Here is a 144,179-nt window from a genome sequence, read left to right as displayed (position 1 = left end):
TGCCATTTAAATAAGCTTTAAGGTTTGAAACTAGCTTTGCATTATTATCTCATTTGTACTTCCTAACTCTATGAGCCAAATATTATTATCCCTATTTTATCTGAAATATTAATGTAAATGACAGCAGCACTAAAAAACAATTAAAATATTATGAATTAAAATGATCAATCTCTCTTTTAGGGAATGGTAAGGAAACATTTTTCTCCTCTAGTAAAGAAGTAGAGACTGTTGATGTGCAATGGGACATACCCTGTCAGATGCAGTCACTCTATCAATTTGCTATTTAAAAGTTTTGCTTTGTTACAAGATGGGATTAATGGGGGAAGAAGAAGGGTGAGTAACAGGGAAATAATTCTTGTGTAAAAACAAAAAGTAGCAATAAAACTTTTAAATATTTCACTATAGTTTGATAAATTGGTTTTCATATATTCTGTCCTCTCCCAACTTCAGACATAATCCAAAGATTTACTTGTTTTCCTCCTCCTCCTTCATTCCATTCAATCTCATTCCGTATATCCCCCCAAAAAGTATCAGATATAAATTTTAAAAGGCAATGTATTTCAGTGTGCGATCCCATCCAACAGATATAGCACAAGAATTTCTGTAAGGACTTCTACTGCTGTAGGCTATATGAAATGACTTTTTATGATTCCTCTGCCTGCAGTAATGCTCTAGGTGATAAACTGTTTAATGCCTTAAGACAAAGAAATGTGAATTATTATATGTACAAAATTTATATCTGTTAGAACCTCATTTCCTACAAGGAGCATCTACTAAGAGTCACCAAGCAAGGACTTTGTCAAGGATGCAAAGGATGCAATAAAGGATAGCAGGTTTAAAAAGTAGTACTAAAAGAACTGTGGATCCAAGGAGACAAGAGCAACTATAGGCAGAAAAGTGCCTGATAATCTTGTTAGAAAACAGTCATGATATCCTGAACCCAAGAATCCTATCTGGGTCTTAATATTTCTATAAAGAAGCAAGAACTTTAAGTCATTCATCCATCTGTTCCAGTGTTTCTCAAATTTCACCACAGAGAGTTAGAACTGCAAAGAAGTAAATATACTTTTCTGGGGAATTAGAGAAATAGGAAGGGAATTAAATCATAACTTCCTTGGAGACATAGAAAATATAAGCTGTTTTGCATAAGGGCACAGAAAATGTTTTCACTCTGATTCCTTTCGTTGTTTCCAGTTTTAATTGAACCTTTTGCTGTTGAATTTTCGAGTATCTGGTATGCTTACCAAGAGAAGTAACTTAGCAGGTTAGACTTGGGCCTTTAATTAGTTATTATCCTTAAAATAATCATAGTAAAATCTGAGAGTAGTAAAGAGATGACACATAGGATTCTCTGAGCAGTTTTAGCTCTGCCAAGAATTTTTTCAGAAATGATATTCCCCGGGTGGCTAAGTGGCCCTGGAGTCAGGAGTACCTGAGTTCAAATCTGACCTCAGACACTTAATAATTACCTAGCTGTGTGGCCTTAGGCAAGCCACTTAACCCCATTGTTTTGCAAAATAAGCCCTTAAAAATAAAAAAAAAAACCAGAAATGATATTCTCATTCTTGGGATAATACTTTATGTGTTCTGTAAAATCATTATTATTGTATACTTAATTTAGAAAAATAATGACAATAAAATATATCTGTTTATAAACTACATTATAAAGAATTATCAGTTTATAAAATAGCACAACTTTTTATCTAATACCTGTACCACCAGGAATATTTGTCTATTCTCATTAATTTTCTTCTTCTTTGGTTACAATTAATTTACAATTTACAATTGTACATTGTACAATTGTAAATGTACAATGTACAAATTACAATTCACAATCAATTTACAATTGATTTGCTTTTTATTCAGTTCCATCTGACCAAAAGCTTAATGTGTTTCCAGTCTTATATTACTCAATGGGGCTACAAAGACAAAAGTGGAACAGTTTGTAGTTACAAGGAGCTTTCATTCTATTGGGTGAGAATAAACCATGTACATGTCTAAGTAAATGTAAGGTAATTGGAGAGAAAACACATTAATGAGTAATGGGGCAAGAGGAGGGGGGGAATGGATGTAGCATCAGAAAAGGTTTTATGGAAAACTTGGCACCTGACCTGGACCTTGGAGCTGGGTGATAAAATAGTCAGGAACGCATTTAGTGTTTGGGGCATAGTTTAAACCAAGGAGTAAGATTGGGAAATGGAAAGTCAAGTTCCAGGAGCAGGTGATTGGAACATAAAGTTGAAAAGGAATGATATGAGATAATGTTGGAAAATTATGGAAAATTGTGGAAAGTTTTAAATAGCAGACTCTGAAGTTTGCATTTTATCTTAGAGGTAAGAGGTAGTAAGTGAATACTTTGGAACAGGAATAATTACTATTACAAATCTATTTTTTCCCAACTGGGTGGAAACCTGCATCCACGTTTACCAATTAAGAAGTTATTACAGTAACCCAGAGAAGAGATGATGAAAAATTGAACTAAGGTATTGGCTCTGTGAGTTGGAAAGAGGCAAGGATAATTCAGAAGTTATACAATGGAATAGCTGGAAGGATCATGGTATCTTGAGAAAAATAGTAATGTTTGTAGGAGAGCTAGATTTAGGAGATGATGGAAGTTGGGGAGAAATATAACATATTTTGGTTATGTTGAGTTTGAGATATCTATGAGACATTCAGTTGGAGATGTCTAACTGGTAATGTAAGACAAATACATATTGACAACAAGGTTTGAGGAAAAGCTGTTTGGAGGGAGAGAAAATGAATTTCATTTAGACAGTTTGAGTTTCTGAGACCTTTGGGACATCCATGTGGAGGCAATTGGTCCTGTGGGACTGTAATTAGGAGAGAGACAATAGAATAGGATATAGGTCTGGGTATCATCTACAAAGAGATAATTGAATTTATGATAGTTGATGGGAAAATGAGAAGAAACAAGAGACAAAAGTCCAGGAAATAGCTTTAGGATACAGACATGGTAGAAATTGGAAAATGACTATCAAAGGAAGCTGAGAAGTATTCAGCCTAGGAATAGAACTAGGAGAGAGCAATATCACAAAAGCAGAGTAGAGAGATACAAAGGAGAAGAAAGCAGTCATTTATGTGAACAGCTGTGGAGAGGTTAAGAAGGATGATGATGGGAAAAAAGGTTATGTGATTTAGCTATTAAGAGATTGTTGATAACCTTGAAATCAGTTTATATTGAGTGGTGAGGTAGGAAGACAAATAAGAATTGAGTAGGGGGTGAAAGAATGTAGGCCTAGAGTTTGCTTTTATTAGAGAAACTTGATATGGGATGATGATTTTCTAATTTTTCCAATTATTCTTGGTAATTATGTGCTAAGTTGTGTGGCTAGTTTAGGGACTTTATCACCACTGTCTTTTGGACAGGCTTGAACCTGGGACAGAGACATAAGGTCCCAACCATGAAGTATGGCAGAGTGCTAGCACCTTCCATAAAGTTGAAGATATTGTAGGGATGGTCAGTCTGTCTAACTGACAGAATGACCCAAGACAAAAGGGAGCATACTCAAGAGGATGGCACTTTCCTCCTCACCTCCACCCTGTGATATAAATATGATCTCTCTTGGTAAGATTATAATAAATTATTGGTGTTTCATGAGGGCTCCCTTCCCTTCCAATATCTCCAGGAATAACTCCTCTACTCATTTCCTTCTCCACTCTTGAAGGAAGACCTGCATAGGAAGAAAGGGTCAAAGTCCTCCAGGTGCCAGAGCAGGTGACAATAAATAGCCACTTTCTCCAGTGCTAATAAGATCTCTCATCACACTTTCACTTATGGCAGGAACCCTAATCCTTTGGGGATCCTAAGATTCTGGCACTGCTTCAGAGTTTTTTCCATTTTCAGAAAGGTGATAGGCTACTAGAGTGTATATCTTGGAAGGGAGACTATGCCTTGTTTTGGGGCCTCTCAACTTCAACCCCTTATTTCTTTGGTCCAGATAGGAGCTCTCCCTTGTAATGGGAGGTTTAAGAACTGGAGGTCAAAGCCCTTCTCATTACTTCTTCTAATATAGGTTTATATGAGAGGCTGGGGAAGAGTATATTTCTGACTTAGAATCCCACTGGTTCCTATTGGCCATTGATGGTGCTGGATGAGTCTTCTTTTTAGGTGGCACAGATACTCTGAATATTGGCAATTCATCCTCTTCTGCCTATGTTCACCCCTTTTCTAACTCCCAGACTTTGGAAAGGCCAGTTTGGTCATATCTAAATTGTTCCAAGGACAAAACCCTTCCTGGCAGTCCTAATTAGGGCTCTACCAATTATCCAATCATATCTACATTTTTAAAAAGAGCAAATCTCTAATTGGTGGAATTTCAGTAAATTGAAAAAAAAGCAAGATGAAAAAGTTCAGGATTGTGGTGTGAGATATTTGGGTGCAGTGGAGCTGCTGTTAGATAGGCAAGTCCAACTTGGATATCAAGTCTTCTAAGTTCTTGTTTTTCTTGTTTGTTTGTTTTTTTAATTTTTTGCAAGGCAATGGGGTTGAGTGACTTGCCCAAGGTCATACACTGTTTATATCAAGCTAATCTATGTTTATAGAGTATATACAAATATATGTGTGTATATACATATGTGTATTTATTTACAGACACTTATGTATATATTTATATGTACATTTACACACACTCTCTATAAATACAAATTAGCTTGGTCAACAGTACTCTGTTTTGAGAGGCAAATTGGTATAGTGGATAAAGACCCAACCTTATCCCTTATAGGGCCCCTCCAAGATGGCCAGGGCGCCCCACCACCGGACCACGCGCTGACCGCTTCTCCTTGTCCGTCCTTCCCGCAGGCCCGCCCGCGCCGCGCTCCCTGCAGGACGCATGCGGCTGTCAAGGTGTGGGCCTCCATCATATGCTGACCTTGGCAAAGCTGCCAGAGATATTTTCAACAAAGGATTTGGTTTTGGGTTGGTGAAACTCGATGTGAAAACAAAGTCCTGCGGTGGAGTGGAATTCTCATCATCAGGTTCATCTGATACAGACACCGGTAAAGTTTCTGGAACTTTGGAGACCAAATATAAATGGAGTGAGTATGGTCTGACTTTCACAGAAAAATGGGACACTGATAACACTCTGGGAACTGAAATCGCAATTGAAGATCAGATTTGCCAAGGTTTGAAGCTAACATTTGACACTACCTTCTCACCAAACACAGGAAAGAAAAGTGGCAAAATAAAGTCTTCTTACAAACGGGAATGTATAAATCTTGGCTGTGACATTGACTTTGATTTTGCTGGACCTGCGATTCATGGGTCAGCCGTTTTTGGTTATGAAGGCTGGCTTGCTGGCTACCAAATGACCTTTGATAGTGCCGAGTCAAAGTTAACAAGAAACAACTTTGCAGTGGGCTACAGGACTGGAGACTTCCAACTGCACACCAGTGTCAATGATGGAACAGAATTTGGAGGTTCAATTTATCAGAAAGTATGTGAGGATCTGGATACTTCTGTAAACCTTGCTTGGACATCAGGCACCAACTGCACTCGCTTTGGCATTGCAGCCAAATATCAGTTGGACAGCACTGCTTCTATTTCTGCAAAAGTCAACAATTCTAGTTTAATTGGTGTGGGTTATACTCAGACCCTGAGGCCTGGAGTGAAGCTTACGTTGTCTGCCCTGGTGGATGGGAAGAGCATCAATGCTGGAGGTCACAAACTTGGGCTTGCCTTTGAATTGGAGGCTTAGTACAATCAAAGAAAACCGTGGAGAAAGGATTGCTAGCAGAAGATTTGGCCTTAAAATATATTTCCAATGTGACCAGCAGGCTTTTTTTTTTCTAAGAGGGATGATCTAAACAAGGGATGATCCAAAAAAAGAGCTGTATTTTAAATATTTAGACAGTTACTTGTTGGTTTCTAGTTAAATTGGTTACCTATCTAGTTACCAATGCTGTAGTAGTACAGTCACCTATACATTATTTAAATGTATTTAACTGTTAAATGGCGCTACCCACCAATAATGAAATAGACCTTTATGAAAACTGAAAAAGAGTTCCCTTTTACCAATAAAATTATAGATTCGGTTAAAAAAATCATTCCAGTTCTCTAAGAACAAAAGAGTCAGCCTAACAAGAATGGCATAGTCTCCTTATTCAGAATCCTATGGACAAGCATTTCTAGGTTCTCACGATATAGTTCAAGGGTCTGAGTGTGTAGGATGGGAATGAAATAGAGAGATACAACTTAGTGAAGGCAGGGCCAACTATTAAGATGTCAATCAACTTTCCTTCTGTAGAATTAACCTAAAATGACTGTAGCACACAAGGGAGAAAGTGAAGGCCACTTAATTCTCTGGGTCTCCATATCCTCATTTATAAAATGGGAGGATTGGACTGATGCTTTATAAAGTCCCTCCTTTCTCTAGATTTATACCCAATTACCCACTTACAGTCATAGAATGTTGGGACTGGGAAAGACCTCAGTCTTTAAGCTTCTTCCTTCATTTTACAGAAAAGGAAATTTTGTTAGCAAAGTAAACTGACTCCTCAAGATCACATAGCTAGAAAGTGGTAGAGTTAGGACCCAAACCTATGACTTCTGATTCCAAGTCCAATACTTTTCTCACTATATCAGTAGGCAACCAGGTAGTGGATAGAGTATTGGATCAAGAAGATCTGAGTTTAGATCAGACCTCAGACATTTTCTAAATGTGTGACCTTGGGGAAATCCTTAACCTCTGTCTGCCTCAGTTTCCTCAACTGTAAGATGGGGACAATAATAGCCCTTACCTGCCATGGTTGAGGTGTTAAGAAAATATCTTTAAAACTCTTAACACAGTGGCTGACACAAAAAAGGAAAAAAACCCAACAAATAATGGAACAGATATGAGAAAATGGGCATTTTAATGCAATGTTGATAGAGCTGTGAACTTGTCTAACTATTCTGGAGAACAACTTGAAGTTATATCTCAAAGCTATTAAACTTTGACCTAGCAATCTGACCCAACTATGAGGTCCATACCCTAAAGAGATCAAAAGAAGAGAAAACCTACCCTTAATGAGACAACTTTAACCTCTTTTCATTTATGAATTTCATATTATTCCTTTTATTCACTCTGAGGTTATCTGGTCTCTTTTTAGAAATGAATAGAATGTTTTAATCTTGAATCCTTTTGAATTATGTTTGATCAATGTGTGAATCATTTCCAAGTCTTTCAAAGTCTATTATCTTTATAATATTACTATAAATTATTACTATATTATTACTATATTACTATAAATTATTCTTTTTAAAAATTCTTTATTGATATTTTATTTTTCTTATTACAAGTTTTTCAACATTCATCCACATGTATATTATGTTACACAATTTTCTTCCATCCTTCCTTCCCACCCCAATCTCCTCAATGACAAACAGTCTAATGAATATTGTATAAGTACACTTGTGTTTAACATGTTTACATATTAATCAATTTCTGTATGAGGAATTAGGACTAAGGGAAAAGAAAGAAAACCACGGGAACAAAGGAAAAACAAAAGAGAAAAATTTTAAAAGTGAACATGGTGTTCTTTCAGATTCTGTAGTTTGTTTTTTGTTTTGTTTTTTAATTCATTTGTATGTCAATGATGCTGTCCATAACAGGTCTATGAGGGTTGTCCTAGCTCTCTGAACAGTTGAGAAGAGCTGCATTCATCAAGGCTGATTAACTCACAATCTTGTTGTTAATATGTACAATGTTCTTTTGGTTCCCTCACTTCAGAATCAGTTCCTTTAATTCTTTCTATGCTTCTCTAGAGTCTGACCATTCATAGTTTCTTATAGAACAATAGTACTCCAAAACATTCATTTACCATAACTTGTTCAACCATTTCCTCAATTCCTAATACTTTGTTATCATACAAAGAACTTCTATGAATATTTTGGAACATATGGGACTTTACCCATTTTTTATGATTTATTTTGGATATAAGCCTAGCATTGGTATTGCTGTCAAAGAGTATAATCATTTTTATTGCTCTTTGGGCAAAGTTACACATTGTTCTCCATAAATTATTCTTTTGGTCCTTCTCTTTTTTTACTCTGTATTAGTTTGTACAAGTTTTCTCAGGTTTCTATGAAACCATTCTTTTCATCATTTCTTATAGGATTGTTCCACAATTATTTACCATAACTTGTTCAACCACAAAAAGTTGCTATAAATATTTTTGTATATATATGTATATATGGATCATTTTCCTCTTTCTTTGATAGCTTTGGGTTATGAATCTCATAGAATTGTTGAATCAAAGGAATGGGTAAAGGAGAAGGGAATTTGGAACAGAAAGTTAATAGAGCAGGTAGAAGGAGCTTTTATAGTTGAAGCACAGGAGAAAGCTGAATTTGAAGATAAAATATGGTGTCAAAATGGAGTCAATAGAAAAAAAGGGAAATGGAATGGGAGAAAGAAAAAGGAGAGGGGGAATAGTCCAAGATAGTTCACATAATAAGATTTTTTTTATTACAATGAGCTATTGCAATGATATGGAAGTGGGGAGGCAAGGGGGAATGAGGGAACCTTTGCTCTCATCAGAGGTGGCTAGGAGAGGAAACAGCATATATACTCAATGGGGTATAGACATCTGGAGTAAGAAGGAGGGGGGAGCAGGGGGAAGGGGTGGGGATGTGAATAAACGAGGAGAGGATGGACCATGGTGGGAGATTGGTCATATATAACACATTTTCTTTTTTACTTCCTGCAAGGGGCTGGGATTGGAAGGCCTGCCCAGGACCATAGGGACAGTTGGATGCTGGGCCTAAGGGGTGGTATGGGGGCTCAGGGCTTCTTGGCCCCAGGACCAGGGATCTGTCTGCTGCACCACTCAGCAACCCTACAGCACAGTCAGAGTGAAAGGAGAGAGAAAATATAGTACATGGTAGTGGAGAAATAAGAAAGGAGGGAGTTGTGATCAGCAATGGCAACGTTGGAAAAATATGGAAGAAACTTTTGTGATGGACTTATCATAAAGAATGTGATCCACCCATGACAGAGTTGTTGGTGTTGGAACAAAGACTGAAGCACATTTTTTGTTATTATTATTTGGGGGAGGGTGCAGGGCAAGTGGGGCTGGGTGGCCTGCCTGGGGCCACATAGCAGGGTGATCTTTGGGTGTCTGGGGCCGGATTTGGACCCGGGTGCTCCTGGCTCAAGGGCCAATGCTCTGCCTGCCACCCAGCCACCCCTACTATGATTACTATTTTATTTTATTTTGGGTCTTTTTTTTTCTTCTTTTTGGTTTTTGCAGGGCAGTGGGGATCGGGTGGCTTGCATGTCACATGGCTGGGTGATTGTTGGGTTTACGAGGCTGGATATGGGCTCGGGTGATCATGGCTCCAGGGCTGGTGCTTCGTCCATTGTGCCATCTGGCCATACCTACAATTATTACTATTATTTTTTTTTATTTTAATTTTTTTCTCTCCCCTTTACTTTTTTGCCCAAGCAAGTCTATATTCATGGGGGGGAGGGGTATTTTGTTTACTTGTAAACAAGAATATTTCATTAATGTAAAAAAACATTTGTACAAAATGAGAATAAAAATAAATTTAAAATAAAAAAAAGTTATGCAGTATAAAGTAGAGGTAATCTTAGAGAGGAAGACTCTACTATCTCAGGGAGCCTAGGAAATGCCTCTTGTAGATGGTTGGTTTGAATTGAGCATTGAAGGGAATCAAGAAAATCAAGTATTCCAGACCCGGGTGATAGCCAGTAAAAATGCAGGCTTGGGAGATTAGATATCATTTGTGAGTAACAGCAAATAGATCAGTGAACTTAATAAAGTGCATGGAGAACAGTAAAGTGTAAATAGACAGGACAAGTCTGGTGGGATAGTAGAGGGAAGGTGTAAAGATCTTTAAGTGTCAGAGGACTATTAATTTTATCCTGGAGGTGATAGGAAACAGCTGTGTTTTTTAAAGTAGAGGGAGTGACATGGACAGTCTTATACCTTAGGGAAATCATGTTGACACCTGAGTGAAAGATATATTGGAGTTGGGAGAGGTTGAGATATTGATATCAATTAGAAGGCTATTGTAATAGTCCTAATAAGAGGTGATGAGAACCTTTAGTACTAAAGTGGTGGCTATGTGAATGGAGAGGAGGAAATACAAATATGGGAGATATTATGAAGGTGAAAACAATCTGATTGGAAAATACTACTTTAAGCCAAAGGAAGAACCATGTCAGATCAGAGTCAGAAAGGTTTGGAGGATAGAGAAGAATGTTCTTCCTGGTACCCTTCAAGTCATATAATTGATATGACTGCTTTATTATACCCCTGTGAAAAGTTACCTTAAATCACACTACAACATCAAATCTGTGGGTATAATGATTTAGATATTGGTCAAATGTTAAAAATTGAAAAAGAAAGCAATATTGTGTGTAGAAATGAAATGAAGAGCCCACCCTTGTGACACTGGGAAGAGACTTTTTCACAAAGCTATCAAGATATCCCAGTTTGCACTCTGGATTCTGTGGACAGGACTGGTTTTTATATACTTTTTGCACAACCTGTTATCATGTGGGCATTTACCAGGCTCTTTTTTTGTGGTGCTATGGAACTCAACCCAAATAATCCCCAGCACTTCCCTTGAAGTTTCTCATATGCCGTGTCCTCTGACAAGAGAAATCACTAGGGGTTGTGAAATAGAGTAAGAGTTCTAGGCTTTTGCATCCTAATGCACTAATCAGTTTCTGACAGCTTGGATAAAACCCTGGGAAGCAACCCTATTGGGCAGAAGGTAACTCTGCTTATATTAAAGTAAGACCTAGAGGTAGCTAGAGGAGTGAATAGAGCATTGAAATGGAATCAGATAGACCGGAGATTAAGTCCTGCCTCAGATTCTTACTAGCTGTGTGATGCTGGGCCAGCCACTTCACTTCTGTCTGCCTCAGTTTTCCTCATCTGTAAAATGATGATGATGATGATGATAATAACAACACCTACTTCCCAGGGTTGTTGTGAAGATCAAATTGAGATAAAAGTTCTTAACACGTTGACTGGTATGTGACATACATACTTAGTTCATAATGTCCACAACTGTGCAAAAACAAATTGCTTAGATTTCATCTTCCTTTTTCATCCTCCCTTCTCAACATTTGGAGGACATTACTACCTTTAGATGGTGCAATCTGACTATAAATTACACTTTATATTGCTTTAGATCAGGAGTGGGGAATGTTTGGCCCATAGGTAGTATAAGGCCCAAGAAATGTCTGACACTGCCTTGACAATTGTAGATGGGACTCAAAATTCAATAATAAAAAAATTAGGGCTGAATTAATTAAATGTTTGATCAAATGTAGCAGGTTAATTTTTAAGTTTTGACCCTTGGCAGAATAAAAGGTTCTCCAACCCTGCTTTAGATGAAATACTTCACTCAAAATAAAAGGCATATTTAAAGAGTCAAAATTAAAGCAATTAAGTATCGTCTTTGAAAAACCTGTGAGGTGAAACAGATATTTTCCCCATTTTACTAATTAGGAAACTGAGGCTTAGAGAGGTTACATGATTTCCACAGTCACACTGTTTGAAGTGTGACTTCTGAATATTAGTTTAGTGTTCTTATTGCTCTGTACTTCCTAAGGGCAAGCTTCTTTCCCCATCTACCTGCTCCCCCAAGAAAATAAGAAAACCCTTTCTGCTTTCTCTGTCAGAAGGAAAGTCCATGTTATCTGGAATATTATCTTATGAAGTATCCATGCCATGTTGAAATTCCCAATAATTGGTTATCAAGCTGCTTCTTGTAAGAATGATTGTTGATCTGCTGGAGGTATCATAGAAACTCAAGAGAAGATGGTTAATGAGTTTTATTGCTTTTACTGATAAAACTAATGATTACAAATTAGTTATAAAACAAATGACATAATATTATTCTGAAATTGCCCAACTTTACTCTAATAGGGACATATCTGAAGGAAAAAATTGTTTTTCCCTTAATTAAGGCTTCTGACCTCAAGGATGGGGCTGTTTGAAGTTCCTAGGATTTCAATTCCTATGAATATAGGAATTGGCATAGGCTGTGCCAATGGGACAAAGAGACTTTTGAGAAGAATAAGGAGCCCTGTTATGATTTTGTCCAGAATCCTAGAAGTCTAGCATGTTCTTAAGATCCAACAGATCGAGTACCTGGGTTCAAAGCTGGTCTCAGACACTTAATAATTACCTAGCTGTGTGGCCTTGGGCAAGCCACTTAACCCCGTTTGCCTTGAAAAAACCTAAAAAAAAAGATCCAACAGATCAAAAAGAGATAAAATGGAGCAGGAATAAACATCTGATAGTCTTCAAACATGTCTGCCCAACTCATGTTAGCTTGAGAGAGAAGAGAGTGAACATAAATCTCTGAGTAGACATCTCCTCCATTACTTACCAAAAGATATGAACCTAATCTCTGGATTATATATATAAATTGTACTTTCCTTTTTTCCTTTTTCCTTTGCTAATTGTTTCATTCTCAATTAAATGTTTTTGTTTAGATGATTTTAGAGGTGCCTAGCTGAGCTTGGATGGGAGTTTGAGCCAAATGAGGCATATTTATCCAATATGCCCCATATTGAAGCTATGGTTCATGTGGGGAATCCAAAGGTGGGTGTTATCTGTGTTATGTTTGTATTCACTCTGCATTTTTTTCCCTAAAATTACTTAGAATCTAGAAATCTCAAAGCTAAAAGCCTTTAGGGGTTGTCTAATCTAACTCTTGTCCAAAGTGTAAATTTCAATGATTAAAAAAGTTTTATTGGGGTGGCTAGGTGGCACAGTGGATAGAGCACTGGCCTTAGAGTCAGGAGTACCTGAGTTCAAATCCGACCTCAGACACTTAATAATTACCTAGCTGTGTGGCCTTGGGAAAGTTGCTCCCATTGCTTTGCAAAAACTAAAAAAAAAAAAAAAAGTTTTATTAATGTATTTTTGTTTTCATATTATAAACAGTCACATTTATTCTCACTTTAAGAGGTTTCTTGTAACAAAGTAAACAGTTGAATACAATTAATACTACAGTGGTCTCATCTGAAAATGCATATAACATTTCAGATATGTAGCACCTCTTTAACCTCTCATTTTTGAATGAATGGAAAGCTATTTCTTTTCTTTTAGCCTTTACCCCAATGGAAAAAAAAAGAAAAACAAATTTCTTGTAATAAATAGACATAATCAAGCAAAACAAATTTCCTTAATGGCTTTATACAAAAGTAGATGTCTCATTCTGCTCTCTAAATTTAACAATTGTCATGTATAGCCTGTTTTATCATTGGTCTCCTATAATCATGAATAATCTTAGTATTGATTATAGTTCTTTGGCATTCAAAATAGTTTATATTTTCCAGTCATATCAGTCATGTCTGACTCTTCATGACCCCATTTGGAGTTTTATTAGTAAAGATAATGGAGGGTTTGTCACTTCCTTCTCCAGTTCATTTTTCATATGAAGAAACAGAGTCAAAAAGGGTTAAGTGACTTCTCCAGGGTCACACAGCTAGTAAGTGTCTGAGACTGAATTTTAATTTAGGAAGATGAATCTTCCTGATTCTAAGCCCGGTGCTCTATCCACTTTAGTACTTTAGTGTTGTCATTGTGTGTGTGTGCATGTATACATTTATATGTATTTCTTGTGATTCTTTTCATTTCATTGTTTATCAGCATAAAAGTCTTCAAAATTGTTTACTTTAAAAATATTAGTATTATAGCATAAATTGTTCTTATTGTCCTGCCCACTTCACTTTATATCAGTTTATAATAAATATTTTTGAATTTACAGTTCAGTCATGCTTCATCATGTTTATGTTTCAAAGTCCCAATCTCCTCCTCAATTTCCTTTAAGTGGATCTGGCCCATGCTTGAACATGTCCAATGAGAAGAAACTCCTTGCTTCTCTTGAGATAGTCATTGTTGTCATGTACATTTGTTACAAAGGACTTACTTATATTGTACCATAATTTATTTCCAATTACCAAAACTGGAATAGAGCATATAGTCCAATTACATTATTTAATAGTTCATCAAAGTTTCTTACTCATTGCAGAATTCTAGGATTTGTTAAATAATCACATGATCCAAATCCTTCCTGATTTTGTGGACTTTGGTCCTATCTCCTTTATTCCTTCATTTTTCCTAATGGAAGGTTTACCTTTTTAGATCCTAGGCAATGACTCTATCATTTCTTATTCTTTTCTTGTGCCCTCTTCTGAAATATCTTCAATTCTGTAAAATCTTCCTTTTTGCAAATGAATTATTATTGTAAAAATGAATATTAATAATTTTCTGCAAGAGTAAGGTACTTTAAAAAAGCACCTTTTCCCTCCTAATACCATTTGAAATCATGCTTAAAGGTTGAGAGGCATGATGAACTATACAGGCAAAATATACTGGTAAATGTTTCACAACCAACTCTCTGGGGGGGAAAAGGTATATACTGAACAAAAGTTTAATCTGCATTATTTGCACTTTCTTAAATTTAAACAATTAACAAAACAAATGAAGCCCTGATTTGTAGCATTTGCGGATTTCTGAGAGATAAAGGCTCACACTGAAAATTTAACAATTGGATCTCTTAAACCAATATGCGCCAACATGAACCTGCTGAAGCATACCATTATCTATAATTCTCTTCTGCTGAACCTGACAAAGGTTACATTTTATTCAGCTGGTTACCAAGAGATTTAGTTGGTGACTGTTCCTTTATTCATTTTGTTGAGTTTTTAAATGGGTCAGGATATTGAGAAGTGTTTGTGTGTGTGTGTGTGTGTGTGTGTGTGTGTGTGTGTGTGTGTATGTTGTGTGCACACAAGAACATTCACCCCACCTGAAAACTCATAGACTTCCTAGGGATTTGAGAGATTGGATCATATCTGGAAGTTTAGGCCAATTTGAAATTGTGCAACTGTATTCATGATATTCCCTAACAGTGGGAGCTAAACCTGTGCCAGGAAGGCACTGACTTGAGAAATGCAAAAGGAACAAACAACTCTCTGTGATTTTTAATTATCAAAAAAACCAAGTTTTGCTTTGTTTTCTTCCTTCCTTTTTTCTTTTTCTTTGGAAAGTCAGGAGTGTTGAAACTCTCTTGGAAAGAGCAGTCTAGAAAAATAAAATCTGGTTTGTCCACAGTCATTTATATTATCTGGTTTAATTAGTTCAATTGTTTAAAGTAGAGCACAGATAAGGCAAAGGTTATCAATTTTTTTTGTATAGTTTTAGAAAAACCTGTTTCACAGTGGCAACATATAATCATATATAGCTCAAGCTGGTAAAGGAGCATTGTTAGGCAAAAGATGGACCTGACAAGAGAGTATGGATGACTCAACACAAGCTAACCTCGCTACTAAAAAATAGCTTGCATCCTATGCACTATTGAGGGTGGATATCTGTAACCAGGATCTGTAATAACATCTTTGGATAAGGTCAATCCATTCCTTTTCTTACATATGCATTGTATTCAGTCATGAATGAACCAATGAATTGAGATATTTCCATGGACTTAGTCAAGTTCCATGTTCAGGGAAATTATCAAGAAAAAGCAGAACTGTTAATGGGAACACAAATGCCTGCTAAGGGAAAAGCAACATACATTTTTATCTCTTATTATTGGAAATTATTAACTTCAAACATATTTGGGTTATGAAAGTACTCTATTTCATCATAACCAATAGCTGGTTATTTGGACACAGACTTATCTTTGGAATCAATGGAGGATAAAAACCTTCTAGGGTCCCCCGTACCACAATTTCAAGAGTTGTGTAAGGACCAGTATTTACCTGCATTTCTCTACAATAGATTAAACTCAACCATTCTTCTTTCCCTCCTATGAGAGGGACTAGTCTTTTCTTAAAAAGAGACAAAGATGTAGCAGCACCTGATTGTCTTGTTTCCTTGATACATCCTCTTGATCATTTAAGGGAATAAAAAGTGTGTAATTGGTTCCCTTCAACTTGGTGCATTTCTGAGAACCTCATAAACCACTCTTTCATCATAGCTTGTCCTTATGACTAGACACATTTCCATATGGAGACAAAGGGAGTTCCATCCTGAGAAGCTAAGTGCCTTTATAGCCTGCTTGCACAGTCTGGCTGTATTAGGACAAACTAAATGTTCATTTTGTTAACTGCTGATCAATTACTTATAAATGCCTCCTCATTCATCCCAATATCACCTGTGAACTGAAAGAATACTGGTATTAAAGCTACCTCCAACAGGAAACTTTGGATTGTTTGTTAATTAATCCTCTCCCCCTTGTTCCCCAAATATGACACCACACTGAAAATGTCTCTTAAGATAATTAAAATTTTAAAAATGGGAAGTGGGTATACTGTTCTATTGTTTTGTTAATTTAGGTTACAATTACCAAAGAGTTCATCCCCTAATGATTGACCACTTTCAAGTCTAGAAATGTGGTAGAACTTTACCGAATCCAGGGTCGATTATAGAGCAAAGCACTTTCAGAGGAGTACTTTCATAGATGATTCCAAAGTTATTTCAATATATATATGTATATATATATATATACATATATATACATATATATATTTTAAGACTGAGACCTAGAAATAAGCTATCAACATAGCTCTAATTTTGAAAAATGACTCAATTAATCAAATATTTGGAAGGTATTAGAGAACAAAATGGTTTCATTATGTTTAAAAGTGAAGAATATGGACTAAATGAGGATCATAACAACATTTACCTTGAAAGGCTCTTGTGAGCATCAAATGAGATATTTGCCAGACACTTCATACAGTGCTAACAAAATGCCTGTTTCCTTCCCTTTTCTCCTGAAGCGTCCTGACCATGTAACCTTTCCTATTCAGTAACCTTCAGTGACTTCTCTATTAGATAAATGCAAAAACAAACAAAATCCTCTGATACTTAAGCTCCTTCATAGATTTATCATAAGTGTTTAGCATATAGTAGACACTTAATAAATGTTTATTGATTATACAATCTGCCCTCAGTCTACCTTTTCTGCTATTCTTTTTTGACCGAAAATCTGACAGCTCTGTGAATTTGCCCATGTGATTGACCCCCAACAATGTGGTGAAGTAGATGTTATTAGTACCCCCATTTTACATTTGAAGGAACTAACACAAAAAGAAGTTAAGTGAATGTAAGTATCGATATACTTATAGTATATAAGTGCTGGGAAGGTGCCGAGACTTAACTTTTCTTAAAGAATTGATAATCTAGTAATGGAGAGAAGATATCTGATATTAAAAGCATACTGTACAGGGGAGAGTCCTGGATCTGGAATCCTGAGTCTGGAATAAACCCTGTACATTAATGTGTAGATTTCATTACCCTCCTAGGGCTTAGTTTTTTTTATCTTTAAAATTGAGGAATATAGACTGAATAACCTATAAGATACCTTCCAGCTTTACAATTCTATTAACTATAATACTTTAAAGATTTCTAATTTTGTATGTATGAGTATTCTCTCAAGCAATGAAGATTGTATACCACTATTTCTTTGATCATTTGGTCTTTGAGAATTCATGTGGGTGAAAAATTTATTGTCCTGTGACCAACATGGTATTGCATCTGTAACTATAAGCATAATTTAAAAAAAATGTGATCAACAGTTGAGAAAGGCAAAAACAAAGTGCTGAGAGGACAGAAGAGGAAGAGTTTACTTCTTATTGAGGGATCAGAGAAAGCTACCTGGTGGAAATATCAATGGAACTGCAGTTTTTCAGAGCATGGTTAGAATTTAACAAGTGAAAATGAGGGAGGAATGAGAATATTCCTGGTTTGGAAAATATCAAGAGGGAGCCAATATAGATCATTCTTTCAAGAAATTTGGTAGTAAGATAGAAAAGATATGGGAGAGTACTATGAAGAGGCAGCAGGTTCAAAGAAAGGCTTTTTTTAAGGTTTAATTTTTACCTTTTGTTTTTTATACTATAATCATCACCTAGACAGACTCCTCCCTCTCCTCAGCCCTCTCATTACCACAAAAAAAGGTCTCCTGAACCAAGTTATAGATCTTTGCAATGAAAGGAGTGTGTTATAGTAAAAAGTGTGCTGGAGCAAGCTCTGACAGGTCAAGAGAATCATTTGCTTTGGAGGAGAACAAACCCAAAAACCTAAAAAAGTTTTAAGAAAATATTTTATTGTCAAATATTTTATTTGGCAAAGGAGAGAGTCAGAAATGGGTGTAACTCTTGTCAGTCTCTTAAAGATTTATGTTTTATAGAATTTATGCAAGAGCATAAGGACAAGGCCTGGAAATTACTTGAAAAGGGCAGCTTGAGATATACATCAATAGGTAAGTAAATGCTCAGTATAATTTGAGTAAAGTTAAAGCACAAGCTTTGGGGGATCCAAAATGCAAGCTTTGAAGTTGAGGCAACCCAAAACACCATGTTTTAGTTGGACCTAAGCACTCTTCTAGGCAATTTCCAACTTCCCTAGAACATCTCTGAGGTCAGCCTGACCTCTACTGTAAGCTTTAGGTTAGACAATTTCTAGACACATAGCTAGGTTCAAACAATATTATTGATAAATTTAAAAAATAATTTTTTTTGGCCATAATTGTTAACGGAGCATTTGCACTTTGGAAATAGATAAATGATACAAATTAGGACTTGATTTGTTTTGTCAATTGTCTATGCATAAGGAAAGTGATGGAAAAAATGTTAATCAAGCAAATTAAAATAAAAAAAAGTGTCCTGTGTATCCTCTTCCCTCCTCCCCCAGAGCCTGTGGTTAAGCATTTACCAACACACATTGGAATCAGAAGACCTCAGTTCAAATTCTATCTCCTCTTATCACCTGTATTACTGCCAGTAAATCACTTAACACTTTAATGGGCCTTTTTTTTAATAAGTAAAAAAAATGGGCCTCTAAGATCCCTTCAACTTTTAGTATCTATGTAGCAGAGTATTTGACTTTGATACTGCATCTTAAGTGTTATTTTCATTTACATTATGTAGTCACTTGTCTATAATATTCTGTTTATTGTTCTGTTAGTTCATGCATGTCTTCTCATGTTGCTGGGTACCTTCTATTAATTAGTTCTTATGTTTTGGTTGTATTCCTTGAAATTCATTACTACTTTTTGTTCAGTCATTCCTTTTTTTTTTCTTTAGGTTTTTGTAAAGCAATGGGGTTAAGTGACTTGCCCAAGGTCACTTGGTAATTCTTAAGTGTCTGAGGCTATGATTTGAACTCAGGTCCTCTTGACTCCAGGGCCAGTGCTCTATCCACTGCACCAACTAGCTGTTCCTTCAGTCATTCCTTAATTGATAGGCACCCACTCTGTACCAAAATTCTTTTTCAGGATAGAGGACACCTGACCATATATAGAGGCAGAAGATAATTTATGGAAAAGAAAAGATTGAACACACAAGATAAGATAGGGAATAGAGAAGAGTGAAGAAGGTGGTCTTATGGACACAAGAGGAAAGCCAAGAACTTTTATTTTAAAAGAGGAACCATGGACCTGTTGGTTACATACATCTATTAAGCACTTACTATGTTTTTTTAGGGATGGTCTTGGGTGTCAAATAGACAAAGATAAAAATGAAACTGTTTCAGCCCCAAGGGACTTATGTTCTTTTGAGGAAAACAATTTGTCCATATAGAAGTATATATTAAATATATACAAAGTTAATACAAGGTAATTTTTGTGGCATTAGGATCTGGGGGGGGGATCAGGAAAAGTTGTATGTAGAAGGTGGTGCTTGAGCTGAGTTTTAGATGAAACAAGGGATTCTAAGAGGCAGAGGTGAGGAAAGGGGACAGGTATAGGGGATGGTCAGTACAAAGTTATAAATAAAAGAGCTGGAATGACCTGTGAGGAATAGCAAAAATGCCAGTTTCACTAGGTCATAGGGTGGGGGAGAAGGAGAATAAATAGTAAAGTTGAAAAAGCAGATTGGGTCCAAGAATGAAGGGTTTTAAAAGTCAAATTGAAGACTTTATATTTTATTCTAGAGGCAATAGGAAGCCTTTGGAGTTTATTGAATAGGGGATGACATAGTCATATCTGTGATTCAGGAAAATTACTTTTCAGGATGCATTGGAGAGGGAAGATGCTAATTAGGAGGCTATTGCAACAGTAAAAGAAGTGATAAGAGCCTAAACTAAGATGGTGGTCATTTTACTGGAGAGAAGGGAAGCTAGAGATATTGTGGAAGTATAAATATCAAGGTCTGACAACTGACTAGACACGTAAAATAAGGAATCAAGTTGCAAACTTAAGTGACTGCAAGAATGGTGGTTAGTAATACAGATAAAACTTAAAAAATCCCATTTATACAAGTTTCCCCCTGCAAGTATACCACTCTAACTCCCTTGAGATAACTAGACATACCCAGGAGTGCTGCAGTAACAAGAGCTATTGGTGTAATGTGAGTTCCCAGAATTTTAGAGATGAAAAGGGATATACAGATTGTGCATTGTTGCATCCAGTCTTTTTACAAGTTAAAATTTGCTTTTTTTTTTGCTTTTGAGATAAGTTACAATGAATTTTGTATTTCCTCTAGCATGTACTCTAAAATTAAATCAGGAAATTGCTATAGGATGTAGATAATAAGTTCTTTTTAGACATGTTGAACTTGAGATTTCTTTGGATTGCCATTTGGAAATGTGTAATAGGTAGTTGGTGGTATAGGATTGAAACAATAGAAATGCATATATCTGGGACCCATAGGCAGAGAGCATAATTAAATCCTTGAGAGTTCAAAAAGATCAGGGCAGGAAAATATAGAAGAGGCCTTAGAAAAGAACCTTGGAGTGAAAACAAAAAGATTTTATGTTTCTTCAAATTTTATAAATATCTTTTTTTTCTAGAACATATAATTTTTCCATTCCCATAAAAGTATCCCTTATAACAAAGCAAATCAGTTAAACAAAATCATTCAGCACAGTGACCATGTTTGATAGTCCATGCAATATTTCTCTCCCCAAAGAACAGAAGTCACATACATTTTAAAGCAATCCCGAATTCTTTTAAAAAATTTTCTAATTAATTAATTAATTAATTAATTTAAGACAATGGATTGAGTGATTTTGCCCAAGGTCACACAACTAATTAATAAGTACGTGTCTGAAGTCGAATTTGAACTCAGGACTTCCTGACTCCAGGACCCATGCTCTCTTCAGTCACCTAGCTGCCCCTAATACCCAATTCTAATCATAATACTCAGAAACTTCTCCACTTCATTTCCATTGTCTTTCTCCTCAGTTCTTTCTCCTGACTCCTTTCCTATCACAGGTAAACATTCTCCCTTTCTCAGTGGGATCCCTCTACACATTTCCATTCATTGCTGATTTAGAACCATTTAAAACAAAATGAAGTGTCAATATACTTTTGAAAGAGAGCTATTGGTTAAACAAATTTCAACCTGTCTCTGACAAGTATGAAACTAGGCAATTATCCTATTTGCAGGTACTTAAGATATTCACACTTTAAGCCTAATGAGTATCTAAAAGCAACAATCCTGACTGGGGGAAGGGGTTGTTTATTAGATTCAAGTTTATGTTAATAGCCCTAATGACTTTGAAGGACACCAAAAATTTCTCAGAATTTAGCCTATTTTGAAGGTTAATCTATGTAGCTACACTTTCCTGTATGACAATAATATAAAAGGTCACATTTATACAGTGCTTTTCCCAAAGGCTATTACTACTATTACTATTATTGCTATTATTATTCTTCCCATTTTATAAAGAGGGAAAATGAAACAAAAAAAACACTTGAGTGATAAATTAGGGTGATATATCTCAAAATGTCAGAGCTGGGAATTGAACACTGAGATCTTACTATTTTCCACTATACTACATAGGCTCCCTATGCAGTGTAATACAACCAGCAACAAGATCAATGAATTTGGCTCCACAAAATGTGACGAAACCTGAGATAACTCCTTAGCTCCAGTAGCTACTAGATCTTTGACCATAGGCAGGTTGTTTAAGCTTTCTGAGCCTCAGTTTCCTCATCTGAAAAATTAGACTATAATCCTCATTTTTATGAGTATTATAATAAGGTAGGTTTAGGGGGTTGTGGTGAAAATCTTCATAAATTGTAAATACTGCATAATCAGAATGATGATACTTTGTAAGTCACTGTTGCAAGTTTATGCCACATCATGAAGTTGATTGTTCAAAGGTTTCTATGGAATGGAAAAGATCAAAGTGAGACCAGGATCCAAAAAGACCAAAGTGAGGACTCATGGTAAGACTTTAGCAACAATTTTAGCATATTGGTTCTTGGAGACTTAGTCCTTTAGTCTACCAATTGTCTTTAAAAAGATCTAATGCTTTGGTAACAGAACAGTTATTTGTTGATCAGTAGATCAACTTTGATTTTCCAACTATTCAGTTATACCAAATAATTAGATATTGAACTTCAGAGTCATTTGTTTACTATGTCAAGTTCAGTATCTCCTCACTTCAATTTTTCTTGTGCAATTTTGTTCTCGAATCCTATGATTTCCCCATTCTTTGGACAAGTTCAATCTAATGCAGTTTTGTTGCATTTCAGTAATTGTTGTAGAAACAATGACACTTTATATAGTAAAATGTATCAAATAAAACAATGTTTTATACATGCCTTTTATGTACAAGTTCCTGAGACAGAAATTATAACATTATATGTTTAATATTAAAGTATAGCATATTACATATTAATGTCAACAAATCAGAACATTTGAAAGAACAGTGCTAACAGTTGACTTAGGTAGTCTTTCCTATATCTCTCATTAGTTATTTTCTCCTTGCTTTACAAAATCTGAATCTGATATTTGTTGGTTGCAAGCATTTCATAATGTCTTCTTTGTTTATCCACAAAGATTTTTTAACTGTTGATTCCATTTCAGCATATAGGCCATACCTGGCTAACCTCTTTAGTTACCTTCAACTTATTTTCTTTTATTGGGTGAAAGGAATGAATTGCTGCTATCTAGTAAAGATGCTCTATAATAGCAAAGTTTTGCTTCATTCACTCAATCATAATCATGTGATAGCTTTTGCTGTTATCACTTCTAAAAGTGTTTTGGAATTGATATAAGGAAGGATAGAAAGATTCCCCAGAGAAGTTCTAGCCTTTGAAACCTATTGTTTTTGAGATTACACAATGACATGAAATATTGAGAATTAGTTTTGGGCAGACTACATTGCATGAGGTCTAACTATATTACCCAGCAATATCATTCCCCGGCAGCAGCAGAATTTGATTTTTATTGGCCCCAACTCAATGTCCAAAACATATAGCAATCTCCTGATTTAATTGTAGAGTACATGCTTGTGGAAAAAGAAAATTCATTGTAAATATCTCAAAAGCAGAAAAACATATTTGAATTTGTAAAAGGATTGGATGCAGCAATGCACAATCTCTATGTCTCTTTTCATCTCTAAAATTCTGGAACACTCACATTAGACCAATAATTCTTGTTATTGCAGCACTCCTGGGTACCTCTAGTTAGCTTAAGGGAATGTTACAGTAGTGTGCTGCCAAATGTTTAATAACTAGTTCTGCAGAAAAAAAAGTACTCTGCAGTTTAATCTGACTATTAACATTTTCTCCATCACTTCCTTAAGTCTAGACAATCAATAAAACAATAAATCTATCTCTGATTGATAGTTTTTGTGAACTCTTAAATCATAAAAACTCACACTGAAAAGCAATGAAAATTTAACAATTGACTCAAGAACTGCTTCAAATTGACTCTAGCACATCTCTGGTCCAATTTTACAAAATTTTCAATCAGTTTTCAGAATTAAATGTGTCATGCTTCATTATAACCCCCCCCCCCCTTTTAAGGTTTTTGCAAGGCAAATGGGGTTAAGTGGCTTGCCCAAGGCCACACAGCTAGGTAATTATTAAGTGTCTGAGACTGGATTTGAACCCAGGTATTCCTGACTCCAAGGCCCGTGCTTTATCCACTACGCCACCTAGCTGCCCCCATTATAATCCTTAAAAGAAATTCAGTTTACTACCTTGTAGTAATATTGAAAGGAAGAGTATTACAAAATTAAGCAGCAATAGGCTGTCACAGTTTCAGAAGAGTCAAAAGTCATTGAGGCAGATAAAGTGTAAGTGAAAAAAAAGTGAATTCTCTTATTTTTTGGTATCTATTGCCCAATAAGGAAGATAAGAATGAAACTGGACCAAGAATATGGGATAGGTGATACATAGATAGCACATGCTTAATATATGTGGTATGTCCATGTTCAACCCTTAGCAATCAGAGGTAAGGCTCAGCTTTGGCTCAGCTGCCACCCTCTTCCTGCATGTCCCTGATTAGACCTAAAGTGTTATTGTTATCTTGGTACCAGAATGCTATGGTTATTGTCTGGTGTTTGTCCTTAGTTCTTGAAGAGGACCATGACATTAGGGATGTGATGGCATTACATGCAAGTGAATTAGATTTAAGTGAGGGAGGACACTGCAAAATCCATCTAGGTCCAGTGACCAGATACTTATTAGGACAACTAGAGATGGACCTGGATAAATGAGAGACCTTGGCTTTTTTATAAATTTATACTTTTTTTTGGGGGGGGGGGAGTTGCAAGGCAGTGGGGTTAAGTGACTTGCTTAAGTGTCTGAGGTTGGATTTGGACTCAGGTCCTCCTGACTCCAGAGTTGGTGCTCTATCTACTGTGCCATCTAGCTGTCCCAATCTTGGGCTTTTAAAATTAGGGTCTTTAATAGTTCTCAGTTTGACTGAGGCAATACCCATTCAATGATTAAAGCTACTAGAAAGAATAAGGCATAAGGGGCCTCTTCAACTTAGTTCCTCCTGCCCCCCCAAAAAAAATCAATCTCGGAGGGGAAGAACCTCAGGGTTTCTGGTCAAAACACAAATATTTTTATTTACATTCATTATTAGTCAATCAGGACTCAAACAAGGACCAGCTAGGGTTTGACCTGGAACCCATTGTTGGTCAATTGATAAGAGCCAGAAACAACTCTAAAGATTAGTGGCCTCTCAACCAAGTGTACAACCTTTGGTATAAATGAAATAAGAATTCAGTTTGGCTGAATGCTATGTCAGTCATTGGCAAAATCTTGCGCAACAGCAAATATGTATGCAAATTTACCAAGGAACTAATTTTGTCAGTGTGAGACTTCCATCTATAAACACAGATTAAAACATGGCGTGTCAATCTTAGATACTTCAAAGATGGTAAGTCACTTGCCCATGTTTATACAGTTATTAAAAATAAGAGTTTCCTCCCTCCCTCCCTTCCTTCCTTCCTGCCTTCCTTCCTTCCTTCCTTCCTTCCTTCCTTCCTTCCTTCCTTCCTTTCTTCCTTCCTCCCTCTCCCCTTCCTTCCCTCTCCCTCCTTCCTTCCTTCCTTCCTTCCTTCCTTCCTTCCTTCCTTCCTTCCTTCCTTCCTTCCTTCCTTCCTTCCTTCCTTCCTTCCTTCCTTCCTCCCTCCCTCCCTCCCTCCATTTCAGACCTCACATGTCACTTCTTTTGGTATCTCTCTAATACACTTGTTTAATCCTCTTGATGTCTTTTTTTTAAAAAAACATCACAGTCATTTCCAGATATAGTTCTCATCACCTCCCAACCACCACTGAACTTTCCTTTATAACAAAGAAAAGTAATTAAGTATTGCTTCCTGACAAAGCAACCCAGTCTGACAACTTATATAATACTCTGCATAATGAAAGAGGGATGTGTATTACAGCCTCTGTGCTTTAGAACCAGAATTATCCTTTGAAGCTAATTTGAGTTCCTATCCTTTTTAGTTTTATTTTCATTTATATCAGGTTAGTCTCTCTCTCTCTCTCTCTCTCTCTCTCTCTCTCTCTCTCTCTCTCCCTTTTTTTTGCTCACTATTAATTCATAAAAGTCTTCCTGTACTCATTCATCCTTTTCTACAATGAAATAATATCCATATACTGCAATATGTACTGAGCTGTTGATGTTGGGTTAATCTCCAATCAATGTATAGTCATTTACTTTGTTTCCAGATTTTTCCTCCAACAAAAAGTGTTGCTATGAATAATTTTTTATTATTCGTGAACTTTTTTTTTTTATCATTGATTCCTTGGGGATAGTGTGTTAAATAGTGAGATACTGGGAGAAAGGCACAAATTTTTTTGCTTCTTTCTTTAAAAAAGTTTTATTTACATATTTTTTTTAAATGAGAGACATAGGGGCAGCTAGGTGGCATAGTGGATAAAGCACCTGCCTTGGAGTCAGGAATACCTGGGTTCAAATCCGGTCTCAGACACTTAATAATTACCTAGCTGTGTAGCCTTGGGCAAGCCACTTAACCCCATTTGCCTTGCAAAAACCTAAAAATAAATAAACAAACTAACAAATAAATAAATAAATGGGAGACATCTATAGATTGCTCATGAGAAGTCTCTCGAAATAAAGTGAGATAATTAAGGAAAAATCAAAAATATTTGAAAGTGTATTCCACATCTGTAGCACCCCACCCCCATATTTTTTCTTTCATAATTTTTAATTTTTTCCAGACTTGTTAGACCAATTTGCAATCATACTATTAACAGCATATTGTATTTTACTACCTTTCCACATCTTTTCATCAAGGACTATTTCCATTTTTTATAATCTAAAGTCTCAGATTTACTTTAGTTTGCATTTTTCTTATTATTAGTGATTTGAAACATTTAAATGTAATTACAAATAATTTTCTTTTAAACATTAATTGTTGATCCCTTTTGATCATACTGAGGAATGAGTGGTTCGGGAGCATATATATTTGTGTCAAATAATTTGACCTTCATTCCTCAATTGGTAAATGGGTAAAGGATATGAACAGACAGTTTTCAGATGAACAAATCAAAGCTATCTATAGGCATTTGAGGAAGTGCTCTAAATCACTTTTGACCAGAGAAATGCAAACAAAAACAACTCTGAGGTACCACCTTACACCTATCAGATTGACTAACATGACAAAAAAGGAAAATGATACATGTTGGAGAGGATGTGGGTAAATTGGGACATCAAGGCACTGTAGGTAGAGTTGTGAACTGATCTCTTATTCTGGAAAGCAATTTGGAAGTATACCCAAAGGGCAATCAAATGATGTATATCCTTTGATCCAGCAATACTACTATTAGAGACACTACTATTTGGAATTCACAGAGATCATAAAAAAGGAGAAAAAACTAACATATACAAAAATATTTTTTGCAGCTCTTTTTGTAGTTGAAATTGAGGGGATGCCCATCAAGTGGGGAATGGCTGAACAACCAGTGGATTAGTAATATAATGAAGTACTACTGCTCTGTAAGAAATCATGAGTGGCCTGACATCAGAAAAGCATGGATAGACTTGTGTGAACTGATGCTGAGTGAAGTGAGCAAAGCCAAGAGAACATTTTTCACATTTAACAATAACATTGTAAAATGATCAATTATGATGGATGCAGCTCCTCAGAGCAGTTCATGATCAAGGGCAATTATGCGAGACCTGTTAAGGAAAATGCCATCCACATTCAGAGAAATAATAGTAAAAATCTATCAAAATTGGTTTCAATGAATACTTTTTAGATATACTGTTTTAGTAGCTTTTATAATATTTTGTTTCTTATCAATATTTTCTAGTGATATTGATCAATAGTTTTCTTTATGCCTATATCCCGTTCAATTAGGATCTTCCTAATTTGAGTATCATATCTATATTTTTCTCATTGTGGTTTGCTAAAGTACCTTCTTTTTTAAATTTTGCAAATGGTTTATATAGCATTTGCATTAATTTTGTTTATTCAGTAAGTCAAAAAACATTTATTGTCAGCTGACTATGAGCTAAGGGTGTTGTTCTGGGGATACAAAGAAAAGATAAAAGACAGTTCCTGCCTTCAAGGGCCTCACAGTCTAATGAGGAGACAACATGCAAATAACTAAATACAAGTAAAATATATGCAAGATAATTTAGAAATAATCAATGGAGAACAGGCACTAGAAATAAAGGGGATCTATATAAATATTTTATTTGTTTCCCAATTATATATAATAGTAGTTTCTACACATCATTTTTCTGTAATGTTTTGAATTTTACAATTTTTCCCCAACCTCCCTTCCCCCCCCACAGAAGGCAGTCTGATAATCTTTACATTGTTTCCATGCTATACATCGATCAAAGTTGAATGTGTTGAGAAAAAACTCATATCCTTGAGGAAAAAATAAAAGATAAGAGATAGCAAAATTATGTACATGACACTTTTTTTTTTTTAAATTGAAGGTAAGAGTCTTTGGTCTTTGTTAAACTCCACAGTTCTTTCTTTGGATACAGATGGTATTCTCCTTCACAGATCCCCTAAAATTGTCTCTGATAATTGCATTGATGAAATGAGCAAGCCCATTACGTTTAATTATCACTGCCATGTTGCTGTTAGGGTGTATAATGTTCTTCTGGTTCTGCTCATCTTGCTCAGCATTAGTTCATGCAAATCCTTGCAGTGTTCTCCTGGTTTCTAATAGAACAATGGTGTTCCATAACATACATATACCACAGTTCGTTAAGCCATTTCCTCAATTGATGGACATTTGCTCACTTTGTAATTCTTTGCCACCACAAACAGGGCTGCTATGAATATTTTTGTACAAGTGATGATTTTATCCTTTTTTCATGATCTCTTCAGGGTACAGACCCAGTAGTTGTATTGTTGGATCAAAGGGGATGCATCACCTCAGTTGTCTTTCTTTTAAAAAAAAGGAATTATTATACAGTTACAAGGGATGATTAGATGAAAGTTTTTAAAAAATAAATAGTTATCTGCATGTATTTTATTTTATTTTGTGAGGCAGTTGTGGTTGACTAGCTCAATGCTAATTGGAATCAAATGTCTAAGGATGGATTTGAATTCAGATATTCCTGACTCCATCATCACTGCTCCACCATCTAGCTGCCCCTGTCTTCTTGTTTTAAAAATTTATTATCAGTTTGATTTTTAGAATTTATACTTTTGTTTTTCGTAGAAATATGCTACTTCTCTATTTTTTTCAGTTGTTTGTTCAATTCATTAGGAATTTCTTTCTCACTTTTCTTGCTATAGAGTATAAAATTCTTTCCTCTTCCCTTCTCCTCCTTCCCATGAAATTTTTATTCATTAGCTACATTCTAGATATTTTTGGTGTGTTATCTTATTAGATTGTTCCTTATTATAATTATTTGATATTTTATTGTTTTTGTTTTTATTTTTGCAAAATAATGGAGTTAATGCCCAAAGTCACACAGTTAAGTAAGATTAAGTGTCTGAGGCCGAATTTGAACTCAGGTACTCCTGACTTCACTGCTGGTACTCTATCCATTGCACCACCTAACTGCCTTGTTATTTCAAATTTTAATGAATTTTTTAAGTTATTAATTCTTGGTTCTTTCTTATTTGGTTATAGAAGAGAAATTGAACAGGATAATCAATTTCATGAATTTTGATCAATTCGATGAGTTTATAGAGCATAGGCCTTTGTTTGTAAGCATCTAATGCCCTTAGGAGCCATTATGAAGCATAAAAAAAAATATGTCTTGAATGATTTATCAGTGCCTAGAGCTGCCTCTAAGATGATCTGACTTTCTTTGACTCTAAGGAGTACAGATTCTTTCTTTTTTCCTTTTGCAAGTAAACTCTACTAAGAATGAATGCTAGGGGCGGCTAGGTGGCGTAATGGATTAAAGCACTGGCCCTGGAGTCAGGAGTACCTGGGTTCAAATCTGACCTCAGACACTTAATAATTACCTAGCTGTGTGGCCTTGGGCAAGCCACTTAACTCCATTTGCCTTGCAAAAACCTAAAAAAAATGAATGAATGCTAAAGGCCCTTGGTTGGTGTTTATTTTTAAAAATTAATTAATTTGTTTTTTAATTTTATAATTTTTCCCCCAATCTTGCTTCCCTCCCCCCACCCCCCCCTTCAGAAGGCAGTCTGATAGTCTTTACATTGTTTCTATGCTATACATTGATCAAAATTGAATGTACTGAGAGAGAAATCATATCCTTAAGGAAAAAATAAAATATAAGTGATAGCAAAATTATATAATAATATCTTTTTTAAAAAAAAATGAAGGTAATGGTCTTTGGTCCTTGTTTAAACTCCACAATTTTTTCTTTGGATACAGATGGTATTCTCCATTGCAGATAACCCTAAAATTGTCCCTGATTGTTGCACTGATGGAATGAGCAAGTCCATTAAGATTGATCATAAACCCCATGTTGCTGTTAGGGTGTACAATGTTCTTCCGGTTCTGTTCGTCTCCCTCAGCATGAGTTCATGCAAATCCTTGGAGACTTCTTTGAATTTCCATCCCTACTGGTTTTTAATAGAACAATAGTGTCCCATAACATACATATACCATAATTTGTTCATCCATTCCCCAATTGATGGACATTCACTCAATTTCTAATTCTTTGCCACCACAAACGGGGCTGCTATGAATATTTTTTTGTACAAGTGATATTTTTACCCTTTATCATCATCTCTTCAGGATATAGACCCAGTAGTGGTATTGTTGGATCAAAGGGGATGCACATTTTTATTGCCCTTTGGGCATAATCCCAAATAGCTCTCCAGAAAGGCTGGATGAGTTCACAGCTCTACCAACAATGTATTAGTGTCCCAGATTTCCCACATCCCTTCCAACATTGATCATTGTCCTTTCTGGTCATATTGACCAGTCTGAGAGGTGTGAAATGGTACCTCAGAGATGCTTTAATTTTCATTTCTCTAATAAGTAATGATCTAGAGCAATTGACTCTGGTTAGCTTTGATTTCCTCAGCTGCAAATTGCCTTTGCATATCCTTTGAACATTTGTCAATTAGGGAATGGGTTGATTTTTTGAAAATTTGACTCAGTTTTCTGTATATTTTAGAAATGAGTCCTTTGTCAGAAATACTAGTTGTAAAAATTGTTTCCTAATTTACTACATTTCTTTTGGTCTTGGTTACAGTGATTTTGTCTGTGCAAAAGCCTTTTAATTTAATGTAATCAAAATTATCTAATTTTTTTTTTTAGATTTTTCAAGGCAATGGGGTTAAATGGCTTGCCCAAGGCCATATGGCTAGGTAATTATTAAGTGTTTGAGGCTGGATTTGAACTCAGATACTCCTGACTCCAAGGCCAGTGCTCTTATCCACTGTGCCACCTAGCTTCCCCTCTAGTTTATTTTTAATGATGTTCTCCATCTCTTACTTGGTCATAAACTGCTTTCCTTTCCATAGATCTGACAGGTAAACTACTCCTTGATCTTCTAGTTTGCTTATAATACTGTTTTTTTATGTCTAAATCCTGTATCCATTTTGATCCTATCTTGGTATAGGGTGTGAGGTGTTGGTCTAATCCAAGTTTCTGCCATACTAACTTCCAATTTTCCCAACAGTTTTTATTTAAGGGAGAGTTTTTATCCCCCAATCTGGACTCTTTGGGTTTATCAAACAGCAGATTACTATAATCATTTCCTGCCACTGCACCTAGTCTATTCCACTGATCCACCACTCTGTTTCTTAGCCAATACCAGACAGTTTTGATGACTAATGCTTTATACTATAATTTTAGATCTGGTAGGGCTAGGCTACCTTCTTTTGCACTTTTTTTCAGTAAATCATTTCATTAAAGTCAAGAATTTGACTTTTTATTTTTCCATATGAATTTCCCTTTTTTTTCCCCTAACTCATTAAAGTAACTTTTTTGGAATTTTGTTTGGTAGGGCACTAAATAAGTGGTTTAATTTAAGTAGGATTGTCATTTTTATTTTATTAGCTCTGCCTATCCATGAGCAGTTGATATTTGTCCAGTTTTTTAAATCTGATTTTATTTGTGTGAGAAGTGTTTTGTAGTTGTTTTCATAGAGATTATGAGTCTGCCTTGGCAGGTAGACTCCCAAGTATTTTATATTGTTTGAAGTTATTTTTGAATGGGATTTCTCTTTCTAGCTCTTGATCACCAGTAGATAATTTCAAGTTTTCAGTGTCTGTTGAAGTAATCAAACTGAGTAAGGAACTCTATACTTAAATGAGATGGTGATGGGGGTGGGAAGGGAGTAAAGCAGTGATACAGTAACTTCCATTTATGTAGTACTTTAAAATTTGCAGAATGTTTTCCATATCTTATCTCATTGAATCCTCTCAATAACCCTTTAAGATGGATAGTATTATTATTCTCACTTTATTGATTTTTATATTTTATTGATGAGATAACTGAGGCTCAGGAAAGAAGATATACTCATTGGTAGTAAGAGTCTGAGGCAGGCTGTGAACCTGTTTTCTTCCTTCTAAGTTCAGTGTTGTATTCATTTTGTCACATGGACTCTTGGATTCTTTTTTTTTTTGCAAGGCAATGATGTTAAATGACTTGCCCAAGATCACTCAGTCATGTAATTATTGTCTGAGGCAGGATTTGAACTCAGGTTCTCTTGACTTCAGGGCCTATGTTCTAGGTACTGCATCACTTAACTGCCCCTGAATTCTGGGGTCCTTGGGGATTGTCCCTATTATCTATAATTTGATTCAGCTGCTACCATAGCCAGCTAGGAGACAGAATCTGGGTTGAAGATATAAGAATGCTATCTGGGAAAGTATGGGACTACTCAAATACTACCTTTTTTTTTGTCTTTTAATTTCCTTCAGGGATTACTATGTTGGCAATTCTTCCTATTCTTTCCTTTTGATTGTTGTTCTTTTATCTTACATGATTTATTTTTGACTTTTTGCAGGGTAGAGGTAGAAAGAACCTGATTTGATCCCTAACCCTCACTCTACCACTTTGTGAGCAAATATTTAATATGATTTTCATATAGTTTAATGTACATTATTGATATTTGTATATATAACATCCTCATTTTAGGCAATAAGTTCCATGAGGGGGATCATAGTATGGTAGAAAGAATACTATATTCCATAGCTTTGAATTCTGTGTATTCCTGGGTAAGGGACTTTACTTTTAGGAGTCTCAATTCCCTCATCCACTAAAAAGTAGAAAATATTTTGTCTTAATTTATTTCCCAGGTTTGTTGGGGAGGAAAAGCACTGTTAAAGTTTAAGGTGCTCTACAATGTGATTTATTTATCTCAACTTTGAATTTTCTCTGGCAAAGTCCTCAACACACTGGAGGTGCTTGAGAAATTGTCAGTGAATTAATTTTCTGAGTAGTTGATTTAATTTTAGGTGAAAATTGTACAGTTCTGAACCCAAGAAATTGTTCTGAGCTTAAAGGATGTTCTTGAGGGCCAAAAAACAGAGACAAAGTCTTGTTTTTCTCAGCGATTCATTGCCTTGTAGCTCTTGGCCTAGATTATCTCTCTGATTTTCAACCAACGCTAAACAAGGTTCAGGAGTTATTGAATGGGACAATATCCTGCACATTGGATCTTTGCCCCTCACTGTTGCTGAGAGCTATTGGCGCAGTTCATCGTGGCCTGTGACAGTTCCGCCCTCCTTTGACAGAAGTTGATGCCAACTGCTTTGAAAAGAATGGGGTGCTCAGGGCCACTTCTTAGATGAGTAGACCTTGGTTGCCTTAGAGATCCCTTAGCTTTGCCTGCATTCTCATGGCAACTGAGAACAGAGAAAATGCTACTGCTCTTAGCTCTGAGATTTAAGATTTGCAGTGCTGGTGGCTCAGCCTTTTTTGAAGGGAGACTTTGGCATTTGATTTTTCCTTCCTTTTTGGCCCAGCTCAGTTAGATATAAAGAAATTGCTTGGCTTTTCATGTGTTGAATAGGATTAGAAAGGGGGAATCACTGACTATTTTTTTTACTTTTCAATTTTGCATGCAGGTTTTTTTCTTTAACCAAAATCTTAACCAAAACAAACATTTAAGAGATGTCTTTTATATTCAAGATGTTGGGATTATGAAAATTAAAAATGAATCAGAGCTAACATACTCCTTGGAAGGATATTATAGTAGCACAAAGATAAGTAAGTTAGGGTGGAATGTGAGAGGAACAAATGAGAGATCCAGACAAAGTGTCCTAGGAAAATTTGAGGAGGAAGAGAACATATTTGTTAAATGTTTACTTAGGTGAGGCATACTATACTATATTTGTTGTTCAGTCATTTTAGTTGTAGCCTATTTTTTTTGATGACACAAGGTTATTAATGATTTGTCCAAGATCACACAGTATTAAGTATCTAAAGTAAAATTTGAACTCAGGTCTTCCTGGCTCTATCCACTGCACCACTTAGCTGCCCTAGTTGTATCCAATTTTTCATGACCCCAATTGGAGTTTTCTTGGCAAAGATATTAGAGTGGTTTGCCATTTCTTTCTCCAACTTTTTTTTTTCTACAAATGCGCAAACAGAGGCAAACAGTGTTAAGTGACTTGCCCAAGATCACACAGCTAGTAAGCCCAAAATTGAACTCAAGAAGATGAGTTTTCCTGAGTTTGGTCATAGCACTCTATCTACTATGTCACTAAACTGTCCAGTATACTATATAGTAATCTATGTATATATAGCATACGGATTATTTAGCTTTCTGATTCAGAAAGAATAAGCACCTTATTTTTTTGAATTCCCCCCAAAACTCCCAACAATAACAAAATTTTAAAAGAAGCATGAAAAGTCATAAGGAGACTAAAAAATCACTGACCCCTCACATATTTTCATAAAGCTATGGAAGTGTAACAAGTATACTTATGTAGCAGAGTATGGATGCTCTCAAAAATGATGTTCTCTTGGAGAGGACTCAGCTGGAATGAATTTCCAGCTGGCTGGAGACATGATCAATTTAGGATGAAGACTGATACTGGTTCTTATATATTTGAATGAAAATTTTCTTTGCTTGGACCATGATTGATCATTTGAAAAACAATGCTTTTCCCATTTGTTGACATAGTTCTTGACATGCTTGTGGAAGCTTTATTAAGACAATGCTAGCCAGTCTCTCAGTGAATTCCTGGTCTTAAGCCACTGCTAATTAAAAATGAAAATGCCTTTTTGGGATTTTCCCATTGGTCATATTCATATTGGTCTACTCCAAGCACAACATCATCAGAGTATCCTTAATTCATTTAATTTCTCTAACAAAAGCTGAGACTAGTGCAAAAAAAAAGATGATTAAAGGGGGAAGCAACATTATTTACAACTATGGACCATAATGGATTAAATTAAGAAGCATCATGGTAGAGTAGAAGAGAAGAAAGGCAAGTCCAAATTCTAGTTTCACTTCCATCATTATTAATAGCTGTGTAATCTTGGACAAATCACTTAGATTTTCTGAGTTTCAGTTTCCTCTTCTGTAACACAGGATTAATAATGTTTGCTTCAAAGAGTTGTTGGCAGGATCACATGAGATAATGTATGTGAAAACTAGTCTTATTTTTGTCACTAATGAGCTATATGGCTTTAGGCATAGTGCTCTCATCTGTTAAAGCATGGGGTTAGACTACATGATTCCTAAAGTCTCCTTTGAAAATCATTTGATGATTTTAGAATACTTTGAAAATGATAAAGCAACGTAGTAAGTTATTATTAGAGAATTAATATAATCAGTGATGATCATTGGTAACCAGCAAAGCTCAAAACAGAGAGACATATGTTTGTTCATCAAAACATTTGCTGTTATCATGGAAGATGTCTGATTCACATGGTGAGGCCCTCCAGATGCTCCTGTGTTAACCTTTGTGCATGCATGTGTGTGTGTGTGTTTGTGTGTGTGTGTGTGTTGTGGAACACTTTGGAAGTTTGGTGAGGCTTATGGATTCCTTCTTAAAAATAAGGTTTTTAAGTAATTGAAGGAGATGTTAAATTTCAGATAGATATCAGTGAAAATAGATATTTTTCCCTTCCAGATTCTAAGCTTGAAATCTATTCATGGGGGTAGCTAGGTGGCGCAGTGCATAGAGCACTGGCCTTGGAGTCAGTAGTACCTGGGTTCAAATCCAACCTCACACACTTAATAATTACCTAGCTGTGTGGCCTTGGGCAAGCCACTTAACCCCATTGCCTTGAAAAATCTAAAAAATAAAAATTAAAAAAAAAAAACCCTTGAAATCTATTCATGGACTCCAGGTTAAGAACCCCTACTATTGAAGCTCCCAAGCAAAGTTCATGAGAAGAGTGAAAAACCCAAGTAGATGAAGAATGCCTATAGTCAGGATTATTATAGACAGTTAGATAGATAGTCCACAAAACTGATCTTTCATTTCATAGGTCTTGAATAGATATTACAAATAGTCCATAAACTATACCTAGATTTGAATCAACAAAAAAAAATGATCTTTCTTGAGTTTGGGGAACTGAATAACATTTTCACTTTAGCAAACTTATTTTTAAAACAAAAGTCATTTAAAAAATTAGTATTCTTCCATGATGCTTTTATACTTATATTTAGCCCTTCCTACAATCTTCAAGGGACTAATGAGATAGTATTCCAGAAGAGAATTTACAATTGAAATATGTAGGATTTGAGAAAGAGATAGATTCCAAGTCATCAGTGGAGAAGACAGATTAAAATGAGTTCAGCTGTCCTTTTTTAGACAGGTCATTGGTAACCAGAGTAGAGCAGAAATTCAAGTGTTTTTTGCCCCCATGGCGGCAAAGGCAAATATTTGAAGACATTTCTCTGTCTTTTGCTCCACTCCATCTTCTTTCAAGACATTTTTTTTTTCCCCTTAGAGTTTTTTACTCCCTTTACACAGTTCTTTCACTGTGCAATGTTTTCCTCCCCTTCATCTTGATTTGTTCAGATAAAGAATTGTTTTTTTTCCATTGTTTTGCTGAGTATGATAGTAAATGTAATCCTGATATGATAATGTGATGGGGAGACAGCTCTGAAATGGCTTTGTATTTTATATAACACATCAGCTAGGACTCTGCTCAAGGACACTATCTGAAGGCATATTTTTGAGTAATTTTATTCTAAATCATCTTCCACTCAAAAGAATTTGTTTTTTTATTTCTATTGCTTGTAATCATCAGGTATGGCTCACTGTAAGAGGAAGAGGTTGGTGGGTCCCTGGGGCAAAATATTTTATTCCCCTCCATCCCTTAGTCTTTATGCATGCATATATGTGTGCATGTGTGAGACAGAAGAGAGACAGAGTAGAGAGACAGAGGCAGAGAGAGAGAAGAGAGACAGACAGAGATAGAAAGAGGGAGAGAGTGATGCAGAGAAAACCTGGGCATGGGAGTGATGAGATCAGTTGTAGACAAACATTGTAAATCTTTTGTTGGCATTGTTAAGGGAATCTTCCTTCCTTTAACATCTAATTTAGACCACACCTGAGGGCCTGACCTTCAACTTGATTTGGATTGCATTGTTTTCTGGTGGAGCAGCCAGGGAGCAGACCCTGGAAACACCCAAGACCACCCAAAAGAGACCCCACCCCAAAAGGCAAAATCTCCAATGAGGGACTTGGGTCACTCCTAGGTTACCACCCCCTCCTAGGGACTCTGGGAGAGCATTTAGGGAGATTGAGGAAAGGGCTTGCTCTCTTTTGCCTTCCAGCCTCCTGATGAACCCTGGCTACCTGGCCTGGCCAATTCAATCAGCAATCCACGTGGTCTTCTCTTTAAACTCTTTTTAACTTTTCTATTACTTTCTTTTTTTTTTAGGGTTTTTTTTTTTGCAAGGCAAAATGGAGTTAAGTGGTTTGCCCAAGGTCACACAACTAGGTAATTATCAAGTGTCTGAGGCCAGATTTGAACTCAGGTACTCCTGACTCCACAGCCAGTGCTCTATCTACTGGGACACCTAGCCTCCCCTATTACTTTCTTATTCTTGATTTTTTTTTTTTTTATGTTTTTGCAAGGCAAATGGGGTTAAGTGGCTTGCCCAAGGCCACACAGCTAGGTCATTATTAAGTGTCTGAGACTGCATTTGAACCCAGGTACTCCTGACTCCAAGGCCGGTGCTTTATCCACTACGCCACCTAGCTGCCCCTATTTTCTTAATATGTTATAACTTCCTTTAATAAATTTCTGTTTCCTTTTCAAAACCTGCATTCCCGAGTCTACAGAAGAGGAGAGAGAGAGAGAGAGAGAGAGAAAGAAATACACAGTAAATACACTGAAAAAGAGAGAATCAGTGAGAGAGAGAAATACACAGCAAATACACTGAAAAAGAGAGAATTAGTGAGAGAGAGAGAAATACACAGCAAACACTGAAAAAGAGAGAACTGGAGAGAGCGATAGAGAGAAGAGAGATAGAAGAGAGTCAGAGACAGAAAGAGAGGAGAGAGAGAGAGAGAGAGAGAGAGAGAGAGAGAGAGAGAGAGAGAGAGGGACATGGTGACAGGGACTTGGGGACAGAGCCCTGCCCCAGATGGTCCAGCAGGTTTCTGGCTGCCCGTTTCTAGTTGGAAGGGTCAGGAGTGAGGACACAGATAGTCCAGCACTGTAGTGACACCTATGGACTAATGATATGTATGCATGCAGATGAGTATAGATACACAAAAATACAAACAACATGCAGCTCCACATACATACACAGGTGTACATGATGAATCATGAAACATGATTTCCAATGAGTCAAATTTTTGATCAAATTATGATCAATTAAAAAGACAGTGTCTGAAATTCTCAGAATATACCATGGTAAAGAAGATCAATGGTTAAAATAGTAAGAGTGATGATTTGAACCTATACCAAGAGATGAGCCTTTAGCACATTAGATAGACCCCTGTATAAGATTTATTGTAGACTTTGACAAAAGTTTCACAGAGTGAGAAGGCATGAAGAGGTTATGACCAGCATTTTTGGCGAAAGTATAGAAATAGATGAAATCAGAGATCTATTAATTATTAATATTATTGCAACATTAAGCACTCATTCTCTAATGACCACTCATGTGGTGTGGGAATACTTTTATAGAAATCTTATTGAATAATCTATATATTACTTCATCATACTTGGAACAAATGCAAAGTGGGCAAGGGTGGATTTTGGCAATCCTCTATTCAAAGCCTTTCCTGATGGACTAAGAATTGTTTTAGGAAGATTCTGAAGATCACCCGGAAGGACAAGATACCAGATGCTGAAGTCCTTTCTGGTACTAAACTGCCGAGTATTCAAACTCTACTAAAAGCCGGTGGTGTTGTTCAAATGCCAAACCTATGCTTGCCTAAAAGACCATTTTATAGAGAGCTTAGCCAGAGCAGGAACTCACAGGGTGGTCAGAAAAAGCCATACAAGGGCGCTCTCAAGGTCTCTTTTAAGAACTCTGGAATTGATTGTGTGATATAGGAGATGCTGGCACAGGAATGCCCAGCATGGTGTGCCCTCATTGGAGAGAGTACTGTGCCCTATGAGCAAGGCAATATTGTAGTAGCTCAAAGGAAATTCAAGATGCACAAATTTAGAGAATCCGCCCCCAAGGACAACAACCACGACCATCTCAGTGGAAGTCTTTTCTGATGGCCTAAACTGCTTCACATATAACACAGATATGGAAAGGAACTGTGCTATTATAGCAAGCTCCAAAATATATAGCAATTCAGTGACTTGCCAAGGGGCACTCAAACTATTGTTTGGGGGGGAATTTGATGCTAGGTTTTCCTGGCTCCAAGCCCAGTACTTCATGTCCCATCTTCCTAGGGTAGCATCATGCCTTCATTGAGACTCACTATCATATATGGGAAAAGATCAGAAGATTTTAGAATTGTGCCTGTCTTCTCTCCGCTAGAACCAGACTCACTATCAATACTATTGGTAGATCATCTAGTCTAAGCCCCTCAGTTTACAGTTGAAGAAAAAAGCAGACTGAGCTGGAGAGGCTTGGAAGTCTCTTAGAAGGTAAGTGGTCTTCACCCTCAGCCGGATCTCTGCTTTTCCTTCAGAAAGACTTTAAAATAACATTTTTTGGGGATGGGGGTTAGAATCTATGATGTCATAAGTGAAGTCCCAGTGGAGAAAGTTAGTTTAATCTTAGTTTTTTATAATTCACTGAGAAATGAAGTGACTTTTATTAAGGTAGCGGTAAAGCCCTGGATGTAGAAAAGGCCCAGACATGGGTCCTTCTCGATTTCAGATTCGGATGGAGGGACTACCAGAGGGACCCATGCAAAGTATAATTAGGGTACATGGGAAGTCACACCACGTGTCACAGGAGGGGTTTGAACGTGGGCATCTCAGATTTCAAGGCAGACCCTCTGTGACAAGCTACTTACCTCCAAAAAGAGGTATTAAGGGTGGAAATATAGGGGTGGCTAGAGCACCAGTCCTGGAATCAGGAGGACCTGAGTTCAAATCCTGTCTCAGACACTTAATAATTACCTAGCTGTGGCCTTGGGCAAGCCACTTAACCCCATTGCCTGCAAAAAAAAAAAGAGTGGAACTATATAGGGAATATATAGAAGACTCTTGAACGTGAAATCTGAAACAAAAGCTGTCTTCATTACCTAAACACCCGCCGCTCCGAAGGAGGAAGTCAGAAGAGGAAAGCTACGGGCAAAGAGCCATCCTTGCCCTCAAGTAAGATGGCTGCCGCGGCTTCACGCGGGCCCCACCCGGGGGAAGGACGGGGGCGGAGCCTGGCGTCACGTGGCGCCGGCGCCAGCTGGAAGCATCCGGGCTCCGGTGCGGCCTCGCCTGTGGCAGCGCGAGGTGGCTCGGGGGACCCGGCCCGGGGGGCAGGGGGCGCGCCGAGGGGAGGCTCTGCGTGCCGCCGCAGCCGGCGGGACGCCCGGGCCGAGGCCGCCCGGCTGCCGGGCCGGTGCGAGCGCTGACGGCTCCTGCGGAGCATGGCGAGCTACCTGCCTCCCTGCGTGGTGGACTGTGGCACCGGGTAAGAGCCGCGCGCCCATCCGCGCCCATCCGCGCCCCCGCCCCGGCCTTCGCCCTGCCCCCTTCGCGGGGCGCCACCCTTGCCTTCCCCTTGGCACCAGCCCCGCAGCCGGAGGCGGCAAGAGTGCGGGACCCTCCCCTCCCCCATCCTCACTCCTACCTGCCTCCCGCCCCTGCCCCCTCCCGCCCGCCTCCTCCCCAGCTCCCTCTCCTCTTCCACCCTCATCGCCGCCCCCTGACCCCCATCCCCATCCTCATCCCCCATGCCCATCCCCACCCATGCCCATCCCCATCCTCATCCCCATCTTCACCCCCACCTTTCCAGTCCCGTTAACACTTGAGGAAGGATAAGAATACCTTTCTCTTTCCCACAATTTTGTATCTTCCTCCTTTTCACCCAAGAAACTTAATTCTTTTCTCCCTAGCCCTCAAAATCCAGTATTTCCATTTGCCATTCAGGGTTTTATTTATGTGACCCCTGGGAATGGACACCCCTGGACCACGTGGAGGGGAAAAATGTATTGGGCCAGAAATATAGTGGGAGAGGGAACCCGATTTAACCCTTCTGCCACCTCTTAGAGGGTCAAATTGTAGGAGTAAAGAAGTCTGTGAGCTTCAGTTTTTTCCATAATATTTTGGTTATTGTTTTTCAATAAAATTGGATTCCATTGTAATTGTATGTATTTTGTTTTTTATGAATTTAAAAACATTCTGAGAAACGTTTAACCCTTGCTTTCACCAAACTGCTGAAATGTTTATGACACAAAGGTTAAGAACCTCTGAAATTAGGAGACCTTTTTCATTTAGTGTCATTCTTTTCTTACTTGGTACAAGATAAATTTGGAACTAATGAACCCGAATTAGTATTCTAGCTCTGGTCCTTAATACCTCTTTGACCTTGGAAAGCCGTTATCTTCCCTATGCCTCAGTTTCTTCATCTGCAAATGTGATAAAATCTGCAAAGTTTTTTCCAATCCCCAAATCCAGTGATCCATCACTAATACTGTTCATTAGCTTATAGAAAAGATGTTTTTATCATCTTTGTGTTGCTTTGCATTTACTGACCTTAGTCTTCTTTAGGCAGTGTGAATCACCACTGTTTGTGTTAGTTCTGTTCCTTACCCCCCTCCTCCCTTATAGACTAAATGGCAGTTTCTACTTCTTCCACATCACTAAAGGCATCTTGGGTAGTATGATCCTCCAACCTACACTAACTCCAGGACCCCTAAATAGATTTAGTGCTGAAAAACCCTGGGATTTGAACACAGATTCTGTCTCTAAATTCAGAATTCTTTCCACTGTTCCTCACATTTTTCCTGAAAATTCCTGTGCAGTATTCCTCCAATGACATAAGTATTACAAGCTATTCCCTACTCCCTGCCCCCTACCGCTCTTCACTCTGTTCTAATATTAAAACAACAGTATTCTAACCTATTCTTGTCCAATACTAAAACCATACACTCTAAAGGTTAACTCCTGTTTTCAGTTTATTTAAAACACTTTTGAGAGACTTAAAATATAGTGGGTGAAAATGACATACTCCATTTTTGGGAAAGTCTACATTTTGTGAAAGCTCTTTTTTTGATTGGAGTTTTTTTTTTACCTTCAGTGTGATTACTTCTCCTAAAATAGTACTGGTAAGAAGATTCTATATTTGAGTTCATAAGAACTCAACTCATTTGAATTCTAAGGAATTTATGTACTTTTAGTTGCCTGAGCTAATCTGATTTGAACAAATTTATTATGGTGATGAGGTTCTAAAAATAAATTCTCATTCTCTTGATATTTATATATATGCATATCCATCTTATATATACATATATACACATACATATTCAAATATTTACAGATATATGGGCTTGGTGATTTGAAAAATCTAGTTTACATTCTTACATATGAATGAAACATGTAATAAAGTAGCCTGGTATTAAACATTTAAAAGACTTAAAGTTTTTAGCAATTTTTGTCATAAAACATCTCAGTATAGTTTTCACAACCTTGATTCCTTTTAATTTAGATTTTCTTTGAACTTTGTGGGAATATATTTTTTCAAAATTTTAAGCTTTTTATTTCTGTCTGATCATATTTTCCTTTAGAATTTGAAACTAATACTTGTGTTTATAGATTCTTTCTATGCTAACAGTTATACTTGAAATACAGTGTACTGGGACTTTTTGTAGGTTTTTATTTAAAAGTTAATTTGGCATGCAAAACTCAAGAATGGGTCAGTATTGTTAAACTCCTGGGAAGAAATTATTGGCTTCCTCTTTCTTTTCCTTTCCCTTGGAATGCTGTTTTACTCAGTGGAGACCAAAGTGAAAGAATTAAGACTATAGAAAAACTTTTTAAAATAAGAATTCTAGCATCTGTTTTTGAAAGCTTTGATTTTATTCTTGGATTCCTAATATTTGTTTCATCGTAAACCATTTCTGGAAGATAGCAATAAGGTCTTCCACTAGATCTTTCATGCCTTAATTTCTTACTAACTTTAGTCCACTTCTGAGTTTTTAGATGTAGACAAAAGTAAATTATCAAAATTTTAATTTTTTTGGTGGGGAAATGCATATTTCCAAACTGCTGTGTACTTATGGCTTTTTTGAAAAAAATGTGATTTTTATTTTTTACTGTTTCAGTAAATTAAATAAAGTTATTTCTGATGGAGCTATTATTCCATTGCCCAGAAATAATAATGTTTTCAGAGTTTTTCCCAGAAGGTTTGATACAGATACACTGTTCTGGTAACCAGTGTGGGGTTTTATGAACTCCCAACCAGCATTATATTTCCCAGATGACAAAAACTTTACTAGAGTGAATGAGTTTTATTTGAACTTTACATTTGTTTCACTTTATAGGTATGGCAACTTAATCTTTTTTTCCAACCTTTGAATTCAAGAAAAAAATATAATTTTATTGTTAGGTTAATTAGAGGGAAATTAACTGAATGAGAACAGTGATAACCAAAAGCTATAGATCTGTGTATATTTAGAGAATCAAATGATTTCTCACTTTTCTTTTCAACCCGTCATTTCAAAGACTCTGTAAAAGAATATAAGAATAATTTTTTCATGTAATATCTAAATTCTTATTTAATACCAGAAGGAACCTTAGACTACTGAAGGATCAATTTTTGACACTTAATGCATTGCATGTTTTTTTTAACCCATAGGGTGCAGAAAACAGTGATAGAATGAAAATATTTTTATTACAAATTAATTTAATCAGTTAACTCTTCTGATGCTTCTAGTAATAATGACTACAGCACAATGACTAATTGTTCCTTGATTCCTTTCCCCTGAAATATTGGGTGATTATTTTTTAAATCTATCAATAAAACATGGAAAGTCTTCTTTTGACCTTGATTGATACATGTCAGTGAAACTATGTTAAAGAAGTTACACTTTGGGGCAACTAGGTGATACAGTGGATTGAACACCAGCCCTGGAGACCTGAGGACTTGAGTTAAAATTTGACCGTAGACACTTGAAATAGTTATGTAATCCTGTGCAAGTCATTTAACCCCAATTGTGTCCTCTTCCCCAACCTTCCTCCCCCCAACCCCCCCCAAGAACTTATACTTCAGTTTCTGAACAGTAATTGTTTGAGCTCACATCAAGTTGCCTTTCGATTAGCCTATGGTTGGTGGAGACATTCTACTTCTGTATAAAAATGTCCAGTTGACAGAAGTCAGAATAATCCACCTGACAGTGCAGAATTAAAAGAATCAACATATTATTGTTTTTAAAGTGTCATTGTGGAAAAAAGACTGTTAAAATATTGGAGGGAATGAATTAAAGGTTCCTATCAACACCCCTCAAATCATTGCCTGACTTTTGAATGGGGACCAGTATAGTTTTGCGTACGTATTGGTATTGATTCCATATCTGCTGCTTTTCCTTTAATCCTGGAAGTGGATTAGAGGAGGCATGGAAAGTGTAGCAGTTGTCCTAAATGGTAGGTTTTGGCCACCTTACCGGCTTGCAAATGTGGATTTTTAGTTCATTTTTCTTGTTAAATATAGTTTTTGCATTTGTATGTACTACACATTGGGAGCCATGGATTTTTTTTGCCACCATCTTTTCCTTGATTTTATTGATTCTAAACTTTTAAGTTTTTGTACAGTTTTGTAGTCCTACATGGTAGTCCCAATTTATGGTAGGAGTTTTTAATCTTTTTTTTTATGATATAAACCCCTTTGGCAGTCTAGTGAGGTTGATCCTTTCTCAGAATAATTTTTTAAAATTCATAAAATTCATAGAATTAGAAATGAAATAAAAATATTAAAATACTTAGTTTTCAAAAGTAGTTCAAGATACCAGGTTTAGAACCCCTGTATGATATTTAGATTGTTGGCTATAAATAGTTTTCTGTCTTCATAGTCATTGGGGTTGGGGTGGGATGCTCTTTCAGTTAAACTCTTTAGATTAGATTTAAAAGACCACAAAAAAGTTCTGTCTTGCTGGCCCCTATTAGAGATACAGTTAGTCATTCCTAATTTTTTTAGCTATGGTTCAGACATCCATATCCCATTTTTATACCCCATCTTCCTAAGGAGGTTTAACTTTGAGATGTTCCTTTCTCTTCTAAAGCTCTTGCTTTTGATGGACAGCAATGATAAAAATCCCTTCTATGTTCCCATGTTTCTTATTCAACACTATAATTTTTAGCAATACTTTCTGGATTCTTTTTGGCAGAATCAATTGTGCCATGTCAATTAGAAATATATAGTAGTAATTTCTTCTGACATATCTTGAGTTCCCTTTTACATATGGATATTTTTCTTCAGGAAGGTGGCAGACTTCTCTGTTATCTGGTTGACACATATTTATCTTAATCCCCCTAAGCTGGGAGTCACCAACTGTCACTACAAATCTTGTCTTCATTTGACTTTCATTGTATAATATCTTACTGGACAATTTCTATGGATTCACATCATCATTCCATTGGAGTAAACATAGCTTCTTTTCTCTGGAACTTGCTCCATTGTTCTTTGAGAGTAATCTTATAGCTGTCTCTTTAGTCTTAGTTTTCTAGGGTCTTTTTTCCTTCCTTTTCCTCTTTATGTGATTTCATTTCATCCTCAAACTTTCTGATGCCACTTAGGATTTTTCCTACCTTTATGATCTTTCGTGTGTGTGTGTGTGTGTGTGTGTGTGTGTGTGTGTGTATGGAAAGTAATTACTGACCCCCTATCAAGCCTCATGTTAAAAACATGAGGAAAAAATAAGATTTTTTGAAGGTGACTTTCTGCCCCAGACCATATCTCCACAATCATACAGTTTGCTCAGAAATACAGAAAATGTGCTACTTTGTGTTTTCAGTTGCTTTAAAAAAATTTTAAGGTAAAATAAAGTAGAGTTTTAAAAGCTTATGTAGGGGCAGTGGGGTGGCTAGGTGGCTCAGTGATTAGAGCACTGGCCCTGGAATCAGGAGAAACTGAGTTCAATTCCGGCCTCAGACACTTAATAATCACCTAGCTGTGTGGCCTTGGGTAAGTCACTTAACCCCATTGCCTTGCAAAGACCTAAAAAAAAGCTTATGTAAAGCAAGTTATCTCCTATGTTGGAGACAATTATTTTTTTAATTGAGCTGTTGAATAGTAACATAAAGTGAGGCATACAGTATACATTATGCTTGCCAAAGCTTTGCTTTGATGTTATTGATGATGTTCTGCTCAGGGTACAGAATATAGAAGAATTCCTTATCACTATGGGAGTTCTCCAAATGTTTCTGTTAACAGATGACTTCTTTTTTAATTAATTTTTTTGTATTTGCAAGACAGTGGGGTTAAGTGACTTGCCCAAGGTCACACAGCTAAGTGATTATTAAATGTCTGAGGCCAGATTTGAACTCAGGTCCTCTTGACTCCAGGGCCAGGACTTTATCCACTGCACCACCTAGCTACCCCTGACTTCTTCATATTAATTGCTTTGAGCCCTAGAAATCACCATAAAGCTCCTTTTCAATAATATTCATAATAATTCATAATAAATTGTTTTAATATTTCAAGTTGAAGAAAATAAGTGAATAAAAACACATTTTTCTAGACTATGAAATGTGATGAGGTAGTGCACTCTTAATTTATAATGAGTAGGTAAAATGAGATTTAACTTTTGAGTAATAATTGTAAGATTTAGACTTAGTAGAAATCTTACTTTACCTTATCTAGCCCTTTTATTTTATGGAAGAGAAAGGTGAGGCCCTGAGATGCTAAATGATTTTCTTAATTATTATTATTATTATTATTATTATTATTATTATTATTTTTGTTTTGCAAGGCAATGGGGTTAAGTGGCTTGCCCAAGGCCACACAGCTAGGTAATTATTAAGTGTCTGAGGCCCATTTGAATTTAGGTACTCCTGACTGCAAGGCAGGTGCTATATCCACTGCACTACCTAGCTGCCCCGATTTTCTTAATTATTACATTTTTCCCAAGTAGTAAGTAACAGGGTTAGAATTTGAACTGTTTTCTGTCTCTAAATCCATTGTTCTTTCTACTGTTATTTCTACTATTATTGTTGTTGCCTCCATGTATAGTGTCCTGGTGCTGCAAATTCAGTCATCTGACTTTAGAGTTGAATAAATTGAGGAAGAAATTGTACTAGATTCACATTAGAGGACCCTTAAAGTGCTTTCTAAGTAAAAATCCATATCTAATCTCTTGGTAGAAATAGAATTAAAACAACTTAAAGGATTAGTGTAGTGACATATTTAATAATATGGGATTAAGTATAGTGACCCCTGCTTAGAAATCTGATAACAAAATAGCTAATAAAACTGGATAGTTGGATTGGAAAAATCGGATTTGAATTCATAATCTTCTACCATATCCTACTCGACTATATTTTACAGAACATTTAAATGATGTAAATGTTTTTAAATCATAAAAATGGAAAAGGAAATAATTCATATTTTCTCAACTCTGAAAAGGCAAAGTGTTTTTATCAACAAAAAATAGATATCATTTAAGACAATATTTGATTTTGATTATATAGACAAAAATCATATGTTTCAAATTGAAAGAAAAGAAATTTGTTGGGAAAAGTTTTGTGGTAAATATATCAGATATATATTTGTAATATGCAAATTACTAATGCATAGACATAAAGATTTAAAACTAGAAGAGATTTTAAAGGTCATCAAGTTCAAAGCCCTTTTTTACAGATAAGGAAACTGAGGGCCAGAGAAGTTAAATGACTTACTCAAGGTCACAGAGAGGTAGTAAGTAGAACAACTGGCATATGAACCCATGTGCCATGCCTTTTCTTTTCCTGTATCATGATAGTGATCTTTGAGGCTAATACATGTTCCATAATGGAGCAGTGATCAGAACAATCAATGAAAAAAGACATATAGACTACTAATTGTCATATAAAAAGATGTACAAGCTTTCTGATCAGATGAATGCAATTTAATACAGCCTTAATATGCTGCCTTAATACTCCCTAAAATTGCCAAAGTTATTATTTTTCATGAATATTTTGTTTCTCAATTATATATAATAGTAGTTTTTTGTAAGTTTTTTTGTAAGGCTTTGAATTTTACAATTTTTTCCCCCACCCTCCCTTCCCTCCCCTCCCCATCCCCCTACAGAAGGCAATCTGATAATCTTTACATTGTTTCCTTGATATACATTGATCAAAATTGAATGTGTTGAAGGGCGGCTAGGTGTTACAGTGGATAGAGCACTGGCCCTGGAGTCAAGAGTACCTGAGTTCAAATTCGGCCTCAGACACTTAAAAATTACCTAGCTGTGTGGCCTTGGGTAAATCATTTAACCCCATTGCCTTGCAAAAAAACCCCTAAAAAAATTGAATGTGTTGAAAGATAAATATCCTTGAGAAAATAAAATATTAGAGATAGCAAAATTACAGTACATAAGACACCTTTTTAAAAAAAATAATGGAAGGTAGCAGACTTTGGACTTTGTTTAAACTCCACAGTTCTTTCTCTGGATACAGATGGTAGTCCCTGTTGCATGTACTCTAAAATTATCCCTGATTACTCCACTGATAGAATGAGCAAGACCATTAAGGTTGATCATCAGCCCCATGTTGTTGTTCAGGTGTAGAATGTTCTTCTGGTTCTGCTCATCTTGCTCAACATCAGTTCATAGAAGACTTTCCAGGCTTCTCTGAAATCCCATCCCTCCTGGTTTCTAATAGAACAAGAGTGTTCCATGACATACATATACCACAGTTTGTTAAGCCATTCCCCAACTGATGGACATTCACTCGATTTCCAATTCTTTGCCACCACAAACAGGGCTGCTATAAATATTTTTATACAAGTGAGGTTTTTACTCTTTTTCATAGTCTCTTTAGGGTATAGCCCCAGTAGCGATATTGCTGGATCAAAGGGTATGCACATTTCTTTTGCCTTTTGGGCATAATTCCAAATTATTTTCCAGAAAGGTTGGATGAGGTCACAGCTCCACCAACAATGTATTAGTGTCCCAGATTTCCCACATCCCTTCTAATGTTAATCATTGTCCTTTCTGATCATATTGGCCAGTCTAAGAGGTATGAGATGGTACCTCAGAGAAGATTTAATTTATGTCTCTAAAAATCAACTATTTTAGCCATTATTTTTGAAATGTAATAGCTATAGAGGAATTTAGTGCAAACATGTTTTAAAGATTTAGTATAAGAAAAAACTACTTGAAAATTTATAACAATGGCTTAGTTGGGTGACACTTAAAAACTACCTTTAATGGGGTGACCAGGTGGTACAGTGGATAGAGCACCGGCCCTGGAGTCAGGAGTACTTGAGTTCAAATGTAGCCTCAGACACTTAATAATTACCTGGCTGTGTGGCCTTGGGCAAGCTACTTAACCCCATTGCCTTAAAAAAAAAAATAAAAAACCCTCAAAAAAATACCTTTAAAACATTTCACTTAAATGGTAATTGTATTTTGGACTATCTGATGAAAGCTTTCTCTGTATTCTAAGGTAGTAAATGGTTTATTAACTTCTCTTTGCCTTAAAATTGTAAAGTTTTAGCAATTTTTCTTTACCAGTATATAACACATGACTATATTGAAATTCTGAAAATCTTTCATTCCTCTTGCTATGAAATAAATAATGATTAGTAGTAATTAAAGTTCATTGTGAATCTGGATCCTATTTGCACAATTAATCTGTCCCTAAAAGGTTCTTGAGTTGAATTTTAAAAATGAAGGGGGGGCAGCTAGGTGGCACAGTGGATAAAGCACCGGCCTTGGAGTCAGGAGTACCTGAGTTCAAATCCGGTCTCAGACACTTAATAATTACCTAGCTGTGTGGCCTTGGACAAGCCACTTAACCCCATTGCCTTGCAAAAAAACCTAAAAAAAAAAAGGAATAATTTTAAAATTCCTAAAAAGATGTTGTAATTTAAAGTAATTTTATATTTGAATCCTTTTAAAACAAATAGCCACATCAAATTTATGTTTTTGAAAAACCTGAATTTTTACATATGGGGACTATGAAAGAAAAAAAATGAATTAAATTATACAGATAATTGTCTGATATGTTATGTAGCTTTATGTTAGGTCCTGGAATGCAATGAAATGAAAACTGGACATGAATTCTGTCTGAAAGAAATTTGCAATCTAGTTGAAGGCACCTGTGGCTGAAAATAATTTATTTTCTTTTCCTAAATTTTTTCTTTTCTTCCAAAATTTTAAATTATTCTGACCCTGATCTGTATAATCTCTTACACACACACACATAAAAAATAAAAACCAAGCAAACTTAAAAAAAAACTATCCTGTGTAAGGTCTATGACTCCTTAAATGCCTCATGTCCCAAGATCATTTTCAGTAATGATAACTTCATTTACAACATACTCAATTCTCCTAACCATCTTGTACTGTGATTATTTACATGGATACATAGTCCTTTTGCCAACTTTAATTCTCTTATTATATTTAAGTAACTGCTTATAATTTTTGTGGCTTTTTGGAGAATTATCATTTGTAATTGACTTGCCAGATTTCTACTTTGTACCTTATCTTTTAAAGTTTTTAAGCTTTCCTATTCTCATTTGAGTTGTCATTTTATTTTTTGAAAGCATACTCTCTCCTTCCTTCTTTTTTTTTAGGTTTTTGCAAGGCAAATGGGGTTAAGTGGCTTGGCCAAGGCCACACAGCTAGGTAATTATTAAGTGTCTGAGACCGGATTTGAACCCAGGTACTCCTGACTCCAGGGCCTGTGCTTTATCCACTATGCCACCTAGCTGCTCCCCCTTCCTTCTTTTCTTAAAAAAGTCCTTTTGACTTGAATAGTTATCCTTTTTCTTTTGAATAGTTAGATTATGTAGGGTGCAACACATTACTTTTTAAAAAAACTTATTTCAGTTCTGAATTATTTATCTCCCCTCTCCCACCCTTTGAGAAGCAAAGAAAACCATTCTATATGTGTATAGTTATGCAAAATAAATTGCTGCATTAGTCTCAACAAAAAACAAAGGAGAAGGAAATCAGAGAAGAAAATATATTTGTTTGCAATTTGAGTTCATTACTCTCTATGTGAAGGAAGATACCATATTTCCATTATGAGTCCTTTGGAATTGTGATTGGTCAGTTAAGTCATAGTTGATTATCCTTATTTACAGTTTTGCTGAATTGAGTAATTTATTCCATTATTTTACATTGTATTATTTATGCAAGTCTTCCTTGGTTTTATTGAAGTCATGCCTTTGGTCATTTTTTTACAGCACTAATGGTATTTTATCATATTCATATAACATAATTTGTTCAGCCATTTCTCAGGTATCCCCTCTATTTCCAATTCATTGCAAAAATAACTTCTCTAAATATTTTTGTTCATAGGGGTCCCTTTCTTTCATTAATCTCTTTGGGGATATAGACCTAGTAGCTTGGTCAAAGAGTATAACATTTTCTTTTTGTGTATAATATACCAGGATAGTTTTCCTTTATAATTTATTGAAATATATCTAAGTTCTTTTTTGATCATAGCTTTCAGTCCAATAATTTTTTAATTATTTCTTTCAATCCTATCTCATTCTAATTTTATTCTATTTAATCTTAATTGAGAGGTTTTCTAATGAGGTATTTCACTTTTTTTTTTTGCAAGGCAAATGGGGTTAAGTGGCTTGCCCAAGGCCACACAGCTAGGCAATTATTAAGTGTTTGAGGCTGGATTTGAACCCAGGTACTCCTGACTCCAGGGTTGGTGTTCTATCCACTATGCCACCTAGCCACCCCCGGTATTTCACATTTTTTTCTATTTTTTTGAATTTGATTTATTGTTTCTTGAAATCTTGTGGGAAATCATTCATTTCCACATGCTCAGTTCCAATTTTTAAAGAATTGTACCTTTATAACTCTTCTTCCATTTGGCCAATTCTGCTTTTTTTTTAAGAGTTTTTTTTTAAAATTTAAGGCAATGGGGTTAAGTGACTTACCAAAGGTCACACAGCAATTCTACTTTTTAAGGTAGTATTTTCTTTAGTATTTTTTGTGCTTATTAAATTTTTAATTTTCTTTTTATAATTTTCTTACATCAATCTCATCTTTTTCTAGTTTTTCCTCTTCCTTTCTTCTTTTTCTTTAATTCTTCCAGGAATTCTTGTTAGATTTTTGTCAGTTTTGCATTTTTCTTTGTACATGTTTTCACATTGTTTTTTGCTGAGTTTGCATTTTGATCTTCCCAGTCACCATAGTAGCCTCTGATGGCCAAGCTCTTTATTTATTTATTTTTTGTTTGCTAATTTGTCCAGCTTCTTTCTTGACTTTGAACTTATGTTAAAGTTGGATTGTTTACCTGGGTGTGGGGAAATATTATACCAAACTTTAAGCTGTTTTCAGAGCTATGAAAATATGTTTGCCCAAGTTTTTGGTGCTTCCCAGGTAGCACTGTTTTGGAAGTGGGCAGGGTCATTCTGGTTTGTGCTCTGGTCTATTCCTAGTAAGAACCTCTGCTTTTGTATAATCACAAAAGCAAGTGTTCTTCTAATGACTGACCACAAGTGTTCCTCTTTGTCCTGGAGGGTGATCTAGAACTGCATATGGGTAGTGGAATTGCCAAACTGCCTATTCCCATGCCCAGTGTCAGCTCAGGGCCCCTTGTCATCTCCTTTTGATCATTTGACCTTACTGTCTCTAAGCTGAACATCTGCCTTCAAGGCCTACTGCTGGTGTTGCCAGTGTGTGGCTGGTTTTGGTATCACAGTCCTTTACAATCCTTTTTTAGTTGTCTTGGGTTAGAAAAATGCCCTACTCTGACTTTTGCTGGCTATGTTGCTCCAGAATTCAGTTTTTAAAAATTTATTTAAATCACTGGTGTTTGACTTGCCCAAGGTCACACAGTTAGGCAATTATTAAGTGTCTGAGACCACATTTGAATTTAGGTCCTTATGACTCCAGAGCTGGTACTCTGTAACACTGCGCCACCTAGCTGCCCCTCTGGAATTAAGTCCGACATGTTATTTTAAAGTTGTTTGGAGGGAATTGTTGAGAGGGCTCAGCAATGATGCTAACTCTACTCTTTGCCATCTTGACTCTGAATGCCTATATTATTTTCTAAAGAATCATATGTATATGGTAGGTTATGATACTGCCATATTTAAGAATTTAGTGGACCAAATCTTTTAATAACTTTTAAAGTGGAATTAATTATAGTTCTTTATATATGGCTTCTCTGACAACATTTTATCCATTCCGATAATTGGTAAAAATTGATAGATCATTGTCCAGAATTCTTAAGTATTGCTTTGAGTTGCAGAAGTTCTAATAAGAAGAGAACTGATGAAACATTCCAATTTACTTCTCACTTTACAACTTATATCCAGCAGATGGTTCCGTTTAAAAAAAAATATACATATACACACACATTTTTGAATTTAACAAATGTTTGTGGAGCAGGATGTAGTATATTAACATTTTATTTTAGTTAAGACTCTTGTAGTTTATTTTATGGAGTTTCTGGATAGAAACTTGGATGTATTCTGAATTGAGTGAGATAAGAAAGAAAAGTTTCTAAACTATTCTAGACTCATTAATAGATTAGATTTTGTTGTTCATTCCTTTTCAATTATATCCAACTTTTCATGATCCTATTTTAGATTATCTTGGTAAAGATACTGGATTGGTTTGCCATTTCCTTCTCCCAACTCATTTTACAGATGAGGAAACTGGGGCAAACAAGGTTAAGTGACTTGTTCAGGATCACACAAATCTGAGGCTAGATTTGAACTCATGAAGAGGCGTCTTTCTGACTCCAGGGCTGGCACTCTATTCACTGTACCACCTATCTGCTCCAATAAACTGGATATACTATTCTAAAATCTTTTACTAGAAGATGCACAAAATGTGTAATTTTATGAAATGGAAAAGAAAATTCCAGTTAGGATATAATTTAAAAACCCTCAGAATAATTGCTTTGAAATTTAAAAATTTGAGATCAAATATTTTACTCTTTTCACTGTAATAAATTAAGTCTTAGAATTTCAGGGCTATAAAAATATGAAAATTATTTTCTAAACATCTTTTGATGATTTTGTGCTTACAGGTATACCAAGCTTGGCTATGCAGGCAACACTGAACCCCAGTTCATTATACCCTCATGTAAGTAGAAACTTAAATTTTATGTTCATGAAGGTTATGTTTTCTGAAAATGTTTTGAATATGTCGATTTTCATGTAAATGAATTGATTCTACATTTTCCTTCATATTACTTTGGTAGGTTGAAAGTGGTATTTTTCCTGGCTCTTTCTCATCCTGGATTTATCCTTAGATTCTTATAAGTACTTGTTAGAGATAGTTTCCTAGTTTTTTTTTATTTCTATTTCAGATGCCCTTAATTATGGTTTCTGGGATTTCAACCTGTAAATTTAATTAGGTGTTTTAGATAGAAATACCTGTAATTTCAGTTAGCAATACCTTTATGACCTGGGAAATATGTCAGTCTATCCATGAAATTGAACTGGCAACTTCAAATAAAAGAATAGTTCCCTTTTTAAATTTTTTTTGGTAATAAATTTTCACTGCTCACCCTGTTGACAAGGAGCGCTCCCCCCCCCCCCCCCCCCCCCCCGCCTTTTTAGTCAGTAAATGGAGGGTTATCAGACTAAATTCAGGGCCCATAGACAGACCTTTCTGGGCAATTATGTGGCACAGTGGAGAGACTGTCTGACTTGGAGTCAGGAAGACTCATCTTCAAGAATTCAGATCTGGCCTCAGACACTGGCTACTGGGTGACTCCAGGCAAGTCTCTTTCACTCTGTTTGCCTCACTTTCCTCATCTGTAAAATGAGCTGGAGAAGGAAATGACATACCACTCCAAGTATCTGCCAAGAAAACCTCAGATGGGGTCACAAAGAATCAGACATGACTGAAATGGCTGAATAACAACAAAACAGCAATAACAACAGCTAGACCTTTCTGCTTCAGGGATAAAGTCTGCAGGTTTCTTTAATTAGCTTAGCACAGTGTCTTGCACATAGTAATCACTTAATAAATGTTTATTAAATTGGATTTAGTGAAAATAAACAAGAATCATCATACAATGGAGAGCACTAGTTATTCCTGCAAATTTGGCCCAGGAGTTAGTTAACAAAGTCTTATTTTATAAGTTATGGATTATCTGGAGATAAATATAAAAGTAGAGGTACTCAAAATATGACTAACATAAAATATATTTTGGCATAGGTGGCAGCAAGACGGGCTGAGTTTATTTAGATGATTGAATGGTGGTTCACTGGGAGTACAGATGGGAAGCCTGAGTGGATTTTTGGAGATATTTGCCTTTCTCTGACATGAATGAATGAATGTTCAGATCAGACATGAGCTAATGAAATTTTTAATTAGAGGAAAGTCCTTAAGATACAACCATATATATTTATCAAAAGAAGGGTCTGGGACCTCCAACTGAGGTTACATTTTGACGTCTTGACCAGATTTACAGATTTTATTTTTTGAATCTGGGTTATCAATCCTAGTGGCATAGAAGTCAGAACAGTTTCTTACAAAGTCTTGTGACTCTAGAGAGCATTGTATAATTTGTATGTTGTAGAATGAATGGTCACCAGTGTTGCTTAGCTTTTGGAAAGCTAGTATCTACTGATAGTATATACTCTCACAAATGAAGGCTCTCAAGATTGAATCTCCTTTGTATATCAGAGATGAAAGGGGTATGCAAGTTCTATTTGATAGTATAGATTATGAAAGGGGTATGCAAGTTCTGTTTGATAATATAGATTATGAAAAAAAGAAAAGTTAAAGAATAAAATTTTGTTAATGCTTACCTAGGGGAAAGATATGTCATCTGGTACACCTAAGTAATCTGGTTGGTAAAAAACATGTTCCACACTGGAGCCAAATATATTTCAGTGAACTATATATAGTATAGAGATGAAATATTTCTTATGATCATTTAATTCTCTTTATTTTGATTCCATAGTAACTGTACCATCTGATTAGTAATTTTGTCTCATGGTTGATTGTATATTTGGAAGGTGTGCCCTGTATAGTAGATATAGTATTATTTTGGTAAGTAGAAAGACATGCCTTCATTGTAAGTGAATAAATTGGTATTTCAATTTATAGACATCAATTTCTTGTGAGATTGGTTGTCACAACAACAGTAGCAGTTACCTGGTTACTGGTGTCCATTTTGAACTGATAAAATTAGATTTATGAATTTCTGTAGATCAGAAAATGAGATATTCATAACAAATCTGCAGTTGTCTTTTATTTACGTATTTATTTATTTATCTATCTATCTATTTATTTATTTTTTAGGTTTTTTTGTAAGGTAAACAGGGTTAAGTGGCCACACAGCTAGGTAATTATAAGTGTCTGAGACTGGATTTGAACCCAGGTACTCCTGACTCCAGGGATGATGATTTATCCACTGTGCCACCTAGCCACCCCTCTCTATATATTTTAGAAATGAGTCCTTTGTCAGAGACACTGTTTGTAAAAATTGTTTCCCAATTTACTATATTTCTTTTAATCTTGATTAGAGCAGTGTATTGTCTTTTTAGATGAAACATATTTTATGTCTCATCAAATCTATAATATAGAACCATTTTTGTGAACTTGAGTGAAAATTTTTAGTTGAGTTCTATATATTTTAATATTTTTAGAGCATTTGCTAGTTCAGAGCTCTTGTTCTTTCTGGCTTCTTATTTGATGTAATTTAGAAGCCTAGAATCTTAGTGTTAGAAGGCACCTTAGATGGTATTTTCCAAGTTTTTTTTTAACTTCTTTATAGCCTTGAGCATTGTTGATTTCTTTCTCTTTGCTACTTATTCTCTTGATTTTTGTGACACTATTCTGCTGGTTCTCCTCTCTGAGTATTCCTTTGGTTCCCTTTCTGATTCTTCTTCTGTGTCGTGTCAGCTAATTATGCATGTTCTTCATGTTGTCTTGGGTTCTTGTTGAGCTTTAATATGTTACAATGATATTTTCAACTCCAGTGGGTTAAATTAACATTTTTTCTTTTTCCTTTTTTATTTTTGCAAGGCAGTGGGGTTAAGTGGCTTGCCCAAGGCCACACAGCTAGGTAATTATTAAGTATCTGAGGTCAGATTTGAATTCAGGTACTCCTGACTCCAGGATCAGTGGTCTATCCACTGCACCACCTAGCTGCCCCTAAATTAACATTTCTATGCAGATGATTCCTACATCTTTATATCCAATTCCAGTTTCTTTTATGAGGCAAGGTCATATGACATCTTAAACAGAATGCCCTATAGGCATCTCAAACATATCTAAAATGGAAACCATTAACTTTTAAAATTAAATTGAAAGCATTAAAATTTGAAATATTATTTAATTTTATCTCATCTTTTCCAAATTTATACTTTATGCATATTTTAAAATCTTTAATTCATTGTACTATTGTGCAGATATAATTTATAAATAAATATTTGTAATTGGAGCTCAGTATTGAAAAGTTTGTTTTAAATTGGGTGGTGATAACGTATTTGAAATTAACTGTTCTACAAAAGCACTCCACTAACTGAGAGATTTAATTTGACAATATGTTCTGTTTGGTTAATATCTGTTACAAAATTTTTGTATGTGTCACTGAATGGAATGACCAGTTTAGATGAATCCTTTGATTTTTGTTCAGTAGACCATTTTAGCTAATAATTTGCCTCTAATTTTGAATGTTCTTCTATTTCCAATCATAACTTTTATTTTCTACATCTTCAATGATTCTGACTTAATCTTATTTTTTTCAGCCCAATTTTCTAGACTAATATCCAGCACTAAGTCCTTCCACCACTCATTTGGGTTTGTCTTGGTTTACTACTTATTTAGATGAAGAAACTGAGGCAAACAAGGATTAAGTTACTTGTAAGCCCATGGTCCCCTTTGAACTCATGTAGATGAGCCTTCCTGACTCCAGGATTGGCACTCTTTGCATCGTACCATTTATTTACCTAGAAAGTCTCTGGATCTACTTTATCTACTTTGCCACCTTCTTTAATTGTTATCTCTCTGGTCTTTAAAATATAAACCTCAAAGGATGTGGAAATAGTAGTGCATTTGAGATTCCATGGTGAAGAAGGCATTAAATTGGGGAACTTTTATCATTTTTCATCTTCTCATCCTTCTTCCCTTCATCTCAAGATACTATTTTTTAGTCTAGAAGTCTTCAGTTTCCCCTTAATTTTTTCCTTACAAGTGATAATTAGTCTTGATAAAGTGGAAACCTATAGATATTTTATAAACAGTTATTTCAAAGTATGAACCGGTTTCAAAGTATGATCCTTATTTGACTCAATAATAGCTAATAATAGTGAAATTTTATATAGCATTTACTATGTGTCAGGCAATTCTGAAGTCTGCATTAAAAATTTTCCACTGGAGGGATTATACTTCAGGGGTGAGTAAATTTTAGATGTAGTTTGTGCTAGTAGAGAACATCCACAGAAATACGGCAATAATTCTGTCTCTTTGTGTTAGTATCTTTAATGTTCTGCCAGTACTCTTTGATCTTGAAACCCTAACCCACAACCACAAATCAAATCTCCTAGGAATGTGGGGAAGCAAAACTAGATTGACAGTATTAGAGATGAATTAAAATTAAATATTAATTGGACTATTTTCCACTCAGACTGCTCTGCCTTTATAAAATCATTTGACATCTCTTGTTTGGGGCTGATTAAATGAATTCCCATTCAGTGGTTTAATTCATTTATCTATCTATCTATCTATCTATCTATCTATCTATCTATTTATCTATCTATCATCTATCTATTTATTTATTTTAGGTTTTTGCAAGGCAAATGGGGTTAAGTGGCTTGCCCAAGGCCATGCAGCTAGGTAATTATTAAGTATCCGAGACCGGATTTGAGCCCAGGTACTACTGACTCTAGGGCCAGTGCTTTATCCACTACGCCACCTAGCTGCCCCAGTGGTTTAATTTAAAACATTAATTTAGATTTTTGAGTATGCTACATTTTGACAGTTAAAGATTTTCTTAAATCTTTACTTTCTCTGATCAACTGAATTGTAGGGATGGGGAAAGAATGTTTGGAACAGGACATGTGGACAAATAAATATGATCTGAGGTAGAATGATGTAGAGACCAAATGCTCTTGAATTTTGGTAGAGAGCTCTTTTCATCTGGGAGTTGGGCGGGATGAGAAGACATATTGTGAAGCATCATTGCCATTCAACCTGGGCCTCGAAGTCCATTCCAGGGAAAGGAGAACCATTTGCACAACTGTTTGGAGGGAGAGATGTATAAGGACAATATCAAGACAGAGGTAGTATTCTTTGAGATATTTACTGTACAGAGAAACACAGTGTGAAATAAGATATGAAACTTGGGAGAATCAAGTCATTAAGTATTTAATAAATGTTGACTATGTTTAAGACACTGTGCTAAGTACTGAGTATACAAAAACTGCAAGAAAAAAGGTAATCCCTGCCCTCAGAGAGCTTACCTTCAAATGGGGAAAGACAAGTTAGAAAAAGGGCCCTGAAATGGGTTTAGAATGGGTATAAAAATTCATTGATTCAGGAGCCAAGTTTGGAGAGGAATGAAAGATTGAATTAAGTGCTGGCCTGGGCATTTCCAGGGGTCACCCATCAGAGGAAATGACTTTAAGGGGCCAAGGATTTTTCTGGTTGATAACTCAGGCTGCTGGGATGTGGTGTTGAAGTCTGGGGAGTCCAGAGTGGAGCCTGGAGAGGAATGAAGGAGAGGAGGAGGAGGAGGAGGAGAGTTTAAATACTAGAGTAAGATTTTATAGTTTATCCTTTAGACAACAGGAAACCTCTGAGGGCTTTGGAGTAACAGGGTGATATGGTCAGGTCTGTGCATTTGCATTCTATCATAAATATTGTAAGGGCAGTATAAGTATTAATATATTTTAGGATCATGTTTAATGAGAACAGTGTAGGTGTAGAGAGGACTATTTAAGCAGGTAGGAATCATTTTTGTGACTTTAAACAAAGAGATAGTTAACTGGTGACTCTTCACCATAATGTTCATGAATTTATAGGGAAATATGTCATTTAAGGAAGACCTGAATAACATTTTTGAAGAAATTGAACTCTGGAAAAGTAAATATTTTTTACACCAGAGATGAAACTTAGTGATGTTATATATACAGTTATATGTGTGGGGTTAATAGTTTATTTAAAATCATGTCATGAAACCATAAATAACAATGAATTATGTAGTATAGAACTTACCCCCCCCCCCCCCCCGTCAGTTTTGTTCTTTATCTTAACTACTGTTTAATGGGAAACTATATCCATAGTTTTAAGTCAAGTAAGCAAGCAAATTTTTTATGCACTGCACACACAGTGCCAATCACTATGCTATTAAGGATTGGGAATACAAATATGAGCAGAAAGAACAACAGGATCGTCAGGAGCTTAACATTCTAATGGTGGAAGATTACACATAAGAAAGCTATGAAAAAGGTTGGGTAGGGGAAGTATAGACATCTGGAGTAGTGTCCATTTTATAAAGAAAGTCTGGGAGGAGAAGAGAAGACATGACTGACTTGGGTCTCCTCTTTATATGGAGGTTCTTTGGAAATCCCACTTAAAGCCTATATTGATTTGGCCTTGCTCAGAATCCTAATTGATTATTTTTCAAGCATTTTTTTCTCTTTACTTACACTTTACATCCTGTAACTCATCCATTATTTTTATTCTCTAGCTCACTTGACATGTTATAATGCAGGAAATTTTCATGTACCTAAAAGAAAATTTCAGAATAATAGTGAGAGATACAATTATGCATCTTTGGTTGACTTTATTTTTTTTTTTTTATTTTTTAGGTTTTTGCAAGGCAAATGGGGTTAAGTGGTTTGCCCAAGGCCACACAGCTAGGTAATTATTAAGTGTCTGAGACCGGATTTGAACCCAGGTACTCACTCCTGACTCCAGGGCCAGTGCCTTATCCACTGCGCCACCTAGCCGCCCTCTTTGTTGACTTTAAGAGTGTTGAATGGATTAGTTTCTTTGAATTATATTGAAAATAACAGATAGTTTTCATGAGTTTCTGGTAGCTTGTTTCCTGAATAATTTTTCTTTTGGAAGAGAGAGTGATTGTAAGGGAAAGGCAAAGGAATGATGATTGAAATGTAATGTAGCGGGGTAGCTAGGTGGCGTAGTGGATAAAGCATTGGCACTGGAGTCAGGAGTACCTGGGTTCAAATCCGGTCTCAGACACTTAATAATTACCTAGCTGTGTGGCCTTGGGCAAGTCACTTAACCCCATTTGCCTTGCAAAAAACTAATAAAACAAAAAGAAATGTAATGTAGGGCGGCTAGGTGCTGCAATGGATAGAACACCGGCCCTGGAGTCAGGAGTAGCTGAGTTCAAATCTGGCCTTAGACAATAAATTACCTAGCTGTGTGGCCTTGGGCAAGCCACTTAACCCATTTGCCTTGCAAAAACCTAAAAAAAAATTGTAATGTACTGAAATTACACATCATATTTAAGAATTACATTGTATACTAATATGGAAATATGTTAAACATGATTGTACATGTATGACTATATCAGATTACTCCCCTCCCCTTGGGGAGGGGAGGGAGGTAGAAAAATGATGAAGGTTGAAAATTATCTGTATGTAATTAAAAAATAAAATAAAATACCATTATAAAAAGAATTACATGTATTATTCTGTTTATTTAAGTGAATGATGTTCATGCTGGACATTTTTGTGCTTTTGTTTTAAGGCATTGCTATCAGAGAGTCTGCAAAGGTAGTTGACCAAGCCCAAAGGAGAGTACTGAGGGGAGTTGATGACCTTGACTTTTTCATAGGAGATGAAGCCATAGATAAACCTACATATGCTACAAAGGTAAAATTGAAACAAAATCTTTCTTATTTCAAAGTGAGGGTTGATTGCTGATTGTGTTAATGGAAGGGAGCTATAGAATAATCAATACAAAAATGGTAATCTGCCAAGTTGGGGGGGAATTTGAAATGATTTTATAATTATTTTTGAATATATATATATATATACATATATATATATATATATTTCATCTGGGAAATAACAGTAAAGATAAAATAATGAAGTAGTACTTCCCCTCTAAAATTTATAATTTAAGTTTTATAAAGATAGATTTCTTTTTTCCTGTTTTAGGTTTTTGCAAGGCAGTGGGGTTAAGTGACTTGCCCAAGGTCACACAGCTAGGTAATTATTAGGTGTTTGAGACTAGATTTGAACTCAGGGCCTCCTGACTCCAGGACTAGTGCTCTATCTACTGTGTCCACCTAGCTGCCCCTAAGAGGGCAGATTTGTGGTAGATTCATTTTTCTTTTTTTCATAGGCTGATATAGCTTTAGAGGGGAAAAGGGCCTTAGAGGTCATTTATTCCAGTCTTATCTTTTTACAGATGCTGAAACTCAGGGATTAAATCATTTATGCAAGGTCTCCCTCACTTTATAGTCTTGACAAACTGATTTGAATGCAAATCCTCTGTTTACATATCCAAGGCTTTTCCCACCACATCACTGTATGGTTGAACTATTGTAGCATCTTTTGGAAGACTTGCTGATGCAGTCATACATATTTATTTTTATATATGATTTACACATTATCTTATGCTTTGAAGAAATATGTGTATATGCTCATGCCCTAGTTAAATAATCACAATTATCTCTTACATAAATATTTTATTTGTTTTAAAATTGTCCTTTAAAAATTATTACCCTACTAAAATTTTCATTTTTTAAATTTAATTTTTCATAATTTAAGGCAATGGGGTTAAGAATGATTTACCCAAGGTCACGCAGCTAGGCAATTATTAAGTGTCTGAGACCAGATTTGAACTCAGGTCCTCCTGCCTCCAGGGCTGGTACTCTATCCACTGCGAAACCTAGCTTCCCCCTTGCTACTAAAATTTTGCTGGGAAACATTCCTCCCACCCTCAAAGGATTTCAAGGAGAAATGAAGTAGGTGGTGTTTTGTTTATTCATACTTTTTGGCTTGAAATTTGATCGCTTTACTTTTTGAGTTAGGTAATCAAAAATTGCAAGGTGACAAGAGAGTCAGAGGTGTGTAAAAGACAACAAGTGATCTTGACTCAACTTCCAGACATTACTTTACCTAAATCCTTACATATTTTTTAATAACTACAGAGAAGGAAGCTTCTTTTGCCAGAACATTTCAATGACAAATAGCTCTTCTAGTGTAGAATCTTTATGTGCTATCTAAATACTCTCCTGATTCCATTAGAGACTATTATCCTCATTTTACTTTATTGATCCTTGGTTTTCTTGTCAGGAAACTGATGAAAAAAGAGGTTAAGTGACTTGCTCAGGGTCATGCAACTATCAAGTGTTGGAGTCCACATTTGAATTCAGATCTTCCTGAATCCAAGTCCAGCATTCTATCCACTTTGTCATCTAGCTGACTTATACTAGACATGTATAAATACACAACACAATAAAATATTTACTGGTCATAAGGTGACTGTTACAGATTTATTTATGAACAATTGATATCCTAGCTAAAATACAAGGGTTATCTCTGCCTATTAATATTATTGTTACTGTTTTAAGAAACTGAGAATTATACTAGGCTGTATAAAGAATGGAATATGTTTTTTAAATCAACAAGCATTTATTAATCATTTGTCACATACTAACTATGAAGGAAACAAAAGCAAAAAATAAAAACAGTTCTTAATCTTGAGGAGGTTATTTACTAATAGGAGTTTCTTTGGCCATTTAGAAATAATAATGATAGCTGGGAGCAGACCTCTTTCTATATCTAATTCATATATATATATATATATATATATATATATATATATATACATACATACATACATACGCACACATACATGCACACATATATATATTCTGATCAAAGGTTGCCAAAGTTGCTTCTGAATTTCTTGCAAAGAGAATTTGCTTAATAATGAGTCAAGGAAAGCAGATTTCTATTAGCCATTATTAATATCGTATTCTAGGTACATGTATATGGTGAGGGAAAGGATGCTTTGATGTTTAAGACGGTAAGACTTAGTTTTATTAAGTCTTCAATTCTTAGGAAGAGGAGAATCAATGAAACATTAAAAGTATTAAAAGATTAATAGAAAATTTCAGAGGGAAGTTCAAAAGTATGTATAAATTGGATAGTGTTATAACCACCCAGGTAAATTTACTTAGGAAAAAACCCTAAAGCTAACAGAGATTGTCATATAATTCTCTCTGTTCTTTGTATGAGGACATATTTATGTTTGTTCATGTTTAAATTTATGGTAATGAAAAAGAAAATTAAAAAAGAATCCATATAATGAGAAGTTAAAAAAACAATTTGAAAGGACCTTAGAAATCCTCTAGTCAATTCACCTTAACAGCAATTTATTAAGTTCCTACTATGTATCAAGAACTAGGTTTTAGAGAATCAAGAACAGGCAAAACAATCCCTGATCTCAAGAGCTTATATTTTGTGAAAAAGAAATTATATATATAAATAAAATGTAAATATGCACTAAATAATCTTGGCATTACGGGAGAACCCTAGTGTCTGGGGAGGAGGTGGTTAGTCAGGAGAGGTCTTGTAGTAAGAAAGGACACAGCTTGAGGCAGGAAGGGAGCCAGGCATTTCCAGCAGGAGTGTGTTTTAGACATGAGCAAAGGCAGGGAGATTCAAGAGAGAATGTCCTATATAGGAAACAGCAAATAGGCTAGTTCATGTTGGGAAATAATAATGTGAAATAAGTCTGGAAAAATAGGTTGGAATCTATTATGAAGGACATTAAATGGTTAATAGAGAAATTTATGTTTTACCTTAGAAATGAGAGGTGATGAAAATTGAGTTGAGTCTTTGTGAAGGAAGAGAAGGGAATGAACTTAAGAAGAGGATTAGTTAATAGATGGGGTGGTGATGGGAATGTTTGTCCTTCATTTTCAAAGAAGACCACAAAATCAAGGAGGTGATGCCATGACAAGAACATGAATTAGATTTGAGTGAGGGAGGCTGTGCTGACTCAACAATCTCACTTTATCCTCCAGAGCCATCTGAGTTCAGTGGTCAGATATGAATAAGGATGACTGGAGATGGCCCTGAATGTGAGACAATCAGGGTTAAGTGACTTGCCCAGCTAGTTAGTGTCAAGTGTCTCAGGTTGGATTCGAACTCCTGCCCTGCTGACTCCAAGGCCAGTGATCCATCCACTGTACCACCCAGAGATTACTCTTAGGTTCTGAACCTGGGTCATTGGATGAATGGTGGTATTCTCAATGGAAATAGGGTATTGGTGGTTTTGGGAAAGATGAGTTGAGTTCTTTCAGTTATATTTTTAATGTTATTTTAATCTCATCTTCTCTTGGCTAATATGCCATTATGGTTCTTAGCCAGTTCAATTAGCTAGTCAACATTTGAATGTCACCATTATGTGTGAGAAACCTCTATGAAGTATTATGGGACTATTTAAACTCAATTTCTCTTATCTTTGAGGAGTTATTTATAATTATAGGTGGAATTGGTTTCATAGATGAAATATTGGCTGAACATGAAGAAATGACAGATTTTCTTTACGTGTTTAGAAGAAAATAGGTTTGCTTTTGCTTTAATACAGTAGTCTCTGTTGTCACCACAATGTATAAGATAAATATGGTACTTAGTACTGAGAGGAAGAATATTATAGGTGGGGAGAGCTTAATTGTTTTTGATAGCTTTTAGCTGTCTCATATATATAAATTTAGCTCCCACAAAATAGACATTTGGTTTTTTTTCATAAACAACTTTTTAAGCTGTTATTGTCAGGCAGTTGTTCAATGATATGAACTAAAATTTTGCATATTTTGCTTTGTTTTTCATCAGTGGCCTATAAGACATGGTATCATTGAAGATTGGGATCTCATGGAAAGATTCATGGAACAAGTAATTTTTAAATACCTTCGAGCTGAACCTGAAGATCACTATTTTTTAATGGTGAGAATTTTGAACTAACAAGAATGAAATATTTTTTTGTGAATGCTAAAACTGTACAGATTTAAAGATCACATGCAATTTTAAAAAACAGAGAAATTCCTCTTAAGAATATCCTAATGGTAATGATAGGAATTCCATTTTTATGGTAGAAGAAATTGAGACAAGTTGTTATTTTCATATTTTCTTAAACCTTAAAAAAGTGATATGTTTGGTTTTACATTATCCTAATTTCTAAATCTATTCCTTTCCTACTTAGAAAAATATCCCTTTTTAAATTAAAAAATATTTAGACAGCCTCAGACACTTAGTAATTACCTAGTTGTGTGACCTTGGGCAAGTCACTTAGCCCCATTGCTTTAAATAAATAAATAAATAAAATGAAATAAATTAGACCTATCTCTTTTAACAAAACTATTCTGTTATCAGAGGGATTCATTTATTTATTTGGGAATTTTCTTTTTCTTTTTTTTTTATGAAGCAATGAGGTTAAGTGATTTGCCCAAGGTCACCCAAGTGTCAGGTGTTTAGGCCATATTTGTGTTCAGGTCCTCCTGACTCCAGGGCTGGTGTTCTGTCCTCCGCATCACCTAGCTGCCTCAGGAATTTGTTTCTTAAAAGCACGTTCTGTCAGGTTTTCTATTCTCTCTAACCCCTCTTACCTAAAATAAATTTAAACTTTCTGTAATTTGCACATTTTCCTCAAATCCATCAAAATTTCTATATTATTAATGTACTTTTAATATTTTATTCTTTTTTTTTTTTTGCAAGGCAATGGGTTAAGTGGCTTGCCCACGGCCACACAACTAGGTAATTATTAAGTGTCTGAGGCCACATTTGAACTCAGGTACTCCTGATTCCAGGGCCGTCGCTCTATCCACTGCGCCACCTAGCTGCCCCTAATATTTTATTCTTCATAATACTTGTGAAAGCTCCTTGGTGCCCCTCTTATTTATCAGAACTTTTTCTAGATCCTCTATTTACATGTGGCACAAAATCTCTTTATTTTTCCTCTTTCCCATGGTAGATTGTGTGGAAAGCTATAGAAAGGATCTTTCAGTGTTCTCTTATTCAGGGAGATGTACTGTATATTATATGTTTGTTTGTCATCCTCTTGAAGAGGACCATCATATCAAGGAAATGATGCCATGACTTGCAAGTGAATTGGATTTGAGTAAGGGGCGGTGGGGGGGGATCTGTGCAAAGTCCCCAGCCTCACTTTTTCTATGGTGTTGTCTAGGTCCAGTGGCCAGATATGGATCAGGACGACTGGAGGTGGCCCTGAACCACATTATATTGAAATATATATTGGCAGAAGGGCCTGGGACTTCTCCTTGGACTGTGCATAGTAACAAGGAAAAAAAAGAATATCTTTATTTGGTCTCATTGGTTAAAAGATTTATGAAGCAGTTCTTTGTTTCTTATATTCTTTGAAACTAATTTTGGTGATCAGGTAGTTTATGTGCAAGCTGCTCATATTAGAGTGCTCTGCAATTTATTAAGACATTGTAGCTTCTTTGTAGCAATCTCTTAGACTGGACATCCCTGTGTCAGTCACCTTTGGAGATGCTTCCTGGATTCATGCCTGAGCCAATAATGAAAGGAAAGTTATATCTCTCCAGAACACTCTTGATTTTTTGAAATGAGTGATATCCTTTATTAAGGAATATTATGATTTCTCTGTTAGAATTGGCAATCTGTTTTATTATACTTGTTAGCATAAGCATTGTCTTAAATGCTTTTAGGTTTTCTCAGTTTACATTTTCCAACAATATTTTCCCCAGAAAAATGCAAAAGAAATTTTATTGAATAACATTAAAAATTTTTTTTTGTAATTTATTTGCACTTGTGGTTCTATTTATTTAAGCAACTAGAACCAAATATATTATTATTTACTTGAAATAGTTGTTTAAAAAATAACTTTCAGGGGTGACGGAGTGGATAGAGCACCGGCCCTGGAGTCAGGAGGACCTAAGATCAAATCCTAGCCTCAGACACTCAGACACACACCTAGCTGTGTGGCCTTGGGCAAGTCACTTAACTCCATTGCCTTGCAAAAAAAAATAACTTTAATTTAGAATGTGCCCTGAGTTTGTTAAGATAAGGTATGCTACATTCTTGACTACTTTTGCTTAAACAAAATAAAGTTTTACAGAAAAATAAGAGGAATTTAGTTTGATAATAGAAGTTATAGCAGTCATATGCAAAATTATGTATTACCATGGATATAACTTTACCCTGCAATTATCATGGAATATCTTTTTGAGGATGAAATTAGCTTCATAATGGAAAATGCTTATATTATTTAGTGATCCAAATATTTAAAATGAAATATTATCATAAACTAGATATTTACAGTTAGAAGGAACTTATAATCTATCTGGGTTCATCTCTTCATTCTTTATATGAGAAGACTCAAACTTGAAGAGGCCAAGTGACCTGCCCAAAGATCTTGAATCTGAACCCAAGTCTTCAGACTCAAAAGTCTAGCTCTCTTCATAATTTATTATTACATTTTTTCCATGTAGATAAATTGTCAAATATTTCAAGTTTGAATTTTGAATTTTTTTAATGTTATGTCATGATTCTTTATTATCTCCTAGCTTTAAAATGTTTATAGAGATGATATTGATATAATTAATAAATTTTTATATTTATGGTTACTTTCAGTGATTTTTCTATAAGTATAATCTGATTTTTAAGACATCTTTTTACATTACAAAGATTTTTAAACTATGTATAAGCTAAGTGTTTACTTTGCTTTTGGGACCAAATTTTATTTTTTATTCAGAGGTCCAAGCTAAAGCATGAATTTTTTTAGCTTTAGACTGGTAGGAAAATTTTCTTTGCCAATTATCTTTAGCCTTGTGTGTAGATCTTTTTTTTTTTTTTAAGGTTTTTGCAAGGCAAATGGGGTTAAGTGGCTTGCCCAAGGCCACACAGCTAGGTAATTATTAAGTATCTGAGGCCGGATTTGAACTCAGGTACTCCTGACTCCAGGGCTGGTGCTCTATCCATTGTGCCACCTAACTGCCCCCTGTGTGATCTTCATCTCTGCTCTACTTCTTCTAAAAACATTAGACCTTCATAAAAGATTCTTTTTGCTGTTTTGATGACACAGCATAAATGTCTAGTTAAAAGAAATTATTATAGAATTTGTCTTTTGTTATTAGTTGTAATCTGTTGTAATTTTATCACTTATATTTAAAATGAGAAAGACTTGTTGATGTAATCTAATGTTGCTGTTTCATATAGAGTATTTTGATTTTTTTATATGAAGCTCACTTTTACTAATTTACTCACTAATTTACTATTAGAGAAAATAGTATAGTTATAGTTGAACTTGTTATGTATATGTACATGCACATATACATGCATACACATATACCTATATACTTATATATTCATTATGTGAAATTAATCTTAAAAGTTAAACAATGTTTGGATTAGAACCTTTAGGCAAACTATTGCTTTGTATTAGCTTTTAGGTTACGTATTAGTTTTAAAGGTTGATCATTTCTCCTATGATCAGGAAATAAATTAATTCTTTTTATAATAAGTAACCTTACTTGCTGAAATATTCTATAGAATTTCAAGCTAGTTTCTATACAAGAATTTCTGGAGTAGCCAAGTAGAAGGCTAGCTCATAACCAAATTGCATAGAACTTTTAATGTCTTTTGGGCTCTAGTTTCCTCACTTGTATTGAGAAAGTGTTGGCTTCACTTTAAAGTCTCTTATAGCGCCAAATTTTTTTATTTTAATTGTTTGAGATTTGGGAGAAGGTAGAGAGAAGGTTTATCAAAGTGATTCTTTTACAGACAGAACCTCCACTGAACACACCAGAAAATAGAGAGTACCTTGCAGAAATCATGTTTGAATCATTTAATGTTCCAGGACTTTACATTGCAGTTCAGGTAAAAAAAAACAATGTAATCTTCTTGTCTTAAATCTTTTTAGCCCTCTAACAGATGAATAAAATTGTCATTGTCAAGTTTGCTTTCTGTCTATCTTCAGAGTAGAAGAAAAGCACTAAATTATATTATGGACTCCCTTTGTGAACATGCCCAATAAAACTGTAATCATTGGAACTTTTCACTTTGCTGATGTCCCTTTTGATGGCATCATGGCTTTCTTTGTACAACTTTGTCTTGGAGAGCAGGGAAATATACTATGTAGTTATGTTCACCAAGATAAATGCTGATAATTTTTTTTTTCTATCTTAGTTTACAAACCTTGGTACTTTTTTTTCTTTTATTATTTTCTGGATATCCTAGGTCCTAGGAAATAGATTTTTGGGGATTTTCTAGTCTATTTTCTTTATTTGTATTTATTTTTGGGTAGTTTTAGATATATTGAATCAGATTTAAGACATTATATTAAATGACCCATAATAATGTTCTCTCATTTTGTAATAAAGCAAGAAGAAAAGATTTTTCTTCCTGTTGCCTCTGCTGTTTTTGTGAATGAATTTTATTTTGTAAAAAATATGGTGAAGAATGCTGTACAAATTATAAAGTTCTTGACCTAGTAATAGTTAACTGAAAACTGGATCCATGATAGATGTAAATATTATTATGCAATCTATCAGAATGTGATTGACTAAATTTGAACTGAGATTTTGAGGAATAGAGGGCTAACGAAAGGAAAGAGATTGATAAGTATGCTTTTCCTCCCTCCTCATAATTTGCTACTTTTCCTTTTATTTTCTTAGGCAGTTTTAGCTTTAGCAGCATCTTGGACTTCTCGGCAAGTTGGTGAACGCACCTTGACAGGAATAGTCATTGACAGTGGGGATGGAGTAACCCATGTCATTCCAGTGGTAGGTATATTAAAATATTTAGATTCTTGTAAATGGGTTTTTTGGTTGGGATAGAAAAAGAAAATGGAGAAAAAAAATCTCCATTAAAAAACTTTCTTTAAAATGAAAGAATTTTTTTCAGATGTCTTTTTAAATTTATAGTAGCACTCTAAAAAAAATTTGAATTTAAACTCCAAAGAAAGAGCATTTTCCACATACACAACAGAACACCAAAAGAAAATAGTATATGAAATTTTGAAACTCCATTTAATTTTGCTTGTATATTTAAAAAAATACATAATTCCATATTACTTTAAAATATGACCTACTTATTTGTGTTTCTTTATGAACTTTCTGTTTCTCTCTTCTCTGAAATGTAAAACAAGAAAAACCCAACTCTTGTAACTCATAAGCTTAGTTAAGCAAAGTGAATCTATAAAGTGGTGATGTTCAAAAATGTATGTCTCTTTTCCTCTACCTTCTGTCTGTTACTTACTATACTTTCATAAGAAGGAAAATAAACATCTTCTATAGACCTGGGTGATTTTTGCATTGAGCAGAGTTCTTAAAACCTTTCATTTTTTTTCCTTTAAAATATTATTCTTGTATTTATTGTTCTTCTAGTTCTTCTCATTCTCCTTTGTCAGTATATACTACCCAAAATTCTCCAAAATGATCTCTTTGTGATTTCATACAGGTTAGTAATTACATTCATGTATGGAATTTGTTCCTTTATTCCCTAATTGATGGACACTCCTTTACATTTTTCCCCCTTCTTTTATCCTAAAATACTCTAAAAGGGAAGCAGCTGGTATAGTGATTTTAGAGAGCTAGCCTTGGAGTCAGAAAACCCAAGTTCAGGTAAAGCTTATGACTCACACGAACTTTGTGACTTTGGGTAGGTCACAGCCTTTATAGTGATTCTAGTCAACTCTCTTAAGACTCTTAAGTTACATTGGATTTTTGGTCTGCGGTGCTCTACTCTGGCCCCACCTGTACATTGTCCTGTCATTTCCCCTACTCTACCCAAAACAAAAAAAGGAAAAAATACCAATAATGTGATAAAAATTTTATAAAACTGATTTGTGGTGAAGAGAGTACAATACTTTGTCATCTTGGCAGTTTTGTTGTGATAAATGACTCTCATGTGATTTAAGATATTTAGGCCCCAAACCTTGTTTTTATTGCTTCATGGTTATTTCAAAATATTATTGGTATCCATTTTGTATACAGTTTTGGGGACAAAAGCAAATTTTGGTCAGTTTATAATTTTTTTCTTGTTTTTTTTGGTTACTCAAACTGGTTGCTTCATATTTAATAGGATCCTGTTTTTTTTTTTTCAGTTTATTCAAATATCTTAAGGTATAGAAAGCAACAGAAAGGAGAATTAAAATTTTTCCTTGCAATAGAACACTTTACATAAAATCACTGGTAGTTTTGATAGATTTTGTTTCCTTAAATATTAAAACAAGGATCTTCAAAGTTGGCTTATGAACTTTGGTTCTCTAATTAGTCCAAGATGGGTATTATAAAATTGTAAGATTTACTTTGATTTTTGCTATATATCCCTTTAAGGAAGTGGAATGGGATGTGAAAGTTTCCAAATCCATTTAAAAAAACCCTCTTCCCTTTTAACTGATTTAAATTAATACCTTGTGATTGTGAACAAATAGCATCTTTTTTGCCAATTCAAATTTTGGACTGTTTTTCTGATTTCTTGACTTTTTCATTCCCATAAAAAACCATTGAAGTCAAAAGAGTGGCAGTTGAGAGGGATGGACACTTTGGGGCGATTGGGTGCTGCTGCCATTTCTCCTTTCTCTGGTTTCCTGAAAAAATAAAAAATATTCTTTGTTTTTTTTCCCAAGGAATGTGGATTTTTTATCTAGTTTTATCTAGTTTTATCTAGTGTGTTTTATCATAATTAAATAAAATTATAAATAATAAATGATAATTAAAATATTTTTATTTCATTCTCTAATTGCTCTTGATAACTATTAAGCAAATGATTTATAGATATCACAACTAACAATTTTAAGATTAGAAAGTTGCTAACATCTTAGCTTCTTTAACAGTTTGTTGCAATTATTTACATTTAGTGTTTACCTGATGATGTCGTCTTGAGAGTGATTAGTTCAGAGGTTCTTCATATTTTCTATGTTATGAACCCCTCAGGCAGTCTGGTGAAACCTGTGGATCTCTTCCCAAAATAAGGTGTTTTTTGATTTGTTTTTTTAATTTTAAATTTATTATTTATTTTTTAACATTTTTTCTTTTTAAGTTTAGAGTTCCCTCCTTCCCATATCCACTGAGAAGACAAATAATTTATCAACAATATAGGTGAAATGCAAAACATACTTCCATTCTAGCCTGTGTTTTTCATTACTTATCCTTCTCACCCTTTCTTATAGAACAATGGTATTGCATCACAATCAATATGCCACAATTATTCAGCCTTTCTCCATTGATTAGTCTTTTCTTTGCCATCACAAAAAGAACTACTATAAATATTTTTGTACTTATTGGTTGGTCCTTTTTCTTTTCTTTGCTCTCTTTGGGGTTTTGGTGTAGTAATGATATTGCTGGATTAAAGGGAGTACACAGTTTTAAAACCATTTGGGTATAATTCCAGATTGTTTTCCAGAATTGTTGGACTATTTCATTACTCCACAATTAATTCATTATTATACCTGTTTTCCCTCATCTCAGCATTTGTCATCCATTTCTGATAACTGTGAGATGGTACCCCAGAGTTGTTTTGCTTGTCTTCTTTTAATTAATAGTGATTTAGAGCATTTTTTTATGACTGTAAATAACTTTGATTTCTTTTTCTGAAAACTGCCTATTCATATTCTTTTTTTCCATTTATCAGTTGGGAAATGGCTCTTAATTTTTATAAATCTGACTCAGTTTCCTGTATGTTTGAAAAATGAGACCTTTTTCAGAGAAACTTACTGTAACATTTTTATATTACTTCATTGTCTATAGGTACCTTTTGGTAAAATGTTTTGTTCCTGATTATCTCTTTTAATTAGGTCTGTTTTTGCTTTTGCTTTGTCTGAGATCACGATGCTACCTCTTGCCTCTTCCCTAACACCACCCCCATTTCCCCATTTTTTTTTCCCTTAAAGTGAAGCATAATCAATTCTTCTCAGTCCTCTGTTTCAAACTTATTGTGGGATTCTGGTTTCTAATGCATTTTGCTAACTGCTTCTGTTTTATGAGTTAGCTCATCCCATTCATATTCACAGTTATCATTATTAACTATGTATTTCCTTCCATCCTATTTTCTTCTATTTATCCTTCGGTGGATTCCTTCAATTTCTATTTTACCTTTTGGATCTAAGTTACTGGGACAGTTCCTTTACAATTTCTTGAAATATGATGTTAATTATTTTGGTCAAACTTTCAGATTTTTCAGAAATTCTTAAATTATTGTGCTTTTCGTAAGTCTGTTGTTTTTCCATGGGATAGTTCACATTTTTTCTTCAATTTTTCATTCTTTTGACTTTGTTTTATTTTTTCTTGATGTCTCATACACTTTACTTGCCAAATTCTAATTAAGGAATTATCTTTAGTGAGTTTCTGTACCTCCTTTTTCATTTGGCTAATTTTACTTTTTTTTTTTTTAACCATTTGACCAATTCTGGTTTTTAAGATATTATTTTTTGTAGAACTTTTTGTGTGTTTCTTTTACTAAGCTCTTTATTATCAATAATTTTCTTACATTATCCTCATTTATTTTTTCCAATTTTTCTTCTATTCTTCTGCAATTATTTTTGTTTTGTTTTGTTTTAGATTTTTCAAGGCAATGGGGTTAAGTGGCTTGCTCAAGGCCACATGGCTAGGTAATTATCAAGTGTCTGAGGTCGAATTTGAACCCAGGTACTCCTGACTCCAAGGCCAGTGCTTTATTCACTGCGCCACCTAGCCGTCCCATCTTCCTACAATTCTTGTTGAGCTTGAGCATGATTAGCATTTTTCTTTGGGGGTTTGCTTATAAGCTGTTTTCACATTGCTGTTTTCTTTTTTCTCTTTTTTTTTAGGTTTTTTGCAAAGCAAATGGGGTTAAGTGGCTTGCCCAAGGCCACACAGCTAGGTAATTATTAAGTGTCTGGGGCTGGATTTGAATTCAGGTACTCCTGACTCCAGGGCCTGCACCACCTAGCTGCCCCACATTTTTGTTTTTTAAGTCTCTGTTTTGATTCTTTCCACCTTAGCTTTTTATGATCAATTTCTTTTTTTTGTTGTTTGCTCATTTCTCAGCTTATTTCTTGACTTTGAACTTTATGTTAAAGTTTTTACCTTGGGAATGGGGAAGCATTATGTCAAACCTCAGATTTTTCATGCTGCTGTTTTCAGAGTTAGTTCTGGGGGTCTGTAAGTTTTCAGTGCTTCCAAGGTAGTGTGATCTGGGAAGAGATGTCATCACTTCACTTCAGGTCTGTGCCCTGGTCTTTACTCTGTTCACCTGCAGCACTCCTCTCTACCTGGACCTGTGACCCACCACTGCTTATGGACAGTACAAGATGAAACCAGTGCTAGCAGAGGGTTCTTTTCAATCTTTTTCTGATTAGTTGTCTAAGAGTTCCTGAAGCTGCTGCTGCTGCTGTCATGGCTACTACTAATGAATGTTCCTGCTGTGCTCCATGTCTGCATCTATTTCTCATATGGACCTCCTAAATTGTCTAAGACTGAAAAAGTGTTTTGTTCTGACCATTTGTTGACTTTAACTCTCCAACATTTGATTTTAGGCATCTTTTTAAAGTTGTTGGGAAATTGGCCTATGCTGTACCATCTTGACTCTGCCCCCTAGAATAAAGTTTTTAAGTGCATAAAATAAAATACATTGCCTAACAAAGGAAAACAGAGGTTAGTAAAAGTAAAGATATGCTTTTTTTCAATCCAAATTCATGATTCTTCTTGATACCTAGTGTTGGCAGATCCCAGGTTAAATTTTTCTGCTTTGAAACAATGTGAAGATGCTTTAAATAATTTCCTTCCTGAGGTTAATTATCCTGAAGGCTGATTGGAGAGATACCTTTGCATTTTCTGATTTTTCTGGGACTAATTTTGGATCACCTAATATTCTTCTGAAATTAGCACTGGCTACCACTAGATTTACGGTGAATAGTATTCCTCAAAAATTGAGGAACTTTTGTTAATACATTGTGATAGTTGGTATCTCTCTTTTTCTTAAGCTTTATAGATAATTGTTCTCCTATGTGGATGACACAATGTAGTGGCCAAACTAGAGAATCTGTTTAAATATGAGACCAGCCATCTTTTGGTTAAGATAACATCGAGCAGGTAGGGAGCACAATGGATAGAGCCCTGGAGTCAGGAGGACCTGAGTTCAGATGCATCCTCAGACACTTACTAGCCATGTGACTTAGGCAAATCACTTAACCCTGTTTGCCTCAATTTCTTTATCTATGAAATGAGCCAACCACTCCACTATCTACATCAGGAAAACCCTAAATGGTGTCATGAAGAATCAGATACGACTGAAAAAAACCCCAAATAACTAAAGTAACATTGACTCATATTGCTTTAAATAAAAAACATATTGTTTTCTAGTCCTTGGAGTTTTAATTGATAACAATTTTCAATCGTTATTTTTAATAACTGCTCACATTTATATAATTTATAGTTTACAAAGCTTTATGCAGATCATATCTCATTTGATTCTTACTACATCATTTTTATAATAGAAGAAATTGAATCTCAGAGAGATAGATTACAAGTAGTAAAAGTTTTGGTTAGGACTTGAACAAGGTTTTTTCCTAAATCCAGTGGTTTCTCAGCCAAATCAAGCTACATTTTTTAGAAGTATAGCCAGTAGTAGATGTATAGTCAATTGCATTAACATTTTATTAATGGAAAAGTTTTTCTTTTAGTGAGAAGAAAACTTGTATTTGTTGGATATCATATCTTGTAAGTAATAGAATTTCTCAGATAGTTTTTGCTTAAACCCTCAAAATGAAAGCACTCTTTCCAGTTTCTCAGATTATTGAGGTTTTAGTTTTTTTAAAGCAATTTTTATGAGGTAATTTTTTTGGGTACCCAATATAATTCTTTCCACAAAGTAGAAATGGTTGATTACTAAGTGAACTGTATTCTTTTTTTTTTAGGTTTTTTTTTTTGCAAGCTAAATGGGGTTAAGTGGCTTGCTCAAGGCCAGACAAGTAATTGTTAAGTGTCTGAGGCCAGATTTAGTGAACTATACTCTAAGAAAAACTTTAAAAGAAATTTTTTTACCAATTATTTTTTTTCTTTATTCCTAGGCAGAAGGTTATGTAATTGGAAGCTGCATCAAACACATCCCTATTGCAGGTAGAGATATTACATATTTCATTCAACAACTCCTAAGGGAGAGGGAGGTGGGAATTCCTCCTGAGCAATCACTGGAGACAGCAAAAGCCATTAAGGTAAAATTAATGTAAAATTGGTCAGTTTGGGGATGAGAGAAATGGGTTTTGGATTTTGGGGAGGGTTATAATTTTTCTTTTAAGAATCTAATTAATGCTTCTCTTCTTATATTCCCCCCCCCTTATGTTGTAAATGCAAGCAGTACCCAATTTAAAAGTGGCTTATATTCCAGAAATTTAGTTCTCAGTCCATTTTTGCAATTCAGAATGTATTTTCCCATAGAAACAATTTTTAAATGATGGTTAGGATTCTAGAATAAACTAACAAAATCTGTTTGAACCCCCTATTAGTAGCTTCTATGTAGCAGAAATAGGACAGTTAGTAGTATTAAAATTCTCTGAAGCAGTCTGAGATTTGAATCCTAAGTTCTCTCCTTGTTTCTTTATGCTCCCTGTCCCCCACTCTTAGTCCTAAGAGGGAAATGAGTGAGAGAAGCTGAACAAATATTAAAATTGTAGAGGTAGATGAATGGGGATAATAACAGAAGGGAATAATAACCTCAGGAAAGTAACATGTAGATGAATTGAATTTATCACCTGACTTAATTATGCTAAAGGAAAGAGAGTTTAAAGAGTGGTAAAATCATTAAAGATACAGAGTTGGTGATTTAAGGGCAGGGCTTGAATTTAGATCTTGACTTTGAAGCCAGCTCTCTATACTAGAGAAGTTAAAAATGATTTTTTAAAGGGTTAAATAAAAATTGAATTCAGGATCTAAAATTAGTATTGTAAGTCTGAAACTGAACAGTCTAATCTTTAGTTTGAATAAGAGAATATATATTGGAAATTGATCTCCATGAATCCTAATGAAGTAATAGCCTTCAGTTTGCTGGGATTTTTTTTAGCACTCTACTTTTTGGGAAAGAGACAATTAAAAAAACAAAAGCTGATATCATGGATTTTAGTTTGGTACGGTATTATGACTTTCAAGAAAGTCCTAGAGCCAGTCCAGGGGGACAGGGAGGAGAGAGAAGCAAGGATTTTCCACTATGTTGCATACCTGCTGCATTTTCAGTCTTCTACAAAAATAATGTTGGCATTCATTGCAGGACTTAAAAAAAAAAGAATTGATTATGTTCACAGTACTTTATTAATTAAGTCAAGAATATAGACCCAAAACATTTTATCATTTCATTATTTCAAAATAGGACTTGAAGCAAAGAGCTTTTTTGGTCACTCTCATTAAACAAAATAACTAGTTAATTAAAAAACTGGCATTCCAGTATGTGATATTCTTCTGAATTGTTAAATGATACAAATTTGAGAATTTGACTTATGGTGTTAACTTTTTAGGCAGTTAAAAAAGATAGAAATAGTTTTAAAGAAAGATACAAATTTATCTAGTGTCTAATTTCCCTTATTTAAAAAGATAGGAAATCTTTTAAAGACTTAGTATGCATAACAAAGGTGGAGAAGTCCACAAATGAAATTATTCAGACATAGGTGGTTATTACAACAATTAATCCTTGGATATAAATTGGTATTAATGATTGTTGATCACCCTTTGCAAAAGTAGGGTTATCCATAGGGGAAACCATGGGATATCACTGGGAATATAATAAGTGAAAAAGGGTAAATATTATCTAGCCTTTCCCTAATTTCTCAAACTATGTTCCTAGAAATTTTATGTGTTGCTTGTATAGAAATTATGGTAACTTGGGGATGGGGGTAGAAACTGATGATTTTTTTCTCTAGGATTTGTGATAGAGAAAAAGAAAAAATTGAATATAGTCTTGATATGAACCCAAAATTTTAGAGGAGAGAGCAGATTTGAAAGGATTCATAGGAAAAACAGAACCCTAGTGACAAAAATAGTATGAAATTAGCCAAACCAGGAAAGATATGAAATTATTAAGAATGCAATGATAAAGACACCAAGAGAAGAAATTCCAGAGAAGTGGAGGAATTGCAGTTGTTTGACTGAACTGATGTGAATGCACAGAATTTACCAAATAACTTGAATTTTAGAAAGAAATGCACAGAAAATGGAAGCAAGGACAGATGAATGTGGAAGAGTGACATTCCATGAAAGACAGCAATACTGTAAGGAAGGGGAAGGTTAAACCCCTTTCCTAATTCCTCTTAAATTTATGGAGTCACAGAAACTAAGGATTTGCTATTAGAGACAATGAGGTATCAACATGTTGACACCTGAAGATTTCTTTTATAAAGTGCAACCTTTCTTTGGTGGAATTAAAGGGAGCAACTCCTTGGATAAGGAAACATACCTATCTTTGCTGGACTTTGAATAGGTCCTGTATGCATTGCAGTTTTTGACGAGACCTCTATCTGACAGAGTGATAGGAGGGGCCTTCTTTCTTCTCTCTGCCCCTCCATTAACCATGTAGTTTTTAAGGGAAACTATGACCAGTAGTAGAGACTCTATCCACTGAGGAGCAGAAATACACTCTCTAGACAGATGAAAGAGTATAGCAAGCAGTCTCCAGTAGTGGATCTTCTGGCATCAGAAAAGGGAGCCAGCTATGGAATCAAAAATGCCAATCTTGAAGATCTAGAATTGGACTGTGGAGAGAATCCCCTGAGCAGAGAAAGGACTTCTACACCCTGCAGTTCTGGAGTCATGAGCTGCCTTTGCACAGTTATTTCTGCCTTTGTGCTTCACTGCCTTTGTACTCTGTAACCTTGCTTCTGTAGACAGAATGTATTTGAGTGGAAGAGTGTGCCCAGTTGTATGGAGAGACTGTTTTGTGACTGCTGTTATTACTATGCCATTTTAATAAATTCTGTAACTAATTATATCTACTGACTGTGCTAATGGATGCACACAGGTAGGGATCAATGAACTATTGTGTTGTAGAACCACAGACTATTTCATAGAACTTGAGAGTAGCACTCATAGTCATCCTTGGTTGGGGAGGGAGCCCAGAGGGTGAAATACACTGTAGTGAATATATTTGGGTGACCACTGGAAAAATAATCTTTCTTGTATGCCCTAGCTGGGGTGCACTAAAGAAAAATTAGCATTTAAAAGAATTTTAATAATTAGATAATTAGTTTTCCAGTGTGTTTCCTTTGAGTCATACCAGTTACTTTGAGATAACTTTTGCATTATTGAATGCTTAAGTATGAATGACCTGTTTATTATTATATGCATTATGAATATGAAAGCTATTATGAAAAGTAGGGATCTTGTAGGCACACTTATGCCTACTTTCTTTGTGTGACAGAATTGGAAACTGAATGAAAGACTGAATATTATTATATATGTGTGTGTGTATATATATATATATATATATATATATATATATATATATATATATATGATGAAATACTATTCTGCATAAGAAATAATGAAAGGGATGGTTTTAGAAAAACCTGGGAGGACTTCTATGAACTGATACAAAATGAAGTGAGTAAGAACCAGGAAAACAATTTATATAAAAAACAACAGTAAAGAAAAACAACTTTGAAAAATTTAGAAACTCAAAACAGTGTAACTAACTGTAGTTTCAGAGGACTCATTAGGAAACATGCTGTTCACCTCCAGATAGCTGATAGACTTGGGGTGCATATTGAAGCATGCAATGGAGTATATATATGTACATACGTATATGTATGTGTGTGTGTGTGTGTGTGTGTATAGTAAATGGATAATATAGAAATTTGTTTTGCTTGATGTTATTTTTTAAATGGGTTTTGTTTATCTAAACTAACAATGGGTTTTGTTTAGTTCTCAATAGCTAGGAGGAAGGGGAGGTAGGAGGGAGAGAATTTGAAAATAAAAATAAAATAAAATTGAATGAAAAAAAAGAATACTAATGACTGCAAATTTGCCTAGAATACACTATGGGAACTTATCCATGCTCATTTTAAAAAAATGTTGAGCTGGTCTAGACTACTTTTCTTATTGTGTGACATTAGTTCAGACAGTTTGTCTAAGATGCTTATTATGTTCTTCTGGTCCATAGTATATGATTTCCTGTTTTCCTAGAAACCTTGAGTATTCTGTTTCAACTACTTAATACCTCTTTTGGTAGTAGAACTTCACACCTCTTTTGGATTTTTTAAAGTTAGTTTTCCTTTTTAAGTTGGTTGTCTCGTCCTTGGGAAGGATTTTAACCCTCCAATTAAGGTTGAAGGTTAGAGGAAGAATGAAAAAGTTTGTAAAAATTGCTGTGGAAAAAAATGGGAAAATGGGAGATGTAAAAGGACCATCTTGCTGCAAGTGAGGTCCCAGTTAAGATTATATAACATAAATGTGTAAACTCAGAACCCAATAAGCAAGGTTTCATGATTTTCTCCAACTTCATTCAACAACACAGAAGTAAGGGAAGCAAATGGTAGGAATAATCCAAAGTTGAGATTTATTGGGGCAAGATCAGCTATAAAATCAAGGGTAAGAGAATCAAGAGAAGACAACAGTGTATGTAGAATTTAACTAGTTCATCAAGGGAAAAAGCAAGGCTCCAGAAAAAAAAAAAAAACCCTGAGAGATCAAGAGACTGAAGTTATGGTTTAGAGTTGACAGGCAAAGGAAAAGGTGGAATGATAGGACGTTTCAGATAGGGAAATTTCAGAATTCATAAACATGGAAATTGTGCATTTGTGGATGATAGGAAGATCAGGACTGGTGATCACTTCTTTGTATCTAAGGTAGGCTGGAAAAGTAGGTCATAGGAAATAAGTGAAGTCAGAGTTTAGGGTGTTTGAAGGAATATTAATATCTATATTGAAATCTCTTAACATGAGGGCAGGAGTTAAGGAAGAGAGAAAGATTATGAACTAGGCACTGAACTTATTGAGGAAAAAAAGGGGGGAATATCCTAAAGGTCAGGAGACAACAGTTACTAGAGTTTTGATGGATATGGATTGAGTGAACCACAAATGAGATGTTACTGAATGATGGTGGCAGGAGAGTCTGGAAGTGACAATGGGAAGCAAGAAATATTCTAACTCTACCTCAGCCATTGAGTTGGGGAAAATGAGAGAAAGTACTGGAATAACCAGTACTAGAAAGGGTCACCAAAGAAGCTGTGGTAAATGGATGAAGGCAGGTCTCAGTGGGGACCTAAATAAATAAAGAGTAGGAAAGGTAAGGATTTAAGAGGCCAGTGATTTATATTGCTGGATAGAGTGGATAGCTTTGAGTACGATTCTGGAGGGGGAGGAGGGGCTAGTTTGTGAGAAATAACAATACAGAATTGGTAATGAGCCATAAAATTGAATGATGACAGTTGGGGGTTCAGAATTGCTAGGGTAAGGAGAATATGTATGACCAGGGGAAGTTTGTAATTACTGAGCAATAGGTTCATATAGGTTCTTAGAGCTTGGGCCTCTGGGTGAATTCCTCTCAGTGCAGGACAAGTAAAGGGGAGTTGATGGAAAAGTGTTTCTCTCCATACTCTAAGGGCAAGAGACTGCTTTTTTGAGTAATTTCTTTCCTTTTTTTCTTTTTTTGGCAAGGCAATAGGGTTAAGAAACTTGTCCAAGGTCACATGGTTAGATAATTATTAAGTATCTGAGGTTGGATTTGAACTCAGATCCTCCTGACTCCAGGGACAGTGCTCTATCCACTGTGCCACCTAGCTGCCCCTGAGTAATTTCTTTTTTAAAAAAATTTTTAGAGGGCAGCTAGATGGCGTAGTGGATAGAGCACCAGCCTTGGAGTCAGGAGTACAAAAGTAAAAAAGAAAATGTGTTATATCTGACTATCCTCTCTATCACCCACATTCCCCCTCCCCTCACCCCTTCTCTCCTTTTTCTTCTAGATGTCAGTACCCTATTGAGTGTGTATGCTGTTTCCGCCTGAGTAATTTCTAACTGGGAAATCTGAGGAGTGTTGACCGTTAGGTAGAAAATGTAGTGATAGTCTCAGTACTGGCCCAGAAGTCTACAATGAGCCAGTCAGGAGTGGCATCAGCTTCCGTTCCTCTCTTGTACCATAATGCTAGCTATATCATTACTATCCCATATTGTTATTCCTCTCTTTTCTCATTTCTTTGTTACTTAAAAACAAAATAAAAAAATTTCAGCAGAGCCTTCTGAAAAACTGTTACGTGATGCTACCAAGTTTTAAGGTGGTATTGGGCCATATGATGGCTGATACAATCTTTGCATATCTGTTATAATTTTTTTTTGTTTTATTTTAATTTGCGCTGTTTGTTTTTCCCCAGTTGAGGTATGATAAGAGGAAGAGAATGTAAATGCTTAAGTTAAAAGAATGAAAGAAAAAAAGTCACTTAATTTCTCTGTATAATGGATCAGTTGAATTCAATCTTTCAGTACCAGAAGACATCATTCATCTGGGCCAGGATATCACCTTTTTTTCTCTTGAGAATCTTCACCCTCTTCCTCTGTTATTAAAGACATCCCCATTCTGAACTCGGTTGGATACCAAGTGTTTCAAATTGTCATGGATCCCTACAGGGCGGGGCACTCATCCTTTTCTTCTCTCACTACGAGGCTTCTCTGTTCTCAACTCACATGTAAGAATTTGGTTCAACTTTAGGGGAGTGAAAATTCTTCTTGGTTCCTGTGGGGAACTTGAAATTCTTCTTGGGATCCTAGGAACACTAATTGGTCCCTTCCATTTCCTTTTCCAACTCATTTTACAGATAAGGAAACTGAGGCATAAACAGGATTAAAATGTCTTACTAGATCACACAACTAGTGAGTGTCTGAGATCAGATTTGAACTCAAGCAGATTAGTCTTCCTTACTTCAGACCCAGCCCTCTATCCACTGTGCTTCCTGCTTTTTCAGTCTTCCTTCACTATTCTCCCCATCTTCTTCCCCCTCACCCAAACCCTATGGTCCACTGACCCTGGCCTCCTTCATATTCTCTAACTAGTTGCCCTGCCTCTTGACTTTGCTTTTTCACTGGCGCTATCTCATATGCCTGTACTTCCCCTATACCTCTCCTGTCCCCTTCAAGTCCCATATAAAACCCTACCTTGAAGAACTCTTTCCCGATTTTCCTTAGGGGCACTCCCTTCCCTCTGTTCATCACCTCCACATATATATCTTGTTTGTCTATAGTGGTTTTCATGTTGTCTCATTGTTTGTGATCTCCTTTAGAGCAGAGCCTATTTTGTGCCTTTTTATCTGTAGCTTTTAGGGCAGCATTTGCTATATAGAAAATACTTAATAAATTATTGTTGATTGGCTTTTTGGTTCCTATTAATTAAGTGACAGACACTGTGCTTTGATGATGGATATATAAATGGGAAAGTGAGATAGTCCTTATCCTCAGTGGTTTATTCAACATGTTTCTCTCAGTCATACAACCAGTTACATTCAGCAGTTTTAACTGAACAGAAAATTCACCCATATTTACTCTTGAAGATTAATTGCATAAAACAATTTGAATTTAATTTTTACAGTTGTTTTTAAAATGTTAATCAATATTAATTTCTCTTAATTTTTAACTAGGAGAAGTAGGGTAAAAGAAAGTCATAGAAAATATTCTAGACTAAAAGAAACATTCTGCAGTAATGCTTTCTTATATTTTGTTTTGACCTCCCAGCTCTAACCTCATATTTTCCAAACTAATTTTACCAGGAACATTTTGGACTTTGAATGAATAGACAGAACTTATAAATGTTGGAATTTGGGAGGGGGTTGAGTGGATCAGGAGATATGGAATACTTTTAGATGTGTCTCTAGGGTTGTGTCATCCATTTTATTTTATTTTTTTAAGTTACAGTTTTATTTATATCTTTTGAGTCTTCCCTTGTAATAAAGAAAAGAAGAGAAGAAAACCCTTTAAAAAAAAACACCTGTTGATTTTGATTGATAGTATATGCAGTCCTGGAATCAGGGAAATTTCAGAGCAAAATAAAGGAAATTAAAACAATTTTTATTCTCCCATTACAAGATAAGTATTTAAAAACATTTTCATATTGAATATTTTAGAGGAAATATACTATCACTAAAATTTATTCATGTTAACTGTCCTTCATAGCAAACAAAAATCAGAATCACACAATTTTAGTGTTGCAAAGGATTTTAATGGTCATCTGGTTTACTATAAAAAGAATTCTTATTACAACATACCCCACAAATATATTTGTCTGTAGGTGGTTGATAAACTTTTGTAAAGTTTTTAGTACCAACCTAGTATAATGCCTTGATGGTTGGATATCATGAGAAATTCACCAGGATTCAGTTCAGTCAGCAGGCATTTAATAAATAGCAACCTTGATCTAGATACTGGAGATATAATGGTAAAAATGAAAATAGTCCCTGCCCTCAAGATACTTATATTCTACTAGGTGATAATTCTGAACTTTAAAAAAAGTTTTAAATACAGTAGACTAGATTCCTCAAGAGTCTCTTTTTCTGATGATCTGTTAATTACTCAAGAAGCTGTATTAAACATTAGATGCACTTCTCTGTGGAGTTTACAAATGATAGTGGACAAATTCTAAATTTGAAGATGATCAAATTCATATATAAGCCTGTTTCTAGGCAATCTTGTATGGGGCCAATTATTTTTGTTGAGAATGGAGAGCTTTAACCTGTCACCGAATTGTTACTGAAGCAATTTTCTGTCTGATTGAAAAGAAACTGATTGACAAGGAACTGGAAAACATAATTGGGAAGACAGCATGTCTATCTGAAGTCTGCGAGTCTGGAAGGCAGTGTGAGGTCATGGTCCACATCAAGCTGAGGGTGGTGGTGTCCAGATATACCCATGCTCTAGATGTTATACCTTTCATGGTTTGATCAGTGCCCTCTGTGAACTACAATGAACAGACATGACCTCCAACAAAGAAGCACTGGATTCCAGCCAGTCTACATCATAGAAGGAATGCTTGCTGCCACAAGAAAAATCAATGATAGCAGGATATCCAAACATTTGACATATCGAAGCTAAAATGAGGCAACAATAGGTAGATAGCTGAAACAGTATTTTGAAATGAAATATTAAATTATATAGCCACATTCTGAAATGGACTGAGGCAGTAAGCTAAAGTTGAGATGACAACTAAGTTACAAATAGCAGTAGGATCAAGACACAAATCAAAAGATAGTTTGCAGGATTAAGAATTTGCTGGTTGAATATCAGACGGTTAATCTTATGCTGGTTAAATTACTGTACTTTAAATCCAGTAGATGGCAATAAATATAACCTTTTATTTTTTTGTTAGAGTCATAGACAGGTTTTATGTTAGAGGTTTGGTTGCTACTATATTTTTTGATTGAGAGCATATACTTTAAGTAGTCCTTAATGTCTGCTGATCTTCATATTTTGTGCAGGAGAAATACTGTTATATCTGCCCTGACATAGTTAAAGAGTTTGCTAAATATGATGTAGACTCACGTAAATGGATCAAACAGTACACAGGCATCAATGCAATCAACCAGAAGAAATTCATTATAGATGTTGGTTATGAAAGGTTCCTTGGACCTGAAATTTTCTTTCATCCAGAGGTAAGAAATTTGTGTGTGTGTGTGTGTGTGTGTGTGTGTGTTTATCTATATATCTCTATCTATCTATCTATCTATCTATCTAAGCTGTAGATTGTATTATTTGGAGCAATAGCACCACCTACTGTGAAAATAGAAGTTTTCAACAAAGCTGTCAAATAGAAAAAAAATGGGTATCTGGTGATGGCTTGTTCCACCCACATATGCAGAAATCTCTTCAACCTTACACTTTTCCTCTGTAGTAGAGAGAACACCAGCTAGGAACCAGAAATTTGCATGCTAGGTCTGACCAGCACTTAATTGGATAAGTTACTTTACCATTCTGAGCCTATGTCTTTTCAACTGCAAAATAAGGATAGTAGTACGTATCTTATAGAATTGCTGAGAGGAAAGTGCTGAATAAATGTTAAAAAGGCTATAGAAATGTTATTTTTAAAGAAGGATATGTTACACATGTGTTATCATTTATAATTTATAGAATGCTTTCACATACCTTTTTTTGCACAATAACCTAGTGAGGTAGGTGGGGCAGGTATCACCAACAAAGTAATTTTTCTAGATGAAAATTCTGATCCTGTTACGATCCCCTCCTCAATGCTACTGAACTCCCTATTACCTTCAGTATAAAATATAAATTCCTCTATTTGGCATTTAGAGCCAGGTTATAGAAACCTGTCCCCATTGTAGTTTGTTATATCTTATTCCCTTTCATGTACTCTACAATCCATCAACATTAGTTTTCTTGCTGTTCCTCATATATGACACTCCATTTCCTGTTTCTTTGCCTTGGCACGGGCTGTCCTCTATGTCTGGAATGTTTTCCTCCTCACTTTGCCCCTTGGAATGACTGTTTTCTTTTAGGACTCAACTGAAACACTACTTTCTGCTTTCCTGGTTCTTCCAGTAAGTCAGTCTGCCAGTGAATAATTATTAAATGCTTATCATATACCAGCTACTGTGCTAAGTGCTGAGGATACAAAGAAAGGCAATAGCAATTTCTGCCCTCAAAGAACTTACATTCTAATGGAGGAAACTACTTGAAAATAACTAGGCACATAAGAGATAGATATAGAGTGTATAGAAGACAATTCAAGAGGTCAAGATCCCAGGAGGTGGGCAGCCTTCTGCTGCAGAAAGTAGGGTTTGAGTTGAAACTTCAGGCAAGCTAGAGAAGCTAAAAGGTAGAGGTGATGGGTAGAGCATTTTAGGCATAGAGGGAATTCAAGGTCAATGGAGATGAGATGGGAGATATGGTGTTCAAATATTTTTAAGTAGGCCAGCATTACTGAGTGCCTAATCATAGCCTTTGAACATTTATAAATATAAATTATAAATTTATATAAATTTGACTTCTAAATTTGACTCAGTTCCCTACGTATCTTCGAAATGAGAATTTTATCACAGAAACTTGCTACAAAGATTTTTCTCATTTTTTTCCCTCTTAGTTTTGTTTTTGTCTTTGTGTCTCTAGAGTCCATTCTCTAAACTTAACACAGTGCCTCAAACATGATAAGCATTTAATAAATCTTGTTGATTGATTTTTAAAATTTATTTTTATTTTATTTTCAGTTTCAAAGTCTCTCTTATCCTCCATCTCCTCTCCCACTCATTGAGAAGGCAAGAAATACAATACTCATCACACACATATGAAGTCATGCAAAACAAATTTCTACACTAGCCATGTTTAAGAAAGGAGAGATTTTTGGAAGACTAGGAAAAAAAAAGTGAAAAATGTTTCAAATTGTACTCTGAAGCCATCAGTTTTTTTAATCTGGTAGATAAGATTTTTCATAAAAAAAAATCCTTTGGAATTGTGGTGAATTGTTGAAAATAATTATTAAGTCTTTCATTATGGATTACCCTTACAATAATTCTGTTTTTGCATGGATTGTTCTTTTAATTCTGCTCATTTCATTTTTGCATCAATTAGCATAAATCTTCCCTGAGTTTTCGAAACCATCCTCTTCATAATTTCTTATAGCACAATAATATTCCATCACATTCATATACTTGTTTGACCATTTCCCAATTGACAAGTTTCCTCTCAATTTCTAATTCTTTTCCAGCCTCCAAAAAGAGCTATTATAAGTATTTTTGTAAATTTGAGTCCTTTTCCTTTGCCTTCTTTAAATTATACAATTTTATAACTTTCGGTACATAATTCCAAATTGCTTTTTAGAATGGTTGGCCTGGTTCACAGCTTCAACAGTAATGGTGCATTAGTAAATCTGTTTTTTTCACATTCCTTACAGCATTTGTTATTTCCTTTCTCTGTCAGCTTACCCAATTTTTGATAGACATGAAGAGGTACCTCAGAGTTAGTTTAAATTGCATTTCTCTAATTATGTGTGTTTTAGATCACTTTTCCATAATACTATCGATGGCTTTTATTTCTTCCTGAAAACTTTTTTGTTCGTGTCCCTTGATCATTTATCAATTGAGGATTGACTCAAGCTTGTTGATTGATTGATTTTCATTTTATAGATGAGGAAGCAGAGGCTGAAGGAGGTTGTTTAGGGACAGAAAGCTAGGACATTTTTGAGGCAATATTTTGAGCTAAAATTTTCTTGACTCCATTTCCAGAACACTATTCTTTGCTACACATTGCTTCTCTTGGTGATACAAATGCTGTCATATTACTGCTTTTCTGTTTAAAAATATTTCTCTCTAAAAAGAAAAAAAATCCTTAGCCTCTTAACCTAGTTTTGTACTAGTCTTTCATTGGACAGAGTTTTAGTGATTTTTCATAATTCTAACATTCCACAAATGTTAGCTTTTCAGGTTGGTTACATGTTTTACTTTCTCTTGTTAGGGTGATTTGTTATATTCATGATTTACTGTTAGTCTGTCTCTCTTAATTCTTTACTAAAATCACACTCTTTCCTTTGAGGAAGCCAATTTTTTATTTACAGTTAGCTTAATTTGATATTTCATCTATTCTAGTTTCCTAACATAAATCATTGTGCAGTACTTTTCTTCAGAAATTTTTTTATTTTCCCTTTTCTGAAGCAACGTGTAATCTTTCTTATATTCCTTTTTCTAGTTTGCTAATCCAGATTTCATGGAGTCCATTTCAGATGTGGTTGATGAAGTTATTCAGAACTGTCCTATTGATGTTCGTCGTCCGCTGTATAAGGTAAAACCCACTTGGGTAAAGTGCTTTGGTTTCAGTAGAAAACATAAAGGCACAAACTGCTGTATATCATTAGAACCATTAGACTTACATAACACCTGGTTATAATAGTTAGCTTGTTTTAAGCCCAGGATGTTATTTAATTGCCCCTGAGGTCCACATGTTTCCTTCCTTCTCAGTTTATGGAATTTATTTTAGTTAAAAAGTTCTAATTTCATCCAAAATTGCTCTGAACTCCAGTTAGGAAAATTCCAAATGATTAGGCAGAGGTTGGACTCTCTGTCTGATTTTATTTTTATATCTATTTCTAGTTAAGCCTTGGCCTTTTTGAGTTTGATTTTACTGGAAATGTTTGGGAAACAAATAGCACATTCTATCAAAGTGTCTATGAATAAATATGCACTGGTAGGGGAATGTGAGAGAAAAGTCAACCTTTTCAGAGGATTTCCCTTACCCTTGGTCTTCTGCTCTCCCATGTCTTTAGAACAGGGACAGGGATTATCTGGCCCGTGGGCCCAAGAAATTTTTGGTCTTACACTGCTAAGGCAACTGCAGACAGGACTTGAAATTCAATAATTCTAGGAACTATATAGCTGGGGAATTTTTAAGTTTATAATTTTATATGACCTGTAGATGATGATATAAATAACCAAATGACTCTTGAATACCCCTGCTTTAAAACTGTGACTCTCCTTGATAGATCTTTTATCTGTCATAACTCAGTCCTATGTTAGCTATTCAAAGGTGAGCTAGAATGTCTGTCTTACTCTTTCCTCTTGAATCCAGACTTCTGTATATTGATCTCTATATAGCTATAGATTTCTATATCTGGTTTTCCTAAGCTAGCTACTTTCTTTTTTATAAACTTCTCGAGATATGACCAGATCTCTTATACATGAGTTTTGATTCAAGGAACTGTATAATAAGCTCTGTTCATACTCTTATTTTATTGTACTGATTCAGTCAAAAAGTTTTACCTAACAAATTTAAGCCCTCACTTTTTAAGTGGTTGGACAATCAGTGGAATCCCACTCCTTAGACTTAAAAAGTGTGGGTTTTTTTGGGGGGGAGGTAAAATAATAATAATGATAATAATAATAAATGTTTATATAGTACTTCAAACATTTTATAAATATTTCACAAGATTCCTTTTGAGGTTAAATGTTATTTTAAATTTATAGATGAGAAAATAGGTTATTTGAGATTAAGGAACTTGCTAAGAGGTAGTACCCAATTATCTTAATACAGAATTGCTGTAGATACAGTAGACAGTCTCTTCCAGTGAGGAATTTGTAATAATCACAACAGTAGACCAATTGCCTAACACATTCTAACATGATATGTATCTTGGAAATATATATATATATATATATATATATATATGTATACACACACATATATATATAAAATTCATTTTCTCTCTACAGAGAGAAATTCAGGTATTCAGTCCAGTTCTCTATCCACTTTACCACCTACCTACTTGTTACATTAAATGTAGTCAAAATGAAGGAGGACTTCGGTAATTGGAAACTATCTGCTACAGTAAATAAGGAACATTTCTTTCTGTTATTGTTTTGTCTGAAAAACTTTATTTTAAATTGGATTATGGTCATATACATGTAGCTAAAAGATAAAAATAGTAATCGTTTTCTACAATTTCCATGTATCTTATAAATACCACTGACTTTTTGAACTTGTATTTTTATGATTTTTAAACTTTTGCTTATATTAGAATTAGACAATAATTATTAATTCCCATGTCCCTAATTTGAGCTTTTAAATAAGTCATGTCCTTTGCATGTTTTCTTCATGAATTTCTTTCAATGTAGTTAGTAATTATAATAAGAAAACTAAGTCAGTATAATAGTCAAGTAAAATGAGAAAGCTCTGACAAGTCAAAGGTTGAAAGGGGGAAGAAAGTATATCAGTGGACAAGTACTTCTTAGCCATACTTTATTTTTAATGTTTGTGGGGGTAGATCTCAGTTGTATAATTTCAACTGAAGTAATAAAGGCTTAACAAAAATGAGCTGTTCACTCCATACTAAAACTAAATGTTAGATCCTGTAATTCTGTTTGTTAGCACTTAATTTTAACTATGCTTTCCGAGTAGGTAACAAAAGGCCATAGACAGAATTTATGTCATGAGGTTGAAACACATACCATTTTTATTTTTTTAATAGTATTACAAAAGAAATAAAATTGCCTATCAACAGTTAAATGTTGGTCATAAAGATATGCCTTTTCCCCTCAGAACTTTCATTTTATTCAAAGGAAAACTTCTAATAAGGTTCTTTTTATGCATAATATGACAGTATAGAGAAGTCATAAAATCATAGATTTAGAACTGGAAGATAGTTTTTTACCTTGCTCATCTGCTTTAACACCCTCATTTTATAGTTGAGGAAACAAAAAACAGAGTTGAAGCAATTTGTTCAGAGTTATATAGGTAGCAGAATCAGAATTTTAACTTATGTTATTGAATTCCCAATTATCTTAATAGTTGCAAGTGGATATAGTAGTCCTTTCCCTTGAAGACTCTGTAGTAATGAGAATGATGGAACAGTCACCTAACACAGTTCTAATTATAGAAATATAAACATACATAAAATTCATTTACATTGTACAGAAAGAAATACTTAAGAACTATTCTGGGGTGTTGGAATAACTGGAGCTGAGTGGACAAAGTCTGAGGAAACTTCATGAAAAAGGTAAAATTTAAGCCTGGATTTGAAAATAGGGTTATAATTTGGTAGAAGGGATTAGAAGATGACTTTGAACCAAAAGTGTATATGTGATTGATATACCATTTGCCTTGTGTAAGGCAGACTGATCCTGGTGTAATAGGAAATAACATATAGCTAACGAACAATCATTTAGTAGAAAGTCTTAAAACATAAGACAAAGTTTAGATCTAATACAACAGTAATAATTTGCAATTAGAATATATTGTAGTATAAGGTTATTTCAGCTTTTACATTTATATCCCAGTGCTTGACAACACATAGGTATTTAATAAACACTTGTTGATTGATTTGTTGATGATTCTTAGGACAGATTAAAAAAAGTTATTGCAGAGACAGTAAAAGCTTTTTAAAAATTTGGTCTTGGAGAATTTGGGCTGTTAGTAAAAAATTCCTTTTACTTACTAATTGAATATCATATATGTATATATGTATATGTAAAGGACTGCTTTTTTCAAACTTAATTTTGCTGATTTTAATGGGAAAAGTCAAAAGATAGTTTTTGACTTGCATGTGAAAAAACACTTAAGAAAGCAGTCCCCAGAGACACCTAAGGCAAAGACTGATTAGTACTTTTTCCCCCCAACTCCTCATTTGTTCATGATCATTTTGGGATTTAACTTTGGGCTTAAAAACTGGATAACCCTTTGTGAATAAGGCACAACTGAAAGTTTCCTGATTAAAGCTAAGGCAACCATATCCAAAACCAAATGAGAATCTGGTAATGTATTGGATAAACATCATAAGCTAGGGTGAGGAAGACTTTAGAGCCTAAAAGAAGAACTCTAGCTCTCTACACTCCAACTAGGAAGTAGAGACACCTGAGAGTCTAGTCAAGGCTACAGAACTGGAGGCCCTGCTGAAAATCTTAGGCTGTGCTTCTATGGAAATACATCCTTAGCATAGAGGCAGAGAGCTCATGTGCTGCAGTGGTGTAGCAGCAAGGAGAGCAACCCAGCTTTGTAGTGCGGAAGAGTGACTGGTCCAGGGCAGATCCACACCTGTCAGAGAACTTCGCAAGTGGTACCAAAGTCCTCAGCTACATATTTCTTGTACCCCACTGGCATGATTCTTGCCTTGTATCTAATCTTCTTAGGGTATTCCTAAGAGAGTGAGTGTATCCCAGATTTATAGATGGAATGTTGTATAATTATTATTCTTGTTTGCCCTTTGCTTTTGTTAAGAGTTCATGAGTCATTTGGGAGATTTGTTAGTGGTAAACACAATGGCTCAGAATCTATGCCATTTTCAAGGGTTACCCCATTATCTAGGAGGATAGTTGTAGAATCCACCCCTTCCATGAAGTCTTAGCTTTCTGGTATGAATACAAGTTGGAAAAATGAGGCAGCATAGAGAGACATAAAGAAAAAAGAGGCAGGGCAATCCTCAATACTTAAATCACTATGGATAAGTTGCAGAAATCTGAGAGCAGAGATTGAAATTGCTCTCTCGATTGTTTTCAAGTGGTAGCAATGGTGCTGTGTTATCTATAGACTGTAGAAACTACTGGTGATCTCCTACTTATTAAATCCAGAGCTTTTACCTTTTATTCCCTCCTCCTATTCTCAAATTTCTCTTTCTACCCCGGTCCCTTAGTCCTGAGCCACTTCTACTGCTTCAACCATCAAGTAAAAGTGTTGGCACCAACACTAGACTTGATGTGTTTCCTGAGCTTCTAACTTTGTTATGCACGATTGTGCCATCTTCTGTGCCATCTTCTGTTTATATTGTTTTTAAGGATTCAGACAGTGGGGAGATTCAAATAAATTATCAACTGGTTCACTGAACTCAGCATAAAATTATAATCTGATTAATTACTAAATCCTATCTTAAAATCTGCAGTATTTCTCACATTTGTTTCCTTCCTTTTTAGTAAAGTTCATTTTATTGCACTTTAAGATACAAGAATACCTTATAGTTCCAGTGGTGCTGGCTTTCTTGATGTTTAATTTTCTACCCCTGCATTCCATTTACTGAATGTTCATAAAGAAACATTTCAATTTATGGTGGCCCTGGAATGTGGAAAGCTAGAGAGAAAGAGAAACTTTATATGAATCCTTGATCTTATAAATATTTTTGGAGTAGTTATAATTATACTGAATGGAAGGTAGGTGGCACTATGTGTCTGCCAAATAAAGATGATTTGAGCACTTTAGAATTGAAAGTAAGTGGAATTGCTAATGTTAAACTGATATTTAATATTGTAGTGATTATTGGAATTCTTGATATAGTTAAGCTTTTATATCTTATTATATATTAATTTCTATCATACTGATCAAATGCTTTTTAAAAACTAAACTCAATAATAGTAGTAAATATCTCCTGATCTAATTTTCTTTCCTCTATCAGGGGCTGTATGATGCTTTTATTAAAAATAATCCTTCTGGTACAAAAATTATCTCACTTAGTTTTTCAATTTCCCATTACTTGAAGTAGTCATTGTTGGAATACCTCTTTCCATTTTTTACAAATAGAGAAACTCATATAGAATATTCACATGTAAATCACTCTTCTTGTTCTTCAGTATGGCCTGGTAGCACGTAATGAAAATAATACAGGTTTCATAGGAGATCTGAATTTGAATCCTAACTCTGACTCTTGTTAGCTAAGTGACCTTGATAATCTATCTCTCTTAGTTTGAGATAATCTCTCTTAGTTTGAGTTTTCTCATCTTTAAAAAATGGATTAAAAAATACCTATGGTACCCATTCCCCTAGGGTTTTTGAGGGAATCAAAAGAGATAGTATGTGAAAGGCATTTTGTAAACCTTAAAGTACTCTATTTAGAACCAATAACATTTTTATTATTCTGAATCTCATGCTCTTCATTTACTTTAATATCACTCCTAAGGATTTAACTATATCACATGGAATATCTGTTTCAATGAATATTTATCCTATATCTTATATGTGTATAGTATTAGAATATTTTAATTATTCAGTCATTATTGGATTATCAGCTTTCATGAGATTTTTTTTATAATTCAAATTAATCTTGTGTAGATCATTTGTCTTTTCTGTAATGCTGTCTCCTAGACTCACCTAAGAGCTCAGAGAATCTCACAGAACTCTTCCCTCTCATGTCCTAACCCTTTAACCTTAGCCCAGTGAATTGATAACACTGACATCTTCTGTTTATATTGTTTTTAAGGATGCAGACAGTGGGGAGATTCATATAAATTATCAACTGGTTCACTGAACTCAGCATAAAATTAGGTATTGGTTCTGCCCAAGTGGTGCAAATTGGCTGAATCCCACCACTGGATATGGAGATAGCAAACTGAAGAGCCAGGAGTAAAACTGAAGCCTTTTGATGTCAAAGCTTATGTTTTCTCCACTACAGTAACTCTTTTGTGCTTTAAAGTTTGCACATTTCTATACGTAAATTAATTCTCAAAAATACCTTGTGAGGTTGATATTATTATTTTTTATAGATAATCAGATTGAGATGGAGAGGGGGAGGCAAGCATTTATTAAGCACTGCTGTGTGTCAGGTCCTGTACTGAGCACATGCTCAAACAGCCCTGGGGGAAGAGGGGCCCGTGTGAACCCCATTTTATAAATGAAGAAACTGAGGTAGGCAGAGGTCAAGTGACTTGCCCAATTTTACATAGCTCCCAAGTGTCTTTGGCTGGATTTGAAAGCTAGTCTTCCAGGAGCTGCACTCTGTCCACAATGTCACCTAACATAACTAGCCTCTAAGAAAGGTTAAGTGACTTGACCAGCGTTAGGTAGAATGAGTTAGGTTTTGAACTCATTTGTGCCTGAGCTAGCATTCTAGCCATATAGCACAAGATTTGAATTCCTGAATCATTTGAAATAATCAGATTTTTTTTCCTCCTGCCCCTTTAAGTCTTGTTCTTAAAACAGTGGCATGAATAGCAGTGGTAGCACACACCTGTAATTTCTGCTTCTAGGGAGCTTATTTTGATGAATAGTTTGAGCTTGAAAATTCTGAGTCATTGTGTGCTAAGTGTCTGTACTAAGTCTGGCACAAGTTGTATGGACTGTGGGAGTAGGGGGTCACTGTGCTGACTGAGTAGGGGCAAATTGACCCATATTGGAAGTCAGGCAGGTTTTTTTTGCCAGTCAGAAGTAGAATTAGGCTCATGAACTGTCTGGGCAAGATTGGGAGACCCAGTCTATAAAAGATGTGCCATTGCTTATTTCATCCATAAACTTCTTTCTCTTAATTCAGTTATCTAAAAGTCTGTTTCAACTTCCATTTTCTATTTTTTCTACTTCAATCCAGTCTTTCCCTGATTAGGTCCTGTGTTTACTTAATGCAGTTTTCTGTCTTTTCCTGAACGAAGAGTAAGTTCTTTTATCCTTCTCAACTTATTTTAACCATTTTTCTCTTTTAAGAACATTTTCCAAGTTCCTGCCCTTTATAGCTTGAGGGGATCTTGGAGATCATCTGGTCACATAGGTAGTAAGAGTTTAAAACCAGCTTTTTTGACTCCAAATCAAATTCTCTTCATGCCATTCTATGCAGTTTCTAGTTAATTATAAAGACTATATAGAAATAGTTGTGGATTTAGTCATAACCAAGAAGCCAGTTTCTTTTCTTACTCTATCTTTTCATTCTGGTCATGAGTTTTTTATTTTGGTTTGCTTTTTGGTGGGGAGAAGGCATCAATAAGGGATCCAAAAAATGACAGTTTTACTTTGTCTACATTGCTATTTTACCTTTAGAATTTAGGAATTATACTCTTTAATTGAAATGTATACATATACTTTCAGGGTTGGTGATAGAACCTTCTCTCTCTCTCTCTCTCTCTCTCTCTCTCTCTCTCTCTCTCTCTCTCTCTGGTTTTTGCAAGGCAGTGGGGGTAAAGTGATTTGCCCAGGGTCACATAGCTAAGTAATTATCAAGTGTCTGAGGCTGAATTTGAACTCAGGTCCTCTTGACTCCAGGGTCAATGTTCTATTCAACTGTACCACTTAACTTAAGGTCCCAGAACTTTAAGACCTAGTTGGGCCTACTCAACAATCTATTAAAATTTTTTTGCTCTTTCTTTTTCCTATTTAAATGCCTGTTTGTGATCCACCTATGTCAAATAACTGAGAAAAGAGCATTCCATAGTTTTTAGTTCAGTCAGTCAGTCAATCAACAAACACTTATTAAATCACTCAGCCAATAAACATTTATTTAGTGTCTACTACTTGCCTGGAATTGGGCTAAGCATGGAAATATAAGCAAAGGCAGAAGACAGTCCCTGATCCCTAGGAGCCTTAAGTGTGATAGGGGAGACGTGCATAACTTATGTACAAACAAGTTATTATGCAAGATAAATTGAAAATCATCAAACTAAGGAGGATTAGAAAAAATTGTTTAGAGAAGGTAGAATTTTAGCTAGGATTTAAAAAAAACCCAGGGAAACCAGGAAGCAAATAGAAAGGTGCCAAGACCCTGGCATACAAAGAAAGGCAAAAACTATTCTGTCCTCAAGGAGCTTCCATTCTCTTTTTTTTAAGTTTTTTTTGCAAGGCAATGGGGTTAAGTGGCTTGCCCAAGGCCACACAGCTAGGTAATTATTAAGTGTCTGAGGTCGGATTTGAACTCAGGTACTCCTGACTCCAGGGCTGGTGCTCTATCCACTGAGCCATCTAGTCTACCCCCTGGAGCTTCCCTTCTAATGGGGGAGATAATATATGAGTAAATAGGTACATATCCAGTAGTTAAGAGTAGATAAAAAAGTAACCTGAGAGAGGAATGCTTAAGTGACTGGGGAGATTGGAAAGACCTCTTGTAATTGAAATGAGTATGGAGGGAGCCACTGATGTCACAAAGCAGAGCTGAGGTGGGAGAACCTTCCAGGAGCAATGGACAGGTAGGACAAAGGTAGGAAAAAGGACAGAGTTTTGTGTTTGAGGAACAGTGAGTAGGCTGGTGTCATTGGTTTATAGTCTGGAGGGGAGCCAAGTTTGAGGATACTGAAAAGGTCAGAATAGATGAGCTTGTGTGTTTGCTGTGTGCTGTTATAATGTTGAATTATGGTTAAATTTAATAAGCATTTATTGAACTTCTGCTGTATGCAGAATTATGTGCTAGAAGTGTTGGTATATAACATAAATAAGACATGCCCTTCATGGAAAAGAGAAGGCATATGTGCTAAAGCAGACAGAGACAAAAACCACGACCTAGATATAACCTAGACACTTTCTGTGGAAGCAAAGAATCATAATCAAAGGGTGTTTCTGTCATTTGGAAAAATGATGGAAAACCTTTGAATGTAGCAGTATGATGTCACTCAGGAAGAAATGATACATATAGGATTTCTGGGGAATGTGAGAGGGTAGCCTGAGCTGCTGAAGAAGGAAATGATCACCACCAAGAAAGCAAATGTACATAATAACAATAACAGGGCAGACGAAAAGATCATTAAGAGGAAACAAACAATTTATGGTTGTAGAAAACAGTGAGAAAAGGGCAAAGATGGTCCCTCTTGAGGAGCTCATTCCCCCCCCATGAGAGAGGCAGCATGCAGACAACAAAGTCTGATGGGATAAATTGGGAATAATCACAAGAGCTTGGTCACTGGAATTGAGAAGGAAAAAGCTCATGAAAGTTTTCCTGTAGGGGGTGGGTTTAGTTGAGACTGGAGGAAAATCAGGAGCTCTGGGTCAGCAGTCAGGGAGACTTGAGGTCCAGGATGGCCTCAGACCCCTGGGCAGTCACTGAACCTCTGCTTGTTTCAGTTTCCTCTCCCAGCATGTTGAGAGTCTAAATGAGATGATACCATAGGAGTATATAGTAAGATGCCTTACTTTTATTGTTATTAATTATTATATGAGGAGGGAGAGCAGTCTTCTGCATGAGGAGGTGCAAAGGGACCAGTGACAAGGCATGGAGTGGGAAGAAGGGGTCTTGTTTGAGGAAATCCAAGGAGCTCAATGTCATTGAATCACAGATTATGTGAAAGTGAATTAGGTTCAAGAAGACTGGAAAGGTGGGAGGAGGGGGCAAGTAATGAAGGTTTTAAATGCTAGGAAAAGGGGGCAACATGGCAGACCTGTCCTTTAGGAAGCTCTTTTTGGTAGTTGAATGGAGGCTAGTCTGGGGTAGAGAGAGACTTCTGGTAGGGAGACCAACCTACAAGTAATTGCAGTAGTCTAGTTGTGAGGTGAAGAGGAGCTATAGCAGAGTTCTGGTACTTCTCTCAGAGAAAATTGGTGGGAGTATTTGAGAGATTTCATAAAGAAAAAATTGTCAGGTTTTGGCAACAGATTGGATATTGAGTTTGAGAGAGAGTGACAAATTGAAGATGACACCCTAGATTGTGAATCTGGGTGACTGGGAAATTGGTGGAACCCTCAGCAATACTAGGAAGAGATGAGAGTTTTGAGATGATAGAATTTAGTTTTATATAGGTTGAGATTAAGATATAGTTGTATTATCTAGTGTAATATGTCCTAAAGGCAGTTGAAGATGGAGGTCAGAGAGCTTAGGGCTGGATAAATAGATTTGAGGACCATAAGCACAGAGAAGATAATTGAGTCTGTGGATGAGAGAGAAGAAAGCCCAAGTTAGGAAATAGATCTCCCTATTTATAGCTGATACTAAGATAGGACAGAATATTTTATAAGTTGTCAGATGTAGTTTCTGTGTTAAATTTTTTTGCTTATTAAAGTTTTTCTTTGTCACAAGAAAGTTCAGTTTGAAGGATAAGGTCAAGGTAAGGTCAGAACATGTAGTTTCATTGCTATTGGGAATTAAAGAATCCAGAGATTCTTTTTACCAGTGCAGGTCAGCAATTGCCTAGAGCACTGATCAGTTAAATGATCTGCCTCTGTTTTCATAGGTAGTATTTATTAAGACAAGATTTGAGCCCAGATCTTCCTGGTTTGAAAGTTAGCTTTCTATCTCTTACGCCCTGTGACTTCTTTCTTTCTGGAGTGTGGGTTGGGAAGTAACTGTGACATAAAAATAAGATTATCAATAAAATACATTTTTTAAAAAGTACTTTCACAGGATTATCTCATTTTATGAAATAATCCTCTGAGATAAGGAATTTGCTCTCATTTTGACAAATGAAGAAAGTAAAACTCAGAGAAGTTATGACTTGCTGAAGAGACAGTTTTCAGTTCTAATATAGTTTATTTTTAAAGAGCATATTAGTTTTATTAAAAGGATAACATTTTTATTTTTTATTTTTATTTTTTTTTTAGATTTTTTTCATGGCAATGGGGTTAAGTGACTTGCCCAAGGCCGCACGGCTAGGTAATTATTAAGTGTCTGAGGTCTGATTTGAACCCAGGTCCTCCTGACTCCAAGGCTGGTGCTCTATTCACTGTGACACCTACCTGCCCCAAATATTTTTATTTTTAAAAATTTTCTTATTTTTTTGAAAATTATTATTTTATATACTCATGTAATTTTTTTTTGATTTTTGCCTTTAGTGTATATATATATATATATATATATATATATATATATATATATGTATTAGTGTATCATATAGTATAGTATATTAGTATTTATTTTAGTGTATTTTTTCATATAATTCTTTCTTTGTTATTTAGGGGCAGTTCGATGGTGCAATGGGTAGAGTGCTGGCCTTGAAGTCAGGAGGACCTGAGTTCAAGTTTGACCTCAGACACTTACTAGCTGTGTGACCTTGGGCAAGTCGCTTAACCCTAATTGCCTCACATCCAGAGCCATCTCCACTTGTCTTGATTCATAACTGGCCAATGGACTCAGATGGCTCTGGAGGAGAAAGTGAGTCTGTGACTTAGCACAGCATCCTCTCACTCAAATCCAATTCATGTGCTTGTCTCATGGCATCATCTCCCCTGATGTCATGGTCTTCTTTGAAAAATGAAGGATAAGGTTGGCTAGGTGGTGTAGTGGATAAAGCACTGGCCCTGGAGTCAGGAGGACCTGGGTTCAAATCCGGTCTCAGACACTTAATAATTACCTATCTGTGTGACCTTGGGCAAGCCACTTAACCCCATTTGCCTTGCAAAAACCTAAAAAAAAATAATAAAAATAAAATGAAGGATAAACATCTCTGTTTATTTATATTCTAAACATTTTAAATTTGTTATAGTAAAATATACCATTTGGTTGATATTTTAGAATCTATTTAGCTGTCCAATCATTAGACATTTGGATTACATCCATTGTTTGTTAATATAGCATTAAGCTACCATATATATTTTTGTATATATAAAAGTTTTTTTCCCTCTTGACTATATCTTTAGAGTTTATAGTCGTAGTGGTGGGATCTTAAGGTAAAGGGCTCCTAATTCTTGTTGTATTTCATATTCCCAAAAAAGATTGCTTCTAGGGTTTAGTTCATATTAACAGATTCTTAGATCATTTGGGTACTGACAATGTCACTTGGCCTGATAAATAGTTCATTTTGAGTCAAGTGATGGAACCCTTGTCTATTAAAGATACTTCTTTATCCTTGATAGATTTAGATCCATTTATAAAGTATTTATAGTTCTCACTTCCATGTTAAAGGGTAAAGGATGCAGTGCTACCATGGTCTGGAAAATTCGCATAAAATTTTTCTGCCTTCTCATTGTACCGAAGAAGAAGTCTGAATTATTTTTCTTTCATGGGATGTTTACAGTACCTTATTGAAAAATTTGGGTTGTCCTTGTAAGTATAAGTAATTTCTTATGCTGATCCATGATATTTGGAAACTGCAATGGGAAAAGTTGTAATGTGGAAGGGAAAACTATGTTTAGTTTTGTAGATCAGCTAACTTTTGGTTCTTTCCTCAAAGGGTCTTCCTTCTTACTCTGGGCTAATAAGAGGAGGCTTCTCTGAAGAGAGTGTAGTAATATTATTACAAATAGTGTGAAAGCCATTTCAGACTCCTTACTCTGTTCCTTTTTTGTTTTCTTACACATTCAAAAACCACACAAGGGACAGATGAGCCTTCTATGACAGAGAGAATGAATGAAAGATAACATTTATTTTGTTTTTTTTTTTGGCAAGGCAAATGGGGTTAAGTGACTTGTCCAAGGCCACACAGCTAGGTAATTATTAGTATCTGAGATCAGATTTGAACTCAAGTTCTCCTGACTCCAGGGCCGGTGCTCCATCCACTGTGCCACCTAGTTGCCTCTGAAAGAATATTTATTGAGCATTTACTATGGGCAAAGAACTGGGAATACCAATAGGAAAAGGTGAAGGTCTCAGCTGTCATGGAGCTCTCATTCTCATGGTAGGCACACTGTAGATACAAGTCAGATAGAAAGGTTTCATGGCCCATGAGGTCATGGCTTGTAATGCATCTTCTTTTAATTTAATATTTATTCTCATTTTGTACAAATAATGGTTTTTTTACATTAATAAAATATTCTTGTTTAAGAGTAAACAAAATACCCCTCCCCCCAAAATATAGACTTGCTTGAGTGATAAAGTAAAGGGGAGAGAAAAAATTAAAATTAAAATAAAAAAATAAAAGTAATAATTGTAGGTATGGCCAGGTGGCACAGTGGACGGTGCACCAGCCCTGGAGCCAGGAGCAACCGAGCCCATATCCAGCCCTATACATCTAATAGTCACCCAGCTGTGTGACATGCAAGCCACCCCAACCCCATTACCCTGCAAAAACCAAAAAAAGAAAATAAAGACCCAAAATAAAATAAAATAGTAATAATAGTAGGGGCGGTTGGGTGGCGGACAGAGCACTGGCCCTTGATCCAAGAGCACCTGGGTCCAAATCTGGCCTCACACCCAACAATCACCCTGCTATGTGACCCCAGGCAGGCCACCCAGCCCCCTTTGCCCTGCATCCCCCCCCAAAACAACAACAACAACAACAACAACAACAACAACAACAACAACAACAACAACAACAACAACAACAACAACAACAACAACAACAACAATAATAATAATAATAATAATAATAATAATAATAATAATAATAATAATAATAATAATAAATGTGCTTCAGTCTATATGCCAGTAGTACTAGCTCTGTTGCGGGTGGATCACATTCTTTAGGATAAGTCCATCACAAAAGTTACTTCCATATTTTTCCACCATTGCCATTGCTGATCGCAGCTCCCTCCTTTCGTATTTCTCCACTACCATGTACTATGCTTTCTCTCTTCTTTCACTCTGACTCTGCTGAAGGGTAGCTGAGTGGTGCAGCAGACAGATCCCTGGCCCTGGGGCCACGAGGCCCTGAGCCCCCAAATCTCACCCCTTAGGCCCGGCATCCACCTGGCCCTATGGTCCTGGACAGGCCTTCCAATCCCAGGCCCTTGCAAGAAGTAAAAAAGAAAATGTGTTATATCTGACCAGTCTCCCCCCATAGTCCATCCTCTTCTCTGTCACTCACATCCCTCCCTTCCCCCTGTCCCCCCTTTTCTTCTTACTCCAGATGCCTATACCCCATTGAGTATATATGCTGTTTCCTCTCCTAGCCACCTCTGATGAGAGCGAAGATTCCCTCATTCCCCCTTGCCTTCCCCCCTTCCATATCATTGCAATAGCTCATTGTAATAAAGAAAAATCTTATTATATGAAATATCTTGGCCTACCCCCTCTCCTTTTTCTTTCTCCCATTCCATTTCCCTTTTTTTCTATTGACTCCATTTTCACACCATATATTATCTTCAAATTCAGCTTTCTCCTGTGCTTCATCTATAAAAACTCCTTCTACCTGCTCTGATAATTGAGAAGCTTCGTATGAGTATTATCAGTGTCATTTTTCTATGCAGCAATACATGCAGTTCATCATCATTAAGTCCCTCATATTTCCCCCCTCTCCTCCAATCTCCATGCTTCACCTGAGTCCTGTATCTGAAGATCAAACCTTCTGTTCAGCTCTGGCCATTCCAACAGGAACATTTGAAATTCCCCTGGTTCATTGAAAGTCCATCTTTTTCTCTGGAAGAGGACATTCAGCCTTGCTGGGTAGTTCATTCTTGGCTGCATTCTAAGCTCTTTTGCCTTTCGCTATATTGTATTCCAAGCCCTACAAGCTTCCAGTGTAGTTGCTGCTAAGTCCTGTGTGATCCTGACTGCAGCTCCATGATATTTGAACTGTGTCCTTCTGGCTGCTTGTAATATTTTCTCTTTGACTTGGGAGTTCTAGAACTTGGCTATAATATTCCCAGGGGTTGGTTTTCTGGAATCTCTTTCTCGGGGGGATCGGTGGAATCGGTGGATTCTCTCCATTTCTATTTTGCCCTCTGCTTCTAGGATATCAGGGCAATTTTCCTGTAGTAATTCTTTGAAAATGATGTCAAGGCTCTTTTCCTGATCATGACTTTCAGGGATTCCAATAATTTTTAAATTATCTTTCCTAAATCTGTTCTCTATATCAGTTGTTTTTTCAATGAGGTGTTTCACATTTTCTTCTAATTTTTCATTCTTCTGGTTTTGAAGTATTGAGTCCTGATTTCTCGTAAATTCATCAATCTCCCTGAGTTCTATTCTTTGTCTGAAGGATTTGTTTTCCTCAGAGAGCTTTCTTATCTGTTTTTTCCATCTGGCCAATTTTGCTTTTTAAAGCATTCTTCTCCTCAATAACTTTTTGAACTGTTTTATCCATTTGACCTAAGCTGGTTTTTAATATGCTATTCAGCATTTTTTTGGATTTCCTTGACTAGGCTGCTAACTTCATTTTCATGTTTTTCCTGCATCTCTCTCATTTTCCAGTTTTTCTTCTAACTCCCTCATTTAGTTTTCAAAGTATTTTTTGAGCTCTGTCATGGTCTGAGCCCAATTTCTGTTTTTCTTGCAGTTTTTAGATGCAGGAGCTTGTGCTTCCTCATCTTCAGACTGAGTGTTTTGATCCTTCTTGGGCTCATATGCAAAATATTTCTCAGTGGTGTTCCTCTTGTTTCTCTGCTTGCTCATTTTCCCAGCTTAAGCCTGAGCTTTTGGGACACTCCCACAAGGGTCTCAGTGTGTGAGGCTCTGTCCTCCCTCCTGGTCTGTGAATGACCATAAGTGCCCCGCTCTGCCACAGGGCTGGGGTGGGGGGGTCCCTGCTGTTCTTTGGGAGGGGCCTAGACTGCGATCAGGATCTGAATGTGGTCAGAGCCCCAGAGTCCTGTTCCAGGGGCAGAGGACAGAGCTCTGCAGTCTCTCTCCACTCTCTCTAGTTTCAGTGGCTCATGCCCTGGGGGCTCCTGGTTACCATCTTCTGCTTCCTGTGCCTGGATCTGGGGCCACGCTGCTCACTTTGTGCCCTGAGGGCTGGGCTCCACATGCTTGCTCTGGCAGAGGGCCCCCCCCCGCTGTTCCCCCAAGTTGTGCCTGGTGCTCCCTGGGCCTAGGTCAGGAAACTCCCCTGCTGCTGTGAGTTGGGGCTGCCTCCAGGAGACTGAAGTTCTTTCGCTCTGGCAGGCCACCCCTCTGGCCCCTCTAAGCTCGGGGAGCAGAGCCTTTCTGCTCTTTTCCAGGTTACCTTGAGTAGGAGCACTGCCTCGCTGGGTTCTGTCCCTGGGAAATTTAGTTAGAGTCCTTAGTTGAGAAGTTTTATGAGAGAGCACCTAAGAGACAATCCTCTCTTGTCGCCATCTCGGCTCTGCCCCCAAAAGAAGGGAATGCATCTTCCTTAACATTGTTTCCACAATAGATAAAAACCATATCTATTTCTGATGTTGAATTATTTGACAGTGTTTTGGGTTTTTGGAAGGGATGTATGTCTTCAGTATCTTTAGTTGCTTTGAGGATATGGGGACTTTAGTACCTATGAATACAGCTACCAAGTCACATTTCCATAGAGGTTGCCACTCAGACTATAGGGAATGGACTGGAAGGAGTGCTAAAGGTTTGGGGAGTGCATAGTTCTTCCCAGGACTTTTGGGTTCAGAGTCCTTGTCTGTCTGCACTGAACAATTTGGATGTGTTCTTGACTGCTGAAAAATTTCTGTGGGAAAAATTCTGTGTGATAAACATCACATGCTTATACCTTCTTGATTTGCTTAAGTGATGATTAAACAGAGCTAATAGGTTTTTCTTTCTTTTTTAGATTTTTTTCAAGGAAATGGGGTTAAGTGGCTTGCCCAAGGCCACATGGCTAGGTAATTATTAAGTGTCTGAGGTCGGATTTGAACCCAGGTACTCCTGACTCCAAGGCCGGTACTCTGTTCACTGCGCCACCTAGCCACCCCGCTAATAGGGTTTTAAACTTGGAGTTGCTTCATATAGGAGCTATAAAGCTTTGCTGTATTTTATAACACAACTTCCTTTTTTGGTTGCTTTCTTTGCTTGGACCAGCTCTCATATATATATATATATATATATATATATACATACATACATACATACATATATATGTGTGCTTTTTGGTCACAAGAGGGATTGCTTTCTGAGAGTGAATAAATAAATACAAATCAAACAGTAATCAAAATGTAAGCCGTGTTCACGGTAAGTTATTAGTATTATCACTTTTTGAAAAACATTTTTCATCAAAGTGTTGAACAATATAATCATACTTTATGAAATATCCATTGCCAGATGGACTTGAATGATTTTTGTAGCAACTCAAAAATCAACTCAAACCTTTTTTTTTTTGTTTTTTTTTTTGTAAGGCAAACAGGGTTAAGTGGCTTGCCCAAGGCCACGGAGCTAGGTAATTACTAAGTGTCTGAGACCGGATTTGAACCCAGGTACTCCTGACTCCAGGGCCGGTGTTTTATCCACTACACCACCTAGGTGCTCCCTCAAAGTTGATTTTAACAGCCTTTTTATTTTCAGTTTGCCCTTCTCAAAGATATCAATGAAGTCAGATTGTGTGGGGATTTCCTTTTTTGACAGTATTAGTTATGCAACTTCATTCATTGTCCAAGATCAAATTAGAAATAAAATATCTATACATTAAATAGTAATGTATTATCTCTGATCACTGCAGTAATAATGCTACATCGTTTAAGCCTTTATAATTTCATATACTTTCATATATTATTTTAAAATTTCATATTGGAGTTTATATAAAATTAATGTTTTTGAGTAGCATATTATTTCATTTTAAATGTTTGCTTATTTTTGATATTCTTCTGGTTTAAATGAAAAATTGTTTTTTATTTCCATGGTATGTATTTGGTTTTAAATTATGTGACAAATGAGACTGTATTTTGGCTTTTTCTAATGAATTTGATGAATCTCTTATTATGTAAGTTACTGACTTGTAAAATAAATGCCTTTTGGCAAAATGTTTTGCTAATTAAATAGCTTTGAATGTTATTGGATTTCAAATCAGAATCTTTAGTAGATTTGTTAGGGGGTTAACAAAGGGTATTGGGATGATATTTTTTTAATAGGCTACTGATGGAATTTAGAACTGTGACCTAAAAAATTTACTGATTGTACAAATTTTATATGATGGAAAATCACTTTACTTATTTTTGAAATTAAATTATATCCAGAATAAAGTTTATTTATTTTTCTCATGATATTTGTTTTGGACAATTTAGAATTTAGAAACAAAGGAGCTTTGTTTTCTTCATACTTGAAAGTAATCAGTTAAGTAGACATTTATTGCAGAATGTTATAAAAGAAATAGAATGTATATATCCCATTTTTCAGGATCATTGTTTCATTGAAATTCATTTTGGTGGGGTTCCATTTAGAGGATGCCCTATTTTATTTTAATTTTGGCTCAATGACCCTAGGATATAAATTTGTTTCTTTTTTAAAACTATGTCTTTTTTCAGTGATTTGAGTAGGGTATAAGTTGGTTAGGTTAGGAATCCTTTTCTTAATTTATAAAATGATTTAAAGCTGTAATTTAGAAGAAGGAAACATACAAGTCATCTAGTTCAAACTCATTTTACAGATGAAGAAACCCAGCTCTTTTGATTCCAAATCTAGGACTCTTTAGTTTTGATTGAATTTTTAGTGATTTTTTTTCCCCCTCTGTTTTTGATTCACAGTTCAGAGTCCTAATATAAACTATAGATTTTCAGGACTCAAGAGCTGGATAAAGCCAGTATAGCTGGGAAGACTTCGTGGTGAAGTTGGTTTTGAGTCAACTTTTAAAAGAAGCATCCTGCTGGATTGCTTGGTGATCAAAAGCAGGGATGTAGTAATGAGAACAACAAGGGGTGAGTGATTAGAGTTATGGTAGTCACAAGATAAGAGTTTGTATAGAGAAGATGGAAGGCCCTGAAATGAGACTGGAAAATTTGAAAACTCGTGTTTAATCTTGGATAAATATAATGTGATGAATTTGTCTATTCATGAAGATCTGTTACTGATGTTTGTCCTTCATTCTGTCTGTCTCTCTCTCTCTCTCTCTCTCTCTCTCTCTCTTGGATTTTTGCAAGGGAGATGGTAACCGGTTAAGTGGCTTGCCCAAGGCCACACAGCTAGGTAATTATGAAGTGTCTGAGGCTGGATTTGAACTCAGGTACTCCTGACTTCAGGGCTGGTGCTCAATCCACTGTGCCACCTAGCTGCCCCTTGTCCTTTATTCTCGAAGAAAACCACAACATCAGGAAGGTGATGTCCTCACAAGCAGATGAAGTGGATTTGAGTGAGGGGGGTTTGTGCTCGCTTTTTCCTCCAGAGCCATCTGGATCCAGAGGCCAGATATGAATCAGGCTGTTAGAGATGGCCCTGGATAGGAGGAAGACAAGTGATTTGTCCAAGGGTCACACAGCTCCTGACTCAAAGGCCACTGCTCCATCCACCACCTAGCTGCCTAATTACTTCTTGACATAATGAGAACACAGATCTCACCAAATGCTATATTTAATGATCATGTCCTCAGTGTGTTTATATTGCCGTCAGAACAGTTGGTCCATCGGCTTATCCCATCGAATTTACAGGTTCAACTTAGTTATTTGTGGTTCTTTAGGGTCTTGTCTACACATTTAATAGTCCATATATTTTCTTGGTAACCTGTTGGTGGATCTTTTCATGACATAAGCTACACCCTTTATATCTTCTACCCCGCCTCTCTTCACAGCTCATCATCATGATTTGTGTGATAAGATTTCTGTATATGATTCTTTCCAGTATGATCTGGGAAGATCACAAGCTTCTGTTTTTTCCATGGACCACAATTTCAATGTGTTTATTAAAGCCTGGCAGCTTGGTGAAGTTGAATATTTCTGTCCTGCATTTCATGGAGACCTTATCATTTGTCCAGCCATTAGTGCCAGCATTTTGTAAGATCAATAATCTTGGGGTGGCTTGGTGGCTCAGTGGATCAAGCACTGGCCCTGGAGTCAGGACGACCTCAGTTCAAATCCGACCTCAGATACTTAATAATTGCCTAGCTGTGTGTCCTTGGGCAAGTCATTTAACTCCATTGCCTTGCAAAAATAAAATTAAAAAAAAAATATATCAGTAATCTTACATTGAGTAACAACAGATTCTAATAAATGAAACATCACCATTAGTATGAATGTAGTTAAAACTAATACAAATCACTTTGCATCTCTTGGCTCCTTCTAGAGAGACAGTATGATACAGAGAACTGGAGGCAGAATCAGGGAATCTGGGTCTGTTTCCTGAGTTTACCACTTACTACCTGTCTGACCTTGGGTGGCTATTTCCCTTTGTTGGACTTCAGGTTTTTTTACCTGTAAAAATGAGGTTAGTTGGTGGCTTATAAAGTTGTCCTTCCTCTCCCCCCATCTCCAAAATTATGATCCTGTGAACTCTCTGTGCTCTTATCCTAAGGAAGTTGGGTGACCAAGTTAACACATTCTAACATCTCCTTGATCTCTAAGCCTTCTGTATGCATTGTATCTTCTGATTACTTGCCATTGCTCATGTTTTGTTTTACAAAGGTTAGTTTATAAACTGGTTAGTAGAAATAACCTTTGTAACTGCCATACCTTTTCTTGAAATTCCAGAATGGCATTTGCAGTCACTATAACACAAAAAATAAAATGTGTGAGCTATTTGTCATTGATCTTGATTATGCAACAGGATTTTGAAAATTATATTTTTAAGGTATTTGCAAATGATATGATGGAGGTTATACTTCCTAAAATAGTTCAATAATGAAAACACTCCTTAAAAGGAAGGACATTTCAGGCATCGGTTAAGTAGATTAGACACTAGACAATATTATAGAAGGAATGGGGTAAAAGAAGAAAAGAAGCCACTTTACCTAATTCTTTGTAATGTCTTTCAGGAAAATTGTCTTCTCTTTGGGGGCATTTTGAATGCTTCCCAGATTATTATTTTATTATAACCAGTGATTGTTGGAAGAGTTATTTTGAGAATTATGGGATGTCCTAAAAGTTTAGTGCAGTTTTAAGCTTAATTAGCTTACAATAACTTAAAATTGCACTTAAGCTTTTGGGATACCTTATATAGTTTGCTTGTAGGCTTCATGTACTCCTTTTATAAACTTATTTTTTTCTAAAAACTTTCCCACAAGAAAGAAAAATAGTAATGAGAGTGAGAAATAGAGTGAGAAATTTCAGTATATATTTTGAAGATGATAAATTCAACAGTTTAATTGTAAAGTATGTGAAATTGACTAGGGTGGGACAAGGATAAAAAGAGTTTTCAGAGTCATAACTCTGGAGAACCTTTTATGAAGCTGAAGAGAATTAACTTTATTTGGTATAGGTAATCAGGACATTTATGTTTCTTTTCTTTGTAGCTATATGAAAAAAGTCTAATCCCTTATAACTGACTTTTAGATATTTCAAGTTAGCATTTAGGCCCTTATTCTTTTATTTCCCAGTTTAAATATCTCAGTTCATCAAACTATCATTCCCTATTCCCCTAATCCACCATCGTTTACAATTCTGGTGTTCATTCTCTTCATTCACTTCAGTTCACTAATATCCCTCTTAAAATTGTGACACTTCAAATGAAAACCAGTATTCCTTATGTCATCTAACCTGTGTATAATTACAGTGAGCCTCTTCATTGTTTAGACTCAGATCCTGGGAATTTACTCAGATCTTAACTGATAGACCATGAATAAATATTCTCCCTCTCCTCTCTCTTCTCTTCGTTCATAAATAATCACAACTCCTTGAGTATATTATAGATATTAAATGGTTTGCTAATGAAAAAGCCTGTTGGGTAGATTGGACCCTTGCTCTTGTTAATCAAATTTGAAATCAAAACATGAAATATAAATTATAATTTTGCAAAACTTTAGATTGTTTTCCCTGCTTCAAGTCTTTCCCATTTCAATCTGTCCTTCACATAACTGCCAAAATGATTTCTCGTAATTGCAAATTTGACCATATCCCTACTTCCCTACTGCATTTGCTCCATAGTGCCTCTAGTATAGCCCTATTCATTCTAGCCCCAACCTGTCTTTCCAACCTTATTATACATTGTGCTCAAATCCACACTCGGCATTCTAACCAAACAGGCGTTATTTCCCTTTTTCACACAGTGTAGGCACTTCATCTAGTATTTCTGTACCTTTGCTGTCTTCTATGCCCAGAATGCATTCTTTATCTCTGCCTCCTAGAATCACTCGCTTCTTTTAAGATTCAGCTCAAGTACCATCACATAAAATCCTAACTGATTCTACAAGCCATGTCCTCTGTCTCACTACCTTATATTATAAAATTTATTTTGCTTATATTTATGTGTATGTGTGTGTGTGTGTGTGTGTGTGTGTGTGTGTGTGTGTGTGTGTGTGTGTATATGCAAAGTCTTTGAGAATAGGGATTGTTGGCTTCTGTTTTTGTATCTCTGGTACCTAGAACATAGTAAGTGCCTAATAATTGCCTTTTAATTGATTGCTTGGCCATTCAAACTGCTTAATTTAAAAATAGCTTCTCTGAATTTTCTCTTTTCTCTTAAATTCAAACCAAAATATTTTACAATAGATGGATGATAGGGACATAATTCTATAGGTTCCAATTCTATTCCTCTAGGCCAGAATTCTATTTCTGATATGTTAAAGTACAAGAAACAAATGAGGTGTCCATCTACAACAAAGTCAGTTATCAGGCTCCCAACTTTGCCTACTCCAAACAGTTTTTCAGTATGACAGGTAGTGTTATTGCTGTCATATAAGAAAATGACATGGTTGAGAGAATGCCTTTCATTCTGAAAATTTATTAACTGCATTCTTGATGAATAGATTAAACAATAGGAAATATCATAGGAGAAACTAGGTGTAGGAAAGAGTGAAAGAAGAAAGGGTAGAATCCACTTGATCTATTTATTTGTAATATTTCCCTAGCCCCTGAAAGTTTAATAAAATAGTAAAATAGACTATGTCACCTATATGTATATTAGAGAGTTTTGAATGCTGCCTAAAATTATCTTGATACCCAGTCATTGTTGGAAAAGTTATTTTGATAATTATAAAAATTTTCCTCACAAGCTTTCTTTGTTTTTTTTTCTTATTTACTCAGGCATCTTAAAATAATATTTCTTCTTCAGAAAGAAAATAAAAAAGAAAAATATAGGGTTAAATGCAAATATACTTCCCCTAGGTCTTTCTCTCAAGTATGATAAGTAATGTGTCTCAGGATAAAGTAGTAGTTTTGCTTTTTAAGATGAATCTGTATTTGTGGGACATTGATATAGTCTAATGCTGCATGTGGTTAATTTTGAACTGTTTCTTTAAAGAAAATCTAGTATAGCCCTATTCTTATCTCTCTGTACATTAGCCCCTTGCACACATACAAGAAGAAGGAGGGTTACAGGAAGAAGGACAAAGAGGGGGAGAACACAAATGTATACATTGTAGGATTTGAATATACTATAGAATTTGAAAACCCTCTTATTATTGCATATATAAAAAACTGAGGAACAAGAGGTAGACAATCAGATTTAGTATTTACCTAATTCTTTATATTTTTTAAATATACAGAAAATAATGAAATATTCATTATATAAAAATATAATTACAAAAATTTTCTTTCAATTCCTATATTTATCATATTCAAGGCCTATGATTCTAGAAACATTATTATATAGGAAATTTATAAAGCAGTTATATAATAATCCTCATTATTTTTAAAGAGGAAGAAACATACCACAAAACTTATTACCATTAGCAGATGTGGATTGAGCACCAAATGTGTATATAACACAAATATATAGGATCATAGCTTCTAGTCTCACCATTTTATCCTCTATACTACCTGAATTGTGAATTCCATAATGAAGGAATTTCTATTTTGACACATTGAAGGTATTTAGAATTTTCTACTTTAGATACAGGATGAGTTCCATTAGTATAAGTTTCTGCTGCTATGTTTTATTATGTTCTGTTTACCACTTTCTCCACTTTTAGTTTAGAGAACTCCCCAAGGTATAGGGGGTCATGTCTCCTTCACCATCCTGGGGGCTACTTAAGGTAAAGTGTTGTCTCCTCTCTCTCCCAAATACTTCAGTCAAGGGTTAAGTCTAGAGGTGTTGTTTAGTCCATGATGTTTATAACAATACCAACCTGAGTTTGATTTAGAAGACTTGGGTTTGAATTTTCTAATTGCCTTGTGCCTAGATGAGCCTTTTATCACTACTATCATGATTTATTTCAGTAACTTCATATGACTTCTTTTTGTGGAAGTTAACTACAATTACTGTTTGTTGATGATTTATTAACAACTGATTTTTAAGCTTTTATTAAAACTGCATTTATATCACTTTTACATTTGAAAAATTGACTTTTTCCACTTCACATGAAATAAAAAATTAAGAATTAATACCTTGATTTGCTAATTTTTGATGTCTTTATGAGATTTAAAAATTGAGAATAGGAACAAATTCATCATAATTATTGATAATTCAAAACATGGGAATTATTTGACTCTATTTTAGCAGTTCTTGCTTTTTATTCATGTGCAGTTATTGAATGATGTAACTTTAAAAGTAATTGGTAATGATGTAACTTCAAAAAGCACTTTTTATTTATAACATTCTGTTTTTAAAATGTTGAGTTCTTCTTTTCTTCTGCCCTTCTCCTGTCTATTGATAAGACAAGTAAAATATATTTCTGTATTAACCTTGTGGCCAAAAAGAAAAAAGGGAAGGAAAAGAGAGTGAAAAAAGTATGCTTCACTCTGCAGTCAGAGTTAATCAGTTCTCTCTTTTAATCATGAATTCCTTGGAATTGTTTTAGATCAATGTATTGATCAGAGTAGTTAAGTCTTTCACAGCAGATCATCAGTACAATATTGATATTTATGTGTACAATATTTTTCTGGTTCTATTTGCTTCACTTTGCATCAGTTCATTTAAATCTTCCCAGGTTTTTCTGTACCCATCTTGTTCATCATTTCTTATAAAACTAGCATTCTGTCACGATAATATACCACAAGTTGTTCAGCTATTTCCTAGTTAATGGGCATCCCCTCAGTATTCAGTTCTTTGCCATCACAAAAAAGAATTGCTATAAATATTTTTATACACATAGCCCCTTTTTTCTTTCATCTCTTTGGGTCTTTGGTACAGATCTAATAGTGGTATTGCTGGGTCTAAGAGTATACACAATTTTATAACCTTTTAGGCATAGTTCCAAATTGTTCTTGAGAGTGGTTGGACCTGTTACACCAGTAGTGTTTTAGTATGCTTGTTTTCTCACATCTCCACCAGTATTTATCATTTCCTTTTTTATGTCATGAAAATCTGAGAGATGTGAAGAGGTACCTTGAAGTATTAATTTTCATCTTAATAGAGCATTTTTTGTGTGATTATTTATTAATAGCTTTGATTTTTTTCTTCTGAAAGCTACTTATTCAAATCTTTTGTTCATTTATCAATTGGTGAATAGCTCTTATTTTTATAAATTTGGTTCAGTTCCCTATATAATTGAGAAGGCCTCTATTAGAGAAACTTTCTCCACCTCCCAGTTTCTTGCTTTTTTTTAAAAATCTAGGTTGCATTGGTTTTGTTTAGGCGAAACCATTTAAATTTCATGTAATCTAAATCTTTCAGTTTATTTCCTGTGAACCTCTGTCTCTTATTTGATCAGAATCTCTTCTCTAATCCGTAGATATGACAGGTACATTTTTTCCATGCTTCCCTAATTTATTTATATAACCATTTAAGTCATTTACCTATTTTGACCTTGTTGTGGTATGAGGTTTGAGATGCTGATCTGTGTCTAATTTCTAACAAATCACTTTACAGTTTTAATCAAATGGTGAATTCTTTTCCCCAAAGCTTGGATCTTTGGGGTTATCAAATAGTAGATTATTAGGGTACCTAGTATGTAATATATAACTAATCTGTTTCACTGATCTACTCCTGGGTAGGGGGAGCCAGTATCAGATTGGTTTGATGCTCTCTCTCCTTTGAAATGTTTTTTAAAATCTGATACTGCTAGGTTGCTTTCCTTCTCATTTTTCTTACTGATTCCCTTGATGATCTTGACTTTTTTTGTTCTTTCAGATGAATTTTGTTATTTTTCTTTGGAAGTTTGATTGGTATGGCACTGAATAAATAAACAAACTAATTAGGTAGAATTATCATTTTTATCACATTGACTTGACTTACCTGTGAGCAATTAATATTTCTCCAATTGTTTAGCTCTATATTTGTATGAAAAGTGTTTTGTAATTGTCTTCATATAGTCCTTGGGTTTGTCTTAATAGTATTTTATATTATCTGTTGGGTTTTATTGGTAATATATAGAAATGATGATGACTTATTTTATTTTATATCCTGCAACTTTTCTAAAGTTGCTAATTGTTTCAACTGAATTTTTAGTTGGTTCTCCAGTTCTCAAGTATATCATCAGAATCTACAGAGTGATTTTGTTTCCTCATTACCCATTTTTATTTCTTTAATTTCTTTTTCTTGTTTTCCTGTTTTAGCTGGTGTTTCTAATACAATATTGAATAATAGGGGAGGTCATAGACATCCTTGTTTTCTACCTGATCTTAATGGAAATGCTTCTAGTTTATTCCCATATAAGTAATGCTAATTCTTAGTTTTTAGAACTATCCTTGTATTACTGGTATAAATCCACCTGGTCAACCATATGCTTTTTGAGGTGGGATGCTCTTAAGGAAATATTAATGATGGGTGATGGGAGATTGAGACATTATACAAGAAGTCAAAATGAAGACTGAAATAGAGTCAGGTCCCAAACGAAATTAGTCTGATAGTAAATCTAATAGAGAGTAAAGGAATGGTTAAAGATTTGATTTTGAGAGCAGTTGTTTATATTATATGCAGATCATTCATTTTCAAAGGAATCAGAATATAACAGAAGAAATAAAATATTAATGATTTATTGAACATCGCAATTTTTGATGACAAGTCAAGATTCTATGTTAGAGGTACCTTAGGATCATCTTTATTATTATTATTATTATATAGAAATGCAATGTGGAAGTATAGGAAGTTTGAGTTGAATCTTCTGAGTTTGTGATTTGTGTATCTCCACCCCCTCAATGTTTTAACATCAGTTCATTATTTACCTTCTTTTCATGAAAACAGAACACAGAATTTATAAAAACTAGTAGTTATTTGATTAAACTGAAGTTATTTGAAGTTATTACTAGTTAAGATTTCAGTGGTTAGGCAAAGTGGATAGTTATAATTTTAGTATAATCTGGTCACTTTTTTTCCCTCTGAGTAAATTAGGGTTAAGATACTAGTGACTTTTCAAATTAAAATTTCAAGTTATTGGGCTTGGAGATTGGTTGAAGGGAATTAGAAAATTTGCTCAAAGTCTTTAGTTTGGTGAGTATTTTAGATTCCTTTGTAAACTTCTATTGCTATGCTAGATTCTGTAATATAATACTAAGTTTTATAAGTAGGGTTCTCTTTAGTAAGGGTTTAATATTGTATCTGAGAAGCTTAGCAGGAGTGCCTTACATTGGAGATGTTGTCTGGAACTTTGGAGCTTCATCAAAAGGATGAAGACTGAGGGCATAGATGCATGCCTTGGGGAAATTGTTTGCTAGTAGACAGATTTGGCTGGCGGAACTTTTTCTGGGTTGAAGATGTGCTTAAGAAATCATCTGCCTGAAAAGAACTTGCTATTTGCTTGAATATGTTTTTCTTGCATGCCGCTAGGATCTAGTAAATTTGTCCACTTTCCACTTTCCTTTCTTTACCCATAAAGCCATGCATTTGGGTTGCCTCTTTTTTCCTTTTCCCCTCTCTCCTTTCCTCCATTTAGATGTAACTGAAAAAATCCACATACTTTCCCATTGTCTTTGGAGACATGACATTGGAGTCTATGTGGGGAGTAGGGGATAGCTGTAAAGGGCTTTGTAATTCACTACTTGGTTAGGACTTTCTACAGGTCCGTCCTTAAAGGGAGGGCATTTAGTATAGTTCTATTAATGATCCTATTAATTCTTCCTAGCAGAACTCTAAAACTTGAAATTAGGGCTTACTTAATTTCTATTAGAAAAATGAACTGGTGCCTCTGAGGACATGAATGCTGGTCCTAGAGGTTTCCTCCACCCTTTTACAAAAGGAGAGCTAGGGAGCTGGAATAGAACTAGGAGAAAATCTGCTTGCCTCTCACCTAGACCCAAGAGGTAGAATCAGTGTCAGAGGGTTCTCTCTCCTTTTGTCCCTACCTTCCTTCTATCTCTCCTTCTATTCTCCCCCTTTTCCTCTTTTCCTCTCTTCTCCCTTTCAGTGTGCTAAGAAACCAATGTGAACAATAGTCACACTTAAGACTTATTTAAATGTTTGATCTGCTATAGTACTCAATATGAAAAAAAGGCTATGATATTAGCCAACTCCTGGCTAGTTCTTTCATTGTATTAGTTCTGAGAGTAAATGGTGAATTAATGGATAATAGTAATGAACCAGTCCTCATTAGAAAATAATTAATGAGCTCTTAAAACAAGATCTACTTTAAGGTTACCTCCTAGAAGTGAGGATAATAATTGCTAGTATTTATATAGTATATTGTATTTATATAATTTTAAGTTTTGCAAAGCTCTTTGTAAATATGATCTTACAACAACCTTGGGAGGTAGATGCCATTATTCCCATTTTACTGATGAAAAAACTAAAATAAAAGTTAAGTGACTTGCTCAGGGTCACATAACTAGTAAATGCCTGGGGTTACATTTGAACTTGAGTATTCTTGGCTCTAGGTCTTTCTCTTTATCCACTTGGTTAATGTAGCTGCCTCCTCCTCAGTACTCTTTCATACAAATTTCAATACTTATTTAGCTAATGTTTTAGATTTTATATTTTGAGTGACATTTTTGCTATTTGAAAAATGTGTGTATCTGATAATTTCTGACTACCTCTTTCCCACTTTTTAGCTTTCTAATTATTTTTTTAATTCCAGAACTTTTCGTTTTTCTTTGAGATAAATGACACTTTTTTCCTGCTAAGGGAGAAATTGGCTGCTTTATTTATAAATTATTTTGTCTCATTAGTAAAATGAAGTTCATGTAAAGGTCCATTTTATTTCCAAAAAACACTTTTGTTTTTGTCATAATAAAGAATTTAAATGTAAAAATCTTCGGTCCTGACCTCTTTTCTCTCCAACCAATTATTTTTTGTATTTGTAAGGAGCCTTCACTAATATGCCTAAAATTCAACATGCCTAGAATTGAACTCATTATATTAACATCTAGTTTTCCAAGGATATTCTTAATGATTAATGCCATCTTGAGTTTTCCCTGAGAAAAAAATATGCTTTTTTTCAGATGCATTTAATCTTTTAGGTTAGTGGAGTACCATTTAGTGTGTTGTGCTATAAGCTCACTTAGATTCGGTAACAAAAGACAAGAGTTCAAATACAAGCTCCTTCCTTTACTAGTCACCCAGCCTCTCTGAATCTTACTTTATTTATATATGGAATGGAAATGGTAATGCTCTCAGTAGTATAATTCCAGTTCTGGAATTATAATAAGAAAATGACTAAACTGCCCTTGTCCTTTGTCCACTGCTAGTCATAGTAACAAAGAATGTCAAAGTTAGACATAAGGTCCCAAATACACCAGAATTTTGTAGGAGCGCAGTGTGTTTTGTACTTGGAAAGAATGGGAAACAAAAGTAGATGACCACTGATTGAGAAATGGCTTCACAAATTGTGACACATGAATGGAATGAAATATTATACTTTAAATGAAAACAATGAAGAGAAGTGTGGGAAGACATATAAACTGATTCAAAGTAAAATAAGTAGACCAGGAACACACTATATATCTCTGTCTATCTCTGTCTATCTCTACCTCTTTCTGTGCTATAACAGTGAAAATGGAAATAACAAAATTAAGCAACACTTTGAAGTTGGTAATGACTGAAATGCACTTTCATCTTTGCAGAAGTAGGTGTAAAACATTTTGGTTCTAGAACATTGCATATCCTTATTAGATCAAGTAAAAATTTTGGTTTGTTTTGTTAAACTCCCCCCCCCCCCCTTTTAAAATTCTTTGTTTCAAGAGATTGCTTTTTGGAAAGAGAAAGTGAAGAGGTATGTTTGGAAAATAAAGGGGATGTAAAAACAATAAATGTCATTTCAAAAAAATTAAAGTACTAATCTCTGTGATAGTAAATATTCCTCACTATATAGATTTACTTGAAGATGCTTTTTGACCTACCTCTGGTAATTTGTATTTGAGAAAAGTTTATTTTTAGAGAAGTATATTTTTAGAAATATCTAAAACATTTAAAAGTTTCAAATATGTTCATGTCGTATTTATTTTTCTCTAGACTGATTAATTCCATTTGTTTTTAATCTTTTGACAAAGCACCTTGCCACTGATTTTTTTAATATCCATTGTAATATGAAACATTGCAAATACTAAGGAAGTCAATGACAACTGCTAATAAACTCTTTGAACATCATGAACTACTGATAATTTTAAGTTTAAGAACTATCATATGATAATAGAACTTTTCTTTCTCAAATGTCAATGCTTCCTTTTTATAAATATGTTTTAAAATTGCACACATAGGCACAATGATTTGTGAAGAATAAAGTTGTTTTCAGTACCTCTCTTCATTTAAAGGAAAACAATATTCAACATAAAAATATGATTTAGCAAAAAGATCAAATAACTTTCCTACACTGAATTCCATTTAATATATAAGAGTGCTGCTTTTTTGTTTGTTTCACAAGACCCCCATCACCACCAGAGCAACTTTATTGCCTATATTATACTTTTCCCTGGTTAACATTGTAAAATGTGTTAGCAAACTTCATTTTCAGGAGAAAGTGAACTTAAAATAAGTCTGATGAAATGAGAAATGCTGGTGAATAGGAGAATCCGATGTTATGCTATCATAGAATTTGGGAAAAACACTATCATCTAAATCTGATATGAACTTTATTTCTGGGAATGTAATTCTTGCTTCCAATAGGAGGAGAATTTTCCAGTGATTATGTAAAATAATATGTCTTAAGTCAAATAGATTTGACCATTTATTTTTTTAATGACCTTAAGGACTTGCTTACCCAATTCTATGATTTGGTTTGGTTTCATAGTGTAAAGAGGATATTGCAAGTATTTGTAGTATGGCCTAGAACAGCAGTTTGGAATTTTTATCTAATTTAAAATGCCAGAAAGTATTACAGGTAAATTAGAGGCAGGACTGCTCCTATGATTTCATTGGTATAGGAACTCCCAGGAAATTCTCTTTATTAATGTAGGGTGGCATTTTTTAGTTTTAGAGAGTTATCCAACTGTACAATTAACTGAAAAATAAGTGTCTCATTCAGGGTCAAGGAGCCAGTATGTATGAGAGCTGACCTTGGAGACAGGAAGACTTAAATTTAATTCTTCCTGTCTCCAAGGCCAGCTCTCTAATCATGATGTCTCTGCTGCTTCTGAAAATAGATTAGATATATATTTGTAGGGCTTAAAATTCACTTAAATTAGTTTGGTAACATTAACTTTGAATATAATGAACATTATTTTATAGAATTTTAAGATATGCTTTTTAGGAAATCTATTTTAAAGCAAATTATATTTGTCCCAGTAAACATTTATTTTACTCTAAAGGAAAACTTTCTGTCCTTTTCTCTTTTTTCCTTTTAGAATGTTGTTCTTTCAGGAGGGTCCACAATGTTCAGAGACTTTGGACGTCGACTGCAGAGAGATTTGAAAAGAGTGGTGGATGCCAGATTGAAACTTAGTGAGGAGCTCAGTGGTGGAAGGATAAAGGTAGTCCAAAATGAGAATTGTATGTATGATAAATGGAATGTGGTCTCTATGCTGGAGATGAAGTGTTTCTTACCTTTTTACATGAAGCTGAAAAATCTTGACTTAGTAGCATGAAATAACAAGTCTTTATCATTTTCCTACCCACACTGTGAAATTGTATTCAGAGGTTTGTTGTCTGAATAGATTCCAAGTATGCAGTTAAGAGTTGATATTACAGTTGATGCAGCAACAGTTTTATGCTGTCACTGACCCATATTTGAAAGCAATTTCTTTTTTATATATTGAAAGAGAGCAGGCATATAGTGATAATGAACACTATCCTAAGGAGATTTATTTAGTATTCAGTTCTTTAATATCCTTTAAAAATACTCATTTAAATTAGAATAGCCAGGGAGTTATAATAGGTTTCCCAGAGATATACCTTTTACCTTGGTAGTATCTTTCTTTAAGATTTTGACTTAGAGCTACTTGTCATAGAGGCAATGTCACAAGATCCATCCCCAAGTCAGAAGGGTCCTCAGAGGCCATGCACTTCAACTTATATCTGAACAAGAATTCTTTTCATAGCATGCCTGAGAAAGTTTATCTAGCCTTTCTTTGAAGACCTTCAGTGAAATCCTGAGACCACCCATTCCACTTTTGGATAGCTCTCATTCTTTAGGGTTTGTCTTGACATCAGACCCCAATTTTTTAATACTGACCTGCCTTTCTGTAGCTTCCATCCATTTTTTCCTAATTCTACCTTCAGAGTCCAAGTGGAACAAATATAATCCCTCTTCTCAGTGAATCTCTTTATATATATTTGAAGACAACTCTCATAGTCTCACTAACTCATAGTCTCACTAACTCTTCTTTCCTCTAAGCTAAGAATTTCCATTTCCAGGAGGCAACTAGGTGGCCCTGGGGTCAGGAAGATCTGAGTTCAATTGTGACTTCAGACACTTAATAATACCTAGCTGTGTGACTTTGGGCAAGTCATTTAACCCCATTGCCTTAAATAAATATATTTAAAAAAAATTTCCATTTCCTTCACTAATATATATGGCATGATCTTGATTCTTGGTTACCTGTAATTAAAAACTCTAATGATGCTTATGTAAAGGAGACCAAACTGACACTTAGATTTTAATGTTCTTTTGTCTTTTTGGGCAATATTATTTAAAAAAAAAATTTTTTTTTTAGGTTTTGTTTTTGTTTTTATTTTTTTTGCAAGGCAAGGCTGGTACTTTATCCACTGCGCCACCCAGCTGCACCTTGGGCAATATTATGCAGTGATCTTTTCTATGATTTTAATACAGCCAGGCAATTAACTTAGAGGTTTATTATTAGATTGTTTACACTTTCAGTTGGTTAGAGTTTGGAGGGAAAACTATACTTTACAAACTGAAGGAAAATATGCTTAGTTCCTCTAGATTTATTCAGTATTAGAGAGTAAGAAGACTGTTTTGTAAACAGATATGAATAAGAAATATTACTTTATAAAGATAAGAATTGTATCCTATAATTGGGAAAAAGAGAACAGATTTTTTTGTTCTCAAACAGAGGTATCTTTTGTATCCACAGAACATTGGAATAAAAATTATTTGCTAGTGCTTGAACTAAATGTGAAACATTTTATTTTCTAGCCTAAGCCTGTAGAAGTTCAAGTTATAACACACCATATGCAGCGCTATGCTGTATGGTTTGGAGGCTCCATGCTTGCATCAACTGTAAGTATATTTGAAAGATATTTTTTAAAAATTCTGTGCTAAATTTTATATTTTAAATATATTTTGTCAGTATACTGCTGAAAATGTTCATATTGTATACTTATACAGTTGACTTTGTACTACATAAAAATTAGTTGTATCGGGGCGGCTAGGTGGTGTAGTGGATAAAGCACCTGCCTTGGAGTTAGGAGTACCTGGGTTCAAATCCGGTCTCAGACACTTAATAATTACCTAGCTGTGTGGCCTTGGGCAAGCCACTTAACCCCACTTACCTTGCAAAAACCTAAAAAAAAAATGAGTTGTACCATTAATGATCTTAGCTTAGTCAGCTTTTGATAACTAGAAAACAGGAGAAAGCAGCATTAATGATATAAAAATTTCATGTTGGCCATTAGTTTCACTCACTTTGTGAATCATCCCTATTTACTAAAAGCTGCAAACATCAAGTAGAATCAGATTCCCTTTCTATCCCCTTTAGCCATCATATGTTGAAAGTCAAAAAAAAAGTAATAAAGTGAAAAATTTTAAAGAATTAGTGTGGTGGATTTGTACTTGGAATTATGAAGATTGTATTCTAGTTCTAACTTTGCTACTTAATAAATTGTGACTTTAGGCAAGTAGTTTCCCCTTTCTGAGCCTTAGTTTTTATAAAACTAGGAATAATTTTGACACAGTATATCAAACAGGTTTGTTGTGAAGCTAAGGTGATGTAATATATGTAAATTATAAATCTCTTATTTCTCTATAAGGGTAAAGAGAAGGATATGAATCAATTGTTACTGAATAAATAGTTTGGATTTCTAATTAGTTTAGTAATTTACTTTTTTTATTTATTGAAACATATCTACAGTCTTAACTTATTTTTGTTTTTCTTAGCCGGAATTCTTTCAAGTTTGCCACACCAAGAAGGACTATGAAGAATATGGCCCCAGCATTTGTCGTCACAATCCTGTCTTTGGAGTTATGTCGTAGTATTTGCCTTTTGACAAAAGTAATTCAGGTAGTCTCTTGTAGGTCAAGAAGTGTCCTTTGAAACCAGAGAAGATACAAGTTGCTGTAAATAGTGATATGATCAGATGTTTATGTCCATAAGCTTTGGGAGTGCTTGGATTACAGAGTTAATGAAGCACTAAATCTGCATACAATCCAGAATCATTTCAAGGAAAGCCATTTCTGTCCTGACTGTTTTAAGCCTACCCCTTCCTCATTTCCTAAATGTGGGCTTCAGGTTAAAAGCAAATCTCAGTTTCTGAGAAAGGGTAAACATGGTTTAAAATAATTGTTAGAACAAATGAGGTAATGGCAATCTTGTCTCCTCTAGTAAGGAAATGGGGATGTAAACCTTTTCTCCCCCACCCTATTTTTGTAAATAAAAATTACAATACAAATTAATGTTTATATTTCATATCATTTTGTATTTTATGGTATTTGGTACAACTGGATGATGAGTTATAAGCACCAGTCCATATTTCTGTCATGGGGTTCTGTTCTAAAGAGTTTTTCATTGTAAGGCATGTGTCAGTGTGTTTGTGGGGAAAAAAGACAAAATTGGAAAAAATATTTGCTACACATTTGCTAGAGAATGTTCTGATTTGTTTGAAGATAAATGAAATTGAAAAATGAAACAGTATTGTATAAGAGTTATTACAACTGATATTTATTTTAGTTTTCTTGTTTGAAATTTCTGAAGCTGTTTTATAGAAGACAACATTTTGGTGTTGGTGAGTGATGGATGAATACTACCTTGCACTATTGTAATAAAAACTGTTAACATCTTTACAAATGTTGGTGTATGTATGTGTGTTGGTGTATATGTGGGCAGGTGTGTATGTGTGTTCACTTATGCTCCTAATTTAAAAGCATCAGTTACAAATGTGAGGATCTTTATGACTTATTTACTAAGTTGTAGGAGCATTCTGAAAATGAAATAGGTAGCTTTGTCAAGTAATAACCTTTCCATCACTAGAATTGTATAGGTGAGGAATAGTTAACCATGTATCCAGTGAGCTTGTTGAGGAAATTCTCATTCAATGAAATTTTGGACTAGATGACCTTTCAGTTCTCTTCTATTGACAGGATTTTATTTATATGGTTTTAGTAACCATTTTATAATCTTAAAATGGAATGCTGACTTTAAAAGTTTCCTGCTTATGTGAAAAAGATAAACTTTTTAATTTGTGAGATTTTTGGTGATTTCAAGGACTTGGATTTTATTTCACTTTTCTCAGGCAATTTATATTGTTTTGTTTTTCTGTAATAGATAATGTATTAATACCATTTTAGATAACTATTTTTCTCTTAATGAATTATTTGGTCTTGTTCTTTAAGTGTGAAAAACAGATTATATGCTTTTTGGAAACAATAAAGATGTTCTTGTAGCATTAGATACTGAGAAGTTAAGAACTTAGCTAATAATCTTTCCCTGTAACAGATTTTTCAGTTTCCTCATTGCTGTAAATGAGGCATCTGACTTATTTCCCACAGTATAGTAGATCTCCATATTTAAATGTTGGCCTAACTGGAGTAATGAATTAATTATAGAATTGGAGTTGAATGGATTCTCATAGTCTGTCTAGTTCCAGCCATTCCTTATCTACAATAAACCTAATAAGTGGTCATCCCCCCTTTGTTTGACAGCCTCTGAGAGAGGCCATTTCTACCCCTGGAAGTCCATTCTAGTTTTAGATTGCTCTAATTATTAAAAAGTTTTTCTTGACTTCAAACCTAAATTTTATCTTTGTAGCTTCCACCCATTGCTCCAAGTAATGCTCTCTGGTATTTAATTTCATTTCTTCATGACTTTACTTCAGATATTTGAGGACAGCTCTCATAGTTCTTCTGAGTCAGCTTCAATTTACCATAATCATCACTAGTTCCTTCAATTGATTTTCCCTTGTCATGATTCCGTGGCTTTTCACCTTCTTGTTCAGGATGGTTTTTTCAGCTTATCAACAACCCCGTCAAATGTAGTATTCAGAAATCACATATTATAAAGCAGAAATACCCCCCCCCCCCCCCAGTTCTAGATTTGAGTTTCCTAGCCTGGCATCTGTGACCTTTTTAAAAAAAATTTTTAAAATAAGAATTTCAATAGAATTGGTTTCCTACATTATAGGATTGTTGTGGTGATCAAATGAGATGCAATTTGCCTAGCATTTTGTAGTCATTTAATATATAATAAGTACCTTCTGTGTTCCAGGCAGCTGATAGGGGAGGGGCAGCTAAGTTGCACAGTGGAAAGTGTACTGGGCCTGGAGTCAGCAAGACTCATCTTCCTGAGTTCAAATCCAGCCTCAGATACTTCCTAGCTGGGTGACCCTAGTCAAGTCACTTCGTCGTTTTTTACCTCAGTTTTCTTGCCTATAAAATGAGCTAGAGAAGAAAATGGTAAATGTGACTAGTGTCTGCCAAGAAAACCCCAAATGGTGTCATGAAGGGTTGGACTTGACTCAATAACAACAACAACAACAATCAACATGGCAGGCACTGTGCTACCTGCTAGGGATTAAAAAGAATACTTTTTAAAAAAAAGGTAAAAAATTCTTAGCCTCTTCTCTCAAATAGCTCTCAGCCTAAAGGGGGGAAACAACACAGTCTGAAGATGAGAGAGAGAGAGAGAGAGAGAGAGAGAGAGAGAGGAGAGAGAGAGAGAGAGAGAGAGAGAGAGAGTTTTTGTTTTTCACACATACACATGCACACACACACACACACACACACACACACACACAGAGATATACATGGTCAGACCTGCACTATATTCCAGACAATCACTTAGCACTACATAAAAGTGAGCTGTTGTTTTTAGCAATCCAATGTTAATTTTGTGCCATCTGCAAATTTGATTAATTTACTAATAATGTCTTTATCTAAGTTGCTGATATAAATCTCATTGATAAAACTACCTAGCTAATCATAGGTCCTTTCAGCTGATAGGAAAGATAAACTGGACACAATTCACTTGTCCTCCCAGATCCTACATCCAAACTAGACTGATAGTGTTTAGAGTTAGAATTCTTTTTCCTCAAACTTTTTTCCAGGTCATTTTTTTTTTTAAGATTTTTGCAAGGCAGTGGGGTTAAGTGGCTTGCCCAAGGCCACACAGCTAGGTAATTATTAAGTATCTGAGGCCAGATTTGAACTCAGATACTCCTTACTCCAGGGCCAATGCTCTATCCACTGTGCCACCTAGCTGCCCAGGTCATTTGTTTTTTGCTATGTGATACCTTATATTTTTTTTCCCCATTTTTTCCACTCTCTATGAATCAGTATCTTATCTTGCCCTAGTGTAAGATGTCTTTGATTTCCTCTAAGCTGTAGTGACCAGACCTCATCCCTTGTGGCCATTGAGTTCTAGTTTATCGCTCTATGCATACATGGACTGGAAATATGCTTCACTGTTGTTTTGTTTTCTTCACAAGATTACCTTGTGAAGACTAGGTCTGGTATAATTTCTTGATCTTTGTGCCAAAATTGAGTTGCAGGGATTTCAGCTCTATTTTTTCATGCTCCTCCACCATCTTGGCTTCTCTTGATTAATCCTTTCTTTATGACCACTCTGCCAATTCATTTGTAAAAAATATGGTTGTGCCAAAGAGACATGTGAGAGTGATTGAGTGCACATCTTATTTAAAACCACTAAAAAACCCCATTAAGAATATTTATCTATTAAATAACTCTTCACTTAATTGAGGAATATTTTACAATGCTAAAATTTATCTGCAATGCCTTTTACTTAGAAGGTGAAAATTGAAGGGTAAAAATAATTAAGTACCATAACTGACAGTGATGCCAAACCTACTTGTTCCATCAGATATGATCATAAAATAAAGGCCTAGAAAGTGATCATTTAACATAACACCCACATGTTACAGAGGGAGAAACCAAAGTTCAGAAGGGTTAAATACTTTGCCAGAGGTCACTGAAATTGTAAATCAGAACCCTTAATTGAAATGCATAACTTTGGAAACCAAGAAGAGTGCTCTTTCAGGTATGCCAGCCTTTTTAATAAGGATGAAAATCCATATCTTAAGATGGGCATTTAATTCAACAAATATTTATTGTCTACTATTTGGAAGGCATAGCATCAAGGATTAGGAATACAAAACCAAAAACCAGAAGTCACCCCTCCCCCAAGAACTATGCAGCTAGTACAGAGGTAAATCAATACAACATAATTTTGAAGAGGAAGAAAATACAAACCATGGGATCATGAAAGAAAAAAAGGTATAAAAGAAGGTACATATGAGTTGTCTTTTTTTTTAAACATTTTATTTGTTTTCCAATTGTATACAATAGTAAATTGTTCCCATCATTTTTTTCAAGGCTCTGAATTCTACAATCCCCCCCCACACAGAAGCCTGTCTGACAGTCTCTACATTGTTTCCATGCCATACATTGATGTAAATTGAATTTGTTATAAGAGTAAGCATAAGAATAAACATAAGCCCCTCCCCCACAAGAAGATGGGAAACCTTAAGAATAGAGAGAGAAAAAAAAATTGTACTTCAGTCTGTGTTCAGATTCCAATGGTTCTGTCTTTGGGGTGAGTTCCTTTCTTTATCATAAATCCACCAGAGAAGTTACTTCAATATTTTTCCCGAGTTGCTATTACTAGCTGTACCCTCCACTCTATTCCTCCCCACTCTCATTTATTCTATTCTTTCTCTCCTTTCACCCTGGCCCTGTCCAAAAGTGTGTTGTATCTGAGTACCCTCTCCCTTGATCTTCCCTCTCTTCTATCACCTATTCCCCCCTTCCCTCCCCCCATTTCCCCTCATCCTGTCCCTTTCCTCCCATCCTTCTCCAGGGCAAGACAGATTTCCTCACCCTATTTAGTGTGTATGTCATTTCCTCCCTGAGCCATTTCTGATGAGAATGAAGGCTCATTCATTCCCCCTTGCCTTCCCTCCTCCCCTCCATTGAAAAAAGGTTTTTTTTTTTACTCTTATGTGAAATCTCTCAGCTTCTTCATCTCCTTTTCCTTCCTTCCAGTACTTTACCCCATCGCCCATTGACTCCATCCCTTTACCATATCATACCATTATATTCTGCTCCTTCCTATGTCCTGTCTATATATGCTCCTTCTAACTGCTCTTATAAATGAGAAAGTTATCAATATCTTCTTCCCGTGCAGGAATACAGACAGTTCAACATCATCAACTTCCTCATAGTCCCTCTCTTCCACTCCCTCTATGGTTCACCAGACTCCTGTACTTGGAAATCAAACTTTCTGTTCAGCTCTGGCCCTCTCATTAGGAAAGTTTGAAACTCCCCTGTTTCATTGAAAATCCATCTTTTCCCCTGAAAGAGGATGTTCAGTTTTGTTGGGTAATTGATTCTCGGTTGTAAACCAAGATCTTTTGCCTTCTAGAATATATTCCAATCCCTATGAGCCCTTAATGTAGATGCTGCCAGATTCTGTGTAATCCTGACTATGGAGCCTAGGTAGTTGAATTGTCTGTTTCTGGCAGCTTTTAGAATTTTCTCTTTGATTTGGGAGTTTTGGAATTTGCTATAATATTCCTGGAAGTTTTTCTTTTGGGATCCCTTTCAGGGGGTGCCTGGTGAATTCTCTCAATTTCTATTTTACCCTCAGCTTCCAGGATCTCAGGGCAATTTTGCTGTATTCTTGAAAAATGCATTTTAGGCTCTTTTCCTGGTCGTGGCTTTCAGATAGTCCAATACTTTTCAAATTATTTCTTCTGGATCTATTTTCAAGGTCAGTTGTTTTTCCAATGAGATATTTCACATTTTCTTCGAATTTTTGGCTTTTTTGGAAGAGTTTTATTTCTTCCTGATTTCTTGCAAAGTCATCAGCTTCCTTTAGTTTCATTTTGCATTTAAAGGAGTTACTTTCTTCAGAGAGCTTTTTTATCTCCTTTTCCAGCTGGCCAATTCTGCTTTTTAAGGCATTCTCCTCATTTGCCTTTTGTTTTGCTTTTTTCCTTAGGCCTAAACTGGTTTTTAACATATTTTCTTCAGTATTTCTTTTGTATTTCTTTCACCAAGCTTTTTTTTTTAATTTAAATTTATTTTTTATTAAAGATATTATTTGAGTTTTACATTTTTCCCCCAATCTTGCTTCTCTCCCCTCTCCCCCTCACAGAATGCACTCTGTCAGTCTTTACTTTGTTTCCATGTTGTACCTTGATCCAAATTGGGTATGATGAAAGAGAAATCATATCCTTAAAGAGAAGTCTAAGAGGTAACAAGATCAGACAATAAGCTATCTGTTTTTTTTCTAAATTAAAAGGAATAGTCCTTGTACTTTGTTCAAACTCCACAGCTCCTTATCTGGATACAGATGGCACTCTCCTTTGCAGACAGCCCAAAATTGTTCTGAATTGTTGCACTGATGGAATGAGCAAGTCTTTCAAGCTTGAACATCACTCCCATGTTGCTGTTAAGGTGTACAGTGTTTTTCTGGTTCTGCTCATCTCAGCATCAGTTCATGCAAATCCCTCCAGGTTTCCCTGAAATCCCGTCCCTCCTGGTTTCTAATAGAACAGTAGTGTTCCATGACATACATATACCACAGTTTGCTAAGCCATTCCCCAATTGAAGGACATTTACTTGATTTCCAATTCTTTGCCACCACAAACAGGGCTGCTATAAGTATTTTTGTACAAGTAATGTTTTTACCCCTTTTCCTCATCTCTTCAGGGTATAGACCCAGTAGTGGTATTCCTGGGTCAAAGGGTATGTACATTTTTGTTGCCCTTTGGGCATAGTTCCAAATAGCTTTCCAGAAGGGTTGGATGAGTTCACAGCTCCACCAACAATGTAATAGTGTCCCAGATTTCCCACATCCCTTCCAACAATGATCATTATCCTTCCTGGTCATACTGGCCAATCTGAGAGGTGTGAGGTGGCACCTCAGGGAAGCTTTAATTTGCATTTCTCTAATAATGATTTAGAGCATTTTTTCATATGGCTGTGGATTACTTTGATCTCCTCATCTGTAAATTGCCTTTGCATATCCTTTGACCATTTGTCAATTGGGGAATGGCTTTTTGTTTTAAAAATATGACTCAGTTTAGAAATGAGTCCTTTGTCAGAATCATTAGTTGTAAAGATTGTTTCCCAATTTATTACATTTCTTTTGATCTTGGTTACATTGGTTTTATCTGTGCCAAAAGCTTTTTAATTTAATGTAATCGAAATCATCTAATTGGTTTTTAGTGATGTTCTCCAACTCTTCCTTAGTCATAAACTGTTCTCCTTTCCATAGATCTGACAGGTAGACTAGTCCTTGATCTTCTAATTTGCTTATAGTATTGTTTTTTTATGCCTATGTCCTGTAACCATTTGGATCTTATCTTGGTAAAGGGTGTGAGGTGTTGGTCTAATCTAAGTTTCTTCCATACTAACTTCGAATTTTCCCAGCAATTTTTATCAGAGGGAGTTTTTATTCCAATGGCCATACTCTTTGGGTTTATCAAACAGCAGATTACTATAATCATCTCCTGCTGTTACACCTAGTCTATTCCACTGGTCCACCACTCTATTTCTTAGCCAATACCAAACAGTTTTGATGACTGATGCTTTATAATATAATTTTAGATCTGGTAGGGCTAAGCCACCTTCTTTTGCACTTTTTTTCATTAAGCTCCTGGCAATTCTTGACTTTTTATTTCTCCATATGAATTTACTTACAATTTTTTCAAACTCGTTAAAGTAATTTTTTGGAATTTTGATAAACAGTTTAGTTTTGGTAGAATTGTCATTTTTATTATATTAGCTCTACCTATCCACGAGCAGTTGATATTTGCCCAGTTATTTAAATCTAATTTAATTTGTGTGAGAAGTGTTTTATAATTGTTTTCAAAAAGATTCTGAGTCTGTCTTGGCAAATAGACTCCCAAGTATTTTATATTGTCTGAGGTTACTTTGAATGGGATTTCTCTTTCTAGCTCTTCCAGCTGTATCTTGCTAGACATATATAGAAAAGTTGAGGATTTATGGGGGTTTATTTTATAACCTGCAACTTTGCTAAAATTGCTAATTGTTTCCAGTAGTTTTTTAGATGATTTCTTGGGATTCTCTAGGTAGACCATCATGTCATCTGCAAAGAGTGAGAGTTTTGTCTCTTCCTTCCCAATTCTAATTCCTTTAATTTCTTTTTCTTCTCTAATTGCTGATGCTAACATTTCTAATACAATATTGAATAGTAGTGGTGATAATGGGCACCCTTGTTTCACCCCTGATCATATTGGGAATGCCTCTAGCCTCTCCCCATTGAATATAATGCTTGTTGATGGTTTTTTTATTTTATTTTAAGGAACACTCCATTTATTCCTACACTCTCTAGTGTTTTTAATAGGAATGGATGCTGTATTTTGTCAAAAGCTTTTTCAGCATCTATTGATATGATCATATGATTTCTGATAGGTTTGTTGTTGATATAATTGAGTATACTAACAGTTTTCCTAATATTGAACCAACCCTGCATTCCTGGAATAAATCCTACTTGATCATAATGTATTATCCTAGTGATGACTTGTTGTAATCGTTTTGCTAAGATTTTATTTAGGATTTTTGCATCTATATTCATCAGGGAGATAGGTCTATAATTTTCTTTCTCTGTTTTAACTCTTCCTGGTTTAGGTAACAGTACTATATTGGTTTCATAGAAAGAGTTAGGCAGAGTTCCATCTTTCCCTATTTTTCCAAAGAGTTTATATAGGATTGGAACCAATTGTTCCTTAAATGTTTGGTAGAATTCACTTGTGAATCCATCAGGCCCTGGAGATTTTTTTTTAGGGAGTTCAGTAATGGCTTGTTGAATTTCTTTTTCTGAGATAGGGTTGTTTAGGTATTTAATCTCTTCTTCATTTAACCTGGGCAACTTATATTTTTGTAAATATTCATCCATTTCACTTAGATTATCAAATTTATTGGCATAGAGTTGGGCAAAATAATTTCAAATTATTACTTTAATTTCCTCATTGGTGGTGAGTTCACCTTTTTCACTTATGATACTAGCAATTTGGTTTTCTTCTTTCTTTTTTTTTAATCAAATTGACCAGAGGTTTATCAATTTTATTGGCTTTTTCATAATAACCAACTTTTGGTTTTATTAATTATTTATTAATTCAATTCACCAAACTTTTGATTTGGTTTTCATGATTTTTCTGCATTGCTCTCATTTCTCCTCTCAATTTTTCCTCCACCTCCCTGAATTGCTTTTCAAAGTCTTTGCACAGTCTGAGCCCATTTTCTATTTCTCTTGGAGGTTTTGGATATAGAAGCTTCGATTTTGTCATCAGAGTATGTGTTTTGATCTTCCTTAGGACTGAAGTAATTCTCTTAGGTCAGATTCTTCTTTTCCTGTTGTTTACTTATTTCCTTAGCCCAAGACTAATTTACAGTACTTGCAAGGCTTTGTGGTTGTTTGTTTTGGGGGGAGCACCCCACTGGATCCTTTATTTCTCCGAGGTCTTAAGCTCTGTAGCCCATGCTATGTAGATGACCACAGCACTACCCTCTGCCCTGGGGCTATAAGCAATCCAGCTATCTTAGTAAGGAAGCCTAAACTGCACCCTGAGTCTGAGTGTAGGCAAACAGCGGAGTCCTGTCCCAGGAAGAGCAGAAAGACCTCTGCAGACTTCCTTACCTTCTCTGGGGGTGCAGGATGCTTTCTCCCGATTCTCGTTGCAGGTTCTGTGGTCAGTGCTCCTCACGCCATACTCACCCAGGTGCAGCAGAGTTCTCAACTCTCTCCTTCAAACTGTTGCTGGTGATCTCTGGGCTGGGCTGGGCTTTGCTGAGCTGGGCTGGGCTTTGCTGAGCTGGGCTGGGCTTTGCTGAGCTGGGCTGGGCTTTGCTGAGCTGGGCTGGGCTTTGCTGAGCTGGGCTGGGCTTTGCTGAGCTGGGCTGGGCTGTGCAGTGGCTTTTTTTTCTCGCCCCAGGTCTTGGTGAAGCACACCTTTCCTGTGGAGGTTCTAAGTTATCTTGGACTGTGAAAATATATCACTCAGTCTTTCTGTGCCCCTCTAAATTTTGGCTAGAGCCCTCATTTGTTTGTTTTTTGGGGGTTTGGGGGGTCGGAGTTGTCGGGGAATGTTGCCTTCACGCCACCATCTTGGCTCCGCCCCCTGAGTTAAGTCTTAAAAAATCTTTTGAAGAGCAGTTGAATATGTTTTAGACATAGAAGACAGCCAGTCCTATTGGACAACCTTTTATTAAGCCTGTGTCAAGTTATAGAGATAGAAAGTGGAACGTTAAATTAATGGGTAGCTATTCTATTTGAAATATAAGATACTTAAATGGAAGTAGGTGAAATAGGGCAGCTAGATGGTACAGTGGATTGAGCCCTAGGCCTAGAGTTAGGAAGAAATGTCTTCCCAAGTTCAGCTCTGACTTCAGATATTAACTGTATGATTCTGGGCAAGTCACTTAATCCTGTATGCCTCAGTTTACTCATCTGTAAAATGAATGGAGAAAGAAATGACAAACCACTTCAGTGTTTTTGCCATAAACCCTAAAATGAGATCATGAAGAGTCAGACACAACTGAAAATGACTGAGCAACAATAGCAAGTGGAATAAGCCTAGAAAGATAGATTGGAGCTAGATTCTTGAGGGCTTTTAAATGCCATGCTGAGGTATTTATATTTTTCTTTTTCTAGAGATAATAGGGAACCTAGAGATTTTTATTTTTATTTTATTTTTTAAAATGGAAATCAGGATATTTCTTTATTTTCTACCTGCAGAAGAAATACTTAATATAAAAGTCTCTTATAAGGAAACATGACAAGATTTCTGTATTCAGTAACATATAATTGACCATATAATAATAATAATAATAATAATAATATAACATATAGAAATGTGATATACAGTTTCACACTTGAGAAAGCTGTTGGCACAGTGGATATACTCTGATCCTGGAGTTAGGAATTTCCAAGTTCAAATCCAGTTTCAGAAAGTTACTAGGCTACTCACTTAACTTCTGTTTGCCTCAGTTTCCTCAACTATAAAATGGGGTTAATAACAGCTCTTACCTTCCAGTTAGGATATTTATAAAGGGAAAAAAGTGCTGAGCATATTGTCCATCACATAGTAGGTATGATATAAATATTTATTCTCTCCCTGCCTTGGGGTGAACCTAGAGATTTTTAACAGAAACAGTAGTTCCATTACTTTCTAAGGAGTATTATTTTAGTAGCAGTGTGGAGAATCAGAGCTGTAGAGATATCAATAAGATAGTTAAGATAGATAGATAAGCTTATTTATTATACCTGAACTAGGATAGTGACTATGTGAGTTGAGAGAAAGGAATGAATTGGAGATACGTTGTGAATGTGACATAGCAATCGATTAGTTATAGTGGATGAGGTATAGGAAGATTTTAGGATGAATACATGACTGAATCCAAGTCAGTGGGAGATTGGTGATATCAATAGAAATAGGTCTGTGGAGTGTGGATGGATTTAGGGGAGGAGGAGAAAGGAATGAACAATATGATCCCATTGTGTTTATAAAGCATTGTGCTAAGCACTTTACAAATATTACATTTGCTCTTCACAACAGCCTGTGGATTGATGCTATCATTAGTCTCATTTTGCAGTTGAGGAAACTGTGACAGAGGATAAATGACTTGCAAGCTTACATAGTGAGTTTCTGATTCTGCTTTTGAACCCATCTTTCTGAGTCTATCCATTGCATCACCTAACTGCCTCAGATGAGGAGTTTCATTTTGGTCACATAGAATTTGAGATTTCTAGGTGAAGATACGCAATTAGTGGAGGTGGTCTGTAGTTCTAGAGAGAGATTATATACACACATGCATACATATTTATATACATATGTATATATATGTATATATATATATATATATATACACACACACATACACACATGTGTGTATTCCCTGCATAGAAATGAAAATTGAATCCAGGGGAGTAGATGAGATTATTAAAGAAGACAGAAAAAAAGAAATTCCAGGATAGAGCCTTGTGGGACATTTACTTTAAGGACATTGGGAATGAATGAAAATACAGCAAAGATGGAAGAGTAATCTGGAAGAAAATTACTGAGAGAGTGGTAGGATGGGAAGCCAAGGTATTAAAGAATGTCAAAGTGGTTGGGGGTGTTGTTCAGCAGAGCTGTCAAACCTAGGCGTGTGGAACTAGATTAAATATAATTGTAAAATGTTTGACAAGTAAAAATACAATAAAAACATTAAATGTCCTTATATATGTCTAAGTGACCTCTGTTTCTATTTGATTGTAAAATGAAAAACTGCATTGAGGTCAAGTAGAATGAGGTCCAGGAAAAAGAATAACTTGAGCAAGGTTATTGGTAATATTGCCAAGAACAGTTTCACTTGAATGGCGGAGTCAAAAGCCAGATAGCTTGAATATCAGTAAGAAATAAGAAAGTAGAAGCGTCAAATATGAATCATTATTTTCTAGGAGTATGGCTATGAAAAGAAAAGAAGGTACAAGACAATAGCCAGCAGGGAATGGTGGGGAGAAGTGAATATTTTTAAGGATGGAAGAGACCTAGAGGTGTGTTGTTGAAAATAAGAAGGGAGAAATTGATACATTGAGAATGAGAAAGAGATGATGGAAATGATAAAAGGAAAAAAGCATCCAGAGAATATGAAAGAGAGAAATATCAAAGGCACAGGTAGAAGTCCTAGGCTTGGGGAAAAGGACCACTGCTTCCTCTGAGACTGGAGCATAGGACAGAATGGGGAATGAAAGAGATGAAATTTGTTGTGGGGTGGAAGGAAAAAGAAATGTCATGGAAAATGCCTTAGAATTTTTCCAGCAAGGTAGAAGATGAGAACCAGTGTGGAAAGGAGGAGTAGTATATAGGGCTTGAGGAGAGAACAGAAATTTTAGAATAGCTGTGATAGTTGATCAGGAAAGAATAAAAGGATTGTTGTAATGTAGTTGTGTCTGAGATTTTTCTTTATTTTGTGTGTGATAGGATGATATAAATTTTTAGTGAATCCCTTGGACATGTTATATGACTTCCTTCACTATAGCTGAACATTTCATGAATACAGTGAATGCTCTGAAGGGTCTACCTCACCAGGTATTTGTGAGGATCAAGTGAAATTTCATATATATATATATATATATACATATATATATATATGCATAGGGTGTTTAGTAAAATTAAAGTGCTATATAAATGGTAACCATTATTATCCAAGTCTCTCATCATTCTGGCTTAAGTCTGTCTCCCTTGTTTTATCCCATAATATTTCCTTTCACATAATCTATGACCAAACTGTAATACTCTCCATTTTCTCTTCATATTTTCTCTTCTGTCGTCTCTGGGCCTTGGGACTAATTCCCATCTCTGTTGAGGCCCAGCTCTAGTGCTACATCCTCTATTAAACCTTTATTACCGCTTCCTAATCCTCCCTCACCTTGCCCTCCATTTCCCAAGTGAAAGTAATCTTTTCCACTTATAATTTTTCATAGCATTTTGCCCAGAATTCTTTCTTGTAAGAGTTAGTCCTTTACATGTTTTCTTCTGATTTTATTCTAAGGACAGCAGTAGAGAAGGAAAGGAAAGCAAAGGGAATTAACATTTATATAGAGCCTATTATATGCCAGAAACTTGTTAAGCCCTTTACAATTATCTCATTTGATCCTAACAATAACTTTGTGAGGTAGGTGCTATTATCCTAATTTTACAGTTGAGGAAACTGAGGGAAAGTAAGTGATTTATCCAGGGTCACAGCTGGTAAGTGTTTGAGGCTAGATTTGAAGTCAGATCTTCCCTACTCTACAGCCAGCATTCTATACAGTATGTCACCTAGCTTTCCCAGGTGATCTCTAAGCTCTCTTCTCTCTCCAAAACTAGTCTCAGCTGCTAAAGCCTACCCCACCTCCAATCCATCATTCAGCAACTAAAGTGATTTTCCTCATCATATAAACTCTGTCTTTAAAAACTACTTGCTCCCTATTGCCTCCAGAATCAAAATCAAAAGCCCTCTTTTTGGGTGTTTAAATCCCTTCAACCCTTTTCTTTCTGTTCAGTCTTTTTATGCCTTGGTCCTGGACATGCTCTCTTTGATCCATTGACACTTAGTTCCCTGGCCATTCCACGATTAAGATTATCATCTCTCAGTTTGAGGCATTTCCTTTGACTGTCCCCAATGCAAATATTCTTTTTCCTAATCTTCACCTACTGGCTTCTCTGGCTTCCTTTAGTGCTATATAAAATCCTGTCTTTTACAGGAAGCCTTTCCCAGCCTCTCTCAAGTCTAATGCCTCCTCCTTTTAATTATTTCTTATGACACTGGACTTTGATGACTGGAAGAGAGAGTGAGGCCAACAACTTACACAACTCTGCCTCACCTAAATCCAATTCATGTACAAGTCAAGATATTTATGAAAGATAAATCTTTTCATTCTGAATATACTTTTATGTCCATTTTTGTTTGTTCTCTCTCCTATTAGACTGTGAGTTTCTGAAGGGCAGGGACTGTTTTTTGTGCCTTTTTCTATTTCCCAGAGCTCAGCATTGTCTTTCGCATTACAGTTGTTCTTATGGTTCCAGGTGTCATTTCTATGCAGATAATTTCTTTGTTTTGAGCTCTAAGTCCTGTATCACCAACTACGCATATGTTTTGAACTTAATGTCTCAGAGATGTCTCATATTCATCTAAAGCAGAACTCAATATTTCTACCTCTTCCCTCTCCAAGGTCACCAGCATCTTTCCAGTCAATCAAGTTTTTACTCTTTTAAACTTGGTGTCATCATTGACTCTTTATAATTTTGTACCCCATATATCCAATCACTTGCCAAATCTTGTCATTTCTATTTTCATAAAATCTGTCCTCTTTGTCCTGTTTTCTCACATAGCCCACTACCATAGCTGGGGCTCTCATCACCTCTTGCCCAGCCTATTACAAAAGTGTTCCTATTGCATTCTATGACCCAGCTAATGTCGCTACTTTCTTAATTCATTTTCTTCCAACTCAGGGTCTGCACTGGCTGTTCCCCCTGCCTGAAGTTTTTCTACTTTTAAAAATCTCTGACTTCCTTAAGGAACCCAGCTCTAACACTCCCTTCTGTAGGAGACCTTTCTGTTCCCCGACCCTTCAGGTAACTTTTAATTCATGCTGGTGGAAGCTCCTTGAGATTAGAGACTATTTTTGCCTTTTATTGTTTTCCCAATACTCAGTGAAGTTTTTAGCACATTGCTCAATAAAGGATTGTTGATTGATTAAAGGAAGGTTTAAAGAGCTTTGATAAATTTAAGGTAGGGGAACAGTCAAGTAAATCTATGTAAGAGGTCCCATGCCCCAATTCTGGACATACTTAAAGCATACTTATCTGTGACTCCTTTCTCTTCTTTCTTTTTTCTTCTTTTCTTCCCCTTCCCTTTTCCTTTTCCTTTCCCCACATTGGGTTTCCCATAGAAACTGGAAAATTCAAATCATTTAAGTATGTACTTATTATTAATAGGCCCTGGGCTAAGCCTGAGTTTCTTTTGCTTTTTGGTTTATTTCAACATATAAGTAAGTAAGTAAATAAATAAATAAACAAATGTATTGGTTTATTTTTTTTAATGAAAAAATACATTTATTTTGACAATTACATTTCTCTATTTTTGACAAATTATAATCAGTGCAATCTCATTTCTCCCTCCTCCTTTGAACAATAATAACAACAAAATGAAATAAAAATATGAAAGTCCACCCCCTTTCTCCCCCCAAAACCCAACTGTAAACAAAACCTTCATCATAAACTTGTTTAGACCACCAAGACCCTTTGCCATGAAGGCTGTGCTGGAAAATGTGACCCTCTCTACATTTTAAATTCATCACCTCTCTGACAGGAAATGAATGGCATTGCTCACTTTGGTTTTGTGGACTCAGACATTATTATTGTATTGATCAGAATCTGAAAGGCCTTTTAAAGTTTTTGTCTAACGAGTTTGTGTTTTTTGCTTTCTTGGCAATATTTTTCTGATGAAATTTTCCTGATTGTTTCTGGACCACACTGATTATTCATTCATGAGAGGAAGCAGCAGGACTCTTTGGGAGAAACTGGTTTAAGGAAGAGGGCCACCCTGTTAGAAGGAAAGGAGAGAAGGGGAAGGAGAGGAAGTTGAAGGAAGCAGGGCAGCCATCCATCTGCCACCTTTAAGCCACTTCAGATTATCAAAGCTGACCAGTACTAAGGGCCAACCATACTGCTGGCAAACCCTATTGATTGGGGCCCAAGTCTTTAATGATCTTTTTGAGCTGCTATTCCACCTACATTCTCTAATCTCTCATGGTTCATTTCCTCTCTCTGTGTGTGTGTGTGTGTGTGTGTGTGTGTGTGTGTGTGTGTGTGTGTGTATGTGTATGTGGGGGGGTAGTGTACATGCACAAATGTGCACACCTGGAAGTCAAAAGAACTAAATAGAACAGCCTTTACCACCTCACAACCTCAAAGTTAATCTATCCACCAGCATTCTAAATGTATTTGTTAGATGGGGTAGTGGAGAGGGCTGGTCCTAGAGTCGGGAAGACTCATCTTCCTGGGGTCAAATATGACCTCAGATACTTCCTAGCTGAATGACCCTGGGCAAGTCACTTAATCTTGTTTGCCAAATTTCCTCATCTGTAAAATGAGCTAGAGAAGGAAATGGCAAACCACTTTACACAAGAAAACCTCAAATGGGGTCATGAAGAGTTGGATTGAACGATAACATTTGTCAGTATTCTACTAGTCACTTGGAATAACAGAAAAAATTTTTCCCTGAATCCAAGAAACTTAAATTGCAATTGATAAGACAACATGTAAATGAGTTTCCACAAGATAGACAGATAGATAGACCCACACACCTTGGAAGGGTAGGATTTGAGCAGAGGGAATGTGAGAGATATTAAGAAGAATCAGAAGGTGAATATTCAGACTCCAACTGGAACTGGAAACAGATCTCCAGTGAATCAGCTCCTTTCCCTCACTCTCCCTCAACCACCTTCACTACACTTTTTCCCTTATATGTTCAAAATCAGTGATTCCAAACACCTGGATAAAAGGTCAAGCATGGGGCAGCTAGGTGGCGTAGTGGACAGAGTGCCAGCCCTGGAGTCAGGAGTCCCTGAGTTCAAATCCAGCCTCAGACACTAATTCCCTAGCTGTGTGGCCTTGGGCAAGCCACTTAACCCCATTTGTCTTGCAAAAAAAAAAACCTAAAAGAAAAGAAATTGAAGAAAAAAGGTCAGGCATCATTAATTGGTCTGTCATCACACTGAGAGGACGCCAGTGTCACAGGCTCTTGGTTTCATGATCTCAAATTCCCAATTCCTAACAACATTCTGGACAATAGAAACACTTGTAGGAACCCACAAGAATAGGGGTATCCACTGAAACAATAATAGCTTGTGATAGCCAACATTTTCATAGTGCTTTTAGGTCTGCAAAGCACTTTACAAATAGTATTTCATTTTTTTCATCACAATAATTCTGTGAGGTTGGTGTTCTTATTCCCAGTTTATAGATGAGATAATAGGTCATAACATGCTCAGATTTATACAACTAGTGTCCCAGGTAAGTTTGAATTTAGGTCTCTTTGACACAAGGTCATAGTGATCATGAAATTAATTAGATTGATGAAACCGTAGTCAATCTTTTATACTCAATATTTTTTTCAAGAGCCTAAGAGGAGAAAAAAAATCAACATTTAAAAGGTCATCTTTTCCTTTTTCTTATTATTCTTCAGTAGGAACACTAATAGGCAATGCAATAATCAAAGGGCAAGCAGACAAGAAAATAGTCTCTAAATAATCCAAAGTGCCTGAATAATTGATAATTCACCTTATTCTTCAAAATTCTGACATAGAAAGGCATAGAAAGGTCCAAAAATACATTAAGACTGGATATTAAGCAACTTTTCATCTTGCTATTATCCAAATATGCCAGCCACACAAACTGCCACCATAAAAGATAGAAATCCATCGCTTCTGCTGAAAAATTTCAAAAGCATATAATTCACCAGACGGGATCAAAATAAAGAAAAATGATGGTTTATGTTTTAAAAAGAAGACAGTTTAGCACAATATCACATGCCGTTCTTGTTTTTATTAGTGCCATGAAGTATTTTGTTTTCCCTAAAAATAGCAACTAGATGCCATAATGATTAGCAAGATGCAAATATATATCCAATTAGCACTAAACATACCACTAGCATTTTCTAATTTCTTTTGAGAATTTTATTTATACATGCAATAAAATTTCAATACATTGAAATTCTATCATGAAAAAAGATGCCCTAAACATGTGAAGTAAATAGTGACATAAATAGACTAGATTTTCCCATTATCTTAGATTATAAGTCCAGGAAAGTAATGAAAAATTGCAAGAAGAAAAGCATAGGAAATGCAATGGATGTCCATTATACTCATTATCATCTTTCTACAAAGTATCAAAACACCATCTGTAACTCCAAATTTTCATTAATTATTTATCACTAAAGTCCAAAGAAGAATCATTATAATTTCTCTTCTGTTCACAGTAGAAAATAATACCAAAAAGTCAAAGAGAAATTCTGTTTTGGAAACTTTTAACTTCTCTTTTATTCATGGTTTGGATTAAGAATGATTCTATTAAACATCCCTTCTCATCAACCCTACCTAGGACTTTTAGTAACAGTCTATAGTAGCAATAACAGTTGTAGTAGCAATTCAGAAAATTCACTTATAAAAAGGAGGTCTTACCTGCTTACTTCACTTGGGTGGAATGCCATGTCAATCAGCTTCATTCTCGTGATATTAACTGATACTAACTTATTAACTTATCAGTTTGTGCCAGTGATTACATAGGGTCCTCAAAGCTGGATCATTCAGTTCTAAAACTTTACAGATGGGGAAACTGAGACTTTCAGTGGTTGAATGACTTACCCAAGGTCACAAAACTTAATGAGTGATTAAGCAGGAACTGAAAACCAGGTCTTCTTAATCCAAATGTTTTAAATCTAGGACTGATGAACTCAAAAACAGTTTTTTGAAGCTATATTTTAATAATTGATTTCCTTTTAAGCCCTACATATTTTATGTATTTAAAATATTCTGGAAAGGGGTCCATAGATTTATTAGACTTCTAGAGGAATCCATAATACAAAATGATTAGGAATTCCTGTCAAAATGCACCCAAAGTTCCTTCAACTATACAATGTTTCTGCTAATCAGTTCTTTTCAAAGGTAATGTAGTTCCATCTACTAGAGCAGGAGTGGGGAATTTTTTTAAGGGTATTTAAGTTTTTTTATAACATCATTCACAGGCTGTACAAAAATAACAACTCAAAAATTAATCTCCTATATTTGGCTAAACATTTAATTAATTCACCCCTCAAAAGTTCCTAGATTTATTGAATTTCAAGCCATGGCAGTGCCAGACCAAATGGTTTCATGGGCCTTCTATGGCCCATGGCCCAAATGTATCCTGTCTCTATGCTAGAGCATTTTGATTCTTTATTTTGTGTTTTTTTTCCCCTGTTCCAAAATAATCCTGATGGATAATTCATCACAATAGAGCTCCTTTTTTTGAGATTGGCATATAGAAGAAGAAATAAGCATTCTATCGGAGTACTGAGCAAGGAGTCATGATAATATGCAGGTTATATAGAGAAAGATTTCAGTTCCATAAAAAATTAGCTTCTTTCTTTTTCTTTATGGGTTTTTGTGGGTCAGTGGGGTTAAATGACTTGTTCAAGGTCACACAACTAGGAAGTATCAAGTATCTGAGGCAGCATTTGAACCTAGTCTTCCTGACTCCAGTGCAGGTACTCTAGCCACTGTCTTAAGAATAAACTTTCTAATAATTAAAACAACAAAAGTGACAGGGTAGTAGACAAGAGGCAGTAACTATTTTCTTCTCTGGAAGTCTTGAAGCAAGGTCTGGATGATTACTTATTTAGAATATTATAAAGGGGTTTCTTGTGCAAGTATGGGTTAGACTAACTGGTCTCTGATGAGATCTCTTCTAACTCTAAGATTCTGTGACTTCATGATTAAAT

The 144,179-nt window shown here is 35.4% G+C and overlaps 1 protein-coding gene and 1 pseudogene across 1 annotated transcript; both read left to right on the top strand.

Annotated features, from left to right (window-relative positions):
* Positions 1 to 4,850: 4,850 nt before the first annotated feature.
* Positions 4,851 to 5,812, top strand: LOC141494071 (non-selective voltage-gated ion channel VDAC2 pseudogene; annotated as a pseudogene).
* A 34,667-nt stretch (positions 5,813 to 40,479) lies between these two features.
* ACTR3B (actin related protein 3B) lies at positions 40,480 to 125,297 on the top strand. Its single transcript, XM_074193295.1, has 12 exons — positions 40,480 to 40,640; positions 54,152 to 54,207; positions 61,804 to 61,928; positions 65,910 to 66,020; positions 69,837 to 69,932; positions 70,730 to 70,837; positions 77,104 to 77,247; positions 86,469 to 86,642; positions 89,683 to 89,775; positions 121,363 to 121,488; positions 123,114 to 123,197; positions 124,074 to 125,297. Exons 1-12 carry the CDS (start codon positions 40,597 to 40,599, stop codon positions 124,167 to 124,169), a joined length of 1,257 nt encoding a protein of 418 aa, XP_074049396.1. The 5' UTR covers positions 40,480 to 40,596; the 3' UTR covers positions 124,170 to 125,297.
* Positions 125,298 to 144,179: the final 18,882 nt, after the last annotated feature.

This window comes from Macrotis lagotis, chromosome 7 (genome assembly GCF_037893015.1).
Source record: "Macrotis lagotis isolate mMagLag1 chromosome 7, bilby.v1.9.chrom.fasta, whole genome shotgun sequence".
In the NCBI taxonomy this organism is placed as follows: Eukaryota; Metazoa; Chordata; class Mammalia; order Peramelemorphia; family Peramelidae; genus Macrotis; species Macrotis lagotis.
The sequence above is the reverse complement of the archived record's forward strand: the minus strand, read 5'-3'. Positions and strand labels throughout refer to the sequence as shown.

Coding starts and splice junctions, on each gene's coding strand:
- ACTR3B (XM_074193295.1), top strand. CDS start 40,597: ATGGCGAGCTACCTGCCTCCCTGCGTGGTGGACTGTGGCACCGG. Junction 61,929..65,909: donor AACCTACATATGCTACAAAG/GTAAAATTGAAA, acceptor GTTTTTCATCAG/TGGCCTATAAGACATGGTAT. Junction 123,198..124,073: donor GCTCCATGCTTGCATCAACT/GTAAGTATATTT, acceptor TGTTTTTCTTAG/CCGGAATTCTTTCAAGTTTG.